This window comes from Oncorhynchus nerka, linkage group LG9a (assembly GCF_034236695.1).
Source record: "Oncorhynchus nerka isolate Pitt River linkage group LG9a, Oner_Uvic_2.0, whole genome shotgun sequence".
Lineage (NCBI taxonomy): Eukaryota > Metazoa > Chordata > Actinopteri > Salmoniformes > Salmonidae > Oncorhynchus > Oncorhynchus nerka.
In genome coordinates, this window is record NC_088404.1 from 24,741,446 (window position 1) to 24,885,624 (window position 144,179).

The following is a 144,179-nucleotide window of genomic DNA, read 5'->3' on the forward strand; positions in this document are numbered from 1 at the left end:
CTTCTGACACACTGGGAATGTGATGAAAGAACGAAAAGCTGAAATAAATCCTTCTCTCTACTATTATTCTGACATTTCACATTCTTAAAATAAAGTGGTGATCTTATCTGACCTAAGACAGGGAATTTTTACTATGATTAAATGTCAGGAATTGTGAAAAACTGAGTTTAAATGTATTTGATCTATGTGGAGCTATATACAGGGAGTACCAGTACCAGATCAATGTGGAGCTATATACAGGGAGTACCAGTACCAAGTCAATGTGGAGCTATATACAGGGAGTACCAGTACCAGATCAATGTGGAGCTCTATACAGGGAGTACCAGTACCAGATCAATGTAGAACTATATACAGGGAGTACCAGTACCAGATCAATGTAGAACTATATACAGGGAGTACCAGTACCATATCAACATAGAGCTATATACAGGGAGTACCAGTACCAGGTCAATGTGGAGCTATATACAGGGAGTACCAGTACCAGGTCAATGTGGAGCTATATACAGGGAGTACCAGTACCAGGTCAATGTGGAGCTATATACAGGGAGTACCAGTACCAAATCAATGTAGAACTATATACAGGGAGTAGCAGTACCAGATCATTCTGCAGTGGTACAAGTTATTTGAGGTAGATATGTACATGAAGGCAGGGTTAAGTGACTAGGCATCAGGATAGTAAAATGGAAAATGATGAGTGTAAAAGTGTGTGTGTAATGTGTATGTATGTGTGTTTGTGTCATGTTTCTACTGTATGTGTGTGTGTTGTGTGTGTGTGCGTATGTAGTGTATGTGAATGTGTGGGGGTTTTGTGTGGGAGTGTCAATGTATTGTGTGTGAGTAAGTGTGTATATGGTGTGTATGCACTGAGTATACCAAACATTAGGAACACCTTCCTAATATTGAGTTGGTGATGAGCTTGGAGGGGACTATGGAGTTGAATAACATCCTTCTAACATAATGTAGTTATTTCCCCATTTGTCCAGGTGGAAGAGAGCAGTGTGAATTGCAATTGAGAGCGGCATCTGTGGATCTGTTGGGGCGGTATGCGAATTGGAGTCTGTCTAGTGTGTCTGGGATTATGGTGTTGATGTGTGTCATGACCAGCCTTTCAAAGCACTTCATAATTACAGATGTAAGTGCTACAGGGCGATAGTCATTTATGCAGGCTACCTTGGAACTCTTGAGAACAGAGACAATGGTGGTCAGCTTGAAACATGTTGGAATTAAAGACTGGGACAAGGACAGATGTCTGTGAAGACACTTGCAGCTGGTTTTGCAATGCTTTGAGAACGTGCCCTGGTATTCCGTCTGGCCCGACAGCCTTCGTGATTGTTAATGTGTTTAAGCGTTTTGCTCACATTGGCCACAGAGAGCGAGATCACACAGTCATCCAGAAAAACAGGGGCTTTCATGCAATGCACAGTGTTATATTCCTCAAAGTGAGCATAAAAGCATTTAGCTCATTTGGGAGTTCTGCATCACTGGGCCACTAAGGCTGGGTTTCCCTTTGTAATCTGTTATCGTCTGCAAGCCCTGCCACATACGACGAGCGTGGGAGCCAGTGTAATAGGATTCTACCTTCCTCCTATATTTTCCTTTTGCATGTTTGATGTCTCTTCGGAGGTCGTAGTGGTCTTTCTTGTACTGTGTGTCTCTTTCCTTGTAAGCGATAGCTCTAGCCTTTAGCTTAGCGCACATATCACCTGTAAGCCATGGTTTTTCATTTGGATATGTTCTTATAGTCACTGTGGGGATGACATTGTCAATGCACTTATTGATAAAGCCTGTGACTTTATGAATGAATCCCAGAACAATCCCAGTCTGTACTAGCAAAACAGTCTTGTAGCCTCGTCTGCTTCATCCGACCACTTCCATATTGAGCGCATCACTGGTGCTTCCTGTTTGAGCTTTTTTCGTAAATAGGAAGCATGAGAATGGAGTCATGGTCAGGTGTGCCGAAGGGAGGACAAGGGAGGGCCTTGTATGCCTTTATGTGGTTAGAATAAAAGTGGTCTAGAGTTTTTGCGCCCCTAGTGGTGCAGTAGACGTGTTGGTAGAAGTGAGGTGGAACGGCAAAGTATTTAAAAAAAAAATATATATATATAAATATATATATAAGTAATAATTCATAAATGGTGAGCAAACGGTTTGTAATTGCCTTATAAATGCCGTATAAAAGGTTTATTATTATTAAAATAACGTGTTACCAAACTCTCTACATCCAATGCTTGGGTTATAGCAGACAACTATGTCAGCACTTTCCATAATGACACAGAAACCCAGAGAGGGAAGTACAGGGGAGAATTAGATTTAGTGTGTGTGTGTGTGTGTGTGTGTGTGTGTGTGCGCGTACGTTTGTGCCTTCATGCATGCGTGTGTGTATGTATGTGTGCGTGTCTGCGTCATGCACACTAATCACCTTAATTATAACCTCTAATTACCTGTAAACAACTAATGAATTCTTCAGGAATCCCATCATGTTGTGTGCAGTGTGCACTCACAGCATCATTTGTTTTGCATCCCTGACGTTAATTTGCTCATAAACAAATACAATTAGCATAAAATGTTTGATTACAGGCTCGTATATCTGGGTGATATTCTAATGATGTTACAGCACTGATGAACTTCCCACAGGGGGGAAAATAGAAAACATTTACCCAACATTTGTCTCAAATTTTTTGACAAATGTAGGTGTGTGTGAGTGTGTGTGTGTGTGTGTGTGTGTGTGTGTGTGTGTGTGTGTGTGTGTGTGTGTGTGTGTGTGTGTGTGTGTGTGTGTGTGTGTGTGTGTAGGGTTTGGGTAGGTTACTTCCTAAATGTAATCCGTTAAAGTTACTAGTTATCTGTCCAACATTTTAATTGGTAACGTAACTTTTGGATTACTTTTCTTTTAAGAGGCATTAGAAGAAGACAAAAAGGATCCATCAAACACATTTTTTTGTGTCATCATAGTGGTCTCTGAGTTGTGGTCTCTGCATTGGAGTCAGATTTGCTCCTGTGGAACAAATTTAAACTTGTGCCTTTTTTCAATTATGAATTTAATATCATTGAGACAACAGAAAGTTGTCATAATGTATTTCTTTTGCACACATTCTTTCTAAATAATCATATATATTTTTTCAAAAGTATCTGTAATCTGATTAGAATCTTTCTTGCTGGAACTGATTACAGTTCAAGTTTTTTGGCAATCAGATTACATGTAATCAGTTACTCCCAACCCTCTGTGTGTGTGTCCATGTTCATATAATTGTTAACTTTGTAAAAGCTACACCCAGGTCATGCTGTAAAGCAGGACAACAGACTTGTTCTTGAGTGGATTTATGATGAATGTGTACTATCCACAACAACAAAAGCATAATGACCTCATTCCATAATGAATATATTCATCATTAAAAATCTGTGCCCTGCAGCAAAGTCTTTTTTTGGTTTAGCATATTCTGTTGTCATGTTCCATCTCTCCGGTACCTCACAAACCTCTCTAGTTAGAGCTGAGCAGACAACAGGCCTCCACAATACCGGCATATATCACTGGGCTTTAACGCATGGGAAAATCAAAAGAAATCAGCCAAGACCTCAGAATTTTTTTTATAGCCCTCCCCAAGTCTGGTTCATCCTTGGGAGCAATTTACAAATGCCTGAAGGTACTACATTCATCTGTATAAACAATAGTACGCAAGTATAAACACCATGGGACCACGCAGCCGTCATACAGCTCAGGAAGGTGATGCGTTCTGTCTCCTATAGATGAACGTACTTTGGTGCGAAAGGTGAAAATCAATCCCAGAACAACAGCAAAGGACCTTGTGAAGATACTGGAGGAAACAGGTACAAAAGTATCTATATCCACAGTAAAACAAGTCCTATATCGACATTACCTGAAAGGCCGCTCAGCAAGGAAGAAACCACTGCTCCAAAACCGCCATAAAAAAGCCAAACTACGGTTTGCAACTGCCCTTATGGACAAAGATTGTACTTTTTAGGAGAAAAATCCTTTGGTCAAATGAACAAAAATAGAACTGTTTGACCATAATGACCTTTGTTATGTTTGGAGGAAAAAGCGGGAGGCTTTTAAGCCGAAGAACACCATCCCAACTGTGAAGCACGGGGGTGGCAGCATTATGTTGTGGGGGTGCCTTGCTGCAGGAGGGACTGGTGCACTTCACTAAATAGATGGCTTCACGAGGACGGAAAATTACGTGGATATATTGAAGCAACATCTCAAGACATCAGTCAGGAAGTTAAAGCTTGGTCGCAAATAGTTCTTCCAAATGGACAATGACCCCAAGCATACTTCCAAAGTTGTGGCAAAATGGCTTAAGGAAAGCAAAGTCCAGGTATTTGAGTGGCCATCACAAAGAAAATATGTGGGCAGAACTGAAAAAGCGTGTGCAATCAAGGAGGCCTACAAACCTTTCTGACGGGCCACCCCAGTTGGTGAAGGTAGGAAACAACATCTCCACCCCGCTGATCCTTAACACTGGGGCCCCACAAGGGTGCGTTCTCAACCCTCTCCTGTACTCCCTGTTCATCCTTGACTGCGTGGCCATGCACGCCTCCAACTCAATCATCAAGTTTGCAGACGACACTACAGTGTTAGGCTTGATTACCAACAACGACGAGACAGCCTGCAGGGAGGAGGTGAGGGCCCTTAGAGTGTGGTGTCAGGAAAATAACCTCTCACGCAACGTCAACAAAACAAAGGAGATGATTGTGGACTTTGGGAAACAGCAGAGGCAGCACCCCCCCATCCACATGGATGGGACAGTAGTGGAGAAGATGGAAAGTTTTAAGTTCCTCGGCGTACAAATCACACCCACACAGACAATGTGTTGAAGAAGGCGCAACAGCCTCAGGAGGCTGAAGAAATTTGACATGTCACCTAAAACCCCCACAACATTTTACATATGCACAATCGAGAGCATCCTGTCGGGCTGTGTCACTGCCTGGTACGGCAACTGCACCACCCTCAACCGCAAGACTCTCCAGAGGGTAGTGCGGTCTGCACAACGTATCACCAGGGTCAAACTACCTGCCCTCCAGGACACTTACAGCACCCAATGTCACAGGAAGGCCAAAAAGATCATCAAGGACAACAACCACCCGATCCACTGCCTGTTCACCCCGCTATCTTTCAAAAGGCGAGGTCAGTACCGGTGATTCAAAGCTGTGACCGAGAGACTGAAAAACAGCTTCTATCTCAAGGCCATCAGGCTTCCAACATACAGACTCAAATCACTGGCCACTTTAATAAATGGATGTAATGAAAATATAACTAGTCACTTTAAATAATGCCACTTTTATAATGTTTACATATACAATATTACCCATCTCATATGTATATGCTGTATTCTATACCATCTATTGCATCTTGCCTATGCCACACGTCAATCACGCATCCATATATTTATATGTATCTATTCTTATTCCTTCCCCATACATTGTGTATAAGGTTGTCGTTGTGAATTTGTTAGATTACTTGTTAGATATTACTGCACTGTCGGAACTAGAAGCGCAAGCATTTCGCTACACTCGCATTAACATCTGCTAAACATGTGTATGTGACCAATACAATTTGATTTGATTGTTGTTCCTGTAGGTAGACAAAACCTTTCTTGGTTTAGGGTAGAATACTTTCGCTTGCAGTTTGAGCATTTTTACCCAACAAAAAATTCACAAAGAACCTTTTGGTGTTAAGATTCTACTTGGAACCAGAAAGGTTCACCTACAGAGACAGCCAGGGACCTTTTTTATGATTCTAGGTAGCTACTTGTTTTCTAAGAGCATGTAATGTAGCTTTGATTGAACTGAGATACTTTGGTGAAGATTGGGTTTACAAATCTCCAACCTCACCCACCCTGCTTGTTTGTCCAGCGTGGAGACACACAGTGAAGGGCAGATAATGACCACATGACAAACACAATGGATTGACAGCAGCCAATGACCTATCGCTGTAGATCTGTGTCCTGTATTGATCTGATAGGATATTGTTTTCTCTCCATGTCCCTTCTTCCAACAGTTCATACTGCAGTCTGTGACCCTGCCAGCATTACAATTGAGGGTGCAGGGGGGTTGCGTTGGGATAACTAGTCAGACAAATGACCTTAAAAGGTACAGGGCTATGTTTGAAACAATACGTGTAACATGTACCATGATGACGGTGACACCCATTTTATCTCATGTTGAAAGAATTTAAATGAACTCCCAATTGGAGTTAAATTACACCTGTATTCCCAGGTGCCAATAGGGCAGTTTAAAACTGTGTTAAATGAGTTCACTGAAGTGTGCAATTGTTTCAATTGATTATTATAACTTGTTGTAATAACCTCATTTAGAACAGTTTTTTAAGTTTTTTATATTTTTTGTTGTTGTGTTGATGGAGTTTTTGTCCTCAGGGCACCATTGAAAATGAGAGAATGGTCTCATTTGGGCTCCCCTGAATAAATACAAGTAAATACAGTAAATAATGTGGACTATTTAAAACAAGTTTTTTCATTAATGTGGCCCCCTGTCGTCAGATGAGGTGGGCTGACAGACAGACATACTCGGACAGCCTGTTACTGGGAGATTCCTTCCGCATGTCTGTCTGTCTGTCTGTCTGTCTGTCTGTCTGTCTGTCTGTCTGTCTGTCTGTCTGTCTGTCTGTCTGTCTGTCTGTCTGTCTGTCTGTCTGTCTGTCTGTCTGTCTGTCTGTCTGTCTGTCTGTCTGTCTGTCTGTCTGTCTGTCTGTCTGTCTGTCTGTCTGTCTGTCTGTCTGTCTGTCTGTCTGTCTGTCTGTCTGTCTGTCTGTCTGTCTGTCTGTCTGTCTGTCTGTCTGTCTGTCTGTCTGTCTGTCTGTCTGTCTGTCTGTCTGTCTGTCTGTCTGTCTGTCTGTCTGTCTGTCTGTCTGTCTGTCTGTCTGTCTGTCTGTCTGTCTGTCTGTCTGTCTGTCTGTCTGTCTGTCTGTCTGTCTGTCTGTCTGTCTGTCTGTCTGTCTGTCTGTCTGTCTGTCTGTCTGTCTGTCTGTCTGTCTGTCTGTCTGTCTGTCTGTCTGTCTGTCTGTCTGTCTGTCTGTCTGTCTGTCTGTCTGTCTGTCTGTCTGTCTGTCTGTCTGTCTGTCTGTCTGTCTGTCTGTCTGTCTGTCTGTCTGTCTGTCTGTCTGTCTGTCTGTCTGTCTGTCTGTCTGTCTGTCTGTCTGTCTGTCTGTCTGTCTGTCTGTCTGTCTGTCTGTCTGTCTGTCTGTCTGTCTGTCTGTCTGTCTGTCTGTCTGTCTGTCTGTCTGTCTGTCTGTCTGTCTGTCTGTCTGTCTGTCTGTCTGTCTGTCTGTCTGTCTGTCTGTCTGTCTGTCTGTCTGTCTGTCTGTCTGTCTGTCTGTCTGTCTGTCTGTCTGTCTGTCTGTCTGTCTGTCTGTCTGTCTGTCTGTCTGTCTGTCTGTCTGTCTGTCTGTCTGTCTGTCTGTCTGTCTGTCTGTCTGTCTGTCTGTCTGTCTGTCTGTCTGTCTGTCTGTCTGTCTGTCTGTCTGTCTGTCTGTCTGTCTGTCTGTCTGTCTGTCTGTCTGTCTGTCTGTCTGTCTGTCTGTCTGTCTGTCTGTCTGTCTGTCTGTCTGTCTGTCTGTCTGTCTGTCTGTCTGTCTAACTAACACTTGACGCTGCTGACCCGTCCTCCACAGCCCCCTGCCCACCGGTCATGCCATCCCTGCCTGCAGCCGGCTGTTTCTGACAGGTGAGAAAACGCCTGGGACACGGAAGGGCCAGCACACAGCACACAGACGTTCAGTGAGATTCATAAAGCATCCACATAGAGACATTGCTTAAAAATGCACAATTAATAATATTTTTTCGCAATTTGTAATATCAATGAAATACAAGACTGGAGTTTGCCATAGACATATTATTGTGACTTTAGCTATGCGTGTGTGATTGTGTTATGTCACCATGTAACTCCCTCTTGATGTTGAAACAAAAGAGGCTGCAGGCAGGCTTGTAGTCAGGGCAGGGCTCCCTCAGTAGTAGTCTGGAGAGAGGATGCTGCTGAGACATATGGACCATGTCATTTATTCAAGTCATCTCTTGAAGGAATGAGACACTCACTCTGAGTGAACTGGCATTGATCCCTGTAGGGCCAGAGCCATTGTTTATCCCTGAACGTGGTGTAGCACTGGCTTGTCATGAAGAGAGGAAACAACGTGCAAAACAGTCTGAAGGATGAGGAACAAGGACAGACAAAGGTCAGGAAGCGTGAAAGAGATTAAGTAGAAGGGGCTTTCTACCTCTATTTTTAGGAACAGAATTAGGATTGTGATGTTTCATTCTATTTCATTAGATATGAATGAATAACACTCTCTCTAATGCCCACGCACACACTCCTTCCTGTTTAGTTTTTTACAAAATGAATCATTTGCACCACAAATTAGACTCTACCAACTAAGAACATGTCAGTTCAGTACTACCGTGGTCTTTAGATTTCTTTCTCGCTCCCTTCGTCTTCTTCCAAAGAAGCTGTAATATTTGGCCTGACTTTGTTAAAAGCACATTTGCTCAGTCAGCATTGTTTGTCTGCAGTAATTCATCACGGGGGCTTTGAGCTGTTGATGGGCACAGCATCCGTTAGCATGACCCTGTCAATGATTCACTCACTAAGCCCATCTGTCAGGCCCAACTGCTTGTCCTCTCCTCTCTTCCTCTCCTTTCCTCCCTCCTCTTCTTCCATGACGATTGGCTGTGCTGCGAATCCACAAAATGGTAAGTTACATGAGACAACAGAATGTCTCACATTCGACGCCAATGTGTTCTTATGAAACTTGACAACAGAGTCTCTCACATTCTCACAGACAGACAGACACATGGAACTTAGACTGCACCACTTTCATAGTAATGAAGGAATCTGGAGGAATCTGAAGAAGCGTTGGAAAAGGAGACAATGCTAAACTCTTGAGAATGGTGGGGAAATGCAGAGGTGGTTTACAACAGAGGTGAATGCTAACTCATGGATTATTCACGGCTAGGAGATATAATCAATACAACCTTTCTTCTAGAATCAATCAGGTTTGTGTCATTAGACAATCCCAATAACTCCAACAGTAGACAGCACATTTCTACAGACAACATTTCTACAACATTCCGACATCGTTGGTACAACATTGCAGAGCAGAGTGAATGTTAGAGCTGAACCACACAGGTAAGGTATTGAAGATGAAAGAAAATTGAGGACATTGAGGTGAGCACAGACCAGTGGTGTGACACTCCTCAGATGTGGATTAGACTGCCATCTGTAGACGTAGTCCAGAATTACACACAGGTACAGTATAGAAAGGAAGAATTACAATCTCTATAGATACCTCTGTCTGTCCTCTTATACACTCCATACAAAGAAAACACCCTCAATTATTATGTATCATTATATGTTACCCAGCATTCACAAATTCTATTTTGTAAGATGAAAACTTGTTGATAATGGGCTTGTCCTATGGGAACAAAGGGATGTCAGTAAGGTGCAGGGATAGTTGTATAGCACATTATCTCCAGCTGTGTTGACATCAGAGTGCTTTCACTCACCCTCCCGTCTCTTGCCTGTGACCCCCTCACATCCCACCTGACTGCTTGTGTTCTGTCTGTCCGCTGTGATGCCACTGTGTTGTTGTGTTGCTGTGTCCATCTGTCAGAAGACATGTCCAGCATTTGCATCGGGGATCGTGGGCAGGAGGACAAGTCCGTTTGTTAGTGGAGCTGACACGCATCCCACTTTTGGCACGACTGACAGAGGGGTCCTCCATAATGTCTCATCCCTGGATCCATAGCCTGGGGATATAGTATGTAAACATTTGCAGGCACAAACATGCAAGCGCACACACACAAACAGGCACAGACAGAAACACAAACACATACACACAGTGTGATGACACGGGTGAGTAGAGGGCACACCGTCTGTGGGAGTGACGATTTACTTGACTGGCTGGGGCTAGGACTCTGGCTCTGTCACTGCTCATTCCCACAATCTCCAGCTTTCACATCAAGCAGCCGCCCCCATACCCTACCTCCCCACTTCCCCTCTCGCACATCTCTCTCTTCTCCCTATCCATTCTTCACTGAGATCTCATTAGCTTGGTAGTTTCGCTGCATCGCTTGAGAGACCAAGATTTTGCCCCTTTCTGATGGATCAATTGAACTGTTTTAAGAGACATCCTGGCATGCATCTGGAGGCCTACAGTATGGAACACCACCAATTGGTGTTGACATAAACATTTTGAATGAAACCATTTGGATCTGATAAGATGGCTTTAAATTTAAAAAATATGCTTTTGTGTAGCCATTTCTTTCTGTACATGCATCATTTAAACATTTCGTGAAACATGTGTTTTGTTCCTGTTCCAGGCTCTTTCCTGACCCAGCTGTCTAGTTTATGGACTAGCACTGCCCTCTAGTGTTCAATTGGAGAACTACATTTATGGAAGAAAAAAATCATGAGGAAATGCAATTCTAGGAAGTCACCACTAGATGGGGATGTGGTACTAGGTATATTCAAGACTGAGATCAAGACAGAAGACTGCTTGGTACAGAAATACAGGTTCCAATGTGTGGAGAAGCAAAGCTTATGTTACAAACAGCTACTTAAGTCTTGGGAGGAAGGCCCAAAAAATTGGGAGGAAAACCAAAATTAGGTCCAAAAGGCTCCTTAACAGCTTCTACCCCCAAACCATAAGACTGCTGAACAATTAATCCAATGGCCACCCGGACTATTTGCATTGACCCCCTCCACACACTTTGTTTTTACTCTGCTGATACTCGGTTTATTTTCTATGCATAGTCACTTTACCCCTACCTACATGTGCAAATTACCTCGACTAACCTCCACCCCCGCACATTGACTCGGTACCATATAGCCTCTTTATTTTTTATTTTATTGTTTCATTTTAAATATTTTTTTACTTTAGTTTATTTAGTAAATATTTTCTTAAAACTGTATTGTTGGTTAAGGGCTTGTAAGTAGCATTTCACGGGAAGGCCACTGTGTTGTTGGTTAAGGGCTTGTAAGTAGCATTTCACGGGAAGGCCACTGTGTTGTTGGTTAAGGGCTTGTAAGTAGCATTTCACGGGAAGGCCACTGTGTTGTTGGTTAAGGGCTTGTAAGTAGCATTTCACGGGAAGGCCACTGTGTTGTTGGTTAAGGGCTTGTAAGTAGCATTTCACGGGAAGGCCACTGTGTTGTTGTGTTGCTGTGTCCATCTGTCAGAAGACATGTCCCGCATTTGCATCGGGGATCGTGGGCAGGAGGACAAGTCCGTTTGTTAGTGGAGCTGACACGCATCCCACTTTTGGCACGACTGACAGAGGGGTCCTCCATAATGTCTCATCCCTGGATCCATAGCCTGGGGATATACAGAGGGGCAAAAAAGTATTTAGTCAGCCACCAATTGTGCAAGTTCTCCCACTTGAAAAGATTAGAGAGGCCTGTAATTTTCATCATAGGTACACTTCAACTATGACAGACAAAATGAGAAAAAAAATCCAGAAAATCAAATTGTAGGATTTTTAATGAGGCCTCTCATCTTTTTAAGTGGAATAACTTGCACAATTGGTGGCTGACTAAATACTTTTTTGCCCCACTGTATGTAAACATTTGCTGGCACAAACATGCAAGCGCACACACAAACAGACACAGACAGAAACAGACACACACACACACACACACACACACACACACACACACACACACACACACACACACACACACACACACACACACACACACACACACACACACACACACACACACACACACACACACACACACCTGTTGTATATTCGGGGCATGTGAAAATTGATTTGATTTCATGTTTGAACTTGAAGATGCTATTTATATTTGTTTGGCTCCAAGACTTAGGGGTCTATACATGTTTCAACACAAGGCCATTATGTGTGACATCACTGACATGGATAAGCACGTGTTACATGTCTAGACGGCACATGTAAGGGCTTGGTACCTTCTAGTAATTATATTTCTATAAAAGCAGCACTGCTTCCTTTCCCTATGAAAGCTCCAATTTCACTGCCATTTAACTGAAGTCACGCAGTGCAATTAAGTATTGAAGAGGTCAGTCTGCGGGAGCTACATACTCTTTAAGTACATGTCAGAGAACTCCAAAAGGGTCAGCAAGGTTTGGGTACAGGATATGAATGATTCATTCTGGAGCAGGAATGAACTGATCATCATCATTACCATCCTCATCATCATCATATTTAAATGTACTGTAGCCTGTTGCTAACTGCTAGAGTCACACGTTGGACATTTGAGTCATTTTAAAACCTTTGGAGCAACGTTGTGTGGTGGATGTGTGTTTTCTTGTTTCTTACATTGTCCATCTTGAGTTGGATGCTATGCTACCTTTTTGTAGCATTTTTTTAACAACTTTTTCAACTGAATTTCAGAGTTCTAACCAGGTCAACAGCACCTGTGTGCACATGATTGATGAGGAGCTTGAGAGACAGCACTCAGTGGAGTGAAGTAGTCAAAGTCAGGATATTGGTACATACTGGTCCTGGTTCTCAACCCACACACTTTCCAGTCTAGACAAGTGGGTTTTAATTGCATATAATATTTAGGCGCTATTATGAATCAGTAAATAAGAGGTAGTGCAGTGATATACTTAAGTTGCTGAGGAATAGAGGCATGCATTTACCAAACATAGCTTTTGATAATGAAAATTGGTTGGTAAAAATCTGAAACAAAAAATCACAAAAATGAACCTCAAAGATAGCAATGGCTTATTATCACAGACATACATCTCTAAATGTTTTTCTGATTTCTTTATCAAAGATTTTCATTTATTTAAAAGGCGTTAAATCAAAACAAAACAAACAAAATATTTTTTTCTCACAGAAATTATATTACGATAATTATCAACAACAAAAAAGGAACCCTATTTAAAATCTAGATTCATTTAGCCTTCTTTTACATATATTTTTGTGGGGTATAGACAGGGCATTGCCAAGAAAATGGTGCTGCTTTTCCAGATAGATTTTACAACCAGTCACATCAAAGATGCCTCACATTTTTGCCACAATCCACCCATAAAATACTTTACAAATGGATTACAAATCAGAAATGTACATTTCTTAACTATTTGTTCTCATTTGTTTTTTTTCCCCCAACACCATCTTTGGATCAATCAATTAAAAAATTGCACAACTCCAATCTCATGCTCTCTTCTCACAGTTGGCCTGCCCCCTGGTCTCCCTCTCCTTCACTTTGTCCTTCTGTCCCTCTGTGCTCTTGGTGGCAGCAGTCTACAGCAGCGTCCACTCTGAGCTCACTGACTACAGCTCGCAGGGCTTTGAGCCTGTCCAGCCGTGGGCTCTGGGCTCTCTGACGCTCCAGGCTCTCCTGACTCCCCTGAACCCTAACCTCTGACCCCTGACCTCCAGCACTGAGGGAGCTAAGTGAGCGCACAACTAGACCACAATGCTGCCCCCTATTGGACAGGCGACGCTGTGAGGTCATGAAGCCAGGGTTGTCCCCCAGGGGATGGTCCGTGTCCCTTATGATATCACACAGGTAGCGGGCCAGGTCCTGACTGGAGAAGGACAGGGACTTATGGGATTGCCGCATGGAGAGGGGAGAGGGGAGGGTAGCAGACCCGGACGGAGGGTGGGCCAGACGCAGGGCGATCGCTGTGCTGCCGATTCTGGGTTCGTTTGATCCTTTTGGTTTGGTCCCATTCTTGGTGTCCGGTGGCTTGGTCGTCTGAGGGTAGGAGATTATGCATTGTGGGTAGCTGTATCTCAGTGACTGGGCTGGGCTGGGCTGCAGAGACCTCTGTAACTCCACCATGTTGAATACATTCTGGAGGGAGGGAGGGAGAGAGAGACACAGAGACGCACAGAGAGAGTGAGATACAGACACAGAGAGAGGGAGAGATACAGAGACACACAGAGAGAGAGAGAGATACAGAGACACACAGAGAGGGAGAGATACAGAGACGCACAGAGAGAGAGAGAGAGCAAACACCAAATTGAGACTCTGCACACAGAATTCTGCAAAAATATCCTCCGTGTACAACGTAGAACACCAAATAATGCATACAGAGCAGAATTAGGCCGATACCCACTAATTATCAAAACCCAGAAAAGAGCCGTTAAATACTATAACCACCTAAAAGGAAGCGATCCCCAAACCTTCCATAACAAAGCCATCACCTACAGAGAGATGAACCTGGAGAAGAGTCCCCCAAGAACGCTTGTCCTGGGGCTCTGTTCACAAACACAAACACACCCTACAGAGGCCCAGGACAGCAGCACAATTAGAGCCAACCAAATCACGAGAAAACAAAAAGATAATTACTTGACACATTGGAAAGAATTGACAAAAAAACAGAGCAAACTAGAATGCTATTTGGCCCTAAACAGAGAGTACACAGCGGCAGAATGAGCATAGCCTTGCTATTGAGAAAGGCCGCCGTAGGCAGACATGGCTCTCAAGAGAAGACAGGCTATGTGCTCACTGCCCACAAAATGAGGTGGAAACTGAGCTGCACTTCCTAACCTCCTGCCCAATGTATGACCATATTAGAGAGACATATTTCCCTCAGATTACACAGATCCACAAAGAATTCAAAAACAAATCCAATTTTGATAAACTCCCATATCTACTGGGTGAAATTCCACAGTGTGCCATCACAGCAGCAAGATTTGTGACCTGTTGCCATGAGAAAAGGGCAACCAGTGAAGAACAGCCACCATTGTAAATACAACCCATATTTATGCTAATTTATTTTCCCTTGTATACCTTAACCATTTGTACAGTGTTAAAACACTGTATATATATAATATGACATTTGTAATGTCTTTATTGTTTTGAAACTTCTGTATGTGTAATGTTTACTGTTAATTGTTATTGTTTATTTCACTTTATATATTCACTTGATATATTATCTACCTCACTTGCTTTGGCAATGTTAACACATGTTTTCCATGCCAATACAGTTTTTCTCAGTCGCTTTGGTGCATTTTTCACATCATCCCTAACATGTGCAAAATAATAAGTGCATTTCTCAGAACAATTTGTACAAATTGCAATATACAATAGATATGTTTCTAAAGCTAGTCAGTCACTAAAAATCCTTAGTACATCTCTCAAAAGTAAATATTCATGCCAATGATCATGTCAGTGTCATCAGAATGATAAGTCATTGAGTCATTGTTCACGAACAAGGACGTCAAAATGTTTAGGCATGTTGTCAATGTAACTGTGTATTACCGTAGGGAGTTTTTCCTAGCCACCGTGCTTCTACACCTGCATTGCTTCAAATGTATTTATATAGCCCTTCGTACATCAGCTGATATCTCAAAGTGCTGTACAGAAACCCAGCCTAAAACCCCAAACAGCAAGCAATGCAGGTGTAGAAGCACGGTGGCTAGGAAAAACTCCCTAGAAAGGGCAAAACCTAGGAAGAAACCTAGAGAGGAACCAGTCTATGTGGGGTGGCCAGTCCTCTTCTGGCTGTGCCGGGTGGAGATTATAAACCTAGAGAGGAACCAGGCTATGAGGGATGGCCAGTCCTCTTCTGGCTGTGCCGGGTGGAGATTATAAACCTAGAGAGGAACCAGGCTATGTGGGGTGGCCAGTCCTCTTCTGGCTGTGCCGGGTGGAGCCTATGTCCTCTTCTGCCTCTTCCTCTGTTTTGCCTTTCCACCATGCATCCTTGCTCCTCTTCTTCCTCCTCCTCTTGGCTGTTGACCCTGTTCATTTCCTGGTCCATCCATTATTGGAAAATTGCAACTCTGTGTTTTTGGTCTGTCTATATATGCTTGCCAATTGATTCTTCATGAGATGCACCTTTGAGAAATTTAGACAACTGGTTGATTGTTGGTTGAACTAACACTTTACATTCCTTCATGAGTGAGGGTCAATTTCACCTGCACGATTCATCAATTCACGTTTTTGTACAAAAGGTCTAATAGAAATGTGTAAAACTATGCTTGACAGTTTATGACAAATAGTTCAACAATTTTGCATGTAATGGCTTATGCAAGGAACTAATGCCTAGATGTTTTGAGGGGTAAGACTATTCAACAGAGAACCATCTACTACATTTTGATCAACATGACATGAGCAATTGATAATGTGGAAAAAAGCTGACACTTGTACATTATCAATTGCAATTTGCTCTAAAGGAATAAGAAATTGCTTTAATGATGTGCACAAGTGACTAGATGATTTGGAATTTGTACAAGTAGTTTCAAGAATTGCACTTTTGATCTAAGAAATGCACCAAAGCGACTGAGAAAAACTGTAAAGCCCTTGAATTGAATTGAATTGAAATTGAGAGACACAGACAAGCACAGATAGGGAGAGACAGAGACACAGAGACAGACAGAGAGAGAGACACAGAGAGAGAGACAGAGAGAGAGAGAGACACAGAGAGAGAGAGACACACACAGAGAGAGAGAGAGACACACAGAGAGAGAGAGGGAGAGACAGACAGACAGACAGACAGACAGACAGACAGACAGACAGACAGACAGACAGACAGACAGACAGACAGACAGACAGACAGACAAAGAGAGAGATACAGAGAGAGAGAGAGAGAGAGAGAGATACAGACAGAGAGAGAGACAGATACAGAGAGAGAGAGAGATACAGAGACACAGAGAGAGAGACAGATACAGAGACACAGAGAGAGAGAGAGAGATTCAGAGACACACAGAGAGAGAGAGAGAGAGAGATACAATAGACTAATAGAAAACACTCAACAGCAGGACATACATTTATAATCATATTTGTCTATGAAAAATGCCAGTCTGCGATGCTTTTTATTTCTACCTAAGTAAAAGACATGCGGCCAACATTGGCAGCAACAGCCCCATTAATTGGCCAAACTTGTAATTAATTGTCTGATTAATGTGGGTAAAAGTGCTATTACCAGCGCAATTAAACAAATACAGGCATTAAGGACTAATGGCATCTACCGTAGAGATAAATACAAGAACTCATCTTTGTATCGGTGCTATTTATAGCGTCTGTCACAGCATGGGAAGTGCCACTGAGGTTCTCTCCATTTTGAAGCAGCCCCATTTTATTCTTCACGATTGGCTGATCCGTTCTGATGAACCGGTTGGACATGACTCCAACAACGTCACCAGGAGGGATCAGGCAGTGAAGTTGGGAGTCCGACCCAGTTGACTAGATTAAAATAGTGGGAGCCCTCAAACGCGCTGCACATGCTAATACAGTCTTTTGGCCGCTATCATTCTCTAAAGTATCTACTCACATAATTTCTCCTAATTGAATCTCCTAGGATCATTAGTTTGGTGTTCATTTCCAAGCATCTTCCAACACCAGTCCTCCCCTAGCTGTGCTACCAAACCAACACTCACTATGTAAACTGTGAATATCTTCCCATTCTTCCTTGGTTTATATTGTTTGTGTTTATCTATGATTTGTATCGTTTCTCCTGTGTGAGTTGTTGTACAGGTGTGTGTCGGATGCATAGTTGTAGCTGTGATACTAATTGCCCGAAGGGAATCAATCAAATTGGATTCTACTCTACTGTATTGTAGTGGTCTTATGAGCCATACTATTGACTCATACGACCACTACATTGACTTATAAGATATTGGTAGTTGTGCTGTGTTGAAGGATAGACTTTTCCTCTACTGTCCGTGTCCTGTCTAAACCTCTACGCAGACGACACCATTCTATATACTTCCGGCCCGTCCTTGGACACTGTGCTATCTAACCTCCAAACGAGCTTCAATGCCATACAACACTCCTTCCTTGGCCTCCAACTGCTCTTAAACGCTAGTAAAACCAAATGCATGCTTTTCAACCGTTCGCTGCCTGCACCCACACGCCTGACCAGCATCACCACCCTGGATGGTTCCGACCTTGAATATGTGGACATCTATAAGTACCTAGGTGTCTGGCTAGACTGTAAACTCTCCTTCCAGACTCATGTCAAACATCTCCAATCGAAAATCGAATCTAGAGTCGGCTTTCTATTCCGCAACAAAGCCTCCTTCACTCACGCCGCCAAACTTACCCTAGTAAAACTGACTATCCTACCGATCCTCGACTTCGGCGATGTCATCTACAAAATTGCTTCCAACACTCTACTCAGCAAACTGGATGCAGTTTATCACAGTGCCATCCGTTTTGTCACTAAAGCACCTTATACCACCCACCACTGCGACCTGTATGCTCTAGTCGGCTGGCCCTCGCTACATATTCGTCGCCAGACCCACTGGCTCCAGGTCATCTACAAGTCCATGCTAGGTAAAGCTCCGCCTTATCTCAGTTCACTGGTCACGATGGCAACACCCACCCATAGCACGCGCTCCAGCAGGTGTATCTCACTGATCATCTCTAAAGCCAACACCTCATTTGGCCGCCTTTCGTTCCAGTTCTCTGCTGCCTGTGACTGGAACGAATTGCAAAAATCGCTGAAGTTGGAGACTTTTATCTCCCTCACCAACTTCAAACATCTGCTATCTGAGCAGCTAACCGATCGCTGCAGCTGTACATAGTCTATCGGTAAATAGCCCACCCATTTTTACCTACCTCATCCCCATACTGTTTTTATTTATTTACTTTTCTGCTCTTCTGCACACCAATATCTCTACCTGTACATGACCATCTGATCATTTATCACTCCAGTGTTAATCTGCAAAATTGTAATTAGTCGCCTACCTCCTCATGCCTTTTGCACACAATGTATATAGGCTCCCTTTTTTTTCTACTGTGTTATTGACTTGTTAATTGTTTACTCCATGTGTAACTCTGTGTTATCTGTTCACACTGCTATGCTTTATCTTGGCCAGGTCGCAGTTGCAAATGAGAACTTGTTCTCAACTAGCCTACCTGGTTAAATAAAGGTGAAAAACATTTTTTAAGTAAATAATAAATAAATAAATAAATAGCAGTAGCTGTATGGTACCTGGTCCTGCTTTATTTCCTCTGTCTGAATACCAGTGTCTCCTTGAATTCCCAATAATCTTCTAGCTCCTACACACTATAGGCACTCCTGTATTCTGGATAGGTGTAAGCTTCACCCAGCCTATCAGAAGGTATGGGGAAGCAATTATCAAACTGTTTAAACCGATCCCATCCTTTTTGTTTTACACAAGTGCCTATGGGGGCAACCAGGGATGCTGGCTTGATTTGGGATTCAGTGTCTCTATCTGTACCTGGTCCTGCTCCCCTCCGCCCTCCTCATCATAGTTGAGCACGTTCTCTCGGATGTCCTCCCATTCTCCGTGGTGTGCTGATACGTGGTAGACGCTCTCCTTCAGGCCCTTGTGTGTCCTCCAGCAGGAGTAGAGGGACAGGCCCAGCATCAGCACTGGGGGGGGGGGGGGGGGGTCGCCATAGAGCAAGTTAGGACAGGGACAGGTGGAGTCATCTTCACACAATGTTCTATCAATTAAAAACACTAGAAATAAATCAGTGTCCCAGACAGTCAGCAACGATTTGTAATAAAGAAGTTAGAATGGACTGTGAAGATGAATGGGGGAGAGGGGTGTGGTACCCGGTAAGCACATTTTGTGCCTCAGTTCTTAGGGTACAACATGTCAGATAGATGAGCCAACAACACAAATTGACACTTTACCCCCAGATATGAGATACACAATAACTCTCAATACCAGCCTTTCTTTGTAAAAAAGCAACATTGGGAAAGGTCAGGGTTTGTTCTCTTTCCATCACATTGCTAATCTGCATTTATCCAATCCTGTAAAGCAAAGTACTAGAGATGCATTCTTCTGTTGTGTTTTCTATCCTATCAAAGATGACGCCCCTTAAAACACTCAACCCTGTTCACAGAACCTGCACTCCCTGGAACGTTGTGAGAGCGTTGTAGGAATGCTGCTGAAGCACTGACTTCAATCACATCTATTGTGTGTTGAAATATACAGTATGCTGCACTGACCTTTAAAGTGAATTCATCTCAACCAATATTTCTTCTCCTGTCTGCCATCCCTCTTTGTCTCTCGCTTCGTTTCTAATTTCTTTATCTCTCTCATTCTCTCACTCATTCTTGTTTGACTATCTGTGTTTCTTTCCGCTCTCCTTGTCTCCCTACGGCTTTAATCTCTCACACTAAAAGGTGATGCACCAGAACTGGCATCTTTGCTTGTGCAGTAGATTTGGAAGCATCCGTTCATCAATGTAATAATTGAGGATTCTTTGATAAAGTGCATTGCCGTAATCACAGTAGACTGAAGTAATGGTTTACTGAACCCATATCACACTCATCAAGGTCACTCAACTGAATATGTTTTCAAATCCACCATTTAAAAAACAAAAACAAAATGTTGATTAGAAAAAGGCTCACTGTAAAAAGGTAAAGGTCCAGCTAACCTTCCCCAGGCCTGCTCAGTGTGTGCTGGAGGTATATGTACTGTAGAGTTCTATTGATCAGCTAACCTTCCCCAGGCCTGCTCTGTGTGTGCTGGAGGTATATGTACTGTAGAGTTCTATTGATCAGCTAACCTTCCCTGTGTGTGCTGGAGGTATATGTACTGTAGAGTTCTATTGATCAGCTAACCTTCCCCAGGCCTGCTCAGTGTGTGCTGGAGGTATATGTACTGTAGAGTTCTATTGATCAGCTAACCTTGCTCCATCCCCTCCACTGTGCTGTACAGATCCAGAGAAACACGCTGAGGAATCCAGATGAGCTACGATCGCAGCAGTACTCAGACCACAGTATTACCACAGACCTCCCCTCAGCCACAGTATTACCAGCAGTACTCAGACCTCCCCTCAACCACAGTATTACCAGCAGTACTCAGACCTCCCCTCAACCACATTATTACCAGCAGTACTCAGACCTCCCCCTCAACCACAGTATTACCAGCAGTACTCAGACCTCCACTCAACCACAGTATTACCAGCAGTACTCAGACCTCCACTCAACCACAGTATTACCAGCAGTACTCAGACCTCCCCCTCAACCACAGTATTACCAGCAGTACTCAGACCTCCACTCAACCACATTATTACCAGCAGTACTCAGACCTCCCCCTCAACCACAGTATTACCAGCAGTACTCAGACCTCCACTCAACCACAGTATTACCAGCAGTACTCAGACCTCCCCTCAGCCACAGTATTACCAGCAGTACTCAGACCTCCACTCAACCACAGTATTACCAGCAGTACTCAGACCTCCCCCTCAACCACAGTATTACCAGCAGTACTCAGACCTCCCCTCAGCCACAGTATTACCAGCAGTACTCAGACCTCCACTCAACCACAGTATTACCAGCAGTACTCAGACCTCCACTCAACCACAGTATTACCAGCAGTACTCAGACCTCCACTCAACCACAGTATTACCAGCAGTACTCAGACCTCCACTCAACCACAGTATTACCAGCAGTACTCAGACCTCCACTCAACCACAGTATTACCAGCAGTACTCAGACCTCCACTCAACCACAGTATTACCAGCAGTACTCAGACCTCCACTCAACCACAGTATTACCAGCAGTACTCAGACCTCCCCCTCAACCACAGTATTACCAGCAGTACTCAGACCTCCACTCAACCACAGTATTACCAGCAGTACTCAGACCTCCACTCAACCACAGTATTACCAGCAGTACTCAGACCTCCACTCAACCACAGTATTACCAGCAGTACTCAGACCTCCACTCAACCACAGTATTACCAGCAGTACTCAGACCTCCCCCTCAACCACAGTATTACCAGCAGTACTCAGACCTCCACTCAACCACAGTATTACCAGCAGTACTCAGACCTCCCCTCAGCCACAGTATTACCAGCAGTACTCAGACCTCCACTCAACCACAGTATTACCAGCAGTACTCAGACCTCCACTCAACCACAGTATTACCAGCAGTACTCAGACCTCCACTCAACCACAGTATTACCAGCAGTACTCAGACCTCCACTCAACCACAGTATTACCAGCAGTACTCAGACCTCCACTCAACCACAGTATTACCAGCAGTACTCAGACCTCCCTCAACCACAGTATTACCAGCAGTACTCAGACCTCCACTCAACCACAGTATTACCAGCAGTACTCAGACCTCCACTCAACCACAGTATTACCAGCAGTACTCAGACCTCCCCCTCAACCACAGTATTACCAGCAGTACTCAGACCTCCATTCAACCACAGTATTACCAGCAGTACTCAGACCTCCCCTCAGCCACAGTATTACCAGCAGTACTCAGACCTCCACTCAACCACAGTATTACCAACAGTACTCAGACCTCCACTCAACCACAGTATTACCAGCAGTACTCAGACCTCCACTCAACCACAGTATTACCAGCAGTACTCAGACCTCCACTCAACCACAGTATTACCAGCAGTACTCAGACCTCCACTCAACCACAGTATTACCAGCAGTACTCAGACCTCCCCCAATCAGTCAACACACCCATCAGTGGGGCTTTACTACACACACAGAGAAATGGACGCACACACACGTGCATACGCACACATACAGACTCCGATGAAAACACACACAGAGATGTGCAGTGGTCGTGTTGTGATATCTTCAAATATATCAATATAACTCAGGCTGGAGACCTTACACAGCTCCTATCCATCAATCCACATGCTGCTGCTTTGAGGTTATCCACCAGCCATGGTGGTCTTGGGATGTTGGGTTGAATGTTTATAGTAACATGAAGGGTATGACATGTATAAATCGGAATGATGTACACATGAAACATTTATGCATGTGTCAGAAACTCAATGATATACAACATAGAAAATGGAGAGAAAATATACATTGCAAGGAGAAAAGAAGGACATAAATTGGAGACAGATGAGAGAATAGAAATGGTGTGAGAAGGCTTTATTAGGGAAAGTATGTTCTAATACAAAAATACAGGCACTTTTACGACTATTTACATCCATTCCCATTCTATATGGAAAGGCAATTTAATATTTTCTTCTTCATTGAATATCAAATCCAACAACACATCAGTTAAAATGTAAATGTGATGGACAATAAAGCTTTTAAATTTTGAATTTCAAACCCATTTAACAGGCTTAATGAAGCATACTTATATTGCCCAAATGTGCTCGTCTCTGGTTCTGTCTGTAGCAAAAGTTGAACTCGGCAATCAGCCAGTCTGATGGGTTATGTCAATCTGAATTATGGATGATCACTTTTAATGGAGTTTGAGGCAGAGGAGCAGAGACAGAGAGTTCCAGTTTAATTTAGCAGCGTGACTTCACCCCGCCTTAGTGTGTGTTGTGTGTAATGTGTGTGCGGCTTCTCCCGGGGTCGCAGTCTGTCTGGGCCTATGAGGCGTGTTTGTCACTTGCAGGCACGCGAACACATGCGCACACAAACACACGCGCATGCATGCACACAGACACAACTCTGTCATCTCCACCAAGCCTTGTCTTCTCCCAGTTATGACGTAAAGGGAGGAGGATGAGGTGGTCGCCATGACAACAACTTTAACAGTTCATGAAAGGACCTTCAACCGTGTTATCCTGTTAAAGACGGCCCCAGTCTAAGAACTGTAGCCTGAGTCTTGTAAGAGACAGACAAGTGTTGCTAGCTACTGTACTGTATTTCCTGTTACAGAGACGGTTGGAGAAAAGTTCATATAAACTCTTGGTGACCTCTCATTTGATATATATTGAAGAAATAGGCTAATTCATCTGGAGATCAAAGGTTTGAGTGCAGCTTATAAATGCCAGGAACTAAAGTAACTGTAGCAACTAGGTACCTTACATGACAGCACCAGGCAGTTTCATTTACACATTCAACACATGAATGTTCATAAATGATGCCAAGGCCTCAGTTTGTTATCTTTGTATTCATTATATCAAACACTGAAGTATCATTTTATCGGTTTCTCTCAGGGAGCCAGCGTGTCAAAATAACTGATGTTGCAATTCACCAGCCAAATGCCCCAGGAAGGTGTTGGGTTTTGGAGTCAGTTATAGCGCTAGTAGAGACAGTGTATTGAATCGTCAGACCGTTTTATAACCCTGTTGGTGACAGAGAGCCTCATAAACTGTATAGTAGTAGCTCCATGGAGAGATAGCCCTCTGTACTGGACACAAAACACAGCTTACTGCGTGTCAGAAACAAAGGGGTTGTTCCATGAAATGAGTGTCTTTTGCATCCCTTTTATATATTAAACAGAAATTGTGCACAAATATTGAATTTTAAAGCCTGTTATATTAAATGAAATGCCCTTTAATGTAGACAATATAAATCAAATCAATCAGATTTTTATATGAGTAAAGGCTTGCTAAAATTCCCTTCATCAACCCTGTTTCACCATCATTGTAAAGCCCTAGTTATTTTGTTGCTTTGACAAAGTAATTTACGTAGATTATTATTTATTTAATGTGATTAATTTACATCTCTCCCTCATTTTTGGGTCGGCCATGTTATGTGAACTGAATTCTTTTTTTATATATATGGTAAAACTATTCCTTTTTAAATATTTATTTCAAAAGAAACATTGAACATCTAATATTCAAACCATAGTATAAAAGCAGGTGAACTGGTTCTACACTTTTTTGGTGGAAAACTGAGCTGGTCAGGCATAACACCTCAACCCTGTTACCCATGTAGACAGGCTATAAATGTTTTAATAACCATGTCTTTTTTTTGTGTAGCTTGCATTCAATTGCCACTCCCTGTTGCACACAAGTTTCCATTCCGCCTGTCACAAGGGGATTTATGGTTGATTTACAAAGAAATCGTCAACACTGTTTCTTTATTTGTTGCTCTTGAGATTGGGAAAATGTGTTTTTTATGAAGAAAGAACTGCTCTTTGTAGCAGAATGATTTCACCCAATTTCAACAGAGTTTTTGTTTGACCAATTTACCCTTCTCAAAAGGCACTGAATTGGTGGAATGAGCCAGACATGGACACATTTAGGTTAAAGGAAGAATGGAGAAGAAAGTAATTGACAAAGAAATACGGAGGGAGAGATAAAAACAGACATAACGGAACTGGAATGACAAACAGACGAGATAAAACAAGTCGGACAGATAAAAAGGAAAGACAAAGGAGGATGACAAATACAAGTCTGAATTTACATCACAAACATCAGGACAAAATAGATGTGAGGAGGGGATGACTGAAGGGCCCCCCAAACCTTTTGACCTGTGACCCAGTGAAAGCTTTCAGAGTTTTTTCTTGTGGCTCACAGTCGACAAAATCAATGTTTCTAGCCAGGACCTTTGCAGCCACACTGACTGAGCCTACTCACAGACCCTGAGGCCCAAACTAACAAAACACTTGGGGCTCAATACCATCGAACCCACATTCCAGTGCAGTATCTCATTTTCCCAAGGCGAAAATCAATCCCAGATGATTTGGGTACTGCAAGAATCTATTACCAAGTAGACATGTCTCACAGGTTGAAGCATTCAGTTCTCAGATCTAGAAATCTGTGTACTCAGTTTAGAAATAAAGACACTGCATAAACGTTAATATGGTGTGTTCCATTGAATTCCAGCCTTGGGAACAACCAAAACCAGATTAAATCAGATTGAACTAGATGAAACCAGGATGAAAGATGGTATGGTCACCACAGGTAGTAGAGGACATAGTCCATATAGCTACCTAGGAAGGCCAGGACACAGATACTGATGGCAAACGCAGAGCTGAGGCTCAGCGAGTTGCTGTCGCCGTTGTGGTACAGTGCCAGAGAGACCTCACAGTGGAGCCCGCGATAGCCCTCCGAGCAGTGACACGAGTACTTGGAGGGGGAGTGGGCCACACAGGTGCCATGGCGACAGGGCCTGCTGGCGCACAGCGTGTAGACGCAGACCTTGCCTGAGGCATTCTTCTTCATCATGTGACCAGGGGGGCACCTGTGGAGATGCAAATGATGAAGAGGTTGTGGTGACTGATTAGGCTATCATTGGATTGAATTTTTATATAAGGGAATAGCCAACCTGGCACTGTGAAAATCTATAGGTACACCCTTAGAAAAAAAGGTGCTATGTAGAACCTAAAAGGATTCTTCAGCTGTCCCCATAGGATAAACATTTGAAGAACACTTTTTGGTTCCAGTTAGAACCATTTTGGGTTCTATGTAGAATCCTTTCCACAGAGGGTTCTACATGGAACCAAAAAAGGTGGGGACAGCTAAATTACCCTTTTGTCTAAGAGTGTATTGTTTCTGATAGCTATATCTGATACAATGTTGTCGTTTCAGAAATACAGTTGAAGTCGGAAGTTTCCATACACTTAGGTCATTAAGCAAAGCACTCTCAGTAACAGTAGCCTTGTTGTTCCATGTCCTCATTTCTGTCAGTATATTTCCGCCGCTCCTGAAGATAGTCTCTCCAAGCTTAGTACCCTGTGTGGACATCCCATAGTGATGAAAGGCTTTTGGAGTAGCTTTACATGCTCTGATCCCAGTCAGTACGACAGGAAACACTGGAGTCCTGGGGTGTTTAAAGACACTGCTGCCGAAACACTCCCTGTCACTATGATTAGAACAGGGCTTTATTCAGCTCAGGTTGACACAAGGCTAGGATTCTCAAAAGAGCTAGAGAGACAGAGAGAAAGAGAAGAGAGAAAGACAAAAGAAGGTTGTTGTCCCTGTCTGACCTGGCCAAGGTTGTAACGTTCAGGACAGGTCAAAACAGGCCATGCTATAGACTACTAAGCCTTGTCCAGTTGTTAAGCTGCTACATACCTAGTCCAGGTACAACTGACGTGTCTTTGTCTGGGGGAATGTTTTCTGCTTGAAGAGAAGTTAGTGTCTATTTGTTATACTGGGACAGTGAATGGCCAGTGTGGCATAATTCAAGGAGTTGTGGTCTATAACCAATGACCAGGCCCCAGAGTTCTTCCTGAGCATGTGACCTCACCTGGAAAATTGCTGGCCCTCAGTTATAGCCCAGAGTTTTTCCTTACATGATTTCCTGCTGCCATTTATGTACCTGCACTCGTGTTTCCTCCAGAGGTCCATGCAGATGAAGGGGGGAGAGCACTGGTGTTTCCTGCAGGCATCTGAGGGGCAGCCTGGGGAGACCCCTTGAGAAGTGACCACCTGGAGCCCCTCAGACCCCACAGAGGGCTGCTTGGCAATGGGCATGGGCCGCCCATTCAGCCTTAGGTCTCGCAGACATCCTGGAGGAAAAACACAGAGAGGGAAAGAGAGATAAGACAGCAATATAAGTGACATTCATACACACCAGGCCTAAGGCAAAAAGCATTTAAAGTAAGTTTCATGAAGGGTCAGAGACACATGAACACACAGGAATAGAAGAACACCCCCCCACACACACACACACATAGCCCAGTGCTTAGCGGTCAGTGTGAGCCCTGTTTTGAAGGATATTTACTCCGTTAGTTTGGCTGGCCAGCCTCTGGGAGGGAGAGGCGAAACACATTTATACAGAGGGGGTGGGGGTTTCTCCTTACATGGAGCAGGGACAAAAATGTGCAGTATTATAGCTAATCTCATGCTGTTTTAGAGGTCAGGGATTCTTGAACGATGGAACAATCTCAACTTTTCAAATATTTAAGTTAATTTTAATAAAATGTGTAATATATACAGTACCTGTCAAAAGTTTAGACACACCTACTCATTCCAAGGTTTTTCTTTTTACTATTTTCTACATTGTAGAATAACAGTGAAGACATCAGAACTATGAAATAACACATATATGTAGTAACCAAAAAAAGTGTTGAACAAATCTAAATATATTTTACATTTCAGATTCTTCAAAGTAGCCACCCTTTGCCTTGATGACAGCTTGCACACTCTTGGCAAATCTCGGACACATCTTTTAGGAATCACAGTTTTGACAGAAATATTCTTTAAAGCAACAGAGGGCCATTGCAAGAAATTACATAAGATTTATTTTTCAGTTAATATATTTTTTTTTGAAGAGTTTGAAAATGTGATCCTTTGCTCTATGCGTGGAAAGGGCCGATATAAAAATGTATAATAAATGTATAATATTCCACTAAATGTACATGTTAAGCTCAAATAATGCTACACAATACAACTATACAAATAAAGTTTCCCTTCTGGACAAGGATTGTCCCGACTTTCAAGAATCTGAGCTAATTTCCTTTTATTCTACACATTCTGTCCATGAGGCTGAGAGAGAATTTAGCAGTTTTAAAGCTAATTTGTGTATTTTTTAAAACATTTATTATGACATGAAATAAAAGGAGGGCCCCTGAGCCCCCAAAGTTTGTGGGCCCCCAGCCTTGTGGGGGTTGGATGGGTGTGTGCTACGCTATTGGAAGTTAGGTGGATAGTACAGTATTAGAGGGCTGTACCAGGGGGCAGTACCAGGGGACAGTACCAATGGTCAGTACCAGATGGCAGTACCAGTACCATACCTAGGAAGCTGCGGTTGTGTCCTGAGGGGAAGGAGTTTCCCAGCATCACCACTGATTGGTCGATGACTATCTCCTGACTCCGCCCAGGAGCGGCCGTAACCTCCCGCCTTCCACCGCCACCGTCCAATTGAAGGGTGAACTCTTTGCCATGACGATCAAGCTCCACCTCATGCCATTCTCCATTGTCAAGGCGATGGAAGGGCAGCGTGAGGTTGTAGGGTCTGTCACCCAGGTTGTAAAAGACAGCCAGTAGCCCCTGAAACAACTGAAATATGCAGAATATATCAATCAAATTAAATAATCCAAAATGGCTATAAAAATCACAGAGTTCGCCTTTTAAACTTGCAGTTCAAAAATGGCAATGTACAATTAAGAAGGCAATTTTCTATTTTCAATTCAATTAAACCCATTGTATTTGATCATGCTTTACAAAACTGCCACAGACATCAATTAATTTAGTCCAGAGGGAGAATATCACAGACAACAATTATCCCCAGCAGCTAAGGCTGAGCAAACACACTGCGCTGGAAATAGGGCTGAGGGGGGCTGCTGGCTGCTACAACTGCAGTTTGTACATGTCCATCCCCTAATTGGAAACTGTGGAGCAGAGATAATTCAATACTGTGTTTTAATATATGCAGCAATATAGCACAGCTTGTTTTAACTATTGCTACTACTACAGTTCGCCGACTCAACGCCGACTCAAAGATAAATACATTTTTGTCAAAATGTTATTATTGATATAGCCTTCTTCTGTTCAATGATCTCTACCTATATAGTACTCTAAATACCCAAATTCATGTTCAAAAGAATACAAGACAAAAATTTGTTATGCAGGTGAGTGAGGACCCAAAAGCGCTTTAACAGAAACAGAGTCTTTTAATGTCAAAACACAGGGAAGACATAGATCCTCTTCAGATGTATCGATTGACAACATAGACAACCCGCAGAGAGGGCGACAAACAAATTATAAAGTCCTCTGATCTTAACAGGAGAGTCCCCTTCTAGCAGCAGAGGAGAATAGCAGGGTTAGCGCCGACAGACTGCTGGTCTCTCCGGGTAGGCGCGGGTTGTAGAGGACAGAGGTACCTGATAACACGTAGCATCTGATGAAGAGGCAGATTACGACAGGACAGGACAAGGGTGAAGCAAACGAGAATCTGACAAAGACAGAAGCCGAAACAGAGAGAGAAATAGGGACCAAATCAGAGGGAAAAAAGGAACAGGTGGGAGAGAGTAAACGAGGTAGTTAGAGGAGATGAGGAACAGCTGGGGGAAGGAAAGGGAGAGAAGGTAACCTAATACGACCAGCAGGGGGAAACGAAGAGAAGAGAAAGAACAGGAACAAGACATAACATGACAATACATGACAGTACCCCCCCACTCACCGAGCGCCTCCTGGCGCACTCGAGGAGGAAACCTGGCGGCAACGGAGGAAATCATCGATAAGCGAACGGTCCAGCACGTCCCGAGATGGAACCCAACTCCTTTCCTCAGGACCGTACCCCTCCCAATCCACTAGGTACTGATGACCAAAATCTTACGGACCCTGTAGATAGGTGCGCCCTCGACAAGGATGGGGGGGGGGGAGACGAACGGGGTGCGAAGAAAGGGCTTAACACAGGAGACATGGAAGACCGGGTGGACGCGACGAAGATGTCGCGGAAGAAGAAGTCGCACTGCGACAGGATTAATGACCTGAGAAATACGGAACGGACCAATGAACCGCGGGGTCAACTTGCGAGAAGCTGTCTTAAGGGGAAGGTTTTGAGTGGAAAGCCATACTCTCTGACCGCGACAATATCTAGGACTCTTAGTCCTACGTTTATTAGCGGCTCTCACAGTCTGCGCCCTATAACGGCAAAGTGCAGACCTGACACTCTTCCAGGTGCGCTCACAATGTTGGACAAAAGCCTGAGCGGAGGGGACGCTGGACTCGGCGAGCTGAGACGGGAACAGAGGAGGCTGGTACCCGAGGCTACTCTGAAAAGGAGATAGCCCGGTCGCAGACGAAGGAAGCGAGTTGTGAGCATATTCTGCCCAGGGGAGCTGTTCTGCCCAAGACGCAGGGTTTCGAAAAGAAAGACTGCGTAAGATGCGACCAATAGTCTGATTGGCCCGTTCTGCTTGACCGTTAGACTGGGGGTGAAAGCCGGAAGAGAGACTGACGGAAGCCCCAATCAAACGGCAAAACTCCCTCCAAAATTGAGACGTGAATTGCGGACCCCTGTCCGAAACGACGTCTGACGGAAGGCCATGAATTCTGAAAACATTCTCAATGATGATTTGTGCCGTCTCTTTAGCAGAAGGAAGCTTAGCGAGGGGAATAAAATGAGCCGCCTTAGAGAACCTATCGACTACCGTTAGAATAACAGTCTTCCCCGCTGACGAAGGCAGTCCGGTAATAAAATCTAAGGCGATGTGAGACCACGGTCGAGAGGGAATGGAAAGCGGTCTGAGACGGCCGGCAGGAGGGGAGTTTACCGGACTTAGTCTGCGCGCAGTCCGAAAAAGCAGCCACGAAACGACGCGTGTCACGCTCCTGAGTGGGCCACCAAAAACGCTGGCGAATGGAAGCAAGCGTACCCCGAACGCCGGGGTGGCCGGCTAACTTGGCAGAGTGAGCCCACTGAAGAACGGCCAGACGAGTAGGAACGGGAACGAAAAGAAGGTTCTTAGGACAAGCGCGCGGCGACGGAGTGTGAGTGAGTGCTTGCTTTACATGCCTCTCAATTCCCCAGACAGTCAACCCGACAACACGCCCCTCAGGGAGAATCCCCTCGGGGTCGGTAGAGGCTACTGAAGAACTGAAGAGACGGGATAACGCATCAGGCTTGGTGTTCTTAGAGCCCGGACGATAAGAAATAACGAACTCGAAACGAGCGAAAAACAGCGCCCAACGAGCCTGACGCGCATTAAGTCGTTTGGCAGAACGGATGTACTCAAGGTTCCTATGGTCAGTCCAAACGACAAAAGGAACGGTCGCCCCCTCCAACCACTGTCGCCATTCGCCTAGGGCTAAGCGGATGGCGAGCAGTTCGCGGTTTCCCACATCATAGTTACGTTCCGATGGCGACAGGCGATGAGAAAAATACGCGCAAGGGTGAACCTTGTTGTCAGAGAGGGAGCGCTGGGAAAGAATGGCTCCCACGCCCACCTCTGACGCGTCAACCTCGACAATGAACTGTCTAGAGACGTCAGGTGTAACAAGGATAGGTGCGGATGTAAAACGCTTCTTGAGGAGATCAAAAGATCCCTGGGCAGAAACGGACCACTTAAAGCACGTCTTGACAGAAGTAAGGGCTGTGAGAGGAGCTGCCAGCTGACCGAAATTACGGATGAAACGACGATAGAAATTCGCGAAGCCGAGAAAGCGCTGCAGCTCGACGCGTGACTTAGGGACGGGCCAATCGATGACAGATTGGACCTTAGCGGGATCCATCTTAATGCCTTCAGCGGAAATAACAGAACCGAGAAATGTGACGGAGGAGGCATGAAAAGAGCACTTCTCAGCCTTCACATAAAGACAATTCTCTAAAAGGCGCTGGAGGACACGTCGAACGTGCTGAACATGAATCTGGAGTGACGGTGAAAAAATCAGGATATCGTCAAGGTAAACGAAAACAAAGATGTTCAGCATGTCTCTCAGGACATCATTCACTAATGCCTGAAAGACAGCTGGAGCGTTAGCGAGGCCGAACGGCAGAACCCGGTATTCAAAGTGCTCTAACGGAGTGTTAAACGCCGTTTTCCACTCGTCCCCCTCCCTGATGCGCACGAGATGGTAAGCGTTACGAAGGTCCAACTTAGTGAAAAACATGGCTCCCTGCAGGATCTCGAAGGCTGAAGACATAAGGGGAAGCGGATAACGATTCTTAACCGTTATGTCATTCAGCCCTCGATAATCCACGCAGGGGCGCAGGGACCCGTCCTTCTTCTTAACAAAAAAAAACCCCGCTCCGGCGGGAGAGGAGGAGGGAACTGCGGTACCGGCGTCGAGAGCTACAGACAAATAATCCTCGAGAGCCTTACGTTCGGGAGCCGACAGAGAGTATAGTCTACCCCGGGGGGGAGTGGTTCCCGGAAGGAGATCAATACTACAATCATACGACCGGTGCGGAGGAAGAGAGGTGGCCCTGGACCGACTGAACACCGTGCGCAGATCGTGATATTCCTCCGGCACCCCCGTCAAATCACCAGGCTCCTCCTGTGAAGAAGAGACAGAGGAAACAGGAGGGATAGCAGACATTAAACACTTCACATGACAAGAGACGTTCCAGGAGAGGATAGAATTACTAGACCAATTAATAGAAGGATTATGACACACTAGCCAGGGATGGCCCAAAACAACAGGAGTAAAAGGTGAACGAAAAACTAAAAAAGAAATGGTCTCGCTATGATTACCAGAGACAGTGAGGGTTAAAGGTAGCGTTTCACGCTGAATCCTGGGGAGAGGGCTACCATCCAAAGCGAACAAGGCCGTGGACTCCCCTAACCGTCTGAGAGGAATGTCATGTTCCCGAGCCCAGGCTTCGTCCATAAAGCAGCCCTCCGCCCCAGAGTCTATCAAGGCACTGCAGGAAGCTGCCGAACCGGTCCAGCGTAGATGGACCGACAACGTAGTACAGGATCTTGAAGGAGAGACCTGAGTAGTGGCGCTCACCAGTAGCCCTCCGCTTACTGATGAGCTCTGGCCTTTTACTGGACATGAAGTGACAAAATGACCAGCGGAACCGCAATAGAGACAGAGGCGGTTGGAGATTCTCCGTTCCCTCTCCTTAGTCGAGATGCGAATACCCCCCAGCTGCATAGGCTCAGCACCTGAGCCAGTGGAGGAAGATGGTAGTGATGCGGAGAGGGGGGCAACGGATAACGCGAGCTCCCTTCCACGAGCTCGGTGACGAAGATCAACCCGTCGTTCTATGCGAATAGCGAGTTCAATCAAGGAATCCACGCTGGAAGGAACCTCCCGGGAGAGAATCTCATCCTTTACCTCCGCGCGGAGACCCTCCAGAAAACGAGCGAGCAAAGCCGGCTCGTTCCAGTCACTGGAGGCAGCAAGAGTGCGAAACTCTATAGAGTAATCAGTTATGGATCGATTACCTTGACATAGGGAAGACAGGGCCCTGGAAGCTTCTTCCCCAAAAACAGAATGATCAAAAACCCGTATCATCTCCTCCTTAAAGTTCTGATACTGGTTAGTACACTCAGCCCTCGCCTCCCAGATTGCCGTGCCCCACTCACGAGCCCGTCCAGTAAGGAGAGATATGACGTGGCGATACGAGCTGTGCCCCTGGAGTACGTGTTGGGCTGGAGAGAAAACACAATATCACACTGGGTGAGGAACGAGCGGCATTCAGTGGGCTCCCCAGAGTAACACGGCGGGTTATTAATTCCGGGCTCCGGAGACTCGGAAGTCCTGGAAGTAGCCGGTGGATCGAGGCGGAGATGGTGAATATGTTTCGAGAGGTCGGAGACTTGGGCGGCCAGGGTCTCAACGGCATGTCGAGCAGCAGACAATTCCTGCTCGTGTCTGCCTAGCATCGCTCCCTGGATCTCGACGGCTGAGTGGAGAGGATCCGAAGTCGCTGGGTCCATTCTTGGTCAGATTCTTCTGTTATGCAGGTGAGTGAGGACCCAAAAGCGCTTTAACAGAAACAGAGTCTTTTAATGTCAAAACACAGGGAAGACATAGATCCTCTTCAGATGTATCGATTGACAACATAGACAACCCGCAGAGAGGGCGACAAACAAATTATAAAGTCCTCTGATCTTAACAGGAGAGTCCCCTTCTAGCAGCAGAGGAGAATAGCAGGGTTAGCGCCGACAGACTGCTGGTCTCTCCGGGTAGGCGCGGGTTGTAGAGGACAGAGGTACCTGATAACACGTAGCATCTGATGAAGAGGCAGATTACGACAGGACAGGACAAGGGTGAAGCAAACGAGAATCTGACAAAGACAGAAGCCGAAACAGAGAGAGAAATAGGGACCAAATCAGAGGGAAAAAAGGAACAGGTGGGAGAGAGTAAACAAGGTAGTTAGAGGAGATGAGGAACAGCTGGGGGAAGGAAAGGGAGAGAAGGTAACCTAATACGACCAGCAGGGGGAAACGAAGAGAAGAGAAAGAACAGGAACAAGACATAACATGACAATACATGACAAAAATTGCTGACTCCATTCAAACCAATTAGGGTTCGGAACTTTAAAGCCAATTATCTCAGAATCATTATTTTGCAGACAGAACCTTATAGTCCCAAGGTTTTGATATATGGGGCTGGTAGGCAGAGAAGGGTAGAGGTGGGTTGCATCTACAGTGCTATAGCAGTGAGACTGCATGTTGGTGCTCTCTCTGACACCAACAAGCTGTTGAAGAGATATGTTTGTCACGAGGAAGCAATAGTAGGATAGAGCAGTGGAAACAGCTGACCTGTTTGGGTAGGTGTTCTTGCGTGACAGACGCTAGCCGAGCAGTCTCCTGCCAGGTGTTGTGGACACACTGTCACTCAGAGGCCAAAAGCTCCTACAACCATTGAACCCCAACATCCTATCTCCACAGAAATGGCATTCACACTCAGAAAATGTGTTCTATTTTCCTGGCAATGCCAGACAGAGAAGAGCCTTATGAAGTAGCAGACACTAATTGAAAATGCCACTTCATGTTTTCAAGTTCAAACAGTACACAATTCGAGCAATCCACTGAAAATTTGAGCAATCCACTGAAAAAGCTCTCAATAATAGCTTGAAGGAGAAAAGACAGAATTGGCTCTTTCCACTGAAAACAGCTCTTACGGCCAACTAATAACAGCTACCCACTTTCCTATACCCTAATACTGAAGGAGAGATGTGCTCATCACGAGACAGTAGACACTAGACACTGAAATAACCCTGAAAAGTGTTCTGTAATGTTCCATAGGCACATCTCAAAACAACCCTAAGGCAATATAAGTACAGTGCCTTGCGAAAGTATTCGGCCCCCTTGAACTTTGCGACCTTTTGCCACATTTCAGGCTTCAATCAAAGATGTAAAACTGTATTTTTTGTGAAGAATCAACAACAAGTGGGACACAATCATGAAGTGGAACGACATTTATTGGATATTTCAAACTTTTTTAACAAATCAAAAACTGAAAAATTGGGCGTGCAAAATTATTCAGCCCCCTTAAGTTAATACTTTGTAGCACCACCTTTTGCGTGGATGTGTGGATAGAAATCACGGCTGGACTATAACAGAACGTGCGTTTCATCGAAAAGTGCAGGGAAATCTGATCACTGAAAATGGAAAAATATATCCATCCGCGACTTCAAGGAATTGTTCAAAGTGAACCGAATTAAATAGGGCCGAGGTTACAGTGCCTACAGCTTCCACACGATGTCTAGAGTCTTGTCATTTGATTCAGCTTTGATTCTTGGTCGAACCGATTCAAGGGAACTCATTCCCTCCAGTCTCCGACCGGATGTTTTGGTCGACCTCTCTTCAGACATGTTTTTCTACACGGACAGCTAAAGAAATTACATCGCCTCCTGATGAATTTTATCGCTTATTAACGTGTACTAATACCTAAAGTTGCATTAGAACAGTATTTCGAAGTGTTTTGTGAAAGTTTATCGTCGACTTTTTGAATTTTAAAAAATGACGTTACGTTATGAAACGCTATTTTTTTCCGTTTATCACACAGTATTCTTAGATCGATATCTAGGCTATATATGGACCGATTTAATCGAAAAAAAGACCCTAAATGATGTTTATGGGACATCTAGGAGTGCCAAGAAAGAAGCTCGTCAAAGGTAATGAATGTTTTATATTTTATTTCAGCGTTTTGGTTTGCGACGGCTAACGCAAAATCTGTCGTGTTAGATGACGTTGCAGTATTTTGAGGGTGCATGGTATCAGATAATAGCTTCTCATGCTTTCACCGAAAAGCATTTTACAAATCTGACTTGGTGGATAGATTCACAACGAGTGTAGATTTAATTCAGTATATTGTATGTCAATTTTAATGAAAGTTTGAGGTTTATCAACCTCTATAGGTGGCGCTCTTGAACATTTCCGCTGATTGTGGTCCCCACCTCGGGACCACGTCCTTAAGAAGTTTTAAGTCATAGCACAGATTCTCAATTGGATTGAGGTCTGGGCTTTGACTAGGGCATTCCAAGACATTTAAATGTTTCCCCTTAAACCACTCGAGTGTTGCTTTAGCAATATGCTTAGGGTCATTGTGCTGCTGGAAGGTGAACCTCCATCCCAGTTTCAAATCTCTGGAAGACTGAAACAGGTTTCCCTCAAGAATTTCCCTGTATTTAGCGCCATCCAACATTTCTTCAATTCTGACCAGTTTCCCAGTCCTTGCTGATGAAAAACATCCCCACAGCATGATGTTGCCACCATCATAATTTACTGTGGGGATGGTGTTGGGTTTGCACCATACATAGCGTTTTTCTTGACGGCCAAAAAACGTATGTGTTATAGCTTTACACCCCCTGTTATAACCTTTTTTATTTAACTAGGCAAGTCAGTTAAGAACAAATTCTTATTTTCAATGACGGCCTAGGAACAGTGGGTTAACTGCCTGTTCAGGGGTAGAACGACAGATTTGTACCTTGTCAGCTCGGGGATTTGATCTTGCAACCTTCCGGTTACTAGTCCAATGCTCTAACCACTAGGCTACCCTGCTGCCCCTTGTTCACCCGGACGCTATATTGTGGATAAAGAGTTGCCTGTCTAACAGATCACAGAGGGTGTTCTTTAATGGAAGCCTCTCAAACATAATCCAGGTAGAATTAGGAATTCCCCAGGGCAGCTGTCTAGGCCCCTTTTTAAAATCTTTACTAATGACATGCCACTGGCCTTGAGTAAAGCCTTCTATATATGTATATATTAACATTTTATTTTCAATCTCTTTTCCATTTCAATTAAATTATACCTTCCGGTAACCTGCCTCACCCAGTGAGAAATAGAACCACTATTATTTTACATTTTTAGACCTTTATAGCAAGAACCACCTAGCCATCAGAAGCTAACCAGCTAATTAGCTACAAGCTATTTATTCATTGTTAGCCACTGCTAGCGGCCTTTACCTTCACAGATACCAGCACTTTTCTTTTGCCTGGATAATACTCGCCAGCCCACCAGTATCGGACTCCACCCAAACACGGGTAGAACCCACTACTCCACCAGATCCTTGCCGTAAGCTCTGGACCTTGGCACCGGATCACCGCTGCTTCCGAGTGGCTTTAGTGGCTAACGCCCCTGCCCCGAAGCTAGCACCAGTTTAGCCGTGAGCCAGGCTTATCTCCCGGCTAGCAAACTAAATTACTACAACTACAATACCTCTTTCGCCATCTGGCTTGGAACCTTTGTCGACACGGCGCCCCGCCGCACCACCACGACTGGTCTGCCGACGAATACTCCATCCGCTGTGCCTTCAACCGGCTTCCTGTCGGACATCGGAGCAGACGCTTCTACTAGCCCCGGGCTACTAACTTTAAACTCGGTGTTGCCCGCGTGCTAGCGTAGTAGCGAGTACTTCCGCGGCTTCCCTGTTCCATCTATTGCTGCCCCCTATGATCACTTAGCTGATGCCTGCTGGACTGTCCATTAATCACGGTACTCCATTCTGTTTATTTTTTGTTTATCTGTCGGCCCCAGCCACGAACTCAGGCTCAGTGTGTAGTTAACCGACCCTCTCTGCCCAGTCATCGCCATTTTACCTGTTGTTGTTGTTTTAGCTGATCAGCTGTTGTCTCACCCGTTGTCTATCTAGCTCTCCCAATCAACACCTGCGACTACTTTAGGCCTAGCTGTATGTCTCTCTCAAATGTCAATATGCCTTGTATATTGTTGTTTAGGTTAGTTATCATTGCTTTAGTTTACAATGGAGCCCCTAGTTCCACTCATCATACCTCTGATACCTCCTTTGTCCCTCCTCCCACACATGCGGTGACCTCGCCCATTATAACCAGCATGTCCAGAGATACAACCTCTCATCATCACTCAGTGCCTGGGCTTACCTCCGCTGTACCCGCACCCCACCATACCCCTGTCTGCACATTATGCCCTGAATCTATTCTACCACACCCAGAAATCTGCTCCTTTTATTCTTTGTCCCCAACGCTGTAGGCGACCAGTTTTGATAGCCTTCAGCCGTACCCTCATCCTACTCCTCCTCTGTTCCTCGGGTGATGTGAAAGTAAACCCAGGCCCTGCGTGTCCCCAGGCACCCTCATTTGTTGACTTCTGTGATCAAAAAAGCCTTGTTTTCATTCATATCAACATCAGAAGCCTCCTCCCTAAGTTTGTTTACTCACTGTTTTAACACATTCCGCCAACCCTGATGTCCTTGCAGTGTCTGAATCCTGGCTTAGGAAGGCCACAAAAAAAATTGAGATTTCCATACCCAACTACAATATTTTCCGTCAAGATAGAACTGCCAAAGGGGGAGGAGTTGCAATCTATTGCAGAGATAGCCTGCAAAGTGCTGTCATACTTTCCAGGTCTATACCCAAACAGTTCGACCTTCTAATCTTAAAAATGAATCTCTCCAGAAATAAGTCTCTCACTGTTGCCGCCTGCTATTGACCCCCCTCTGCTCCCAGCTGTGCCCTAGACACCATTTGTGAATTGATTGCCCCCCCATCTAGCCTCAGAGTTCGTTCTGTTAGGTGACCTAAACTGGGATATGCTTAACACCCCGGCAGTCCTACAATCTAAGCTAGATGCCCTCAATCTCACACAAATCATCAAGGAACCCACCAGGTACAACCCTAAATCCGTAAACATGGGCACCCTCATAGACATTATCCTGATCAACTTGCCCTCCAAATACACCTCCGCTGTTTTCAATCAGGATTTCAGCGATAACTGACTCATTGCCTGTATCCGCTATGGGTCCACGGTCAAACGACCACCCCTCATCACTGTCAAACGCTCCCTAAAACACTTCTGCGAGCAGGCCTTTCTAATCGACCTGGCCCGGGTATCCTGGAAAGATATTGACCTCATCCCGTCAGTCGAGGATGCCTGGTCATTCTTTAAAAGTAATTTCCTCACCATCTTGCATAAGCATGCCCCGTTCAAAAAAATGCAAAAAAATGCAGAACTAAGAACACTAAAATACAAACTACAACACAGAAACTGGGGAACGTAACAGAGAACAAGAGCACCTCCTCCCAGCTGCCCACTGCACTGAGGCTAGGTAACACTGTCACCACCGATAAATCCACTCCAGACCTGACTGCCTTGACCAGCACAAAAACATCCTGTGGTGGACTGCAATAGCATCGAATATTCCCCGCAATATGCAACTGTTCAGGGACGTCAGGAACCAATACACGCAGTCAGTCAGGAAAGCATAGGCTAGCTTTTTCAAGCAGAAATTTTCATCCTGTAGCTCTAACTCCAAAAAGTTTTGGGACACTGTAAAGTCCATGGAGAATGTTACGCACGCCTCTATGAAGAGAGACTGTAACACCCTGCTACAACTCAACTCTCCGTGAAGTGAAAGAGGTATGGACTGTAGGTGCGAGTAAGGATGACAAAAGGCAGAGAATTTACTGTTTACTAGGAAATTATTCCGTCACATATGGGGAAACGGGGCTGGACGGAACCAAAGCAAAGAAAGTAAATCTCAAAGCCCCCTCTACTACCTTACCTGCCTACCCACTACTTACCTAATTTAGCACCACCTGGTGGCCTAACCAAAATACAGTGGGTGGTCCGCCCAGGTCTTACCTAGTGTGCCTAGACAGTGAATATCCAAGGGTATATGTATGCCCGCGGGCCTCTTGCCTAAGCACAGCTTCCCCTTCCCCCTGGGAACAAATGAAACACAATACAAACTTCACAACAAAAACTGAGAAAAAACTAACTCAGGACATTAAAGAAGCTCTGACAAAGCAGGAAACACAGCACATACCAAAGCTGCTCCCAACAACAACTAACATAGTACATAATAACTCTGTTAGCAACAACCAACATGATATAACCCTCAGCCATAAACCTCCTCTCTCAGCAATCATCTTTCAGCAATGACCTCCCAGCAATGATCTTTTTCCTGGACAGATCACTGGCTTTTATATAGCTTCAGAAGGAGTCTAATCGGATACAGCTGTATCTTGACGAGGGGGCGGGGTCAGCTCCAATCATCAATGGGGCTGACCAATCAGCTGCTTGGGGAGAATTCAGGAAGCCATCTCCTGAAACACACACTAAAATACAAACTACAACACAGAAACTGGGGAACGTAACAGAGAACAAGAGCACCTCCTCCCAGCTGCCCACTGCATTGAGGCTAGGTAACACGGTCACCACCGATAAATCCATGATAATCGAAAATTTCAATAAGCATTTCTTAACCTCTCTGCGCACGGAACCCGCTAGCGGGCTGAAATTCCACAACATACGGTGATCGCTACATAAATAGTCATATTAAACATTCATGTAAATACAAGTTTCTCACATGTATCGAAAGCCTAGAATCTTGCTAATCCAACTGCGTTGTCAGATTCAAAAAAGGATTTACTTTGAAAGAATACGATGCGGTTATCTGAGCATAGAGCCCCATAAAAAACAACTATTTCAACCAGCACAGGCGCAACAAAATCACAAACTGCAATAAAATAAATTGTTTACCTTTGATGATCTTCGCCTGTTTGCAATTCCAATGCTCATTGTTACATAATGAATGATCTTTTGTTTGATAAAATCCGTTTTTATAGCCTAACACGAAACATTTTGTGAACCGCTTGTGTAGTGAATTCCGTCTCATTCCATTTGACGACGACACATTCCAGGTAAATCACCCACACAGAATGTGACTTTTCCAGTCATGTTTGGTTTCACTGCAATCAACTGGTTTGTTTGTAACACAATCCAACCTGATGGGCCATTTCGTGGGACGTATTGACTGAAAGAAACCGATTTGAAGACAACAAGTAATGACATCATTGTGCACCAAAGATTTACATTAATATTTGCCCGCTGTTTCGTTGATTGACTGTCTTTTAATCCAATGACCACTGATCGTCTTGAAATCTAGCTGGGTAGATAGCCAATGAGCTGAGCTAAACGGTAATACGCCATGTTTATGTGTTGCAAGACCAACCCATGTAGTAAGCTCCAGTGTAAAGAGAGTCATGCGCTATTGAATTTTCATACCGGATGGAGAACACACAAATTACGCATTGCATTGTTGGTGAACGCACAGATTCAGCTGTTTATATAACAATCATTATGGCGACTAAGTCAAGTCTAGATATACAGATGTACACACAACTTTAGAATAAATTGATTGGGAAGGTGAGACAGAGATTGTTGTAGGACACTTCATTTAGCGATTGTGGAGGAATATTTTTTGAACGGGAGAGGACATCGTTTTGGACTGGTAAGTTCTTATCATGCTAATGCCCTTGTTTGAAATTAATAATATAAAATATTATTTGTGATTTTTTATTTATTTTAGAAGCAATATATAAACATTTAATGCCATGAAATGTGAGATGTGTGTGTCTGCCGCCCCACCCCAACCCACATGAAATAGCCTATTAGAGGCTGTTGAGGAGAGGGCAGGACCACATCAATGGCCAAAGTGAAATGGAGACAGTAGATACAGCTGGTCTGTTGTAATATAATAAAGACAGTAGATCTAGCTGGTCTGTCATAATATAATAGAGACAGTAGATCTAGCTGAAATGTCATAATATAATAAAGACAGTAGATCTAGCTGAAATGTCATAATATAAAAGAGACAGTAGATCTAGCAGGTAATAATAATATATATATTTTCTTCTCCCATTTATTTATTTTTTCATTTATTTTTCTCAAAAAATTTTTTGGGGGGGGGTGTGTTAGAATACCATTTTGGTATTTTGTATATAGTTATTTGTTTCAAAATGTATACCTTCACCAATTTGGCCACTTGGGTACATTTGGGCGACTTGTGTGGGACACCTGGGTGACTTCATGATAAATGTCATGTATAGCACACTCATTTTGGAAGTTATCATTCTGAAACATTGCACAAGTACTGTTGCCCTCTTATATTTTTCACTGAAATTATCCCCATCATCCTATCTGAATGCTTGTTTTATCTTGTTCATTTTAAAGATACAAAAATAAAAATAAAGAACGTATGTTTTTTTTCATTGTTTTATCTAAACCAGATCTATTGTGTGTTATTCTCCTACATTCAATTCACATTTACACAAACTTCAGCATGTTTTTCTTTCAAATGGTACCAAGAATATGCATATCCTTGGTTCTGTGTCTGAGCTACAAGCTGTTAGATTTGGGTATGTCTTCAGGCGGAAATTGCACAAAGTAGGGGGGGAGCTGCAAGAGGGTAACGGCTGCCATGCCTTCCTCCTGGCTACTCCAACCCCGGCCAACAGCCCCCCAGCATCTATTCACCCAAGCCTCCCCAGCTTCTCCTTCACCCAAATCCAGATAGCAGATGTTCTGAAAGAGCTGCAAAACCTGGACCCGTACAAATCAGCTGGGCTAGACAATCTGGACCCTCTCTAAAATTATCAGCCGTCATTGTTGCAACCCCTATTACCAGCCTGTTCAAACTCTCTTTTGTATCGTCCGAGATCCCCAAAGATTGGAAAGCTGCCGCGGTCATCCCACTCTTCGAAGGGGGTGACACCCTAGAGCCAAACTGTTACAGACCTATTTCCATCATGCCCTGCCTATCTAAAGTCTTCGAAAGCCTCTCTGGGATAGGCGGGACGCAAATGTCCCACCTGGCCAATTGCCAGGGAAAATGCAGAGCGCCAAATTAAAATAAAATACTATAAAATTCAAACTTTCATTAAATCGCACATGTAAGATACCAAATTAAAGCTACACTCGTTGTGAATCCAGCCAACATGTCAGATTTCAAAAAGGCTTTTCGGCGAAAGCATAAGAAGCTATTATCTGATGATAGCACAACAGTAAACCACACAAAACGTAGAAATAAAATATAAATCATGCCTTACCTTTGACAGGCTTCTTTTGATGGCACTCCAATATGTCCCATAAACATCACAAATAGTCCTTTTGTTTCGATTAATTCCGTTGATATATATCCAAAATGTCAATTTATTTGGCGCGTTTGATCCAGAAAAATACAGCTTCCAATTTGCGTAACGTCACTACGAAATATCTCAAAAGTTACCTTTAAACTTTGCCAAAACATTTCAAACTACTTTTGTAATACAACTTTAGGTATTTTTAAACGTTAATAATCAATCAAATTGAAGACGGGTCTATCTGTTTTCAATACAGGAGGCTCACAAACTAACGCTACTTTTTTAGTCTTGCGCAACTCTCAAACAGTACACATAACGTTACCCTGATCCAAGATGGCCGTACTTCTTCATTACACAAAGGAATAACCTCAACCAATTTCCAAAGACTTATGACATCCAGTGGAAGCGGTAGGAACTGCAAACAAGTGCCTTAGAAATCTCATTTCCCAATGAAACTCATTGAATAAGACAGTGACCTCAAAATAAAAATCATTCTGAATGGCTAGTCCTCAGGGTTTTGCCTGCTACATATGTTCTGTTATACTCACAGACATGATTCAAACAGTTTTAGAAACTTCAGAGTGTATTTTTTGGACTTCTGTCCAAATCTACTAATAATATGCATATCTTATATTCTTGGCATGAGTAGCAGTAAGTTGAAATTGGGCACACTATTTATCCAAAAGTGAAAATGCTGCCCCCTATCACAAAGAGGTTAATAAACAGATCACTGACCATTTCGAATCCCACCGTACCTTCTCCGCTGTGCAATCTGGTTTCCGAGCCGGTCACGGGTTCACCTCAGCCACGCTAAAGGTACTAAACGATATAACCGCCATCGATAAAAGACAGTACTGTGCAGCCGTCTTCATCGACCATTGACCTGGCCAAGGCTTTAGACTCTGTCAACCATATTCTTATCGGCAGACTCAATAGCCTTGGTTTTTCTAATGACTGCTTCACCAACTACTTTGTAGACAGAGTTCAGTGTGTCAAATCGGAGGGCATGTTGTCCGGACCTCTGGCAGTCTCTATGGGGGTACCACAGAGTTCAATTCTCGGGCGGACTCTTTTCTCTGTATATATCAATGATGTCACTCTTGCTGCGGGCGATTCCCTGATCCACCTCTACGCAGATGACACCATTCTGTATACTTCTGGCCCTTCCTTGGACACTGTGCTAACTAACCTCCAAACGAGCTTCAATGCCATACAACACTCCTTCCGTGGCCTCCAACTGCTCTTAAAACACTAATAAAACCAAATGCATGCTTTTCAACTGTTCGCTGCCCGACACCGGCCCACCCAACTAGCATCACCACCCTGGACGGTTCCGACCTAGAATATGTGGACAACTATAAATACCTAGGTGTCTGGTTAGACTGTAAACTCTCCTTCCAGACTCATATTAAACATCTCCAATCCAAAATCAATTCTAGAATCGGCTTTCTATTTCGCAACAAAGCCTTCTTCACTCACGCCGCCAAACTTATCCTGGTAAAACTGACTATCCTACCAATCCTCGACTTCGGTGATGTCATCTACAAAATAGCTTCCAATACTCTACTCAGCAAACTGGATGCAGTCTATCACAGTGCCATCCAATTTGTTGCCAAATCACCTTATACCACCCACCACTGCGACCTGTATGCTCTAGTCGGCTGGCCCTCGCTACATATTCATCGCCATATTCAGGTTATCTATAAGTCTATGCTAGGTAAAGCTCTGCCTTATCTCAGTTCACTGGTCACGATAACACCCACCCGTAGCACACATTCCAGCAGGTATATCTCACTGATCATCACCAAAGCCAACACCTCATTTGGCCGCCTTTCCTTCCAGTTCTCTGCTGCCAGTGACTGGAACGAATTGCAAAAATCGCTGAAGAGACTTATTTCCCTCACCAACTTTAAACATCAGCTATCTGAGCAGCTTACCGATTGCTGAAGCTATACATAGTCCATCTGTAAATTGCCCACCCAATCTACCTACCTCATCCCCATACTGTTTTTATTTGATTTACTTTTCTGCACACCAGTATCTCTAATTGCACATCATCATATGCTCATTTATCACTCGCTCCTATGGCCTATTTATTGCCTACCTCCTCATACCTTTTGCAAACACTGTATATAGACTTTCTTTTTTCTACTGTGTTATTGGCTTGTTTATTGTTTACTCCATGTGTAACTCTGTGTTGTTGTCTGTGTCACACTGCTTTGCTTTATCTTGGCCAGATTGCAGTTGTAAATGAGAACTTGTTCTCAACTAGCTTACCTGGTTAAATAAAAGTTAAATGAAAAAAAAATTAAAACACCATGCATACCCCACAAAACATGCCACCAAAGGTCTCTTCACATTCCCCAAGTCAAGAACAGACTATGGAAGTGTCACAGTACTACATAGAGCCATGACTACATGGATCTCTATTCCACATCAAGTAATTCAGGCAAGCAGTAGAATCAGATTTTTAAAAACCAAATAAAGTTACACCTGATGGAACAGCAGGGACTGTGAAGAGACACAGACAGGCACATGATAAGACACGCACTCTACACACACGTGCATATGGGTGTTGTATTGTAAATATGTTGTGGTGGATTGGTGGCCTGAGGGAACACACTGAATGTGTTGGGTAAGGTGTTATGAAATGTAACGTCATGTAGTATTTTAAACTGTCTTATTTTGCTGGACCCTTGGCAGCAGCTAATGTAGATCCATAACAAATACAAATACAAGACTCACCTCCAGACGTAAGTATTCATTCTGCTCCTGCGAGAGGAGGCTGAGGAGGACACCGCTGGGGGTGTGGGTTCGCACCTGGAGCTGAAAGCTGGAGTGACGAGCGGGGAGTGACCAGCCCACCTGGTACTGGACATGGCTCCTCCCATTGAAGGAAAACTCTGGAACTTCTGTCAGTTGAAGAGAGATACCATGAGGGATTCAAATACAACATACAATTAATTAATTATACTGTACCCACTATTGTATGCACTCAGTAGACAATACGAGACAATTCACATGTGAAAGGAGCCAGACACAGTCATCTTACGTGTGAGTCATGCATGTAAAGCCTTCAGACAATTTTACATTCCAAAAGATAGGATAATTTAAAAATAGTTACATCTTGAAGCTAACAAGAGCTCTAAACCTTCAGAGCTACAGTTGAAGTCGGAAGTTTCACATACACCTTAGGCAAATACCATTAACCTCAGTGATTCACAATTCCTGACATTTAATCCTAGTCAAAATTCCCTGTCTTAGGTCAGTTAGGATCGCCACTTTATTTTAAGAATGTGAAATGTTAGGACTTTGCTGTCCTTAAGCCATTTTGCCTCAACATTGGAAGTATGCTTGGGATCATTGTCCATTTGGAAGATCCATTTGCGACCAAGCTTTAACTTCCTGACTGATGTCTTGAGATGTTGCTTCAATATATCCACATCATTTTCTTTCCTCATGATGCCATCTATTTTGTGAAGTGCACCAGTCCCTCCTGCAGCAAAGCACCCCCACAACATGATGCTGCCACCCCTGTGCTTTACGGTCGGGATGGTGTTCTTCGGCTTGCAACCCTCCCCCTTTTTCCTCCAAACATAACAATGGTCATTATGGCCAAACAGTTCTATTTTTGTTTCATCAGACCAGAGGACATTTCTCCCTAAAGTACAATCTTTGTCCCCATGTGCAGTTGTAAACCGTAGTCTGGCTTTTTTATGGCGGTTTTGGAGCAGTGGCTTCTTCCTTGCCGAGTGGCCTTTCAGGTTATGTCGACATAGGACTCGTTTTACTGCGGATATAGATACTTTTGTACACGTTTCCCTCCAGCATCTTCACAATGTCCTTTGCTGTCGTTCTGGGATTTATTTGCACCAAAGTACGTTCATCTCTAGGAGAAAGAACGCATCTCCTTCCTGATAGCAGTGTGGTCCCATGGTGTTTATACTCGTTCATCTGTACGTGGTACCTTCAGGCAAGTTTGAACCAGACTTGTGGAGGTCTACAATTTGTTTTCTGAGGGCTTGGCTGATTTTTTATATTTTTTCCCATGATGTCAAGCAAAGAGGCACTGAGTTTGAAGGTAGGCATTCCACAGGTACACCTCCAATTGACTCAAATGATGTCAATTAAGGGCCTCCCAGGTGGCGCAGTGGTCTAGGGCACTGCATCGCAGCACTAGCTGTGCCACCAGAGACTCTTGGTTCGGCTCTGTCGCAGCCGGCCGCGACCGGGAGGTCCGTGGGGCGATGCACAATTGGCCTAGCGTTGTCCGGGTTAGGGAGGGTTTGGCCGGTAGGGATATCCTTGTCTCATCACGCACCAGCGACTCCTGTGGCGGGCCGGGCGCAGTGCGCGCTAACCAGGGTCGCCAGGTGCACTGTGTTTCCTCCGACACATTGGAGAGGCTGGCTTCCGGGTTGGATGCGCGCTGTGTTAAGAAGCATTGCGGCTTGGTTGGGTTGTGTTACGGAGGACGCATGACTTTCGACCTTCGTCTCTCCCGAGCCCGTACAGGAGTTGTAGCGATGAGACAAAATAGTAACTACTAATAATTGGATACTACGAAATTGGGGAGTAAAAGGGGTACATTTAAAAATATATATATATCTTTTTTTTATCTGGAATTTTCAAAGCTGTTTAAAGGCAAAGTCAATTTAGTGTATGTAAACCTCTGACCCACTGGAATTGTGATAGATTATTTCACTTATAATTCACTATCTGTAAACAATTGTTAGAAAAATGACTTGTGTCATGCACACAGTAGATGTCCTAACCGACTTAAGTGTATGTGGACTCTGCTATGCAATGCAGTCCACTCCACCTCATGATACCCAGAAACAACACCTGTTATAATCTGACTGTTAATTCTCTAAAGACATACCATCTTCACAGTGGATCCCTGTGTACCCGGGCCCACACTGGCAGCTGAAGGAGTCCCACTGCCCATTACAGTGCCCCCTGGCGCCACAGACTGGTACACCCATGTTCATACAGTTCCCATCAGTCAGAGAGCAGCCTGGGGCAGTGCTGGAGGATGCCGAGGGAGAGCCAAGGTCATAGAGCTGGAGCAGAGGGAAGAGAGAGGGGGGCGAGAGAGATATGTGGAGGGAGAGAGAGGAAGAGAAAGAAAATACAAATTGAGGGCGAGAGAGAGAAAAGAATAAGGGAGAGAGAGATGGCATGATATTTTAGGTGTATCTTCAATAATGCACAATACATCCTTTTCTGAAGCCTAAAGTAGAGAGGTGCAAAGATCATGGGCATAAATGAGAGAAAGAATTTGAAGGAAAATACAGTGCACCAGTACATGTAACCTGTCTGACAGCACTGATATAGTCTGACTAAAGTGGAATGTGATGACAGAGACATCAGCATTCAGAAGATACTCCCAGTTTAGCCTTGAGCTCACATTTACATTCCTCTTGAACTCCCGTTTTTAAAAACATCTTCCAGCGAGTCAACCAAACAGACCAAGGTGTGAGAAAATAAATAAAACTGCAATGTTTAGAGCCAAGATGGAGTTAGAGAGGTAGACTATTTTCTTGTTAGGGTGTTTAGGCAGAGCTGTAGACTTTTGTGTCTTACCTTACTGTCCACAACCAGGTTGCGCAGACAACCATTGAAGTGCTTTTGCTGTAGCTGGGGATACTCATAGGACATGTTCTCATTGACCCCACCTAGCTGCAACACCTGACTCACATTCAGGTACCTGTGGAGGACACATTTCACTGTCAATGTCTGACCATTCCATCCGTCCATCCAGCTATCTATCCTTCAAGTTTAAGTTTGTTTATTCGCAATATACATATGGTATACACTCACCTGCGTATTTATTTGGACAGTGAAGCTAAAATGTTTTTTTGGGCTCTATAATCAGCATTTTGGATTTTGAGATCAAATGTTTCATATGAGGCGAAAGTACAGAATGTCACTTTTTGTTTGAGGGTATTTTCATACATATCTGTTTTACCGTTTAGAAATGAATGCACTTTATGTTCTTGTCCCCATATTTGAAGGTGACATAACTATTCGGACAAATGAACTTACAGTACCAGTCAAAAGTTTGGACACACCTACTCATCAAGACATCAAAACTATGAAATAACACACATGGAATCATGTAATAACCCAAAAAGTGTTAATCAAATCAAAATATATTTTATATTTGAGATTCTTCAAAGTAGCCACCCTTTGCCTTGACAGCTTTGCACACTTGGCATTCTCTCAACCAGCTTCATGAGGTAGTCACCTGGAATGCATTTTATTTAACAGGTGTGCCTTGTTAAAAGTTCATTTGTGGAATTTCTTTCCTTCTTAATGCGCTTGAGCCAATCAGTTGTGTTGTGACAATGTAGGGGCGGTATACAGAAGATAGCCCTATTTGGTAAAACACCAAGTCCATATTATGGCAAGAACAGCTCACATAAGCAAAGAGAAATGACAGTCCATCATTGCTTTCAGACATGAAGGTCAGTCAATCCAGAAAATGTCAATAACTTTGAAACTTTCTTCAAGTGCAGTCGCAAAAACCATCAAGCCCCGTGATGAAACTGGCTCTCATGAGGACCGCCACAGGAAAGGAAGACACAGAGTCACCTCTGCTGCAGAGGATAAGTGCATTAGAGTTAACTGCATCTCAGATTGCAGCCCAAATAAATGCTTCACAGAATTCAAGTAACAGAAACATCTCAACATCAACTGTTCAGAGGAGACTGTGTGAATCAGGCCTTTATGGTAGAATTGCTGCAAAAAAAACACTACTAAAGGACACCAATAATAAGAAGAGACTTGCTTGGGATAAGAAACATGAGCAATGAACATTAGACTGGTGGAAAACTGTCATTTGGTCTGATGAGTCCAAATTTGAGATTTTTGGTTCCAACTGCTGTGTCTTTGTGAGACGCAGAGCAGGTGAATGGATGATCTCTGAATGTGTGGTTCCCACTGTGAAGCATGGAGGAGGAGGTGTGATGGTGTGGGGTGCTTTGCCGGTGACACCGTCTGTGATTTATTTTGAGTTCAAGGCACATTTAACCAGCATGGTTAGTGATACACCATCCCATCTGGTTTGCGCTTAGTAGGACTATAATTTGTTGGTCAACAGGACAATGACCCAACACACCTCCAGGCTGTGTAAGGGCTAATTGACCAAGAAGGAGAGTGATGGAGAGCTGCATCAGATGACCTGGCCTCCACAATCACCCATCCTCAACCAAATTGAGATTGTTTGGGTGAGTTGGACAGCAGAGTGAAAGAAAAGCAGCCAACAAGTGCTCAGCATGTGGAAACTCATTCAAGGCTGTCGGAAAAGCATTTAAGGTGAAGCTGGTTGAGAGAATGATTCCATCAAACTGGTGACTACACACTTGTTGGATGCATTTGCAGTTTATTTTGGTTTCTTTTAGATTATGTTGCGCCCAATATAAATTAATTGTAAATATTGTAATGTGTCATTTTGAAATCACTTTTACTGTATATAAGAATATAATATGTTTCTGAACACTTCTACATGAATGTGGATGCTACCGTGATCACAGATAATCATGGATGGATAGAGGTTATTCGTTTTTGTTATGCTTTTCAGAGGAATCATTGTGTCCATCCACAATGCCTTGGCTGGCTAGCAGGTGCGATTGGTGCGACGTCCCAAGGGGCGGGGTTCTGTGGAGGACATTACCTGTCCCTATTAGGCGTGACTCCTCTGACCTCACAGGAGGAGCGGTCTTCAGTCATGGCCCAGCTGTCCACACCCTCAGTTTCCATAACAATAGCACTGGAGCAGCGGTCCAAGGTGAAATGCACATCCTGAAAACAGGAGCAAGGTTAAGAACATGTGTCTGTGTGTGTGTTTCTGTGTCTGCGCGTACTCACACACACACAACACACACACACACAAACATGAAAGAATGTGTTGAATACAGTCATCTAATAGTCCATTTACTTTACTGTTGCTTCTAACATCCAGTCGGTGCCAGCGTCTGTCAGACACAACCATGTTGCCCTGCAACTGCAGGACCAGGGTCCCAGACCCGTGGTTGATCTTCAGACTGGGTGTTCCACCAATCAGCTCTGAAGGGAAAAGAGAGGTCATCAATATCAGCATCATCAACATGCCATTCCACCTACAGACTTAAAGGGTCAAAGTTCAACAGTGGTGTAGGATGCTCTTCTGATACTCTTAGAAGGATGTTGTTCATCATGTTCGCTGCTCTGGCCCCCCAATGGTGGAACAAACTCCCTCACGACGCCAGGACAGCGGAGTCAATCACCACCTTCCGGAGACACCTGAAACCCCACCTCTTTAAGGAATACCTAGGATAGGATAAAGTAATCCTTCTCACCCCCCCCCTTAAAAGATTTAGATGCACTATTGTAAAGTGGCTGCTCCACTGGATGTCATAAGGTGAATGCACCAATTTGTAAGTCGCTCTGGATAAGAGCGTCTGCTAAATGACTTAAATGTAAATGTAAATGTTCAGTGTCAAATAGTACATTCATACAAATGTACATACATTACATGAAACTGTATATATACAGTTCATTCCAAAGGTATGGACCATTATTTTGGTCTACAATGATGAAAAAGTAAATCAATAAACAAGGCTACATTGTTTTAGTTTGAGTGGCTTGACTCTGTATGGGCTGTATGACTAAGCAACCCAATAAATGCAAATCATGCTGAATATCTCCCACACATCCAGTTTGTTATTCAATTCATGCACCTTGGTTGGACTGGGAGGCAGCGACAGTATACATTTGCCATTGTGCAACAGATGTGGTTTGTTAAACCATACTAGCCTGATGAATAACCTTGCTTATATCCCCCCGAAAAAACAAGTAAGCTAATGCCCATCGCTTAGCTCAGCGGGCTAACGTGTCATATTGAGGCACGCAGATGACCCAAGTTCAAATCCCAAGATGATAACCTTGCCTGAGACCTAAAATCCAGAGTTACAGTAGCTTCCAGTTAATGCCTAGGCTTTTGTTCAAAGGGCTTTTGTGATCTCCATGACCCGTGTTCAAATCCTGGGTGGGTAACACATTACCCTACCTATAGCCATGTAGTCTTCGGGGTCTCCAGGCTGCAGGGTGGCCAGGGGCCCGCTGTAGAGTAGCAGGCCGTCCTCAGCCTCTGTGATGAACTCCAGGGAAAGATGGCTATCAAAGCACGGCCTTATGGGAGGAAACCAGGCATAGCCGTTGCCAAGGAAACTTTGCCTCGTCTGCTGGCATTCAGGACCCTCATGCTGCGGTGGGCACTGGCACCTGTGGTGGCATGAAACAAAAGCAGCCCAGAGAACATTAACAGTGATTTTTTCCCTATTGAAACATTATGATGGGGCTGTCTCTACTGTCATATATCTCTGTGTAAAGTGCTGTGGGATGTGACTATGTTTATAAATGACAACAGACAGGAGAATAGGACTAATAAAACACACCACATACAGTAGCTGCTAGTGCATTAGGCATGAAACACATCAAGTACATATGAAAATACTGCATTTAATACATTAGATATCCTTATCACATTGTTCAGCCTGTGAGCCTCAACACAGGCTTTGTTGCTGAAAAATCCCTTACAACCGCTCAGCAGCACATCCGATCGTTTTGTTCGAACATGATTAATACTTTTCTAGGTACCCTACAGTATCACTGATTCTCAATATCTCCTTGTTTCCGACCCATTACTCTGCTGTGCAGATTCCCTGGCATGGTGAAGTGTATGTGTGTGTTAAACTAGCAGTGGTCCACAGAAGAGCTAAAGTCTGTAATCAAGGCAAAGGAAGGGAAAGGAGAAGTAATCGCCGATAAATCAGCTAGAGTGCTTCTTCATGTTATTCCTCCACTTCTTCATGGTATTCCTCCCAACTAGCTCTAGAATTAGACGTTCATACATTTTTTCTCAAACATCAAATTTCGAAGTTGTTTGCAAACTTTAAATTTCGAAGTGTTTAATGTTTAGCTCCAAATGTTTAAGTGAACGAACTATATTAATTTGAAAACAATAAACATTTATGGTAATTTAGCTAGCTAGCTAGCTGTCGCTAGCTAATTTGTTTTGGGATATAAACATTGGGTTCTTATTTTACCTGAAATTAAGGTAAAGTCCTCTACTCCGACAATTAATCCACGGATAAAAGGGTGCACCAAATTCGTTTCTAGTAATCTCCCCTCCTTCAGGCTTCTTCTTCTACTTTGGACTTTATATGGTGGTTGGCAACCTACTTTAAGGTGCATTACCACTACCAACTGGCCTGGAGTGTGGACCTAAGTTCCTCTTACATTTACAAATTGGTGCATTCACCTTATGACATCCAGTGGAACAGCCACTTTACAATAGTGCATCTAAATCTTTTAAGGGGGGTGAGAAGGATTACTTTATCCTATCCTAGGTATTCCTTAAAGAGGTGGGGTTTCAGGTGTCTCCGGAAGGTGGTGATTGACTCCGCTGTCCTGGCGTCGTGAGGGAGTTTGTTCCACCATTGGGGGGCCAGAGCAGCGAACAGTTTTGACTGGGCTGAGCGGGAACTGTACTTCCTCAGTGGTAGGGAGGCGAGCAGGCCAGAGGTGGATGAACGCAGTGCCCTTGTTTGGGTGTAGGGCCTGATCAGAGCCTCTTTAAATCACCAATGTGGGTATGTGCTCCTAAAAACCAATGGGGAGATGGCAAGTGGGTATATGCTCCTAAAAACCAATGAGGAGATGGGAGAGGCGGGACTTGCCGTGTTCAAGCGTCACAAATAGAACCTACTAGCTGTAAACAGTAATCAATCTATTTTAGCGCCTGGCTACACAAACACTCATTGACGCACTCGAACAGTGTTGGTGCAATGATTGAATAACATGTACCAGTCAAAGGTTTGGACACACCTACTCATTCAAGTGTTTTTCTTTATTTTTACTATTTACCACATTGTAGAATAATAGTGAAGACATCAAAACTATGAAACCAGCATGGCTACCACAGCATTCTGCAGCTATATGCCATCCCATCTGGTTTGTGCTTCCTATCATTTGTTTTTCAACAGGACAATGACCCAACACCTCCAGGCTGTGTAAAGGCTATTTAACCAAGAAGGAGAGTGATGGAGAGTGCTGCATCAGATGACCTGGCCTCCACAATCACCCGACCTCAACCCAATTGAGATGATTTGGGATGAGTTGGAGCGCCTGTCACACCCAGATCTGTTTCACCTGTCTTGGTACTTGTCTCCACAGCCCTCCAGGTGTCGCCAATCTTCCTCATTATCCCCAGTGTATTTATACCTGTGTTTGTCTGTTGCCAGTTCTTGTCTTGTCAGGTCTTACCAGAGTGTTTTCCCGTCTCCCTACTTTCTCAAGTTCTGTTTCCGCGTTTCACCGGTTCTGACCATTCTGCCTGCCCTGACCCCGAGCCTGCCTGCCGTTCTGTACCTGCCTGACTTTGACCCGTTTCCGGAACTCTGCCTGACCTGACCTTGAGCCTGCCTGCTGATCTGTACCTTATTGACTCTGCCCTGGATTACAGACCTCTGCCTTTAACCTGTTTTTTTGCCAATAAACATCCGTGACTAGCTGTCTGCATCTGGGTCTTATCCTGAGTTCTGATACCGCCGAGTGAAGGAAAAGCAGCCAACAATAGCTCAGTATATGTGAGAACTCCTTCAAGACCGTTGGAAAAGCATTCCAGGTGAAGCTGGTTGAGAGAATGCCAAGAGTGTGCAAAGCTGTCATCAAGGCAAAGGGGGGCTACTTTGAAAAATCTCAAATATATTTTGATTTGTTTAACAATTATTTGGTTACTACATGATTCCATATGTGTTATTTCATAGTTTTGATGTCTTCAGTATTATTCTACGTGTATAAAATAGTAAAAATAAAGAAAAATCCTTGAATGAGTAGGTATGTCCAAACTTTTGACTGGTATATATGTTATGGGATGTATAGACATTATGGACAGTGTGTGATGGGATGTATAGACATTATGGACAGTATGTGATGGGATGTATAGACATTATGGACAGTATGTGATGGGATGTATAGACATTATGGACAGTGTGTAATGGAATGTATAGACATTATGGACAGTATGTGATGGGATGTATAGACATTATGGACAGTGTGTAATGGGATGTATAGACATTATGGACAGTATGTGATGGGATGTATAGACATTATGGACAGTGTGTAATGGGATGTATAGACATTATGGACAGTATGTGATGGGATGTATAGACATTATGGACAGTATGTGATGGGATGTATAGACATTATGGACAGTATGTGATGGGATGTATAGACATCATGGACAGTATGTGATGGGATGTATAGACATTATGGACAGTATGTGATGGGATGTATAGATATTATGTACAGTATGTGATGGGATGTATAGACATGGACAGTATGTGATGGGATGTATAGACATTATGGACAGTATATGATGGGATGTATAGACATTATGTACTGTATGTGATGGGATGTATATACATTATGTACAGTATGTGATGGGATGTATAGACATTATGGACAATGTGTGATGGGATGTATAGACATTATGGACAGTATGTGATGGGATGTATAGACATTATGGACAATGTGTGATGGGATGTATAGACATTATGGACAGTATGTGGATAGAATATTTAGTGTATCTGTAGAATACATGAGATAGAATAGTGTATATATACAGCAATAGTTGAATAGGATGGCATTGACTAGAATACAGTATACAGTATGATATGAAATGAGTAAAACAATATGTAAACATTATTAACATTATTAAAGACCAGTGTTCCATTATTAAAGTTACCAGTGATTCCAAGTCTATGTACACAGGGCAGCGGGGTGGTAGTGGGCTGGTAGCGGGCTAGTGACAGTGACTAGGTTCAGGACAGGGTACTGGGTGGAGGCCGGCTAGTGATGGCTATTTAACAGTCTAATGGCCTTGAGATAGAAGCTGTTTTTCAGTCTCTGGATGGACGTCGAATACTGACTTGTATCACGGGTGAAATGGCTGATTCCTCCACTTCTTCATGTTATTCCTCCACTTCTTCATGCTATTCCTCCACTTCTTCATGTTATTCCTCCACTTCCTCATGCTATTCCTCCACTTCTTCATGCTATTCCTCCACTTCTTCACGCTATTCCTCCACTTCTTCATGCTATTCCTCCACTTCTTCATGCTATTCATCCACTTCTTCATGCTATTCCTCCACTTCTTCATGCTATTCCTCCACTTCTTCATGCTATTCATCCACTTCTTCATGCTATTCATCCACTTCTTCATGCTATTCCTCCACTTCTTCATGCTATTCCTCCACTTCTTCATGCTATTCCTCCACTTCATGCTATTCCTCCACTTCTTCATGTTATTCCTCCACTTCTTCATGTTATTCCTCCACTTCTTCATGCTATTCCTTCACTTCTTCATGCTATTCCTCCACTTCTTCACGCTATTCCTCCACTTCTTCATGCTATTCCTCCACTTCTTCATGCTATTCCTCCACTTCTTCACGCTATTCCTCCACTTCTTCACACTATTCCTCCACTTCTTCATGTTATTCCTCCACTTCTTCACGCTATTCCTCCACTTCTTCATGCTATTCATCCACTTCTTCATGCTATTCATCCACTTCTTCATGCTATTCCTCCACTTCTTCATGCTATTCCTCCACTTCTTCACGCTATTCCTCCACTTCTTCACGCTATTCCTCCACTTCTTCATGCTATTCATCCACTTCTTCATGCTATTCATCCACTTCTTCATGCTATTCCTCCACTTCTTCATGCTATTCCTCCACTTCTTCACGCTATTCCTCCACTTCTTCACGCTATTCCTCCACTTCTTCACGCTATTCCTCCACTTCTTCACGCTATTCCTCCACTTCTTCACGCTATTCCTCCACTTCTTCACGCTATTCCTCCACTTCTTCACGCTATTCCTCCACTTCTTCACGCTATTCCTCCACTTCGTCACGCTATTCCTCCACTTCTTCACGCTATTTCTCCACTTCTTCACGCTATTTCTCCACTTCTTCACGCTATTCCTCCACTTCTTCACGCTATTCCTCCACTTCTTCATGCTATTCCTCTACTTCTTCATGCTATTCCTCCACTTCTTCATGCTATTCCTCCACTTCTTCACGCTATTCCTCCACTTCTTCACGCTATTCCTCCACTTCTTCACGCTATTCCTCCACTTCTTCACGCTATTTCTCCACTTCTTCACGCTATTCTCCACTTCTTCACGCTATTCCTCCACTTCTTCACGCCTCCATTCCTCCTCCACTTCTTCACGCTATTCCTCCACTTCTTCACGCTATTTCTCCACTTCTTCACGCTATTCCTCCACTTCTTCACGCTATTCCTCCACTTCTTCACGCTATTTCTCCACTTCTTCACGCTATTTCTCCACTTCTTCATGCTCATCCTCCACTTCTTCATGCTATTCCTCCACTTCTTCACGTTATTCCGCCACTTCTTTATTGTATGCCTCCTCTAGTGAATCTGCATACCTACTAGCTGTAAACAGTAATCAAATAAATGCCTTGATATAAAGAGAAATACACGCAGAGAGAAAAATATCACTTTGGATCCAAAACAGGACAGAATATTCTCAGACCCCTGGCGAAACGTGATGTGTGACTAACTGGGCTTGGTAGATAATGTCAGAGCCATCTATTTTCATGTGGCGTTGTATCTGAGTGGATGGCTCTGCTATGTACAGTTAGGGGCTGTTTTCTCTTTCTGTCAACATCTCCAACTCTGTTTATTCTGCAGAGGGCCAAGACATGTCAGGAATACTGATCCATACAGAGAGAGACAGGGGATGATTCTGTGATGTATGTACACACACATACATACATGGAGAAAGCATGCACACATGTTTGTGCCTGCACATACATACACGTACACACATACACACACACACACACACACACACACATACATATACACACACACACATAACAGACCTTCCCAGGCATTCTCCATGTGACTCCAGAGAGCAATGCCAATCCAGACTCCAGAGCACAGAGCATGTTTCTTCCTCTGACTGACACGATCTGATAAGGCCAATGTCTCAGACTGGCTATTAAGCTCTCTCGACATGGGATTGGCCTAAAATTTGATTTTTCACACACATTCTGAATACACATTGGGTTATATAGCAGCATCTATATTCTGACAAGGGCTCTCTCACAAGACTGCAGACTGCAGCATGCTTTTGACTAGTGCCATACGGCTCTGGGACACACCCCATGAGTGTGATGGTCATGTTCTAAGGTCTTAAGGCAGACGTCTGTTTGCCTTATTTAACTTTACATGCTCATGTAAATGGTATTAAGTGGGATTCTGAAAAGTTGTCAGCACTTGGGAGAGGGGTGTGTAGTGCTTGTTGTAATCTCACTGGCCCACATTTCTTAAATCCTACCAATTCTCATCATCAAATTAGCTCCATGCTATTTCCTCTGTGATACACCCACATGGGGCCTTGTACTTTTTTTTTATGGATTTCTGACTGCTTTATATGCTTAGCATTCAAGGCTCTAGTATATAATTATGAGGCAATTTATCATCAAACTATAGATTTTTTTACCCTGAATTTATTGTCATTCTTCTTCTCTAATTTATTCAGATTGGTGTTATTTCTGATTATGGTATAATTTTCTTCACATCACCATCGGTGTCTAGATTTCCTCCTGACTATTTCTATCACCTTCTCTTAATTATCTCTCAATTGTCTCTGATGGAAGGATCTTTATCTTGTGTAATAAATTAATTACAATAAAGACAGGATACGATCGTGTTCGGTAGAGTTAAAGTGGAAGAAAAAGGTCCGAAATAGAGTGAAAAAATTAGGAACTATCTGCACGTGTCCAATAAGACACTCTTATTTGTGTTTTCTGCTGCGATGTGCCCTAATGAACAAAACCCAGTTCACATAGTCCTCAGGTGATGGTATTGCTTTGGTCCCTGCTCTCTGCTCACCTGTACCCACTGAGGGTATCCATGCAGGTGCCTCCATTGAAGCAGGGGTTTCTGAGGTAGGAGGAACAAGCTTGATGGACCCGGTCCCTGGCAGAGCAGCCACACTGGGCAGAGGACATCATCGTCACAGACACCAGTGCTATGTTCCCGGCATCGACCAGGGTGGGTATGTCACTGACGCTGAGCTGTGTGGAGCAGCCGCCACCCGGCCTGCAGTCTGTGTACACACACTCATCCACCTCTACTTGGGACACGTTCACCCGCAGCAGAGACTGCAGCTGAGGAGAGGGACAGAGAGAGGGGTTGGTGGGAAGAAAAAGAGGGGGATAGAGAGAGATGGAGAGAAAGAGAGAGAGGGAATGAGAGAGAGGGGGAGAGAAAGAGAAAGGGAGAGAGAGTTGGAGAGAGCGAGAGAGAGGGGGGAGAGGGAGAGAGAGATGGAAAGAGAGAGAGCGGGAGAGTGAAATAGGGAGAGAGAGGGGGATAGATAGATAGATAGATAGATAGATAGATAGATAGATAGATAGATAGATAGATAGATAGATAGATAGATAGATAGATAGATAGATAGATAGAAGAGGGTAAGGGAAGTAAGGGAGGACAGAGAGGGATGAGCCTGGCTGATACTCCTCACGCATACAAATATTTACTTATAAAGAAACGAGTACATCTCCAAAATGGCAGATTTATTTTCAATAAATGAATGAGAAATGAGATAGACAGAGAAAGGAGGGTCGGCGAGAGAGTGAAAGAGGGATGGAGAGATATAGGGAATGAGGTGAGGGAGAGAGAATGAGTAAGGAAGCAGTTATGAACACAGAACAGGGAGAGTTGGTGCGAACAACATTATTGAAAAAAATATGAATGCACATTGCACCTCTTAGCTGATAAAGAAACAATATCGACAACACCAAGCTCTGCACCCAGAGATGTATGAGCTAAGATCCCTATCTTCAAGATGGGAAAACATTGAGGCGTGTACCTTCTTTCTATGCGCCGCCAGGTATCCGTGCAGTTTCTCTGGACGCAGGTAGCCATCGCTGTGCACAGAGAAGCGCACGTCCAGCGTCTTCGGTCTAACGTCTGTCAGGCTGAAGACGTTGATTGTGCCTGATCTGATGGACAGGTGTTCAGACAGGAAGCTCCTGAACATATCCTGTCGACTCCTCTCGTCCACCCGGGACTCAATAAACTCTCTGGCAGTGATGCCTGCAGAAGGCGGAAATACACACACATATGCACACACACACACAGGCACACACACACAAAGACAGAAACACACCTCAGGCATTAGAACCTCAAGAACATTCACTATTTACTGACAGGAGAAGTTGATCAAAGTGAACTCAGTTTTGGTTCAATTAGCAAATAGAATTGATCTATACTGGCCTCACATTGATTCACTCACCTATGTAGTGAAACTATTTAACTTACCGTTCTTTAATTATTTCCACTGAGACCGATTCTTGGCTCCAGTATAAAACATTGACGGCCTCACTGTCAAATAGATTTAGAGGTTGAAGCATTAGCAATGCAATGCGTCTCTTCTAATAATATCGGAGAGGATGGAAAAAGTCCTCTTTAATCTCTACAAAGTGAAATTGATGCCCTGGCATGCCTAATAGCCTTGCAGTCTATTCATAAAATGGATTTTCAAATGTCAAGGACTAACCTGGCAGTTTTGAAATTGACCTTTACATTTGGGATTTGCCCAGAGAGCCAAAAGACCAAGACATTAAACTTCATTTGTTTGTGAAAACGGCACCTGAGGTGTGATACACACTGCTGCTTGAAGTGATAGCGACTATAGGTTATCCTAATAAATTTGCTTTAAAGTACATACCTCACAGCTTGTAAAGGTGAAAAGGTGAGCTCCCCCAATTCGACATAAATCGCTTGGATCTTTTGTTAAAGATTAACATAAATCCAATCCATTGAATTTACTGACTCACAGTTTAACCTCAGATTTAAAAGTACCAGTTCTAGATCCAGAGATACTCTCTATTTTAAGGTGTATACTGTAAGTCTACAGGGTTCTGTATGTTTTTTAATTCATTAATTTAAAAAAATAATTTACTCATTCTTCTTTCTTCTATTTTAATCCAGAGAGCAGCAGCTGATTACCATGAATTAATATGACAACCTGTAATATGTCTCGAAAGCTACATTGTCTATCTCTCCAACAACACAACAAAGTAAAATAAAAAGCCTGACGTTTGGTGTGGGCGGAAAGATGAGCGATAGAGTGCAAGAGAAAGGAAAACAAATGGAAAAAGTTATTCATGTTGACAGGTTCAGACTCATCATCTCATATAGAGCATCCCTGCTGTGGAGTAACAGCAGCTGAAGAAGCATGACTCTAGTTGCTGAACGATGTGTTGAAAGGGTTCTACATAGAACCCAAAAGGGTTCCACCTGGAACCAAAAAGGGTTTTACTAGGAACCTTATTGGGACAATGAAGAACCCTTATAGGTTCTAGACAGCACCTTTTTTTCTAAGAGTGTAATCACGAATCTTGACATAAACTGTAGAATAGATAAGTACGATGTTGTCATGCTGCAGTAGCTTACCGGTCAGACGCAAGGAGGCTGACGAGTGGATGGCCATGTCCTCTAGCTCCCGGACGTGAACTGTGACCCCAGACACCACGTCTGGCCACACCCCGTCCGACACTCCCACTCTGAGATAGTAGCTCCCTGCTAGGGTGTTCTGTCTGATGGCCAGGTGGCCTGAACTCCTGTTTAGAGTGAAATACCTGTAGGGGAGGACATAAATGTGGTGGAAAAGACTGGGTAGTATTCATTAAGGGCATGCAATGGAAAATATTTTAAAATACAACGGGAAATGGAAATAAATGTTTCTTATTGGACATGGACAAGCAATTTAAGTGTTTATTCCATGTTTTATTCCATTTTGTGCCTACAACCCTGGACTACCAAAGGAAATTAACGGAAATAACAACTGTTTTGTTTCTGCTGGGAGGTAAATGCTATTTTGTTTACATCTCCACCAAAGGAGCTCGGTAGTCATAGAAACAGGTCACGATTGGCATATGAATAAAACAGGAATGTGTAAAATATGCAATTGGGATTTTCTTCTGTTCCCTGACTGTGTTAGATGCAAAATTGCAAACAATCTTGGTGTAAATATTCTTGATCCTTGTTCCCCAGCGAGTCCACCAGTTGACATGATACAAATGCATCCACTGATTGCTCTGATTACATTAACATTTGACATTTTTGTCATTTAGCAAATGCTCTTATCCAGAGCGACTTACAGTAGCAATTAGGGTTAAGTGCATGTTGAACAAGAGGCACTTGTTGGTCAAGTAGGAAATGTGGTAATATCCTCCATCCTTTCCATTTCTTTGACTTTCTTTGACTGTTACTGTTTATTGTCTCTCTTGCAGCCTAGTCACTTTATCCCTATGTATATGTATATATCTATCTAAATGACCTCGTACCCCTGCACATCAACTCGGTACTGGTACCCTGTGTATATAGCCAAGATATTGTTACACATTGTGTATTTATTCCTCATGCTATTATCTTTCTATATTTCTATTATTTCTTTATTTTTCTCTCTGCATCGTTGGGAAGGGCTCATAAGTAAGCATTTCACTCTTAGTCTACACCTGTTCTTTACCAAGCATCTGACAAATCACATTTCATTTTATTTGACTCTGAGACTTTGAGTGAAAGTAGCTGAAGATCATATTTATAGGGATACATATTTGCATCTGTCATATGTTAACTGTTTAACTGATTAACTGTCCTGTTATGACTCACGCTGGTTACAGACAAACATAACACCTACCTCATTCCTCCTGCGTCTAAGGTGTAGGTCTTGTTGTCCCAATCATCTTGATCAGGGGCATAGACCTTGCCCAGCGAAGTAGTCTGCATCCTTCCTGTCCAGCGCACACAAAGACTTTGATTTTGTCTGAAAACAACGGTTTCCAAACCGAAAGTGATAGAGGCCCCAGGCCGCTTATCTTCAGCCGTTTTCTTATCTGCTGTTCAGTGATTCTGCTGTTTCTGTTCTTCCTATTCTGTTCATGAGTGTGAAGTCCCACTGTCTGGGTTGAATAGGCTTCCAGCACTTGAGATGCGAGGAGCGCTGAGAGCTTAAGGAAGTCAGGGCTATCTCTCTATGGATTATGTTATTATCGAGCCCCAGTGCCAGCGTACTGCAGCTGGGTAAACAACCAGGGCCTGTATGAGTCAAGCTGCTGCAGTGTCTCATACAATTACTGAAAACTAAAAAATCCAGGTCTATGATCAGAACTTTAATGGGCCTAACAATCACCCCTGAGGAACACCACAGATCTTATAATGGTCAAGTTAACATCAGGGCCAGATACAATTAGCAGAGTGGAGAGAGTGTGTGGGGGTCGAATGTTCTTAAGCCCGATAGGAATGATTTGCAATCAAGAATCATGAAATGCTGCAACAAAATGCTAATATTTGCCCTGGGTGTATCAATTACTAATTCAGACAATACAGAATAGGTACACAGAAAGACAGAAAGAGCACTGCCATGCTGTGCTAACTTGGGGAAAGGCCTGGGTCCATATTCACAAAGAATCTTAGTGTTGCCTTTTAAATCATGAAGAATAAAAGGGGGGACTTTATCCTAGATCAGCACACCTACTCTTAGAGGCTTCGTGAATACGAATGTCTAAAAGTTGATGGAAAGTTGGGACTCACCCCTCCGGCTGTGAAAGTAAATCTCCTTCTCTCCCTCCTGGTGGGCATTGTCATTCTGGTCGCCCACGGTGATGGTGAGTGTGTTGGTGACCGTCATTGGCGGACGGCCGCTGTCCGTCATGACCACGGGCAGGAGGAACTCCCTCTGGTGCTCCCGGTCGAAGCGGCGCAGCGCGGTGAGCGTTGCCGTGCCATTACCATGGTCCTGTAGGTGGAAGTCGGGGGCGTAAAGACGGGGAAGGGTGAGGGAGAAGGGAGGCCCATTCTCTGGGGAGTCCCTGTCGATAACGTGGAGCAGCGTGGAGGTCTGGTTGAGCCACACCAGCTGTGGAGCAGGGCTGTTCTCCCAGAGGACAGGGGTGTAGGCCACCTCCAGCTCTGGCCCATTGTCATTAACATCAAGCAGGCTCAGCTGGACCGTGGCGCTCCCTGTCAACGCCAGACTCCCGCGGTCGGTCGCCATGACAACCAGCTGGTACTCGGGCATTGTCTCTCTGTCCAGCGGACGGGTCACGGTCACAATGCCGTCTCGGTCCACTATAAAATTATCGTACGGGTCTGACTCCGGGGAGATGCTGTAGACTATTTCTCCATTCAGGTCAGAGTCTGAGTCATTGGCCCTCACCTGGGTGATGCTGGTTCCCACGGCAACGTCCTCCACTAGAGGAGCGAGGGGGTAGAAGGTGGTGGTGAACTCAGGGATGTGGTCGTTCTCATCCAGCACCTGGATGATGCAGTGGATGAGGCTGGAGAAGTCAGAGTCCTCCACCTGGATGGTGAGGTTGAAGCGCTGCTCTCCGGGCCTCTCATAGTCCAGCCCCTTCCTCAGCTTCAGACTCCCAGACTGCTCTGCTCTGTGGCTCACCATGTAGAACCTCTCCCACTGGTCCCCCGCCACCACACTGAAGCCCAGCAGGCCGTGAGGGCCAGAGTCTGGGTCCACAGCTTCCAGCTCCAGCACGGTTGAGTCTGGAGGACTGCTCTCAGACACACGAGCCCCACACCACTCATCTTTGAACCGGGGGGTATGGTCGTTCAGGTCCATGATGATGATAGTGGCGGTAGCTGTACCCACCATGCCCCCTCCATCCCTGGCTTCGACCACCAGCTGGTGCCGCTCTGCCACCTCCCTGTCCAGCCCGCCGGTCACCACGGAGATGGTGCCCGTACTAGTGTCGATTGTAAATAGTTCCTCAGAATCCGTGTCACGGGCGTTCTTGATGATACGATAGGTGAGGATGGCGTTCTGACCCACTGCCGTGTCGTCAAGGTCTGCCGCCGTCATCTCCATGACAAAAGTTCCTGGGGGTGAGTTCTCGGCTACGTTGCCGTGGCAGCCATCGGGTGTGCAGGTGAAAGTGGGCTCGTTGTCATTGATGTCCCATACATTGATGATGACGTCAGTGAAGCCGGTGAGCCCCTCCCCTTTCTCGTCCGTGGCCAGGACCACGAAGCGCCACACAGCCCGCTCCTCGCGGTCCAGCGTCTTCTGGGCATACATCTCCCCCGTGTTCTCATTAATCATAAACTGAGAGTCCGCCCCCTGACCATGGAGAGAGTAGCGGACGGCGTCCTGGTCTGCATCTTTGTCTGGGTCCATGGCCGTCACCTGGTGAGACACCCAACTCATCAGCAATCCACATCTAAGAGTGTGTGTGTGTGTGTGTGTGTGTGTGTGTGTGTGTGTGTGTGTGTGTGTGTGTGTGTGCGCATGCATCCGTGTGCCTGTCTTTCTAAGCAAGCATCCCATCAATCTATCTTTACATCCATTGTTTATGTAATGGATAGCAGACTTGTCATGTACATGCATGACATACAGAAGCAAGTATTTGATATTTATGCTTGATAAAGATTATCCTGGCTAGCTGACTGTTTGTGCATTCAAAATGAATCCCTGCCTTGTCCATGAACAAAACCATGTTTTGATTCAAGCAGAAACAGAAAGACACCCAGGCTAGAGACAGAAATAACTTGTAGAGTGACATGTAGTTATTAGCTATAGCTAGCATATATACAGTTAGTATACAGAAGCATGCATTTGACATGGTTGATTGAGCCTCGGTACCTGACCGCTCAAACAGAAACAGACTGGCACCCAGGTTAGAGAAAGAACACACACCTGGAGCACAAAGACCGGTGAGCCATCTAGCTCCTCTGTCACTGAGCCATAGTACTCATTCGTGGAGAAGACGGGCGCCTCGTCATTCTTGTTGACCACGTTGACCACCACGGCGGCATAGTCCTCCCACTTCCCGTCCGATGCCAGCACCAGCAGCTTGTACCTCTTCTGCTGCTCGTAGTCCAGAGGCTGGGCGACAAAGATGGTTCCCACCTCAGGCTCCATGTCAAACACCCCCCCTGTGTTGCCCGAAGTTATCTGGTAGCGCAACTTGGCATTGGCACCTGGGGAGGGACCAGGGAATTTAAGAGGGGATTCTGGGGGATGGAGTTTTAGATGCTGTACTGAGACTTTGGGCAAGTCTGAAATGGCACCCTATTCCTTACTTAGTACAATACTTGTTTGCCCCATAGTGCTCTGTCTGAAGCAGTGCTTCAGACAAGGAACATTGTGCTCTTTCATATGCAGCCTCAGTACATACAGTTGAAGTCAGAAGTTCACATACCCTTGGAGTCATTAAAACTCGTTGCATCATGTTGTGGGGGTGCTTTGCTGCAAGAGGGACTGGTGCACTTCACAAAATAGATGGAATCATGAGGACGGAAAAATATGTGGATATATTGAAGCAACATCTCAAGACATCAGTCGGGAAGTTAAAGCTTGGTCGCAAATGGGTCTTCCAAATGGACAATGACCCCAAGCATACTTCCAAAGTTGTGGCATAAAGGCTTAAGGACAACAAAGTCAAGGTATTGGAGTGGCCATCACAAAGCCCTGACCTCAATCCTATAGAACATTTGTGGGCAGTACTGAAAAAGCGTGTGCGAGCAAGGAGGCCTACAATCCTGACTCAGTTCCACCAGCTCTGTCAGGAGGAATGGGCCAAAATTCACCCAACTTATAGTGGGAAGCTTATGGAAGGCTACCCGAAACATTTGACCCAAGTTAAACAATTTAAAGGCAATGCTACCAAATGCTAATTGAGTGTATGTAAACTTCTGACCCACTGGGAATGTGATGAAAGAAATAAAAGCTGAAATAAATGAACATCTATGAACATTTGAACATCTTGGCCATGTTCTGTTATAATCTCCACCCGGCAGAGACAGAAGAGGACTGGCCACCCCTCATAGCCTGGTTCCTCTCTAGGTTTCTTCATAGGTTCTGGCCTTTCTAGGGAGTTTTTCCTAGCCACTGTGCTTCTACACCTGCATTGCTTGCTGTTTGAGGTTTTAGGCTGTGTTTCTGTACAGCACTTTGAGATATCAGCTAAGAAGGGCTTTACAAATAAATTTTATTTAAAGTTCCTTGGCGTCCACATCACCACCATTCTACCTTTCTACCTACCTAAATCATTCTCTCTACTATTATTCTGGCATTTCACATTCTTAAAATAAAGTGGTGATCCTAACTGACTTAAGACAGGGAATTTTTACTAGGATTAAATGTCAGGAATTGTGAAAAACTGAGTATAAATGTATTTGGCTAAGGTGTTTGTAAACTTCCGAATTCAACTGTATATACAGTACCAGTCAAAAGTTTGGACACCCTACTCAAGGGTTTTTCTTAATTTTTTACTATTTTCTACATTGTAGAATAATAGGGAAGACATCAACACTGACATAGCACATATGGAATCATTTAGTAAGCAAAGAAATATATATTTTAGATTCTTCAAAGTAGCCACCCTTTGCCTTGATGACAGCCTTGCGCACTCTCGGCATTCTCTTAACCAGCTTCACCTGGAATGCTTTTCCAGCAGTCTTGAAGGAGTTCCCACATATGCTGAGCACATGTTGGGTGCTTTTCCTTCACTCTGCTGTCCAACTCATCCCAAACCATCTGAATTGAGTTGAGGATAGGTGATTTTGGGGGCCAGGTCATCTGATGCAGCTCTCCATCACTCTTCTTCTTGGTCAAATAGCCATTACACAGTTTAGAGGTGTGTTGGGTCATTGTCCTGTTGAAAAACAAATGATAGTCCTACTAAGAGCAAACCAGATGGAATGGTGTTTCACTGCAGAATGCTGTGGTAGCCATGCTGGTTAAGTGTGCCTTGAATTCTAAATAAATCACTGACAGAGTCACCAGCAAAGCACCCCCACACCATCTCACCGCCTCCTCCATGCTTCACGGTGGAAACCACACATGCGGAGATCATCCATTCACCTACTCTGCGTCTCACAAAAACACAGCGGTTGGAACCAAAAATCTCAAAATTGGACTCATCAGACCAAAGGACAGATTTCCACCAGTCTAATGTCCATTGCTCATGTTTCTTATACCAAGCAAGTCTCTTCTTATTATTGGTGTCCTTTAATAGTGGTTTCTTTGCAGCAATTTGAGCATGATCCTGATTCACGCAGCCTCTGAACAGTTGGTGTTGAGATGCTGCTGTTACTTGAACTCAGTGAAGCATTTATTTGGGCTGCAATTTCTGAGGCTGGTAATTCATTTATCCTCTGCAGCAGAGATAACTCTGGGTCTTCCTTTCCTGTGGTGGTCCTAATGAGAGCCAATGTTATTTCATAGTGTTGATGTCTTCACTGTTATTCTACAATGTAGAAAATAGTTTTAAAAAATAAAGAAAAACCCTGGTTGTGTCTAAACGTTTGACTGGTACTTTATATCCATTGATTCTTGAAGAATATAACTTATAAATGCCTCATGAGCTTAGTTCAACTGTCACAATCCATGCGAACCCAAAATATATAGCTTGTTTTACTCCAATGTTTGTAATCATTGTAAATGTAAACAAACACTTTATAGCTTCATAACATGGTTAAAACAATAATTTTCATATCATGGATGGTCAGTCCTTGCATCCATACTGTAGCTCTGTCTACTAAACTGAGAATGGTTATATTTCTCTAGTCCCACCCCTCAGATTTGAACCATAACAGTGGCGGGGTGCCCATTTTGTTATTGTTACATTTGTAGATTTGCCCTTTAAACAGCTGCATATTATCAAGATATCAAAGTGTCACGAACAAAAGGTAAACAATTGCCCTATAGCAAATGCAGCATATGACACAATTTCCCAAACAGCATGCCCAACGAAAGAAAGGCACCTTTTGTGAAAAGTTTTTTTAAAATTAGTTTTCTTAAATATTTGCACTCTCAAAATCACACTTTCTAAAGAATTATTATTTTTTTAAATGTAATTTGATGTTCGAAGTCCACAACAATGCTTAAACCACGTCATGGAACCATTTGGAGGTCTGGGAAAATTGAGTATTTTTGTAATAATAATGTATTCTTTTTTGTTTTTTTCTCAATCAGATTTGTTGGACCTGGCTCCCCAGTGGGTGGGTCTGTGTCCACCCAGGCCCACCTATGCCTACGCCCCTGATGCAAACAGGGCATGATGACTGAATTGCGCATCACAAAAAGCCTACAGCACCAACCAAGACTTAAGATCAAATGTTTTCAATACCTGGTTTACATACCCATTGTTACCTTAGTTAGCATTTACTGGTAGATATCATGAGTTGAAACATCTTTCCTACCTACCCTGCAGGCTACCGATGTCATTCTTCTGTGAGCTGCTCCATGTCAAAACCAGTTGAGAGCTGTGTGCTCTTGCTGCCTGCAGATGATAGTCATTTGAAACTAGGCTGTGTGCGGTGTGCATGTGAATATATTTTACATGGTTTGCAATTGTGTAGGCTGCTTTGTGCATGATTTCAATGTTGTACTACATAATTCATAAGTCATAAACCTCCACTACACTACTTTGATAACCAATTAGTGGGGATTAAGTGACTACAAGCAATGCCCATAAAAAAATAGGGTATAGGGTTTATACCTGCGTATAGCCTCCACTATGCCACTAGCACTGTGTTTTATAAAAAGTGCACTTTCTGAAATGAGTGCGCTGGTATTACCGTTGCTGTCCTTTCAGCATCACAAACCTGTCACACACTGAAGGCCTAGGTCCAATAGGTTTGCCACTGAAGGCCTAGGTCCAATAGGTTCGCCACTGAAGGCCTAGGTCCAATTGGTTTGCCACTGAAGTCCTAGGTCCAATAGGTTCACCACTGAAGGCCTAGGTCCAATAGGTTCGCCACTGAGCAAAGATGTCTATACTAGATATAAAGACTGCAGGTATTAATGTTTCAAGAAAGAATTGTATATATTTGGCCTGGCAAAGCGGTTTTATGCGCTTACTGAATGGAAGTTGATAATTACACGTTTTTTACTCTGCTGGTCTCGGGTGGTCTCTGGAAGAAATGATGAGTCCTCACTGTCCGAGACCGAGTCAAGACCAAGTACAAATGTATCTGACACTGAGACAAGACCAAGACACTCAAAATGTGGTCTTGAGACCAGACTCGAGACAGGTTGAGTACTACAGTATAGCACTTTTCATGTAGCCTAGTTTTGGCCAGCTAACCACCGATCAAGCAACATTATGGACTAAACGTTCAAATCCTGTTGCAGTCTGTTGTGTTAAAGGAGCTACAAGCCCAATGAAAATACTAGTCTAATCTCTGCTATTAACATAAATCAGCAGACAAAGCGCTCCCTCAGGGCTTTCCTATAAGCTTCTACTGCAGTTGAGCCCATGTGTGGATAAAAAAAAGACAGATTGGGTTTAGGCTCCTTTAAATGCTGGGGGCTGGTGTTGTCTGGTTGTTCATCTTGGCTTGGTTGCAGCTAGTGCTAAATAGGCTACCCTATAAACTAAGCAGCACCAACCCCTACTTGCGATAAATACTTGATTAACAACCCAAAACATAGCTGATATTACACAGTGTTGCCGCTGTACAGGGGCACCTACTGTACTGTGCAGGAGAAGTGTGTCTGTCTTTTTAGAACATATGTAGTGTTGCATTACTTGACTATTAAATGGCTGTGTCTTAATGTAGCATGGTGCTCAGCTTATCTCGTCTCAGCATGATTCCAGCAGAGCTACATCCAGATGGGGAGATGGCACTTGTGGTGTGTCATTTTGGAACATTTGAACCCTTCACTGCCCACATTGTCTCTAAAACTAGACGAGTCTAGGTTTGGGAAAAATGTAATTCTGTGATTGACAGTTACCTCTGCCCAAAGTCTAATGTCTTACCAATGACAGTTTTGGACCTGCACAGAATGTGAAAATGTTACTTTTCCCTCAGGTTTCTCATGAAATGTTATATCTGTGCCAGGTTACCTGCCTCACTGGCTTAACATGCACTCCTGAGAAAAAATTAATGTTACACATTCACTAATTTCACTGCCATTAGTGCAAATGTGCCATCACGGGTGGAAATTATTGGGCTTCGCAGCTCTCTCTTTCTTCCTCATCCTTCCTTCCATACCTTCGTCTTCGTCATTAGCACTGACAGAGACAACAGCCAGGCCGACATCTGCATCCTCGTCAACCCCAACTTCATAGAGGCGCTGAGCAAAGACGGGTTTGTTATCGTTCACGTCGCTGATGAAAACCCGCACATATGCTGTGTCTGCAAGAAGAATGACAAGCAAGAGAGAGATTAAACACCATACAGCTCCAACTCGCTCTGTCATCCTCCTCTCTCTCATCTCATCCTTACACTTCTCTTTCCATCTCTTCCAATCCCTCTTTTCATCAGAGGATGTTGTCAGTCAGTGTGAGCCAATGACACTCTTGTGGGGAGCGAAGCACTTAACCTAATGGAATGTGCCTCACTTGACATGCAAATCAGAAATAATGTTATTGTCAACAAGGTGTTCGGGATTACAGAAATTATTCAACCAGGGTAGATGGTTCACTGTTTTAGCCAGGTAACATTTTGGCAGCAAAAAACTTCCCAGAGGAACAGACTTTTCTGAAATAAAAAAAAGTTGAAGAACCTATCCACTTCTCCTCTGGGATGGCAAGTGTTTACATCTTTGTCTGTCTGGTTCCCTTTTCACACCATTCCTTCTTTTTAACTCGTACATAGATATATTTAGCTAAATACATTTTGTGACGTGTTTGGCAGATGTGGTAGGCTCAGTAGGTAGGAACATGGCCATGTACTGCTATTTTTCTGTCTGCATTCCCCTGCACTCTCTCTCCCTCCCTCCTACCGGGGGTAAACCCGACAGACAGGTAGTATTTACTAAGGAGATGAGCCCTTCTGCTGGTGCAGATATGTGGTGGAAGACAGCGCTAACACAGCGCTAAGGTTCATTTGGAAATGCTAAGCAGCCCCCTCACATCCCCTAAAGAGAAGGCTTTGCTGTTCACCCTTACTCCTAATACCTTCTCCGCAAACATTTGTTAAAAACCCCTCACCCGTAACGCAAACCTTCTTATAACATTACCTGCGATACCAAAACAGAATGCATTCTGTCATCATGTAGGACCAAGCCAAACAGAAATTCTGATTTCTGAATAGTCAATTGAGAAATTCTAAAATATTTTGTAAAACGATGTACCACAACGCTCACAGCGTTTTTTTCTATAGGGAAGAGACAAGAGGCTGTCTGATTACGCTTGTTCTCGCAGGAGGCAAATGAATAGAATGCGCTAGGCAATTCTTGTCTATGTAAAACAATGTGCATAGTGCATGAATTCATTTTTAGTTTTGATTGATTTAAGTTTTTTCCAGATGAGGGATGAGAAGAGAATCCTCCAGCCCATTGGGTATCTCACTATACCCCCATGTGCCATGTCTTGAAATATGCAGAGACAGATTAAAAGTATGTTACATTGTAATACTTCTGACAGCCAATTTTCTGGCTCTGCCCAAAACTTCTGGACCTTATAGCATTCCCAAGAAAGCATAGATTATTAAGTCATATATTCATTTTACACATAAGACATGGCTCTGCCGTTGTGCTGCAGAATTTGTGGATTTTGTCTCTTGTATAATAAATTCGATATATATTATTTTACTCTGGATTAAGTGTACATTTTAGTTAACTGTAATTTCATTAGGTATGCTTCAACTTTCCCTCCATCTTGTTCAAATTGGTCTGCCATGTAGTACACTTCTGTCTATAGCTAACATGAGCTGCTCAGTATGTGTGGGTAATCCTTTCTACCGTTGCATTTCTGAAAGGTATCACTAACAACAGCAAATGTGTTGCTAAGGCGCTCCGCCTTCTGGAGGATCAAGTTTTGAAATCAGTGGATTACCCAGTGGAAGCACAGTATGATCGCTAAGGAGATGTAGAAAATGAATGCGTATGGAGTCGAAAAGAGAACACAGAAGGCTGTGTTGAATGACACACCTGTCTACGGATTACAACATTAAACTAAGGGCAACCATGGCATCTGTGACAGGGAGGGAAAAGCGTTCAAAACGCGTATACGGTAAGAGAGTCTATCTAGATTCTAATTTTGTCAGAAAGTCAATTTCATTGCAAGTTAAAGCGTACTGTTAAGTAGCTAGCTAACCTTAGCTGGCTGGCTCGCTAGCTAACGTTATGTGTATGATCTGTGTAGTAATATAATTCATATCTCAGAGCCATTTGCATTGCTAGTTATAGCCTAATGTTAGCTAGCTAGCTAACATTGAACCTAGTAGTTGGTTAGCTTTAGCTACTGTATGTGTACATTCATGCAGGGTAGTAACATTATGAGTTGGGATTATGGTTAATTGTTTAGCTAGCTATGTCTAAACAGAAGACTCCACTATGCAAGTAACCATATCATGGTACCGTTTACACCTTCTGTATCCTTCTGTATCCTGTGCATGTAACAAATAAACTTAGATTTGATTTGATATAGTTTGTGTTTATCAGAGATGTGAAGAACAACATGACCTGCACCAATGTCAAATTAGGATATAACGTTAGGCCAATGACACAGTGTCCAAGTTCTAAAATTCTCAGGTAGAACACCCTGCTTTTGTATCACAGCCGGCCATGACTGGGAGACCCATGAGGCGACGCACAATTGGGCCAGCGTCATCCACGATAGGCAAGGGTTTGGCCGGACGGGATGTCCTTGTCCCAACGCGCTCTAGCGACTCCTTGTGGTGGTCCGGGCGCCTGCAAGCTGACTTCCGTCACCAGTTATACGGTGTTTCCTCCAACACATTGGTGCGGCTGGGTTCCGGGTTAAGCGAGCAGAGTGTCAAGAAGCAGTGTGGCTTGACAGGGTCGTGTTTCGGAGGACGTGTGGCTCTCAACCTTCACCTCAAATAAAACTGTGAAGGACCTCGGCGTTAGTCTGGACCCTGATCTCTCTTTTGACAAACATATAAAGACTATTTCAAGAACAGCTTTTTTCCATCTACATAACATTGCAAAAATCAGAAAATTCTGTCCAAATATTATGCAGAAAAATTTATCCATGCTTCTATCACTCCTAGGTTAGACAACTGCAATGCTCTACTTCCCGGCTAACCGGATAAAGCACTAAATTAACTTCAGTTAGTGCTAAACACGGCTGCTAGAATCTTGACGAGAACCTAAGAACTTGATCATATTATTCCAGTTCTAGCCTCTCTACACTGGCTTCCTGTTAAGGCAAGGGCTGATTTCAAGGTTTCACTGCTAACCTACAAAGCATTACTTGGGCTTGCTCCTACCTATCTTTCCGATTTGGTCCTGCCGTACATACCTACACATACGCTACGGTCACAAGACGCAGGCCTCCTAACTGTCCCTAGAATTTCTAAGCAAACAACCAGAGGCAGGGCTTTCTCCTATAGAGCTCAATTTTTATGGAATGGTCTGCCTACCCATGTGAGAGACGCAGACTCCGTCTCAACCTTTAAGTCTTTATTGAAGACTCATCTCTTCAGTAGGTCCTTTGATTGAGTGTAGTCTGTCCCAGTGTGAAGGTGAACGGAAAGGCACTGGAGCAACGAACCGCCCTTGCTGTCTCTGCCTGGCCGGTTCCCCTCTCTCCACTGGGATTCTCTGCCTCTAACCCTATTACAGGGGCTGAGTCACTGGCTTACTGGTGCTCTTCCATGCCATCCCTAGGAGGGGTGCGTCACTTGAGTGGGTTGAGTCACTGACGTGATCTTCCTGTCTGGGTTGGCACCCCCCCCCCCCCCCCCCTTTGGTTGTGCAATGGCAGAGATCTTTGTGGGCTATACTCGGCCTTGTCTCAGGATGGTAAGTTGGTGGTTGAAGATATCTTCTAGTGGTGTGGGGGCTGTGCTTTGGCAAAGTGGGTGGGGTTATATCCTGCCTGTTTGGCTCTGTCCTGGGGTATCGTCGGATGGGGCCACAGTGTTTCCCGACCCCTCCTGTCTCAGCCTCCAGTATTTATGCTGCAGTAGTTTATGTGTCAGGGGCTAGGGTCAGTCTGTTATATCTGGAGTATTTCACCTGTGAATTTAAGTATGCTCTCTCTAATTCTCTCTCTCTTTCTTTCTTTCTTTCTTTCTTTCTTTCTTTCTTTCTTTCTTTCTTTCTTTCTCTCTCTCTCTCAGAGGACCTGTACACTAGGACCATGCCTCAGGACTACCTGGCCTGATGACTCCTTGCTGTCCCCAGTCCACCTGGCCGTGCTGCTGCTCCAGTTTCAACTGTTCTGCCAGCGGCTATGGAACCCTGACATGTTCACCGGACGTGCTACCTGTCCCAGACCTCTGTTTTCAACTCTCTAGAGACAGCAGGAGCAGTAGAGATACTCTGAATGATTGGCTATGAAAAGCCAACTGACATTTACTCCTGGGGTGCTGGCCTGTTGCACCCCCGACAACCACTGTGATTATTATTATTTGACCCTGCTGGTCATCTATGAACATTTGAACATCTTGGCCATGTTCTGTTATAATCTCCATCCGGCACAGCCAGAAAAGGACTGGCCACCCCTCATAGCCTGGTTCCTCTCTAGGTTTCTTCCTAGGTTTTGGCCTTCCTAGGGAGTTTTTCCTTGCCACCGTGCTTCTACACCTGCATTGCTTGCTGTTTGGGGTTTTAGGCTGTGTTTCTGTACCACACTTTGAGATATCAGCTGATGTAAGAAGGGCTTTGTAAATAAATTTGATTTGATTTGATACTCCTCCCTTCACAGTACAGAGCAAACTGGCTCTAACCGGAATAGAAAGAGGAGTGGGAGGCCCCGGTGCACAACTGAGCAAGAGGACAAGTACATATTATATATATATAATATAATATATAATTCCCTGCTTTCATTTCATCACACTCACAACCATAAGCTATTTTCTGTAATTATCTCCCTATTAACTTGTAAATATTGAACTTGTTGTGAGTTTATTTCCCTGTAATAATGAATAAAAATTAGCTGAAGTTAAGATTTTGTCAGCTATAAGATATGGCCATTATTTGAACTTCACATTAACTAGCTAGCTAACAAGCTAGAAACGAACCAAAACATTGTTTAGAAAGTTTATTTTAGTTGCCTGGTTTGCTAGATTGACATAGAGTATACTAAATTCATTTTTAAATGGATGGGTATATTGGTGTTAAAATACACCAGTTATGCTATTTTGGACCACCAGGCTACTGATGTCATTCAGCCTGTCATTTTTGTGTTTATACTTTTTCATAACGACAATGACATGTTTGATGTTGGACGACAATACAATGTTCATAATGTCACTGCGACAACTATACAGACATGTTGATAGACGCAGTATAAACCAGCCTTTAGTCTAGAAATCTTTGGTTGTTTTGTACACTACAGTACTCACTCTGTTTAGCACATGGCCTCACATGTGAATCCTTAAAAAGATGGGTGGGGCTAAGGCTTAAGATGGTGGGAATGATGCTGAATGGGTGTAGACAAAAAAAAAGCTCTCTAGTAAGTATACCTAGTAACTTACTCTAGTAAGTATACCAAATAAATTGGCCTAATAAATACAACCCAGCCCTCACCAGAAAAGAGTGCCTTGGTCCTCCTTTATTTTTGATGACCAATTTACCCCTTTTACCAAAGAGCACCTTCTATCGACCAAAATGTACTATTGTGTACCTTAGTAGCGCTTCCCTTCCTCCTCTTACTACCAGCCCTCACCAGAGTTGGGCTGTTTGTTCCTCCCAGGCCGTGCTGACTCCATGCCGTCTTCAGACTGAACCTCCAGTAGGTAGGATCCCTGCGCCTCGCGGTCAAACACAGCCTCTGTATAAATGGAGCCCAGCTCTGGATCTACACGAAATAGAAGGTGGTCTCCACTACTGTCACTCAAGAGAGAGTAAGTGATCTATAGGGGCACAACAGAGTACAATTAATGATTGTTCCCATATTAAGAAGTGAACACATTACAGAAATCTGATGAGTACCTGATATGGATGCCTTATAGCATTCTATCACATCCTTGTGGTCACTGCAACCGATGGAAACGCCAACGATAAACCGTACTGTAGTAATCATGAGTGCGGGAGAGTAATTGTTCTACGCATGAGTCACACGACTGTTCATAGAAACTAGAGTCACTGCAACATAATCCTTATATAAGTTCTCCTTCACAGTCGTATGGTCAAAGCCACACAGGCAGAATAACACACAGTCCCAACAACTTGACCACCACAGCTATGTGATATTAAGTTATGGATGGGTCAATGGATGTTGTGTTGTGCTGTGTTAGATGTTGCAGATGTGCAACTCACCTGTCCATTGAAAGCCAGGTCCTTGTCTTGAGCAGACACCTGGAGGACCATGGTCCCCACCTTGGCTCCCTCCGTCACTGAAGCCTCATAGATGGAGGAGGTGAAGAATGGAACATTGTCGTTCACATCTAAGAGACAAGATTGAAAACATAATTATTTGAAGATTGAATTCAGAAACTATATCCAGGACTCAAAATGAAAAAATTTAATTGGTAGCACTGGTGCTCCCAACTTAAATAAGTTAGGAACACCACGGAATTTAGGAGCCCCAGAAAATAAGATTGTTTTAATTGATAGAGATACAGTCTATATTGGCCCTATATGAATTCTAGCTAATCACATGTTGTGCCCTAGAACCTAATATGTAACACTGTAAATACATTCCATTATTATAATAGCTAAAATGTTGATACTGTACTGTACCTGTCATTGAACTTACAAAGTCATTTGTGGAATATCAGGTTTCTACATTGTGTAAAATCACTATTTTCCTACTGAGACACATTACATTGATAATTGTACATTGTCTCTTTAAAAATGTCAGGTTGGTTTTGACTATGTGCAAGATATCTGTCATTCATTCATTGCTATGATCATTCATCTCCTGAAGAAGAAGCCATCCCTTTTTCTTTCTTTCTGTGCCCCCAAATGTTTGGATATACTGGTGAAGTTACCAGGTTGTCAGCTAGCTAGCCAATGAGGTAACAACAAAGTGTAAACAAATGTTTGGATATACTGGTGAAGTGACCAGGGCCCGGTTTCCCGATAGCAATGGAATTTAGGCTTTTGAGTGTTTTAACAATGCAAATTACCTATAAAGGCTGAAGGTGTAACATGCGTTTCCCAAAACATGTGCCAATACTGATAGGATCGAAAGAAAGGCAGCGCTGATCTCTGATCAGCTTTCTCCATTCAAATCTTACCTGAACATTATAATTATTTCACAACACTGATGACGGATCAGCTCATAGAGGGGCTGCAAATATTGAGGTGGCTTATTCTAATGCTTACCCAATTAATAATGCACTTAATCACAGACTCATTTGGCACATCATTGCGCACATGTTGTTACACATCATGAAATATATTGAGGCAACAATAGAGACAGTGTAGCCTACAAATATAACTCAATTGACTGAACATTACATTCCAATATGACTTACAGTGTCTTCAGAAATAATGTACACCCCTTGACATATTGCACATTTTGTTGTGTTACAGCCTGAATTCAAAATGGATTAAAAAATAATCATTCTCACCCATCTACACAAAATACCCCATAATGACAAAATGAAAACATGTTTTTAGAAATGTTTGCACATTTATTGAAATTTAATACAGAAATATCTCATTAATATAAGTAACCACAGAGTCAATACATGTTAGAATCATATTTGGCAGTGATTATAGCTGAGTCTTTCTTGGTAAGTCTCTAAGAGCTTTGCACACCTAGATTGTACAATTTTTGGCCAATATTATTTTCAAACTGTCAAATTGCTTGTTGATCATTGCTAGACAACCATTTTCAAGTCTTGCCATAGATTTTCAAGCAGATTTAAGCCAAAACTATAACTCGGAACATTCACTGTCTTCTTGGTAAGCAACCCCAGTGTTGATTTGGCCTTGTGTTTTATGTTACCGTCCTGATGAAATGTGAATTAATCTCCCAGTGTCTGGTGAAAAGCAGACTGAACCAGGTTTTCTTATAGAATTTGCCTGTGCTTAGCTCCATTCCATTTATTTGTATCCCCAAAACTCCACCGTCCATAACAATTCCAAGCGTGCCCATAACATGATGCAGCCACCACTACACTTGAAAATATGGAGAGTGGGTACTCAGTAACGTGTTGTATTGTATTTGCACAAACATAACACGTTGTATTCAGGACAAACAGTACATTGCTTTGCCATGTTTTGCAATATTACTTCAGTGCCTTGTTGCAAACAGGATGCATCTTTTAGAATATTAGTATTATGTACAAGCTTCTTTCTTTTTATACTGTCAATTAGGTTAGTATTGTGGAGTAACTACAATGTTGTTGATCCATCCTCAGTTTTCTACTATCACAGCCATTAAACTCTGTTCGGTATTTAAGCTTTTCACTGACTTTGTGCTAATGGATGTATACAATTACAGATTTCAAAGAATAATGTTATATAATTATAGCTGAGAAAAAATAACATGTGAGTCATGGATCAATGTCAACAGAAGACAATAATGAATGCTTACAATTCACCCAGGGGCTGCTTTAACTTCCTCTGAAGTGACATTTTCACATAGTCTCCCAGTGACATCAATTCATGACTCAGTAAAAAAAAATTGACGTTAAGTGGAAGTTAGGATTTGCCCCCTCGTGATGGGGCATTTGCAGGGTGTCTGAGTTGAGACCTACCTGTGACGCTGACATAGATGGTGGTGAATGCAGCCAGTGGTACCGCTGCTAAGTTCTGAGCCCGCACCCTCAGGGAGAAACTGGGCGTGGTCTCGTAGTCCAGTGGCTCCGAAACCAGGATGGAGGCTGAGCCATCCTCGCGATTAGGCGACAGGTAGAAGCGCACGGGCATGTTAGTCTCCGGGACCACACCCTCCTCCAGGTTATAGGTCACCCTGGGGTCGCCTAGCAACGAGGTTGCTTTGATCGTCTGACAAAAACAGAACGCAAACAATCTTTTTGGGGGGCTAAATATGACAAACACATTCAATGTTATACAATCTTATACACTCCGGTATAATAGTGAGGTAATTTGTTTGTGGAGCAACAATTAGTGCTCATTGTCAAGTCAATTAGTGCTTACTGATTAAATCAGAGCGTGCAACCGAAAATGTAATCAACTAAAAAAAGTAATGAACATTTCTGCAAAAAATGTACTAACGTGTATGCAGCCAGCAAACCAAATAGCTAAAAAAAGGTACCCCCATATGCCATAATGAGATTGGCTTCCCATGCCACCCAGGCTGGTACCCGGACTGTTCCACGCACCACAATGGGAGTATCCCTGGCAGTGTTCTCTGGGATGACCACGCTGTAGCTGTCCTTTTCCCACTGCGGGGGCTGGTTCTTCACATTGGTAATGGTCACAGCCATCTCTACAGATGTGCTGCGGTTCCCCCCGTCCGTGGCCATAATCTCCCGGGTAATGTAGGACCTCTGAAGTCAAAACAATACCAAGGAAATATGATTCTGTCTGAAATACGGTTAATTTAGTTCATTAGGCCTGACATGGTCCAGTAAGTTTATGGGACTGTATTTTATACTGCTATATAGCTGTATCACCTGCACTGATCAATTTTACTGTGCTTGAGCAAGATGCTGGTTGACCGGCTGAATGACTGACCTGTGATATGGGCTGGTTGACTGATATGTGATAAAGGCTTGTTGACTGATGGTAGACTGACCTGTGATATGGGCTGGTTGACTGAATGGTTGACGTCTGGTTGACTGACCTGTGATATGGGCTGGTTGACGTACACCCAGCCGGTAACAGGGTTGACTCTCAGGTACTCAGGCTGCTCCTGGGATATGGAGTAGGTGACGGCAGCGTTGGTACCAAAGTCGTCGTCATGTGCCGCCACACGCAGGAAACTGGTGCCGATCATTGTGTCCTCTCTCAGAAAATCTATGAGAGACAGTAACAGACAAAATAATATGCTCAACACTCTGGAGCAAGGTCACGGTCGGTCACAGGCTGAATCAGTAGACCACAAATCAATTGTTTACATACTTAAGTGTGTTTATGTATGTTTACATCTTTATGTATGGCAATACAGTTAAAGACATAATGGCAACATTATGATGAAAAGTAAAAAGGAACTACGCTTAACGTACATAAACCCGTTTCGAATAGCTTTGGTTAATAGTCTATATCATTAAAATGAATGATTAGTCTGCCATCAACCATACGTATTATTAAAATCATAATCATTTGATGTATTATCATATATTTACTACGACACTCACACTCGTAGCGTAGGTTCTCAAACTTGGGGCTGTTGTCATTCTGGTCCAGGATGATGACGTTGAGCTGACAGATCCCTATAAGGGGCTCCTCAGCCCAGTCTGTAGCCGTCACCGTGATGGAGTACTCTCTCTGACGCTCCCGGTCGAACCGCCGCGCTGTCACGATCACACCTGAGGTCAGAGGCCAAAGGTCATGACTAGACCCCTTGAGTTTTCCTGTGGTAACTATGTGGCCATGAAATTGAGGAAAAACTCTGGGCACTAGTTTTAGACAACAATTTCAGTCCTTAAGTTTGATTTTTCATGGTCAGCTCATGTGGTCAGGAAAAACTCAAGGTCGTAGAGTGGCTTGTTAATATAATAGCTCTATTTGTCATGACATTATTGAAACGATTTATAATTAATACAGTATATTGTTATACTACAAAACATGGTTATAGGACATAAATAAAGGTTAAGTATGAGGTGTTACACTTCATTTCAATGGGGCTCTTTGGATGACTGTAGAGGTAATTTATCAGATGCTAGCATTATTCTTTAATGAAGAGTGTGAAGACTGCATGGGAATTGTAGATTCTGATACATTTTTACCAGTTCTTTTTCAGGTCAGTTTCAGCTGTCATGTTGTAATCCCAATACGTATGCTCACATCCTGCTTGACTATGGCTACGGCTATGTCTATGGGGCTGTGACTATGGGTCTATAGGGCTGTGACTATGGGTCTATGGGGCTGTGGCTATGGGTCTATGGCTATCTCAACAAATACCACCACGGCGGCCTCCTGGGTGGCGCAGTGGTTAAGGGCTGTGCCACCAGAAACTCTGGGTTCGCGCCCAGGCTCTGTCGCAACCGGCCACGACCGGGAGGTCCGTGGGGCGACGCACAATTTTTTAAATTTTTTATTTTACCTTTATTTAACCAGGCAAGTCAGTTAAGAACAAATTCTTATTTTCAATGACGGCCTAGGAACAGTGGGTTAACTGCCTGTTCAGTAGTTATAAACTACTCAATGTAGTCTATGTCTACATTTGTACAGTACACTTGATAGGATGGAGAATAGAGCAATGATATTCCTTTGTTTGAAGGTCCACCAACGCATCAAACCTCAGCTAAACATTGCAACGCCCACCCTGTCTTTCCCTGGTATCCTGTTTACTTTATCCCTTGATCAGTCCTTGTCAGCTCGGGGATTCGAACTTGCAACCTTTCGGTTACTAGTCCAACGCTCTAACCACTAGGCTACCCTGCCGTCCCCCCAATTGGCCTAGCGTCGTCTGGGTTAGGGAGGGTTTGGCCGGTAGGGATATCCTTGTCTCATCGTGCACCAGCGACTCCTGTGGCGGGCCGGGCGCCTCCGACACATTGGTGCGGCTGGCTTCCGGGTTGGATGCGCGCTGTGTTAAGAAGCAGTGCGGCTTGGTTGGGTTGTGTATCGGAGGAAGCATGACTTTCGACCTTCGTCTCTCCCGAGCCCGTACGGGAGTTGTAGTGATGAGATAAGATAGTAGCTACTAACAATTGGATACCACGAAATTGGGGAGAAAAGGGGGTAAAACATTTTTATTTTTTTAAGTACCACCACGGCTAACTGGACTGTGGGATCCTTGCCGACTGTACCTACCTGTGTCAGGGTGGACTCTGAAGGCAGGTATGGCGCTGTCTCTGTGCATCAGGCCGTACTTGACCTTCCCATTGGCCCCCTCGTCTGCATCCACCGCGTGCACTTGTAATACGAAGGTTCCTGTGGGCTGGTTCTCCAACACGGACGCCTGCTCCCTGTACTGCTGACACTGAGAGAGGGAGGAAGGATGTGTGTGTGTGTGTGTGTGTGTGTGTGTGTGTGTTTGTGTGTGTGTGTGTGTGTGTGTGTGTGTGTGTGTGTGTGTGTGTGTGTGTGTGTGTGTGTGTGTGTGTGTGTGTGTGTGTGTGTGTGTGTGTGTGTGTGTGTGAGAGAGAGAGAGAGAGAGAGAAAAAGGGGGAATAATAAGTTAAAACTGATAGTTATAAACTACTCAATGTAGTCTATGTCTACATTTGTACAGTACACTTGATAGGATGGAGAATAGAGCAATGATATTCCTTTGTTTGAAGGTCCACCACCGCATCAAACCTCAGCTAAACATTGCAACGCCCACCCTGTCTTTCCCTGGTATCCTGTTTACTTTATCCCTTGATCAGTCTGCCCCAGAGAGACCTCTGTTTAATTAACACACATACAAGCCAAATACTCTCTCAGAGTACCGTTATTGGACCAATAGTTACATTGCCTAAAGAAAAGCACAGACACCCCACAGAGAATGAGAGAGAGAGAGATCTCTCAACTCGACACCTTCCAGCCATCCGCTGGACTGCATAACTTCATGGACTTTATGAACACGTCGCAGACCTAATTAAGGAGGAAGTTAATTTGACAGGTATAGTATATCATGATGATACAGTACTTTTTTCATCAATGAATTCAAATCCCTGTGGAATACCTAAAGATAGCATGGGTGGATGGCTGGACACACTAATCAGAGCTCTGGGAGAAACATAAGGGGATACTGTAGGGAGACGGGGGAAGTGAGAGAGAGACGGTAAGACAGACAGACAGACTAAGACATCGAAGGCTACCTAGAAGACAATTATTTTACTACTGCTGTTGCGCCATATAAAGGATTCATCCACAAGGCCTTTCTCTCACCTTCTCAAAGACGGGTTTGTTGTTGTTGACATCATCAACGCCCACTATGACCCAGGCAGTGGCAGAGAGTGGGTGTGGCCCCCCGGAGGCATTGTCGTCTGTAGCTGTTACATTGAGGACGTACTCCAGGCCCTGGAGCTTGGGAGCGGGGGTGAAGCGCAGACGGATCAACCCTAAAAAGATGAGAGACCAGAGTACCATTACAACCTTAGCAAAGGACCCCCACCTACTGTTGAGGGTATTAAAAAGTTACTTTTTAGTTTTGCTGCAGCCAGGTACATTGTAAATGTGACTTACTATCTCACAGGGTGATGCCAAACAACACCCTCTAACCATAACTCATGTATTGAAATACATCTCTTACTTCTTGGTGACAGGGGGCAGTATTTTCACATCCGGATGAAATGCATGCACAAATTAAACTGCCTGCTACTCATCCCCAGAAGATAATATATGCATATTATTAGTATATTTGGATGGAAAACACTCTGAAGTTTCTAAGACTGTTTGAATCATGTCTGTGAGTATAACAGAACTTATTTAGCAGGCGAAACCCCGAGGACAAACCATTCAGATGTTTGTTTTTTTAGGTCACTCTCCTTTCAATGGTTTTTCATTGGGAATCCAGATTTCTAAGGGACCTTCTTGCAGTTCCTACCGCTTCCACTGGATGTCACCAGTCTTTAGAAATTGGTTGAGGTTTTTCCTTGGTGTAATGAAAGTAGCCCTGTTCAGAACGAGGGTCACTTGTAGTGTACTGTTAGATAGAGGCGCGTGACCAGAAAGCTAGCTACAGTTTGTTTTCCTCCTGTATTGAACATAGATCATCCGGTCTTAAATTTGATCAATTATTTACGTTAAAAAATACCTAAAGTTGTATTAAAAAAGTAGTTCTGGCAAAGTTTACAGGTAACTTTTGAGATATTTTGTAGTCACGTTGCGCAAGTTGGAACCGGTGTTTTTCTGGATCAAACGCGCCAAATAAATAGACATTTTGGATATATATCGATGGATTTAATCACACAACCGGACCATTTGTGATGTTTATGGGACATATTGGAGTGCCAACAAAAGAAGCTCGTCAAAGGTAAGGAATGAATTATATATTTTATTCTGAGTTTTGTGTCGCGCCTGCAAGGTTGAAATATGCTTTTCTCTCTTTGTTTACTGAGGTGCTATCCTTAGATAATAGCATCGTTTGCTTTCGCCAAAAAGCCTTTTTGAAATCTGACATGATGGCTGGATTCACAACAAGTGTAGCTTTAATTTGTATCTTACATGTGTGATTTCATGACAGTTTGATTTTTATAGTAATTTATTTGAATTTGGCACTCTGCATTTTCCCTGGCTTTTGGCCAGGTGGGATGCTAGCATCCCACATATCCCAGAGAGGTTAAATATACCCCTGATGGTGCAGTTACATCCATTTTTAACCACATGTTTTTCTATTGCATTTCAGAACAGATCAACTTTTGAATGCCCCCAACTGTACTGTCACCCTGCTCAGCTAGAAACCAGGCAGCACGAATGCACGTTTGATTATTCTCCCCTTGTCTTGCTTTTGCATAACAGGAAGGATGAAATAACAGATTAGAGGAGAACAGCATCTGAGTCAACTGTTCTCTCTGTCAACACCAACATCAATGGGTGCAAGATGAGCTACTTGTGATCTGGGGAAATCTCACTGAGGTAAAAGAGAGAGCAAGAGAGAGAGAGAGAGAGAGAGAGAGAGAGAGAGAGAGGTGAGAGAGAGAGAGGGTGAGAGCAAGGGTGAGAGAGAGAGAGAGAGAGAGAGAGAGCACAGGACTTGTTGCTCTTGTTGTGGTATCATTCATCTCTCACTGTTCCTCCTGATTAAAGACAACAAGCATGCACCCAAATGGGACAGGTGTTCTTTCACTCCACTCGTTCTGACTGTAGTCTACTTATTTCTCTCTCATTGTCTGTGGAGAAAGAGGTCTCTGCTTATACAGACAATGAATGTTAATCGAAAATGTCTAGACACAAAACTATTAATGATATAATATATTTCTCCGGTCTCATGTTGTTTTTTTCCCATACTGTATGTTTCCACCAAAAAGCTGTTATAAATTCAACAACAAAGAAAATAAGAAAAATAAGACAAAAAAAGACACATTGATGTTCTGGTCTACCCTATTTAAAGTGCTCACTTGAAATAACAGAATGTATCATTTCAATAAGACACAACTGTGGTGGCTCCCTGGCTATCTGTTCTCCTATTAACCTACAGCTGCCTGCCTTTGGCATAATCTTTAAGATCAATGAGAAAGGGAGGACAGAGGAGAGGAGAAAAGAGGAGTAAACTCCAAGATGGGGGCTGGCAGTGTAGAAGCTGTAGATTGTGAGCTATGATTGAGCAACTCATGTGAAATTGAATTGAAAGGGTTGGTTGACAAATGTCACCCAGTCTGACAAATGTCCTGCTGGTTACGGATCAGAGGGTGAATAAAGAATGACAGATTGCACAGCCACAAAATACAGAGTACTCAGCAGAGAACTATTTTCTATATGAGAGAATAAACTACCCTGAACAAAAATATTAACGCAACATCAAATCAAATAAATTGTATTGTCACCGGTTGGGCGTACTGCCAAATTCTCTAAAATGACATTGGAGTAGGCTTATGGTAGAGAAATGAACATTAAATTATCTGGCAACAGCTCATTGTGTTGTGTGACAAAATGGCACATTTTAGTGGCCTTTTATTTTCCACAGTACAAGGTGCACCTGTGTAATGATGATGCTGTTTAATCAGCTTCTTGATATACCACACCTGTCAGCTTGATGGATTATCTTGGCAATGGAGAAATGCTCACTAACAGGGATGTTAACAAATTTGTGCACAACATTTGAAAGCAATTAGCTTTTTGTGCATATGGAAAATGTGTGTGATCTTTTATTTAGCTCATGAAACATGGGACCAGCACTTTACATATTGTGTTTATATTTATGTTCAGTATATGTTGGTTAGTACAGTAATGTAGTTCTTTATATTTATGACTTCAATAACAAACAGACTGCGCTTCTATTGAAATTGCTGCATTTTCATCAACCTTGAGTGTCAAAAGTATTGACACAGCATAAAGTAAGTACAAATCTTTCCACATACAACATAGGGCTCATTCTGTTAATAAGCAAGGATACGTATGGGCAAGAGTTATACCTGTATATTAGGAATGCTATGAAAGGCCAAGGAGAACATTTTAAATGTAAATTATAAAATAACAAAGTAAGTGTCACCTTTCTGGCTGTCGATGACAAAGTTACCCTCCTCGTTGCCAGCTGTAATTGAGTACACTATTCCATCACCATCTGGGTCCTTAGCCAGTACCGTGGCAACGAGAGTGTTGGGGCCTGCATCCTCAGAGACAAAGGTCCGATAGCTGGTGAGGGATAGGAGAAAATCATTATGTGTACAACAACAATACAGACAATAGAAAACAGGCCTGATTGCACACACACATCAGATCAAATCAAATAGGTTTGTCACATGCACCAAATACAACAGGTGTAGACCATACCATGAAATGCTTACTTACATACCCTTAACCAACAATGCAGTTCAAGAAATAGAGTAATAGAAAATATTTACTAAATAAACTAAAGTAAAAATTTGTACATGTAGGTAGGGGTAAAGTGACTATACGTAGATAGTAAACCGCGAGTAGCAGCAGTATAAAAACAAAGGGCGGGGGGGTCAATGGATATAGTCCAGTTGGCCATGTGATTAATTGTTCAGCAATTTTATGGCTTGGGGGTAGAAGCTGTTAAGGAGCCTTTTGGACCTAGACTTGGCGCTCCGGTACCGCTTCCCTTGCGGTAGCAGAGAGAACAGTCTATGACAATTATTTCAAATCAAATCAAATTAAATTGTATTTGTCACATACACATGGTTAGCAGATGTTAATGCGAGTGTAGCGAAATGCTTGTGCTTCTAGTTCCGCCTAGTATGTACTGTAGGTCCTGGATGTCAGGAAGCTTGGCCCCAGTGATGTACTGGGCTGTACACACTACCATCTGTAGCGCCTTACTGTCAGATGCCGAGCAGTTGCCATACCAGGCGGTGATGCAACCGGTAAGGATTTTCTCCATGGTGCAGCTGTAGAACTTTTTGAGGATCTGAGGACCCATGCCAAATCTTTTCAGTCTCCTGGGGGGGAAAAGGTGTTGTCGTGCCCTCATCACAACTGTCTTGGTGTGTTTGGACCATGATAGTTTGTTGGTGATGTGGACACCAAGGAACTTGAAACTCTCGACCTGCCTCAATCCAGCCCTGTAGATGTTAATGGCAACCTGTTCGGCCCTCCTTTTCTTGTAGTCCATGATCAGCTCCTTTGTCTTATTCACATTGAGGGAGAGGTTGTTGTCCTGGCCCCACACTGCCAGGTCTCTGACCTCCTCGCTATAGGCTGTCTCATAGTTGCCTACGACTGTTGTGTCATCAGCAAACTTAATGATGGTGTTGGAGTCGTGCTTGGCCACGCAGTCGTGTGTGAACAAGGAGTACAGTAGGGGACAAAGAATGCACCCTTGAGGGGCCCCTGTGTTGAGGATCTGCGTGGCAGATGTGTTGTTGCCTACCCTTACCACCTGGGGGCGGCCCGTCAGGAAGTCCAGGATCCAGTTACAGACTGAGGTGTTCAGTCCCAGGGTCCTTAGCTTAGTGATGAGCTTGGTGGGCACTATGATGTTGAACGCTGAGCTGTAGTCAATGAACGGCATTCTCACATAGGTGTTCCTTTTGTCTAGGTGGGAAAGGGCAGTGTGGACTGCGATTGAGATTGAGTCAACTGTCAATCTGTTGGGCGGTATGCAAATTGGAGTGGGTCTAGGGTTTCCGTGATGATATGGTTGATATGAGTCCTGACCAGTCTTTCAAAGCACTTCATGGCTACCGACGTGAGTGCTATGCAACGGTAGTCAGTTAGGCAGGTTACCTTCGCTTTCTTGGGCACAGGGATAATGGTTGTCTGCTTGAAACATGTACGTATTACAGACTCGGTCTGGGAGAGGTTGAAAATGTCAGTGGAGACACTTGCCAGTTGGTCAGCGCATGTTCTGAGTACATGTCCTGATAATCCGTCTGGCGCCACGGTCTTGTGAATGTTGACCTGTTTAAAGGTCTTACTCACATCAGCTACGGAGAGCGTGATCACACAGTTGTCCAGAACAGCTGGTGCTCTCATGCATGTTTCAGTGTTGCTTGCCTCGAAGCGCACATAACAGGCATTTAGCTCGTCTGGTACACTAGGCTCACGTCACTGAGCAGCTCACGGCTGGGTTTCCCTTTGTAGTCCGTAATAGTTTGTGAGCCCTGCCACATCCGACGAGTGTCAGAGCCCTTGAGGGCATGGTGGGATTTCTTATAAGCGTCTGAATTAGTGTCCCACTCCTCTCCCCTTTAGCTCAGTGTGGATGTTGCCAGTAATCCATGGCTTCTGGTTGGGATATGCACGCACGGTCACTATGGGGATGAAGTCGTCGATGAACTTACTGATGAAGCCAGTGACTGAGGTGGTATACTCCTCACTGCCATTGTATGAATCCCGGAACATATTCCAGTCTGTGCTAGCAAAACAGTCCTGTAGCTTAGCATCCACGTCATCGGACCACTTCCCTATTGAGCGTGTCACTGGTACTTCCTGCTTTAGTTTTTGCTTGTAAGTAGGAATCAGGAGGATAGAATTATGGTCAGATTTGCCAAATGGAGGGCGAGGGAGAGCATTGTATGCATCTCTGTGTGTGGAGTAAAGATGATCGAGAGTTTTTTTCCCCTTTGGTTGCACATGTGACATGCTCGTAGAAATTAGGTAAAACGGATTGAAGTTTCCCTGCATTAAAGTCCCCGGCCACTAGGCGCACCTCTTCTGGGTGAGCATGTTCTTGTTTGCTTATGACCTTATACATCTCTTTGAGTGAGGTCTTAGTGCCAGCATCGGTCTGTGGTGGTAAATAGACGGCTACAAATAATATAGATGAAAACACTCTTGGTAGATAGCATGGTCTACAGCTTATCATGAGATAGTCTACCTCAGGCGAGCAATACCTCGAGACTGTTTTAATATTAGACATCGTGCATCAGCTGTTAGGCACACCAGACATAGCTGTTCTATCCTGCTGATGCACGGGAAACCCTGGCAGTTCTATATTATCCGTGTCGTCATTCAGCCACAACTCAGTGAAACATAAGATATTACAGTTTTAAATGTCCCGTTGGAGGATAATCTTAAAGATGTCTGTCTGTGGAGATGCACGCACACACACACACACACACACACACACACACACACACACACACACACACACACACACACACACACACACACACACACACACCGTGTACTGTACAGACTGTATCAAGCACATAGTCAAATAATCAGCAGAGTTATGAGCCTGGCTTCACCTGCCACTTTGATTTAACCCCTACTATGAGCCGGCCAAAGACAAATTATCATGTTTGCTGGGATGTTGAACTCATCCCTTTCACAGTGCCAGCCCACTCTGTGACATTTGATCAGTGCCTTTTAAAATGTCAACAGTGATTTGCTTGCTGTGTGGTGTTGGAAACTGGGATAGCCAAGCCAGGAACAAGAGACTAATAGACTGGTGAAGTGGGGATGTTTGGGTAGAGAGGCTTGTTCACTTGTTTGGTAGAGGATTGGAGAGAGGGTGGAGAGGGGGTTGGTGGGAAAGCCATGTATAAGGGGGAGGAGAAAAAACGTAAAAGTTAAATGACATGGGCAGTGAGATGTGGAAGAGAGAGAGGTACAGAGGTATAGAAAGAGAGAGAGAGAGGGAGAGAGATGGAGGGAGAGAGAGAGATAGAAAGAGAGAGAGAGAGAGAGAGAGAGAGAGAGAAATAATAGACAGGAGTATAATGTAAGAAGAGTGGCAGAGTTTGAGTGAGTTTAAGTTGACTCGTCAGCAGAATGCAAACCTGTGTGTGTGTTTGTTTGTGTGTCTCCGATGTGATTGATGGTTTTCAGAAGAACGCTGATGGGTGATTAATCTCCGCCAGCTGTGACAGTCGCCGTGGCAACATGAGTGACCTGTAATCTGTCATCCGGCTCAAAGGGCACTTCACGCGCCTCTAGACGGGACTGCTCAAGCATTTCTCCGCTGAGTATCACTCCTCCTATCCTCAATGTATCTCTTCCTCTTTCTCGCTGATCTAAGGAGACGATACCACACAAAACTTACCCTGTCTGTCAGTTCAGTCTGATACCTAACACTTAGACATGAGAGGGCATCTTAGATGTGCTGGCGCTCTAGCGAAGTTCTCTGGCACATGACTGACAGTACAAGACCTGAGTCACTCAGAAGAGTTAATGCAGCCAGCAGATATGAAAATCGTCAAAAACTGTCACCCTCCTCCCTGTCAGCTTTCCAAAAACACCTTCACCCACTTTACACATGGTTCGCTCATTTTGATTCTAAGATACCTGTATGGTATTACCTCTCAATTGGGTAGGGAGTAATCTGTGTATCACACCCTGACCATAGTTTGCTTTGTATGTTTCTATGTTTTGTTTGGTCAGGGTGTGATCTGAGTGGGCATTCTATGTTGGATGTCTTGTTTGTCTGTTTCTGTGTTTGGGCCTGATATGGTTCTCAATCAGAGGCAGGTGTTAGTCATTGTCTCTGATTGGGAGCCATATTTAGGTAGCCTGTTTTGTGTTGGGTTTTGTGGGTGGTTGTCTCCTGTGTCAGTGTTTGTACCACACGGGACTGTTTCGGGTTTTCACGGTTCTTGTTTTGTAGTTTATTCATGTATAGTTTCATTATTAAAGAACCATGAATTATAACCACGCTGCATTTTGGTCTGCCTCTCCTTCACAGGAAGAATCCCGTTACACTGTGTGATGTTTGTTAGGTATAATTATGTGCAGTATATTGGTGTGGCAGGTAACCTAGTGGTTAGAGCATTTTGGCCAGTAACCGAAAGGTTGCTGGATCGAATCCCCTAGCTGACACGGTAAAAATCTGTAATTCAGCCCCTGAACAAGGCAGTTAACCCACTGTTCCCCGGTAGGCTGTCATTGTAAATTAGAATCTGTTCTTAACTGACTTGCCTAGTCACATAAAGGTTAAACATAAAATATTAGTAACAAGTGTATCAATTGATCTTTTAAATCTGTCACTACTACTATATTATAGAAGAACTCCTCACCATATAGCTAAAATGGGAGGATGGGAGAGGGATTATCCTGCTAAACTGGACTACTGATGGAGCGGGGGGGGGTAGTTCAATACTGATGGAGGAGGAGGGGGTTGTAGTTCAATTGTTATTGTTCTGTATTTTGTTATGCTTTAGGGAGGGTAGCTAATGCTTTTGCAACAGATGATGGGGAATCTAATGAAATCTTAAAGTACAGTATGGTCTACTGATGTAGGGGGAAGAGGTTATGGGGTTTATAGTGTACAGTAGACCTGCATATTCACTCACACAGTCTGGGAGAACTCTGGGGCCTGGTCGTTGATATTGGCCATGCGGATGCGGATGGTGGCAGTGCCCGAGTGAGGCTCCTCCCCGTTATCCACAGCCATCACCACAAACTCATACAGGTGGTTGGGCCTCTCGTAGTCCAGACGGCCCGCAGGGAAGATGGTTCCGTGGGGAGAAATGCTGAAGTCTGGGCTTAGAGTGTAGTAGGTGAGCTCCGCATTCAACCCAGAGTCACAGTCACTGGCTAACACTGCGGCAGAGGTACAGAAGTGTTGTATTTATTTGGCACCAAATCGGAGAAAAGGTACTGAAAACAAGAGGGCACTAGCTGAACATTTCCAATAAGAAACACACATTTCGGTTTCCGTTGCAATATGTTTTTCTATGGTGTGCCCAAATGAACATGACCCTGGTCTCTAAGGTCACAGTCTGGAACAGAAATCTGATGAATCTGTTGGAATATGTCGGCAGAACTGCACACTAGCATCTATTTATTACTGTAACAACAGAATAATTTCAGAATAATTAATTGTAAGGTCTACAACAGGTGTTTAGGTCACCAGGCTGCTCGTTATGGCGTACACCTGTCACCATTGTTACGCACATCTGCGCATAATGACACTCACCTGGACTCCATCACCTCCCTGATTACCTTCCCTATATATGTCACTACCTTTGGTTCCTTCCCCAGGCATTATTGTTTCTGTTCCTGTGTCATGTCTGTGCGTTGTTAGCGTTTCTTGTTTTGTTTCATGTTGCATTTATTTATTAAAACACTCACTCCCTGAACTTGCTTCTCGAGTCCCAGCGCACATGTTATAGAAATGCTTACCAACAATGCAGGTTTAAGAAAAAAAGAAGCCCTTAACCAACAATGCAGGTTTAAGAAAAAAATAAGTGATAAGTATTTACTAGTTAAATTGAAGTAAACAATAAATAAAGAAAAAAAGAAAAAACAATTAAAAAAGGAGGGGGAAAAAAAATCTGAAAAATTACTAATAATTAAAGAGCGACAATAAAATAACAGTAGCTAGGCTATATACAGAGGGTACTGGTACAGAGTCAATGTGCGGCGGCACAGGTTAGTCGAGGTAATTAGGGTAATATGTACATGTAGGTAGAGTAAAAGTGACTATGCATAGATAATAAACAGAGAGTAGCAGCAGTGTAAAAATAGTCTGGGTAGCCTTTTGGTTAGCTGTTCAGAAGTCTTATGGCTTGGGGGTTGAAGCTGTTTAGAAGCCTCTTGGACCTAGACTTGGCGCTTCGGTACCGCTTGCCGTGCAGTAGCAGAGTGAACAGGGTATGACTAGGGTGGCTGGAGTCTTTGGATATTTTTAAGGCCTTCCTCTAACACCGCCTGGTATAGAGGTCCTGGATGGCAGGAAGCTTGGCCCCAGTGACGTACTGGGCCGTACGTACTACCCTCTGTAGTGCCTTGCGGTCGGAAGCCGAGCAGTTGCCATAGCAGGCGGTGATGCAACCAGGATGCTCTCAATTGTGCAGCTGTATAACTTTTTGAGGATCTGAGGACCCATGCCAAATCGTTTCAGTCTCCTGAGGGGGAAAAGGCATTGTGGTGCCCTCATCACAACTGTCTTGGTGTGTTTGGACCATGACAGTTTGTCGGTGTTGTGGACACCAACGAACTTGAAGCTCTCAACCTGCTCCACTACAGTCCCGTCGATGAGAGTGGGGGCGTGCTCGGCCCTCCTTTTCCTGTAGTTCACGATCAGCTCCTTTGTCTTGATCACGTTGAGGGAGAGGTTGTTATCCTGGCACCACACTGCCAGGTCTCCAACCTCTCTCTATAGGCTGTCTCATCGTTGTCGGTGATCAGGCCTACCACTGTTGTGTCATCTGCAAACTTGATGGTGGTGTTGGAGTCGTGCTTGGCTGAGCATGCACCCCTGAGGGGCCCCCGTGTTGAGTATCAGCATGGCAGATGTGATGTTACCTACCCTTACCACCTGGGAGAGGCTCATCAGGAGGTCCAGGATCCAGTTGCAGAGGGAGGTGTTTCTCCCAGGGTCCTTAGCTTAGTGATTTGCTTTGTGGGCACTATGGTGTTGAGCTGTAGTCAATGGATAGCATTCTCACATATGTGTTCCTTTTGTCCAGGTGGGAAAGGGCAACAGAGATTGCATCAGCTGTGGATCTGTTGGGGCGGTATGCACATTGGAGATAATGGTGTTGATGTGAGCCATGACCAGACTTTCAAAGCACTTACCTTGATGTTCTTGGGCACAGGGGCTATGGTGGTCTGCTTGAAACATGTTGGTATTACAGTCTCGGTCAGGGACACGTTGAAAATGTTAGTGAAAACACTTGCCAGTTGGTCAGCGCATGTTTGGAGTACACATCCTGGTAATCCATCTGGACCCGCGGCCTTGTGAATGTTGACCTGTTTAAAGGTCTTACTCACATCGGCTACGAAAAGCGTGATCACACAGTTGTCCAGACCAGCTGGTGCTCTCATACACGCTTCAGTGTTGCTTGCCTCGAAGCGAGCATAGAAGTAATTTAGCTCTACTGGTAGGCTTGTGTCACTGGGCAGCTCACAGCTGTGCTTCCCTTTGTAGTCCGTAATAGTTTGCAAATCCTGCCACATCCGACGAGTAGTACAATTCAATCTTAGTCCTGTATTGATGCTTTGCCTATTTGATGGTTCGTCTGAGGGCATAGCGGGATTTCTTATATGTGTCCGGGTTAGAGTCCCGTTAGAGTCCCGCTCCTTGAAAGAAGCAGCTCTAGCCTTTAGTGCGGATGTTGCCTGTAATCCATGGCTTCTGGTTTGGGTATGTATGTACAGTCACTGTGGGGATGACGTCATAGATGCACTTACTGATGAAGCAAGTGACTGATGTGGTGTAGTCCTCAATGCCATCGGAAGAATCCCGGAACATATTCCAGTCTGTGCTAGCAAAACAGTCCTGTACCTTAGCATCTGCGTTATCTGACCACTTCCGTATTGAGCAAGTTACTGGTACTTCCTGCTTTCATTTTTGCTTGTAAGCAGGAATCAGGAGGATAGAATTATGGTCAGATTTGCAAAATGGAGGGTGAGCTTTGTACTCGTCTCTGTGTGTGAAGTAAATCTGGTCTAGAGTTTTTTTTCCTCTGGTTGCACATGTAACATGCTGGTAGAAATTAGGTAAACAGATTTAAGTTTCCTTTCATTAAAGTCCCCGGCCACTAGGAGCGCCGCCTCTGGATAGGCATTTTCTTGTTTGCTTAAGGTCTTATACAGCTCTTTGAGTACGGTCTTAGTGCCAGCATCAGTTTGTGGTGGTAAATAGACAGCTACGAAAAATATAGATGAAAACTCTCTCTGTAAATAGTGTGGTCAACAGCTTATCATGAGATACTCTACGTCAGGCGAGCAAAAATTGGAGACTTCATTAATTGTAGATTTCGTGCACCAGCTGTTACTGACAAATAGACACAGACCTCCACTGTAAATTAAACTCGTTAAAGAAAAATCTTTGTCCAGTACGAGGTGAGTAATCGCTGTTCTGATATCCAGAAGGTATTTTCAGTCATAAGAGGCAGTGGCAGAAACATTATGTACAAAATAAGTTACAAATAATGCAAAAAACAAACACAATAACATAATTGGTTAGGAGTCCTTAAAACGGCAGCCATCCCTTCCGGCGCCATTGTATACTTTTGAGGACCTTTTGGGGAGCAAACATTGATTCCTATTCAAAATCCTATTTTCTCTAACCTTAAACCTAACTCTAACCCTTACCCTAACTCCAAACTACTAACCCTAACCCTAATTGTAACCCTAACCCTAAACTAACCACTAAGCCCAAAATGTCCTTTTTAGGACTGGCCAAATGTCCTCACTTGTCTGAATTCTCCTTTACTATTCTTTACTATTCTTGTGAGGACTTCTGGTATAGTAAAACACACACACACAGCACACAACACACACTAGGAAGACAGAGCTGCATTCTCATCTTACCTTGGAGGAGAGAGGTTGCTGTGGTGACTGTCTCAGAGACTCCATCAACACTGTAAATGGACTGGAGAAATTCTGGGACACAGTCGTTCTCATCCGTTATCACCACCTGGACCTGCTCAGGGGAAACGAGAGAGAGAAGAGGGGGATGAGGAGGAAAATAATATGGGGAAAGTTGGAAGGGAGGGAGCCAAGAGGGAGAGGAGATGGGGAAATGAGAGAGAGAAGAGGGGGATGAGGAGGAAAATAATATGGGGAAAGTTGGAAGGGAGGGAGCCAAGAGGGAGAGGAGATGGGGAAATGAGAGAGAGACAAGAGGGGGACAGGTGACAGAGAAGAGAGGGAAATAAATGGAAAATTAGCAAGTCTCTCGTAACCCATAGTTCTACATCTAGGACACAGAAGTGGGACATTTTGTTAAGACTATATAAAATCCTGCGGGTATAATGCTTTACAACTATTTATAAGCGCGTATAAGCCTTTATAATGTCTTATAACAAAGCTTATAATAGTCATAGTCTGTACATAGTCTATTAGTAAATAGCCCACCCATTTTCACCTACCTCATTCCCATACTGTTTTTATACTGTTTTTTAAATTTATTTATTTACTTTTCTGCTCTTTTGCACACCAATATCTCTACCTGTACATGACCATCTGATCATTTATCACCCCAGTGTTAATCTGCAAAATTGTATTATTCGCCTACCTCCTCATGCCTTTTGCACACATTGTATATAGACTGCCCATTTTTTTTTCTACTGTGTTATTGACTTGTTAATTGTTTACTCCATGTGTAACTCTGTGTTGTCTGTTCACACTGCTATGCTTTATCTTGGCCAGGTCGCAGTTGCAAATGAGAACTTGTTCTCAACTAGCCTACCTGGTTAAATAAAGGTGAAATAAATAAAAAATAAAAAATAATAGGTTATGTTTTTATGTATCAACATCTCAACTGACTCAAAATAACTGCTATTTCGTCAATATCATTATGAGATGAAAATGTGTCATTATAACGGGGTTATTGATGCTCATGACGTCTTACAATGCATTATGACCGCATCGGTAAATTTTTCTCCTCCCAGTATGACATTTCAGTAAACAATAAGTCAATTGTTACTGAAATATCAAACTGGGAGGAGAAAAACTAAATTGCACTTTAGTTTCTAAAAGTTGCCACCTCAACATTTCCTTTATCTTCCAGCTCATGAACTCTGCTTCTAAAATGGAAATGTTCCCGACCTGTCTTTTTGGCAGAACTAGGCCCTTAGCGCTGCACCCGTACTCACTCACTCGCTCTGTCCCTCACTCCATTCTCTCTCTCTCTCTCTCTCTCTCTCTCTCTCTCTCTCTCTCTCTCTCTCTCTCTCTCTGTCACTGTCAGAGTGTAAAGCGTGAAGTGACAGCTGAGTAATAGCACTGAAAATAGCTGGAAAGGTTTCCTATAAGCCAACACTCTACGTCCAACAGACCAAGTCAGATATAAAGTTCTGTTTTCTATTTGAAATGGGGAGTGTGGAATAAATGTCTGACATGATAATTGGATGACAAAATCATTTACTAAATAATTGAGAAGGTTTAAATAAATTCTGGTAAGCAAACTGACTTCCAGGCTGAATTCTATAGGGAGATGGCTGTCTGGTTGAGTCAACTTCATGGTTGCTATAGATTTGCTCGACACCTCGTGACAGTCTTTACTGTACATACAACACTTACACTGAGACATAGATAAGAAAGTAGTGTGACAAGTTTGAGATTTAGGTGTCCAGACCATCCCTAGTTTCACAATGCCTTCCTTCCAAGTCCCGTTCTTCACTGGATCGAATGTGAGGAAGTCTGGAAATCGAGGCTAAATGCACACACATACACACATACACATACATCCCTCCTTTAACACCACACACACCAATTGCACACACACTCCATCACTAACTTCGATGGCACTGTTGAGGCCCCCTGGACCCTCACTGGCCCTGACCATGAGGAGGTATCGTCTCTGGTCATTCTCATAGTCCAGCGTGCGGGTCAGGCTGATCTCCCCCGTCTCCTGCTGCATGCTGAACAGGCTGCTGGGGTTGATCAGCAGGCTGTAGCTGATTGGCTGCTTCTGGAAGGAGATGGCCAACACCACCAGGAAGCTTAGAGGAAACAGAAATATGTCATTAACAGTATACTAATAGTATAGGGCTACAGTTCTGGACCAGAATAAGTGAAGTTGTGCCTGTTGTGGGACCAAGGATGTTCCCAATGTTGCTGTTTTCACTGATGTCGCAATGTGTGATATTCTAATTAAATCCCTAATCCCCATACAGAGTTGAATTGCAATGTCTGTGGACACGTGTGCGTGTGCGTGTGCGTGTGTGTGTGTGTGTGTGTGTGTGTGTGTGTGTGTGTGTGTGTGTGTGTGTGTGTGTGTGCGTGTGTGCACCTGCGTTAACATGTTGAGTGTGTATGCATCTAGCCTGGCCTCAGATCTGTTTGTGCTCTTGCCAACTCCATTGCTGTCATTGTCAAGCTATGTTTGTGTGATAGCACAAACAGACTGGCACTCAGGCTAGTGTATATCTATGTCATATGTGTATAAACCTATACACTCCCAGTACTCACGACTGTCCCTCTGGGGTGTTCTCTGGTATGGAGATAACGTAGGACGCGTTGGTGAACTGTGGTGCTCTGGGTCCTGCTATGACCGACACCATGGCCGGAGCACTGCGGCTTCCCAGCCTGTCAAAGGCCACCACACTCAGCAGATACTCCCTGTCTCTCTGAAGGGGGAGACCCGTGGTCAGGACGTGACCACTCTTCTTGTCCACTGCAAAGCAGCCATCACCACCTGTTAGGTACATCAATCAGGCAATACATATATTAATGAATCAATCAGTCAGATTTATTTGTAAAGCTCTTGTGTGTTGTGGCATTGATGTGAAAGGCATATTTCACCTGACTTGACCTGGGGCGGCAGGGTAGCCTAGTGGTTAGAGCGTTGGACTAGTAACCGGAAGGTTGCAAGTTCAAACCCCCGAGCTGACAAGGTACAAATCTGTCGTTCTGCCCCTGAACAGGCAGTTAACCCGCTGTTCCTAGGCCGTCATTGAAAATAAGAATTTGTTCTTAACTGACTTGCCTGGTTAAATAAAGGTAAAATAAAAAATAAATAAATTTGACTTGACAAACAGACTGAGGGTAATATTTCCATATTAATGTATTCCTATACAGTAGCAACATCCTAATCCTAGTCTTGCTGTAAATCCATGCACAGACAGCACATTAGAGTAACATACAGTAAGGCTACCAACAATCACACTGTATAGAACGAGGTCAAATGTAAGCCAGTAGACTTTGCTGCTGCGCAAGATCAGTGCTGTCATCCTCTTTAGATGAAGAGTTAAACCTACGGAATGTTTGGAGGATTAAGTCATATAAATCATTGTTAAATCTGATTTAAAAATTCTAAGCGGGTGGTTGCTGGTTTCCATTTAGACTGTACCACTTGGGGCTCATCTGATGTCAGTGCTTAGTTACAATTCATCTTCAACATCTGTTTGAGTAGAATGAGGAAAGAGAAGTGGGTCAATCCCCTCAAAAAGTGGCACTGGTGGGTTTGACTGGTCATTTGGTGAGGGTTTTATCTGCATCAGTGGTAGTGCACTGAGTTCATGCAGGTCAGAGAAGAGTGGCAGACGGATAAACCCACCCCCCACTCCAGAACCCCCTCCTCAGCCCGCAGGGGCTCCACAGATGCAGATCTCTTGACTGGACCCAGTGGTGTAGTGCTATTTTATTAGCCACAAGAGCACATTTTCCTTATTATTAGTCTACTGTATGATATAATTTTAGAATATACATATACTATAATGCATTATGCAAATGTTATGACAGCCTATACACATAGTGGCTCAAATAACATGTCATAAAAGGCCTACCTTATTATAAATTAGGCTTTCATCACTGTCAATCATGAAAGAAAAATTTTAAAACGTGAAACGTCCATGAGCCATCTACATGCCAACCATTTGATCCCAATCACTTTCATGGGATTATGCATTTTGATTTGATTCTTCTTGAATGATGTAAGTTGCATATTTTGTTTCAATCAAAGCATATTTAGTCTAGTTGCGTGGCTGTTGAGTTCTGGTCTCATGAGGAGAAAAATTTAACAAATAGCCTATTTACGTGGTGTTTTTGGTCTTACAGTAGAGCCTATCGTTATACTATGCTATTATATTCGGTTTGTTATGTACAATACTAATGAATCATTAAGTGATGGGCTTGGCCCACCGTGCGTGTGTCTATGTGTGCTTTCCGTACCATCGGCCAGAAAGTACTCCACCTCGCCATTGCTGCCCTCATCCCCGTCACGGGCATGGAGCAGGTAAACCAGCACCCCAAGGGGGGCCTCGGAGGACACCACGGCCAGGTAGGGGTATGGCTCCATAGCCCACTCGGGGACATTGTCGTTGACATCTGTCACCATCAGCTTCACCTTGGTCAGGTACCAGTCAGGCCCTTGAGGACAGGAAAGGAGAGAGATATTGAGTGAACTGAAGAGACTAGACCATATAAATAGAATCCTGTACTTCCTGTTTTACTGCTTTTTTTGTGTGATTTTTTTGTTGAATTTTTACCCCTTTTTCTCCCCAATTTCGTGGTATCCAATAATTGTAGTAGCTACTATCTTGTCTCACCGCTACAACTCCCGTATGGGCTCGGGAGAGACGAAGGTTGAAAGTCATGCGTCCTCCGATACACAACCCAACCAGCCGTACTGCTTCTTAACACATCGCACATCCAACCCGGAAGCCAGCCACACCAATGTGCCGGAGGAAACACTGTGTACCTTGCAACCTTGGTTAGCGCTCACTGCGCCCGGCCCGCCACAGGAGTCACTGGTGCGCGATGAGACAAGGACATCCCTACCGACCAAGCCTTCCCTAACCAGGACGACTCTAGGCCAATTGTTCGTCGCCCCACGGACCTCCCGGTCGCGGCCAGTTATGACAGAGCCTGGGCGCGAACCCAGTGCCGCCCGGGAGGCGCTTTACTGCTTTTTTATGGGTACACTCAATACCCAAGCCAGTCCACCCATCAAAGAAAATTGATGGGGATTTCCATTCTAATCATTCTGTTTCTATGAGCTACACATAGTAAACTGCTCATCAAAATGAGTGCAGTCTAGGGCTACATAACAACAGTATCACCGATATAGTTCTCTGATTGATTCTTGCGCTACATGATTAAAGGCCTTTCTGGGATTGCAGGATGGATGTCACAATGTCACAAGGGTGAGGAGATGGTTCTTCACTTCAGGACAGCTGCCAGCCCAGCAGACTTCTTGAAACCCTGACTCCCCTGGGAGATTGGCCCAGCCACGAGCTGATCTGCCCTGACCCAGGAAAGCCTATATGATCCCCCAGGAGCTTGGCGATAATGCCTTACGTCCACAGACTCTTTGTCACCTGAACACTGCTACTGCCATGCTCCTTCCACGCTGGAATGAATAAGAAAATTCCTACAATCCAATTATCAATCTGCAGGGAGGAACCGGGAGTGTGAAAAAAGAGAGAGCGAGAGAGAGAGAGAGAGAGAGAGAGAGAGAGAGACAGAGAGAGAGAGAGAGAGAGAGAGAGAGAGAGAGAGAGAGAGAAAGAGAGAGAGAGACAGAGAGAGAGAGAGAGAGAGAGAGAGAGAGAGAGAGAGAGAGAGAGAGAGAGAGAGAGAGAGAGAGAGAGAGAGAGAGAGAGAGAGAGAGAGAGAGAGAGAATGGAGTGAGGGACAGAGCGAGTGAGTGAGTACGGGTGCAGCGCTAAGGGCCTAGTTCTGCCAAAAAGACAGGTCGGGAACATTTCCATTTTAGAAGCAGAGTTCATGAGCTGGAAGATAAAGGAAATGTTGAGGTGGCAACTTTTAGAAACTAAAGTGCAATTTAGTTTTTCTCCTCCCAGTTTGATATTTCAGTAACAATTGACTTATTGTTTACTGAAATGTCATACACTATTTACAGAGAGAGAATGCAAGGTCTGAGATGTGGATATGGTCCACAGAGCTCAGTTGACTTCTGAAGTGAGCTGGAAAGGGCTGAAGAGGATACTGTATTGTTCAGAGCTGAAACTGAAGGACTAGACAGAAAAGCACATTCAAACAATGGGTATGCTAAATATATAATCAAGAATGTTATGGCATTGTCAGGAAATTAAACAGTTTGAATGCTAAGCACGTTTTACAGATATTGAGAGATTAAGACTAGGACATAGACATATTGACTCATCAAATGCCATCAATTAAATCCACCTCTATGAGACGATCACACTCTCCTCAGTTGTTCTTTGTTTCACCTTAGGAAGGTTAGGTAGCTAGATTCCCACGCACGTTATCCCGGGGTCAAAGGTAAAAGAGGATTTGTCTTAAACCTCCTCTGTCTGACTACAGGCTATAAACGTGTCTCCTGTTGCAGGAAGTAGCTACTGACTTTCACCTTTACTGGTTTCCATGACAGCTGTTGTTTACCAAGGAGAAAGAGCTGTATGTCTGCTCTAACCCGACTCTGACCCTCCGTCACTCACAGTCTATTACCTGGTCTATGATGTGCTATACTGTATTATACTGTATACTGTATGAGTTTGTATGATCTGTCATTTAATTGTTAGAGCACTACAAAAATCTGGATAAAAAAGGGGCTTAGCTAGTGGGCGTGGTGGGGGGTGGGGGGGGGGGGGGGGTGGAAGGGGGCGTGGCAAGTCAAATCTAATTTTATTTGTCACGTGCCAATATGACTGGTGTAGACTTTACTGTGAAATGCTTGCTCACGAGCCCTTCCCAACGATGCAGAGTTTAAACAATGCAGGCTCCCAAGTGGCGCAGAGGCGTCACTACAGTTCCTGGTTCGAAATCCAGGATGTATCACGACCAGGCCGTGAGTACCATAGGGCGGCGCACAATGGGCCCAGCATCGTCCAGGTTTGGCCTGGGGTAGGCCGTTAGTGTAAATAAGAATTTGTTCTTAACTGACTTGCCTAGTTAAATGAAGGTAAAATAAAAATATGGCGCGGACGGCTCACGTCTTGCCAGTGTAAAGAAATGTTAGCATTTTTAATCAAATTTCCTGCAGTTGTACACATTTCTACATGAATCTGAGAGACATTTTAGGAGTTTTAAAGCTAATTTACTGCAATTCTACAAATTATGTCATGTTTCCACGTTTTAAAGAACATGTCCTGCGATTCTACAGTACATCCTCTGCCATGGAGCTGAGAGGACATTTTGCAATTTTAAAGCTAAGTTCTTGCAATTTTATGCATTTTGCAATAGCTAATGCTATGTTCTATCTACACTGTCAAATTCATTGTTTTGGGAATTTTCAATTCTCCCTGACTCTCTAGCTTTTATTTTGGTGATGGCTAGTATTATATTATTTTTTATAATATTATAAAGATATATATATAGAGGTCCATTATCTTTTCTACGTTCTTTTATTTTCACTGTTTGTACCAGAAAAACACTCAGACGGCCCACCCAAGGATTTCAGTGGCAGAAAAATCCCTGTTAGAGGGATAATAACTAAAAGGCAGAGGCTAGAGGAGATAATTAATCTAGTTTTGCTACCGGCGCTTTGAAGTCTGTTTGTGGAGAAAAGTTCTTGCGGATCAGGCGATAGCTCATTTGGATAAATAGAACAGTATCATGGGGGCAGAGAAACTCATCATTGTTCAGATAGTATCTGTGGAAATGTCGACAGAGGCAGTTTACGTCAGCTAAAGAGCTGTAAAAAAAGAAATCCATTTATGCTGAGCAATGATCACAGATATGTATTTTTTCAGATCTGGAAGGTCTAAGAGGCACTCTATCAAGGACAAATCACTTTACATTTGGTTAAATATCGTTATGTTGTGACAAGCGGGGGGAGAAAGTGCAGTGCTTTTGCAAGTTTCTGCCTTTCCCAACCATGTCTCTTATAGCTAATGGTGGTGATGATTTGACAAGGCTGGCTTGTTATGGAGCGTCTAATCAGTGCCAAGCCACATAATTACAGACCATCCGGACTAGAATGATAATGAAGAGTGTGTCAAAGCCGACGTGTGTGTGTGTGTGTGTGTGTGTGTGTGTGTGTGTGTGTGTGTGTGTGTGTGTGTGTGTGTGTGTGTGTGTGTGTGTGTGTGCGCGCGTGCATGAGGCTCCTATGATCTATGGAGCCACAAAAAGAGCAGTGATAAAAACACTCAGGCTGGAACTCACCTCACGGCATCTCACCTGACTGAGACCAAGTGCTATAATCAAATGAATGTAAGACGAATCAGATTTAAGTCTCCTCTGAATTTACAAAGCCCATACAAAGTATTAACTGTAGGTCAATCGGATGAATAAGGTCTACTGTTCAGTATCTAACGAAAAATAGCATCTGCTAAATGGCTGTAATGAAATGTAACGTGATAAATTGGATAGCAGGTATAACACATTGGGAGTGTCACAGTGTGCTGTTCCCTCCACTGTCTCCCTGCAGGGATGTTGTGTTGTTGCTGCCTGCTGGTAATCCTCTCCTTGGGCAGTAGCTATATAAAGCTGCTAAGTGGCTTGCTGGTATAAAAAAGTTTTCTCAAGTGCTCCTCTCATAGACTGCCCACGGTACAAGGAGGGATATGTGTGTGTGTGTGTGTGTGTGTGTGTGTGTGTGTGTGTGTGTGTGTGTGTGTGTGTGTGTGTGTGTGTGTGTGTGTGTGTGTGTGTGTGTTCATATGTGGAGTGCAATGCACGGCAGAGAAGCCTAAGAGAACAGAGTAGTATAAGAGGACAGTACAAAGGAAACTGAGCAGCCTAAGTAGTCTATGGCACTACACGAACAGCTAAACAAAACACTACATGTGAACACACACAAGTGAACATGATCTGTGTATAGTACACAGTACAGGACAGCACTCGAACACAGCACAGGAGAGAATTGTATTGCGATATACCATCTAATTTCTGTCATTTAAAAGGCTCCACATAATATAGACACCACACTGATTTGCCTACTGCTTCTTCTTCGAGCCCGTTGCAGGAAAATAAAACATGAAACAAATATATCAATTGGGTACCAAATTAATAGAAATTGCATCTGCAAACATAAATACCCGATGGTGCTTCAGAGACCTTTTAGGCATGCTTTTTAGCAGTCTGTGGGTATAAAGTGAATTTCAGCGCAGCAGGGAAGAATTAAGACATATTAACCAAACGTTTGCCGTGTTAAAGGGGCCCTATTGTAAATCCCCCCACTGTGAGCCTAAAGCACTGTGAGTCTGGACCAGTCAGCATAGGATCAACACACTGAAAGCTCAGAGGACTGAAATCTATTAAGATCCGTCCTCTGCGCTCTGTACTGTAGTGGCTCAAGGCTTCCAAGGTTTGGACACAGACAGAGCTCCACAGGCACAGGCACACTCACTAACTGTAATCGTGTGCACACATGCACACACACAATCTAACACACCATTTAAATGCTGACGAGGTGACACAGAAGTGAATCTAAATGGCTTCACACATATGGAATATATATATACAATATCCTCTATAACAGAATCTAATGTAAAGTCAAATATTCTTTAGCCTTATCCTGCTTTCCTTGTGGGGCTCTCCTTATTGTCTTCTGTTGTGTGTTGCGAGGAGAAAGGACACTAGCAGTAAGGAGATAGTTGTACACTTCATGCTCTTTCGTCCCTCCAGCTGTTATCACCACACTGGGCCTGAAGTGGATTGGGAACAGTGGGGATTTCATAGAAACACTATACAACTCTAAGAAAAGACTCTGTAAAAGCCACTTCACAACAGAGAGCCAGAAGAGGGTTGTGGCTAAAAGGAGAGTCATCTCTCTTCCAGGAAAAGTGTGGACATTCCCAGGTCGGGAGCATCTCCCTCCGTCTCTTGCTCTGTCCCTCACTCCATCCTCTCTCTCTCTCTCTCTCTCTCTCTCTCTCTCTCTCTCTCTCTCTCTCTCTCTCTTCATATTTCCAGATATCTATCCCCCTCTGTAACCAGAACCGGGGGTGTTGTTCATAAAGCAGAATTATTTTGTCCATTCACCTCTATCTGTGGCTATCTGTTTATGTTTGAGGCTTCAGAAAGCTCACGCTCTATGCTGTGCTGCTGTGGTGGAGGGAGGGGTCATGTTTGTGTTATGATGGTGATGGTAGCTATAGGAGCGTAATGATAAGTGTGGGGCCAATTTGGAGGATCCACTCTCAGTGGTGTTCTCAGGTCTAGAATGGGATCGTAATGGAGAATAATGGGGCTGCTCTAAAAGCGGACGTGGCCTCTCTGGAACTCTCTCACCCTCCGACCGACTCCAACACTAAGTCACTGAGAGGCCTCTATAACAAATCGACACAACACAACGGGTGTTGGCTTGCCTGCTGCCTCTACCAAACCAAGACTACAGGTGTTAGCTAGCATTCTGCTTCTACCTAACGAACATAATGGGTCGTTAGCTAGCATACTGCCTCTACCAAACCAAGACAACAGGTGTTAGCTAGCATGCTGCCTCTACCTAACCAAGACAACAGGTGTTAGCTAGCATGCTGCCTCTACCAAACCAAGACAACAGGTGTTAGCTAGCGTACTGCCTCTACCAAACCAAGACAACAGGTGTTAGCTAGCGTACTGCCTCTACCAAACCAAGACAACAGGTGTTAGCTAGCGTACTGCCTCTAAAACAAGACAACAGGTGTTAGCTAGCGTACTGCCTCTACCAAACCAAGACAACAGGTGTTAGCTAGCAAATGCCTCTAAAACCAAGACAACAGGTGTTAGCTAGCGTACTGCCTCTACAAACCAAGACAACAGGTGTTAGCTAGCGTAGGCCTCTAAAACCAAGACAACAGGTGTTAGCTGCGTTCTGCCTCTACCAAACCAAGACAACAGGTGTTAGCTAAATGCCTCTAAAACCAAGACAACAGGTGTTAGCTTGCATGCAGCCTCTACCAAACCAAGACAACAGGTGTTAGCTAGCGTACTGCCTCTACCAAACCAAGACAGGGTGTTAGCTAGCATGCTGCCTCTGGTAAACCAAGACAACAGGTGTTAGCTAGCGTACTGCCTCTACCAAACCAAGACAACAGGTGTTAGCTAGCATGCTGCCTCTAAAACCAAGACAACAGGTGTTCCTCTCATGCTGCCTCTACCAAACCAAGACAACAGGTGTTAGCTAGCATGTGCCTCTGTGTGTGTGTGACAACAGGTGTTAGCTAGCGTGCTGCCTCTACCAAACCAAGACAACAGGTGTTAGCTAGCGTGCTGCCTCTACCAAACCAAGACAACAGGTGTTAGCTAGCGTACTGCCTCTAGAAACCAAGACAACAGGTGTTAGCTAGCGTACTGCCTCTAAAACCAAGACAACAGGTGTTAGCTAGCTACTGCCTCTACCAAACCAAGACAACAGGTGTTAGCTAGCGTACTGCCTCTACCAAACCAAGACAACAGGTGTTAGCTAGCGTACTGCCTCTACCAAACCAAGACAACAGGTGTTAGCTAGCGTACTGCCTCTACCAAACCAAGACAACAGGTGTTAGCTAGCGTACTGCCTCTACCAAACCAAGACAACAGGTGTTAGCTAGCGTACTGCCTCTACCAAACCAAGACAACAGGTGTTAGCTAGCATGCTGCCTCTACCAAACCAAGACAACAGGTGTTAGCTAGCTACTGCCTCTTCTTCCAAGACAACAGGTGTTAGCTAGCATGCTGCCTCTAAAACCAAGACAACAGGTGTTAGCTAGCGTTGCCTCTACCAAACCAAGACAACAGGTGTTAGCTAGCATGCAAACATAAAACCAAGACAACAGGTGTTAGCTAGCATGCTGCCTCTACCAAACCAAGACAACAGGTGTTAGCTAGCATGCTGCCTCTATAAACCAAGACAACAGGTGTTAGCTAGCATGCTGCCTCTAAACCAAGACAACAGGTGTTAGCCAAACCAAGACAACAGTAACCAAGCGTTGTGTTAGCTAGCATGCTGCCTCTACCAAACCAAGACAACAGGTGTTAGCTAGCATGCTGCCTCTAAAACCAAGACAACAGGTGTTAGCTAGCATGCTGCCTCTACCAAACCAAGACAACAGGTGTTAGCACATGCTGCCTCTAAAACCAAGACAACAGGTGTTAGCTAGCATGCTGCCTCTACCAAACCAAGACAACAGGTGTTAGCTAGCATGCTGCCTCTAAAACCAAGACAACAGGTGTTAGACAGCATGCTGAGCTACCAAACCAAGACAACAGGTGTTAGCTACTCTGCCTCTACCAAACCAAGACAACAGGTGTTAGCTAGCGTACTGCCTCTACCAAACCAAGACAACAGGTGTTAAATGCAACTGCCTCTGACCAAACCAAGACAACAGGTGTTAGCTAAATGGCCTCTACAAACCAAGACAACAGGTGTTATACACTGCCTCTATAAACCAAGACAACAGGTGTTAGCTAAATATTGCCTCTACCAAACCAAGACAACAGGTGTTAGCTAGCGCTCTGCCTCTACCAAACCAAGACAACAGGTGTTAGCTAGCGAAAGCCTCTACCAAACCAAGACAACAGGTGTTAGCTAGCATGCTGCCTCTACCAAACCAAGACAACAGGTGTTAGCTAGCGTGCTGCCTCTACCAAACCAAGACAACAGGTGTTAGCTAGCATGCTTCTAGAAAACCAAGACAACAGGTGTTAGCTAAAGTACTGCCTCTAAAAACCAAGACAACAGGTGTTAGCTAGCATGCTGCCTCTGGCCAAACCAAGACAACAGGTGTTAGCTAGCATGCTGCCTCTCCAAACCAAGACAACAGGTGTTAGCTAGCATGCTGCCTCTACCAAACCAAGACAACAGGTGTTAGCCCTCCGTGCTGCCTCTGTCCCAAGACAACAGGTGTTAGCTAAACCAAGACAACAGGTGCTGCCTCTCTCCAAACCAAGACAACAGGTGTTAGCTAGCGTACTGCCTCTACCAAACCAAGACAACTCTCTTCCAAGACAACAGGTGTTAGCTATCTATCCTCTACCAAACCAAGACAACAGGTGTTAGCTAGCGTACTGCCTCTAAAACCAAGACAACAGGTGTTAGCTCCATTCTGCCTCTATCAAACCAAGACAACAGGTGTTAGCTTGAGCGCTGCCTCTACCAAACCAAGACAACAGGTGTTAGCTAGCTGTGGTCTACCAAACCAAGACAACAGGTGTTAGCTGGTGACTGCCTCTACCAAACCAAGACAACAGGTGTTAGCTAATGCTGCCTCTAGGAAACCAAGACAACAGGTGTTAGTTCTCTGCCTCTACCAAACCAAGACAACAGGTGTTAGCTAGCATGCTGCCTCTACCAAACCAAGACAACAGGTGTTAGCTAGCGTGGCCTCTACCAAACCAAGACAACAGGTGTTAGCTAGCATGCTGCCTCTACCAAACCAAGACAACAGGTGTTAGCTAGCATGCTGCCTCTACCAAACCAAGACAACAGGTGTTAGCTAGCATGCTGCCTCTACCAAACCAAGACAACAGGTGTTAGCTAGCATGCTGCCTCTACCAAACCAAGACAACAGGTGTTAGCTAGCATGCTGCCTCTACCAAACCAAGACAACAGGTGTTAGCTAGCATGCTGCCTCTACCAAACCAAGACAACAGGTGTTAGCTAGCATGCTGCCTCTACCAAACCAAGACAACAGGTGTTAGCTAGCATGCTGCCTCTACCAAACCAAGACAACAGGTGTTAGCTAGCATGCTGCCTCTACCAAACCAAGACAACAGGTGTTAGCTAGCATGCTGCCTCTACCAAACCAAGACAACAGGTGTTAGCTAGCATGCTGCCTCTACCAAACCAAGACAACAGGTGTTAGCTAGCATGCTGCCTCTACCAAACCAAGACAACAGGTGTTAGCTAGCATGCTGCCTCTACCAAACCAAGACAACAGGTGTTAGCTAGCATGCTGCCTCTACCAAACCAAGACAACAGGTGTTAGCTAGCATGCTGCCTCTACCAAACCAAGACAACAGGTGTTAGCTAGCGTACTGCCTCTATTTTGACTCATCACATATGCTGCTGCTACTATTTATAATCTATTCTGTTTCCTAGGCTCTTTATCACTACCTATATGTACATATCTACCTCAATAACCACATCCCCCTGCACATCAACTCGGTACTGGTACCCCGTGTATATAGCCAAGTTATCGTTACACATTGTGTATTTATTTCTGTGTTATTATCTTTCTATGATATTAATATTTTTCTCTCTGCATTGTTGGGAAGGGCCCGTAAGTAAGCATTTCACTGTCTCACAGTCTCACCGGTTGTTTACAAAGCATGTGGCAAATCAAATTTGATTTGATTTGACACAAACACTCTCTACACCTCTCCCCTACACACACACACACACACACACACACACACACACACACACACACACACACACACACTAACACACACACATTAAGACAGCAGCGTGTTTAGAAGCGTTGTTAATGGGGACAGGAGTGAGGATAAACCCCTCATTTTCTGAATGTAATCCAGTGAACAGCCTGTGCTGTATACCATCATCTCCCCACACACATCCTAATCTGCATTAGTAGGAAGCAAGCGTGATTAAACCAGATCAATGCTCATCACACAGCGGGAGAGTAGAGGAGGAGGTATCAACACCCAACGTTTAACACCCCTGATCACTAACTTGGATGATTATATTAGTGTGACAGAAGTGACATATTAAAAACAGAAATCTATGATGATCTCTTATTTACATGGTAAATAGGACTATTAAGGGGACTTAATTCCCCAAATCTTTGATTATCCTATATCTCATAGTACAATATTAATGCATTATCAGGGGTGTTTAATTTTTTACAATTTAAATGCATGACTTTCTGGTATTAAATGTTTAATATCAACGTGATAAAAGTATGACTTAATTATGACAAATGTATGATTATTTTATTAAGTACCATACAATTCTTAGGGACTAAATTAAGGATTTGACAGATGCAGTGAATGTTATGCACCCAAGAGATCCACCATAAGCAACTTAACACACATTCATGCAATTAATGATTAAAATTGAATGATTAAAATGCTATCGCTCTGGCCTCCTGGGGCACAAAGAGCACAAGTAATTAGACGCCACACATCTTGTGCAATAGTCACGATGTGAAACAATTTGAACCTCTCGAAAGCGTTGACACAGAAAAAACTTGATTTAAATTATTTCTCATGGTTTCTATCCTGAGCGTCTCTGTAGTGTATTATGTGTTGAGCTGAAGACCAGGAACTCTAAGTACAGTACTGTATTGCAGAAGCCTAAGATGGAAGTTACACCCAGATCTGGATCATTATGCTTGGTGTGTGTGTGTGTGTGTGTCTGTGTGTGCGTGTCCACTGGAAGCACTACTAATGACTCCACCACCATCACTACTGTCCCATCCTCCTTCTCAGACTCATAAGACTGTGGAGACCATATGTTCTTATTAGTCCACAGCATGAAGCTGGACCCCCACACTGACGATATGGAGAGGAGGACCACATTCATTTGTTCCATAGAGAACAATATGTAATGGGAATACAACAAATGGAATGCTAAGCAGTCAGCAGTAGACACAGAGTTGTTCACACATTAGCCTGGGTTGTGGGTAGGCTACATCACCATGGGCTCTCCCCTTCTCTCTCTCTCTTTCTCTCTGTGCACACACACACACACTCACAAACACACACACACCAACAAGCTGGCCAATACTGTGCATACTGATGACTCATGTCAGCCTTGCTTTGTTTTGATCACGAGCCAGCTTCAAATTTCTTCCTTCAATCTTTAATCAAACTGCCAGTTCATCTTTTGACAGAAGTCCCTTACAACATGTTACGCCATTACGGCAATTACATGTATTTTCTCTTACGGAAATTCCTATCGAAATACTGTACCAAGCAACTCTGCCAGACATGTAATTTTTCTTTGTCCACAAAACAAACATTTTCAGAGCTGTCTATACACCCTGTATTTTGGTTTTAATTAACAGCTCTTCTCGTGGGCTGAAAGTTGAGCCGCAACCATTGTTTTACTCAGTTAATTGGACCTCAGGGGAAAAAGGTAAAGAAACTCAACACAATATAGATAAATAAACACAGACCAGACGATTCCTTTGGTAGGTCTGAGTGCCAACACCAATTTTCTATGCTCAGTCTGGTCTTGGCTCGTCTGGTCTGAAACGCCTGGCTCTGATTCATTAAATGGTCCCAGAAAGTTATATCTGTGGTCCGCTCAATCACAGTCCTAACTCTTTACCAGTTTGCAAACTATTAGTAGCAGTCTATGGCAGGCCTTCTCTGACACATAAATTGTGTTTAAAGCAATGTTTTGTGACTGGAACATAACAGAAGCCTGCTTGCTTAATCAATAGCGGCAAATCGATTCTGGCCCAGAGGGGAAATGCCAACAGCGAGGATGTGGAGCTGAGGCAAAACAAAACTCAGTAAACAAAGATGTTTCTGGATTGACAGACAGGGGTTGTGGCCCTTCAAAATCTTTATCTGGAATATCGCCGGCCGGCCGGCGAAATTTACGCAACAACTAAGCGCATTGAAGCGCGAGGCTAAACTTTTCTGCTTTATGGTCCCGTAGCTACCACGTTATAGCAGGGTGAAGCAAACCCGTGCACATGCCCAGACACTCTGTGTGACTGTGTTCAAGCACATTGCAATATCTACAGAGCTGCTCGTGGCAACATTATAACGTTGAGTCTACCTTAACTTAACAACTATGTTTAGGTGTCAACTGCATTCCAAAAGAACAGAAGGCCAGCTAGAATGTTAGACAAATAAAACAACAGACAGGATCTCCTCGCACAGACACCCCCACCCGCCCTTCTGGATCTGTACTGCTGCACCATCGGTAAAACCTGTCATTTGTGTAACACCACCTCAGCTGGTGGTGACTGGGGCTACTGTAAGGACCACTGTAGTCATTTATCACTCAGCATGGTGCATGGGCACATAGCAGGGAATCTGTACCTTAGGAATACTCCTCCAAGGAGGAGGAGGAGGAGAGAGCCATTTGCCCTGACTGTCACTATTCTCTTCCTCCCTGGCTGCCATTTCTTGGGCCTGACAATTTCTGTAATAATGGACATAAATAATGCAACCTCTCGGTCTAATAAACCCTCTGCCCTGGACCCATCCTCATGGAACTAGGCTACACCTCTCCTTTCTCCTGGCCATCAGATGAGCAGTGGAGCAGCTGTGGTGCTGTACATTGGAGGAGACAGCATTGCAGGGAAGCATGTTCCTCTGACACGGCCAGACAGACAAATGTGCGCCCCAAATGGCACCCTATTCCCTATACTGTGCACTACTTTGGACCAAGGCCAATAGAGCTCTATGTAAGGAATAGAGTGCCACTTGGGGCAAAGACAATATCCAAGCAGAACATAGAGCAGAAATAGATTGGGTGGAAACTAACATGCAACTGCTTGTAAATGTATTGACAATGTACTTCAAGCAGAAAGGAGCTATGTCCCACCACAGGGAGGTAAACATACACACACACACACAAACACACACACATGGGCGTGCGCATACACACAAATCCGCAAGCACGCATGCATGGACGCACACACACACATCTTGAGTTTCTTTACAAATGTAATAAATGCAGATGGCATGGCATTGTGAAATAGTTTTCTGTATTAAATATACAGCCCCAGAGTCACACATTACACAGGAATTAAGATCAGGTCTCATCCCAATTAATTTCATATCACATTATTACACTATACAAGAGGCTGACTAGAATTAGAGAGCTGAAGTTCTCTGACAAAGCAGGCTGTGCTTAGGTGCTATATGGATAATGGAGAGCTGATATAGAATCAGATCCCAGTAAAGAACAAGAAGGCCCGCACACGGTTAAAGCTCCCAATTCACTGCTTTATTGACAACGTTTCCATCCAAAATGGATCTTCGTCAGGTAATCTTATTCATTTTGATCTTGAAGGAAAAACTGATCTTAATTCAGCACTCCTACAGTTAGAAGATATAATACATACGACCCTTGGTGATTACCACAAGCTGAGACACGGCTCCACTCCAAACCACCACCCTGCCAACAGGGGAATCACTCCTGTCCAATCTCATCCCCTCTCTTCCACCTCACCAAGGACTATCCCGTTTGCTCAATACTTCTCCAGTCTCCTGCCCCTTCCAATACCATTAACTGATTCAAGCACAGGGGCAGGAAAAAGTCACAGTCGAAGAGAAACAGCTTATACTTTACATTCTGTTCCAATAAAACTAAGCTATTAAGCTGATGGCCTTTGTGGAAACTAAATCTTTACACAGGACTAATGTAGAGTTCTCTCTACCTCTCTCCAACATGACACCTTACTAGTGTCTATCATGATGACCTAATTCACTGGCTTCTCCTTCTGTCTCCCCATGCAGATTCCCCAGCTACTGGTATAGAGGTGACAGAGAGAGACTACACATGCACTCTTAGAAAAAAGGGTTCAAAAAGTGTTCCTCGGATGTCCCAATAGGAGAACCCTTTTTGGTTCCATGTAGAACCTTCTGTGGAAATGGTTCTACATGTAACCAAAAAGGGTTCTACCTGGAACCAAAGGAGTTCTACCTGGAATCAAAAAGGGTTCTTCAAAGTGTTCCCCAATGAGGACAGCCTGGGGGTGTAGACATGTGGCCACTGGGCCACATGCACACAGCTTTAGTGACAAAAGTCACACTAATATCCTTGTGGACCCACATGCTATAGCGACCTGCTTCACCACACAGCCAAAGGGATAAAATGGAACACAAGCAAACCACATGCAGTATAGCATACTAATAAGTGAAAGATTGTTGGTGCAAAACAGACTCAAAATAAAAACCCAGCAGAATATGTGTTTAAACAAAAAAAGGATGATGTGTGATGGGTAGTCTGCTTTTTCAAGGATGAAAATAAAACTAAAAAGACCAGCCCTCAAGGAAGCAGACAGCATTGGGGTCACACTGGATCTCCACTCCGAAATGGTTCATGTTGGAAACAACTTCACAGCCGAGTCTACAGTAGAGTCTATGGTAGCCATAAATTGACTGGAGTCTATTTAAGAAGAAGAATATTTGACCCTAATTAAAATAACCATAATTATTTGGCCCTAATTTAAAAAAGTAATAGCTGTTAGAGTTATACATAAACATGAGATACATCATATTATTGTATGAGCATGTCATGTTGTTGTTTTTCTTCCACGGAAGCAGGTAAAGGGATACCTTGTGTACCTGTTGGATGTATTGTAGCTAGCCTGCGCTAATAGCTTTTTCTGACCTGGCTATTTATCCCAATGTACATTATGCTCTTTTGGGGCATTACTGAGGGATAGTGACTGCAGGGGGACTTTTATTTCAGCCACCCAGATGGTCGTAAAATACTGCGCTATTAAAGTGACATCATGCATGCGTAATAGACGTTTGCCAATTAAAAAAGGGCATTACCACTCCGCACATATCGCACTGAAGACAAGCACCCAGTAAAGTGCAGATTTAGTACACACCTTGTTGATCTTGTATTTTGACAGTAAATTCCACGAACGGTTCAGTCTCCCTGTCCAGGCGCCTGGCTACCGCGATATGTCCACTCTCCTTGTCCACGTTGATTGGGGTGATATCTGTCTCCGGGTAAACCAGCTCAAATGAGGCTGCCTGAAACCTGGCTGGGCTCAGGTTCATAACGACTGAACCGATACTTACATCTTCGGATACATTGAGGAAGACCGTGCTACCAGAGTCCAACAATGCCCTTTGCATCCGCCCTGCCCTGCCCAGGCGGCCTAACTCCCCTGTCTGGCCTGGGCGCAGTGGGCACCACTGTCGTGGGGTAACCGTGACCTCAACCCCCTTACTGATTCTGCTGGGCCAACCGTGGTCTTTTGCAAAAACATAGAACTTGACTATAGATGGAAGCCCCAGTATGGAGTCCACCAGTAAAACTTCACCCGTTCGTGGTACCACGTAGAATCTGCCGTTTTTGGGAACGGAGAAGTATGTCAACTCTGCGTTCTTTCCACTGTCTGCATCAAGTGCATTTACCGTGTGAACCACAGACCGGAGTGGAGTCGCGTCATTCAAAGTTAATTTCAAGTCTGCACTGCGAAAAGTGGGTTCGTGGTCGTTGGTGTCCAAAACGTCCACTTTCACCGACGCAACCTCAAAGACAACATGGTCCGCTGACACGCATGTTTGGCAACATAAACATATTCTCAGTAGGTATTCGGAACGCTCTTCCCTGTCCAAAACCTTGGAAGTTTTAAGTAATATATTTCCCCGTTTGTGGTGGGCAAAGACGTGGAAATCCTCGCTGCCATTTCCATACAGTTTAAAGTGCATTCCCGATTCTGGACACCATTTTTGTGGGTTGATGCGTTTAACAGGAATGCTTAGTCCGTTCACTTTTGATGCCGTCGGCGAGTTCTCAAATGCATGCCCATAAAAGAAAGGCAGTCGATCATCCGATTTATATCCAAAAACAAACGTCAGGCAATAAGACAGTAAAATAACCCACATCATGGTGGTAACAAGTTTTAGCCTACCACCAAGTGGTTCAGGAGTTTCAATTGTGACAGCAAATCATTGAAAGGCAAAATAAAAATGTCCCGGTCTGGTAAAATCTAAAAGCTGTCACATATTTGTACGATGTCTCCTCCATGAATTGATCTTTGTCTACTGAACTTTCACCTTAGTATCCAGTGAGATCTGTCGACTGTCTGTCGCTGGTTCAATTCAGCACTACGTGCAGTCCACCGCTGCAGGCAGTTACTGGCTGCTCGCTACCAGCAGCTTTCAGCCCTGGCGTGCTGGACAGCGCCAAGCGCGGGGGCGTGGCGCACGGGGACAGAATCCTCGCACCCCATGTGACCGCCTGGAGGATGCTTAGATCAAGTCCGTTGGGATCAAGTCCGTTCCAATGCGGTCAAGACGTCTGCGACAATAAACAAACCACAAGTACAACCATGAACCATTGAGCACTCTCAGTTATTGATCTCCACCCTTCAGTCCGAAGCCTTTAGTGGGAGTTGAGCAGTGAAGCAGCTCTCTCCTAGCACAAACCTAGCACAAAGTCCATTTCAACTCAGAGATTAAATTTGATGTGGAAAGCTAGGAATATGACAAATGGTAGAGACAATATGAATACACAGCATAATAGCAAATGGGGAATCAAGGTTAGGCCGCTGTAAATGGGCCCTCAAGCAACAACAAAAACATGCATTGTGAGATATAACCGAAAGGTCGCTGGTTTGAATCCCAAGCCGGCTAGGTGGAAGAAATCTGCCATTATGCACTTGAGCAAGGCAGTTAACCCTGAAACAACAACTCCCCAGGCGCCGATGACATGGATGTAGATTAAGGCAGCCCCCTGCACCTCTCTAATTCAGAGGGGTTGGGTTAAATGCAGAAGACATAGTTCGGTTGAATGCAATCAGTTGTGCAGCTGACTAGATATCCCTGTTCCCTATTATCAGAGTGAGAAAAGGGATTTGCAAACTGTGCAGTATCTCTGTGCTGCCTGTGTGCTGTGTTCAGCAGAGTGTTAACAATCAACACTGTCACTGCTCCTTACCCCCTGCTAGTGTACCCACCTACAATCCAGAACACCCCTACATTATTATCTGCACACATACAAATCCTCACAGAAATGTTATGGCTCTTGATTCTTACAGTACATGGCGATAGCTAAATATGTGGATATGGACTGTGCATAGGCCTGTTCCATGTTGCAAAATGTGTTTTCAGTGACACAAAATATAGAAGAGGATAAAGGTATAGTGGAACTGAATGCCTTGTTGTCATTCAGCACGTTGTGGACGCTGTCTATTGAGGTGAGTCTCGATTCTCCACACTTCCTTTGTAAATAACATATCCTGTCACAGAAAAACATTGGATTAGTGTAGGAATTGTCTGGAGGGAGTTTCCAACATTGTTAAATCCATGATGGGGAGTGTGCAAGTGCACATTTAGGAACAAGGACTCTTCCCTGACCAATAGGCTACACTTTCTTTCAAAGTTGCAATTCCTGCCACAGATTGAAAAACAATGGATTCGTGTAAGCATTGGATGGAGGGAGTTTTCAACATTGTTAAATGACCGGGAGTGTGCAAGGGCACATTTATGATCAGGGGTCAAGGGCTCCTCCCTGACCAGTACATTTTAAAAGAGGATCTAGTACTTAGGTTTTATTAGGATTCACATTAGCTGCTGCCAAGTCAGAAGCTACTCTTCCTGGGGTCCAAACAAGGTTAAAACAATTACATCACAACAAAACACAACAACAGCATACATCATAAAACAATACATCACACAATATTATGTTATTACATTATTAGTCACTTATTACAAATGTACAATATAAAATCCACAATACCAAAATACCACAACCTTACAATCTGTGTTTGTGTAAAGCGTGTGTGTTAGAGTGTGTGTGCGTATGCGTGTGTGTTAGAGTGTGTGTGCGTATGCATGTGTGTTAGAGTGTGTGTGTGTAAAGCGTGTGTGTTAGAGTGTGTGTGCGTATGCGTGTGTGTTAGAGTGTGTGTGTGTAAAGCGTGTGTATTAGAGTGTGTGTGCGTATGCGTGTGTATTAGAGTGTGTGTGCGTATGCGTGTGTATTAGAGTGTGTTTGTGTAAAGCGTGTGTATTAGAGTGTGTGTGCGTATGCGTGTGTATTAGAGTGTGTGTGCGTATGCGTGTGTATTAGAGTGTGTTTGTGTAAAGCGTGTGTATTAGAGTGTGTGTGCGTATGTGTGTGTATTAGAGTGTGTTTGTGTAAAGCGTGTGTATTAGAGTGTGTGTGCGTATGCGTGTGTATTAGAGTGTGTTTGTGTAAAGCCTGTGTGTTAGAGTGTGTGTGCGTATGCGTGTGTATTAGAGTGTGTTTGTGTAAAGCGTGTGTGTTAGAGTGTGTGTGCGTATGCGTGTGTATTAGAGTGTGTTTGTGTAAAGCGTGTGTGTTAGAGTGTGTGTGCGTATGCGTGTGTATTAGAGTGTGTGTGCGTATGTGTGTGTATTAGAGTGTGTGTACGTATGCGTGTGTGTTAGAGTGTGTTTGTGTAAAGCGTGTGTGTTAGAGTGTGTGTGCGTATGCGTGTGTATTAGAGTGTGTTTGTGTAAAGCATGTGTGTTAGAGTGTGTGTGCGTATGCGTGTGTATTAGAGTGTGTTTGTGTAAAGCGTGTGTGTTAGAGTGTGTGTGCGTATGCGTGTGTATTAGAGTGTGTTTGTGTAAAGCGTGTGTGTTAGAGTGTGTGTGCGTATGCGTGTGTATTAGAGTGTGTTTGTGTAAAGCGTGTGTGTTAGAGTGTGTGTGCGTATGCATGTGTGTTAGAGTGTGTGTGTGTAAAGCGTGTGTGTTAGAGTGTGTGTGCGTGTGTATTAGAGTGTGTGTGCGTATGCGTGTGTGTATTAGAGTGTGTGTGCGTATATGCGTGTGTATTAGAGTGTGTTTGTGTAAAGCGTGTGTATTAGAGTGTGTGTGCGTATGCGTGTGTATTAGAGTGTGTGTGCGTATGCGTGTGTATTAGAGTGTGTTTGTGTAAAGCCTGTGTGTTAGAGTGTGTGTGCGTATGCGTGTGTATTAGAGTGTGTTTGTGTAAAGCGTGTGTGTTAGAGTGTGTGTGCGTATGCGTGTGCGTGTGTATTAGAGTGTGTTTGTGTAAAGCGTGTGTGTTAGAGTGTGTGTGCGTATGCGTGTGTATTAGAGTGTGTGTGCGTATGCGTGTGTATTAGAGTGTGTGTGCGTATGCGTGTGTATTAGAGTGTGTTTGTGTAAAGCGTGTGTGTTAGAGTGTGTGTGCGTATGCGTGTGTATTTTTGTGTCTCTTCTAGCCCGCATTGTGCCATGAGGTGTTATTTTATGTTTTTTAAATATGATTTTGCTGCTAGCTTCAGTTACCTGATGTGGAAGATAGTTCCATGTAGTCATGGCTCTATGCAGTACTGTGTGTTTCCCAGTCTGTTCTGGTCTTAGGGACTGTGAAGAGACATGGGGGCTCATTAGGATTCTTCTCCATCCTAATGAGATCTATGAGGTTACCACTGTGTTAGTTACATCAATTAATGATGAATACTTTATGAGTGCATATTGTTCCTATATTAACCCACTGGTTGCAAGAGAGAACATAACAAACATTCATTCCATATTCATAATGATAATCTTTTTATTTTGAATGATTTTAAAAAATACATTATTTTTCCTTTATTCAACTGGTTAAATAAAGGTGAAATAAAAAAATAAAAAAATACAAATCTGAATGTCCTTAAAATAAAAATGTATATTACATAATGAATTTACTACTGCGACTGTCAGTGTGAGAGATGACTGAACAAGATCAAACTGGCACACCCAGGGGGGTGAGGCTGAGATTCTGCCTGCAGGGATGGAAAACCAACAGGTTGAACACACACACATGAAAAACAACAAACCTGCAATGAATATGAAATCTGTGAGAAAACGTTTCATCATCCCTCTCACAACAGAAATAACAGAGAGCCCTAGTGTACCAGGGGGGAATACCCAGCCAACAGCCAGCATTAGCTTTATGCTTACTTAATGAATAATTGACCAAATCCATTCCCTTCACTCAAATAGAAGCGGTTTTAGCTTCAAAAAGGCAAATGTTGAAGTATGTTACAGGAGCACCACTTGTTAAAACTGGTGTTGCATATTTACCTGTGTCTGTGCTCTGTCTGTGTCTGAGAGTGTGAGAGATAGAGAGAGAGAGAGAGAGAGAGAGAGGGCAAAAGAGAGAGAGAGAGAGTCGGCGTGAGAGAGAGAGTGAGAGTGAGAGAGAGCGAGAAGGCGAGAGAGACCGAGAGAGAGAAAGGTCGAGAGAGAGGGAGTGAGGGGTGGAGGAGGAATCCACCAACCTGGGAATGACCACATTTTTCTTGGAAGTCTGGAACAATAACGGAGGAGAGAGAGGGTAACCATGGGTTACTGACATTGTGTGCTTAATGTTAACTGTATTCAGAAAAAAATGGTTGGATGGATGGATGGATGAATGGAAGGACGGACAGACAAACCCAGGAATGATTGAAACCCGAAGTAAATGACTAAACCTCAGAACTATTCATGTAGTTCATGCACATTTATAGATGCCCTGTCCCACACCCTCCTCAAGGGAACAGCATGCAGCGCCCATGAAGTGCCACACTCAGGGAGGTACTATTACACCTCTATAGCAAGGCATGTGGTGCCACACTGAGTAGTATTCCTGTGCATGTGGTGGTTCAAGCTATTATTCCTCAACAAAAGCCTTTGGCAACTACCATAGCTACTGTAGCAGCATATAAGCTGTATTATTTCAACTATCTCTAAATGGCCCAGAGCGGTAAGCCTCCCTCAAGCGACTACCTTTTGAACTACTTCTGCTATACTGTTATGGTATAGAAATGATCACTGTGCATTAATGAACTGTAAAGAAAAATGAATACAAATAAAATATACTAATTAGTCATGAAACAAGCACCATATTCAAAATCAAGTTAAGTATTTTATGTTTGACGACTATCATTTGGGGGTCATATACAGTATCATCTTCTGTAACAAAGTATCAAAGTGAAAACAGATTGAGAGGAGTGAATGTGTAATTGTTGGCGGGGTGCTTTGTGTGTGTGTGTGTGTGTGTGTGTGTGTGTGTGTGTGTGTGTGTGTGTGTGTGTGTGTGCGTTTGTGTGTGTGTATGTGAATAATATTCCTCACAGTCCTCCCCCTCAAACACAATTACTCACAAAGGAAGCCCAGAAAATAGCATCGGGCTATGTCATTGAAATTATAAATAAGACCTGCATTGTCTGCCTAAATAGGGTGGTTCTAACCAACAAATACATGCAAGGCCTAGTGCCATCAGGGCCTTTTGTGAAGCTCAGAGGAGAGCTATTATGATTCCCCTGATTAGAGGAGCTTGAGCGCTAGCTAAGTGATTACACTCACAAAGAATCATTGATTTAAAGGATAACTTACAGAATCATACCCACTTATAAGATCACTAAATTAATTCCCTACTATCAGAGAAGCTGGGAGATGATTCAGTCAATAAAAATGAAAGAAATGTCATAATGTTTTTATACAAACAACATACCTATCTTAGCTACCATTACTAGGGTCAGGCATTATGGTTGTTTTTTGTGTGGGGTTTGCTTTGACCATTATTTCCAGCATTATACACTGGGTTTACTGCAGGCAGAAAGTCATAGGAAATGACACAAGCTGTCTCCAACAGAGAGGAAGAGAGAGGCTCAACCTGGAGGAAAATCTGTCTCCCCTCCAGCAGGTGGCGTTTTTTTGTTGTTTCGCCTACCAAGCAAAGAGTGTATGGATATGAGTAGGGCACATGACATACCGGCAATTTTGAGAAAAAACACTTTGTAGCGGAGTTGTCTAGAGATGAGTATGCAAATTCATAAAATGAGGCTAGTAGCATAGCATCTCTCTCTGCTGAATACAAGCGGTTAATGTCAACAGCCCTCATTGAATATTCAAAAAAGGCTTACAATAATGAGATGTATCCACCAATCCAAATAAAGGATAGGCGGGAGCTAGACCACCCGCAGGGCAGCTTTTTACTGACAATGACTTCCATTGTTAGAGGGGAGAGACGTGTAGGGTAACATGGGGGTAAGACGCTTCTGTGAAATCCATCATCAAATCTAAGATCAATGTCTAATTGCTGACACAAAAAAACGCAGTTTGGATAAAGAAAATTGTTGGATGATGGCCATGCTTATGGTAACAAACTATAAAGGAAAATAAATTGCTACAGAGTTTTTGTTAATGAATCAAATACATTTTTTAGGAAAGGGGCATTTTGCCCAGCTACCATTGAAGATTTTGCTAAATGGTTTCACAGAAGTGTGTAATGACTTCCGGCGAAGTTCTACCAGCGCCTCCACCAGCACAACCAGGGTCTCCACTATGCGCCCCTCCTTCTCTTGGTCCCAGTGGGATTCATCTCTCCCTTCCACAGGAATACGATGGGACGGCTGCGAACTGCCAGGGATTCCTGTTGCAGCTAGACTTATACCTGGCAACCGTCCACCCGGCTCCTTCGGGCCGTGAGAGGGTGTCCGCCCTAATCTCGTGCCTCACCGGGACAGCCCTGGAGTGGGCCAACGCCGTGTGGAGAGAGGGAGATGAGGTGTTGGACCAGTTTGAGGAGTTCACCCGCCATTTCCGGGCAGTCTTCAACCACCCCGCTGTTTCTTGGCAACAGAGGGCTCTCACGGGGTGGTCGTGAGTGCTCGGGGAGGTGTTTAGGGGTTTCTGTCGGTACTACTATGGTGGAAAGTCCAGACCAGGTCTCCACCGTGCGCATTCCCCTGAATATGCCAATTTTGCTCTCGCCTTCTCCAAAAAGAAGGCAACTCAATTACCACCACATCGACAGGGCGATTGTGCGATAGGTCTCCTGATAGACGCTGTACTTCCCAGGAGTCACGTGTATCCCCTCTGACAGGCGTAGACGGCGGCTATGGAAACATATGTCTCCGTATCCCTGCGTCAGGGGTACATTCGGTCCTCCACTTCACCCGCCTCCTCGAGTTTCTTTTTTGTGAAGAAGAAGGAGGGAGGTCCGAGGTTTGAACCAGATCTCTGTGAGGTATAGTTACCCACTACCGCTCATAGCCACAGCGATTGAGTCAATGCACGGGGCGTGCTTCTTCACCAAACTAGATCTCAGGAGCGCTTACAACCTGGTGCGTATCCGGGAGGGAGACGAGTGGAAGACGGCTTTCAGTACCACCTCAGGGCACTATGAGTATCTCGTCATGCCGTACAGGTTGATGAATGCACCATCAGTCTTCCAAGCCTTTGTAGATGAGATTTTCAGGGACCTGCACAGGCAGGGTGTAGTGGTGTATATTGATGACATTCTGATATACTCCGCTAGACACGCCGAGCATGTGTCCCTGATGCGCAGGGTGCTTGATTGCCTGTTGGAGCATGACCTGTACTTCAAGGCTGAGAAATGCCTGTTCTTCCAGCAGTCCGTCTCCTTCCTAGGGTACCGCATTTCCACCTCAGGGGTGGAGATGGAGAGTGACCGCATTTCAACCTTGCGTAATTGGCCGACGGTAAAGGAGGTGCAGCGGTTCTTAGGGTTTGCCAACTACTACCGGAGATTTATCCAGGGTTTTGGTCAGGTAGCGGCTCCCATTACCTCACTGCTGAAGGGGGTCCCGGTACGTTTGCAGTGGTCGGCTGAGGCAGACAGGGTTTTTGGTCACCTGAGTGCTCTGTTTACCTCGGCTCCCGTGCTGGCCCATCCGGATCCCTCTTTGGCCTTCATAGTGGAGGTGAATGCGACCGAGGCTGGGATAGGAGCTGTGCTCTCTCAGCGCTCGGGTACGCCACCGACGCTCCGCCCCTGTTCCTTCTTCTCGAAGAAGCTGGTCGTTGTGGATTGGTTCTCTAAGTCCTTTCGTCTCCTCCCTCTGCCCGGTCTGCCTACGGCCCTACAGACTGCGGAGGCCTTGTTTATGTACATCTTCCGGCACTATGGGGTGCCTGAAGATATAGTGTCTGATCGAGGTCCCCAGTTCACGTCTAGGGTCTGGAAAGCGTTCATGGAACGTCTGGGGGTCTCGATCAGCCTTACTTCAGAGTTTCACTCCGAGAGTAATGGGCAAGTGGAGAGAGGAAACCAGGATGTGGGCAGGACCGGCCGGGAGAGTGGGCGGTGTTCGTGCCCTGGGCCTAGATGGCACAGAACTCGCTTCGCCACTCCTCCACTAACCTCTCTCCCATCCAGTGTTTACTGTGGTACCAGCCGGTACTGGCGCCTTGGCATCAGAGTCAGACCGAGGCTCCTGCAGTGGACGACTGGTTCAGGTGCGTGGAGGAGACATGGGAAGCTTCACACCGGAGGACCGGGTCTGGCTCTCGACCCGAAACCTGTCCCTCCGCCTGCCCTGTCGGAAGCTGGGTCCGCAGTTTGTGGGGCCATTTAAAGTCCTGAGGAGAGTGAACAAGGTTTGTTATAGGTTACAGCTTCCCCCCGATTACCGTATTAACCCCTCGTTCCATGTGTCTCTCCTCAGGCCGGTGGTGGCTGGCCCGCTTCAGGAGTCCAGGAGGTTCCTACACCCCCTCTGGACATCGAGGGGGCCTCGGCGTACACCGTTCGCACCATACTAGATTTGAGGCGTCGGCAGAGAGGCCTTCAGTATCTCGTGGAGTGGGAGGGGTACGGTCCGGAGGAAAGGTGCTGGGTTCCAGTCGAGGACGTGTTGGACCCTTCAATGCTGCAGGAGTTCCACCGTCGTCGTCCGGATTGCCCTGGCACTTGTCCTCCGGGTCGTCCCCGAGGCCGGTGTCGGCGCGCTGCTGGAGCCGCGTGTCAAGACTACTGTCACAACTTCCGCCGAAGTTGGTTTCTCTCCTTGTTCGGGCGGCGTTTGGTGGTCAGCGTCGCCGGTCTTCGAGCCATCGTCGATCCACTTTTCATTTCCCATTTGTTTTGTCTTGTCTTACCACACACCTGGTTTCAATTCCATCATTACATGTTGTGTATTTAACCCTCTGTTCCCCACATGTCCTTATCCGGCATTGTTTATTGTAAGTGCTTGAGCACGTTATTTCTGGTGTGCGACAGGTTTTGTACCCATTGTATTGATTGTTCTGTTTACGATGATTTTTATTAATCTGCGCTGTTGTAACACAGTTTTTGCTCTCCTGCGCCTGACTTCTCTGCCGCCAGTACGCACCCCATACGAAGTGTCCCTATTATTTTTACCTCACTTGCACATACATTCTCATTCTTTTACCTTTTCCTTACACTACATTATGTACAGTTAAACTAAACTAATTATCATTTCAATAAGGCAATATTTTGAAACCCAGCTTTCTTTAAAATAAAATTCAACAGCAAACGGTTTTCAATAGTTTGTAATATTTATATCTTTTTTGAACAAATTCATTGGAATAAAACTGATTAAATATTGATTAAACACATACACACTAAACATTTCATAACAATAACTTATCACATTGGCATTTCCCCTGATTCTTTTTAATGGCAAAGAAGTCACAAATGAATCCCACGCCAGTTAAATTTGAGCCAACATCTAACAGTCCCCTCCGGTAAGAGAGAAGAGCTCGTTACAGAACAAGCATTCTGCATCCCCTTCTTTTAGGGTGTTTGTTGTGGTTTTGGAACCTGGAACAACCTTTTTCAGTGGCGTCACAGCTTTCTTCAGTGTTACAGGTTTCTTTCTCCCTTTGCTTTCTTCCTTCCCTCTTAGTTTTTTTGACTTGTCCTCAAGGAACCTCTTGTGGGGTGGAGACTGTAGCCGACTCAGCCTTTCTTTTCCTGGAACTTGCCTCCTGTATCCTTGGCCTGTGGGACAACTCCAATATGACCTCTGCTGCTGTTTGTTGGTTTAGAACTGGTACTTTAAACAAAAACTTTCAAAAATGACAACAAGAACTCATGAGTATTGGTTCAAAAAACACTTATTTGTAATAGCCTTATGCTGCTATTGTCACGGCTGATGAAAGGAGCGGACCAAGGTGCAGCGTTGTGAGCGTACATTTTCTTTAATAAATCAAAAAGACGCAGAACAAAACAATACAGACTACAAAACAAAACCCAATCAGAGACAACGATAGACAGCTGTCCCTGGTTGAGAACCATACCCGGCCAAAACATAGAGATAGGTACCCCCCCCCCAAAGGCAAAACCTATAGGGGAGGGTCTGGGTGGGCATCTATCCGCGGTGGCGGCTCTGGTGTGGGACGTAGACCCCACTCCACCTCTGGCTTGGCCCACTTAGGTGGCGCCTCTAGAGTGGGGACCCTCGCCGCCGACCCCGAACTGGAGACCCTCGTAGCGGGCCCCGGACAGGGGACCCTCGTAGCGGGCCCCGGACTGAACTGAAGGGCGCCTCTGGAAGCTCCGGACTGAAGGGCGCCTCTGGAAGCTCCTGACTGGAGGGCGACACTGGACTCACCAGGCTGGGGAGACACACAGGAGACCTGGTTCTGGGAACAGGCATAGGACTCACCAGGCTGGGGAGACATACAGGAGGCCTCTTCCTTGGCCGAGGCACCGGATACACTGGGCTGTGGGGGAACACTGGAGATCTGGTGCATAGCCTTGGCACCACTCTTCCAGGCTGAATGCCCACTCTAGCCCGGCACCTCCAGAGCGCTGGCACAGGTGGAACAGGGCTGTGGGGGAGCACTGGAGCTCTGGTGCTTAGCACTTGCACCGCTCCTCTTGGCTGCATGCCCACCTTAGCCTAGCACGTGCAGGGAGTTGGAACAGGCCGCACTGGGTTTTCCTGGCAAACTGGGGAAACCGTGCCTAGAGCCGGCGCAGGACTCACCGGGCTGTGGAAGCGCACTGGAAGTCTGGAGCGCCAAACTGGCACAAGACGTGCAGGGCTGGGGAGGCAAACAGGAGGCCTGGTGCGTGGGGCTGGCAGCCTTCACCAGACGGCTAGCACGCACCTCAGGACGAGTATGGAGAGCTGCTCAGGTGACATCAACTCGAGGACACGCTCTGTAGGGCGAATGTCGTGCCTCATGCACCAACACAGCAGTTCTCTCATAGCTCTCTCCTCCAATCTCCCCATCAACTCCTTCACTGTCTCTGCTTCGCTCCCCTCGCTCACCTCCAATTTCACCCCGACTGGCTCTGGTTCCATCCTCGGCTCAACCGACAGTCCCGTGTCCCCCCTCCAAAAAAATGATTGGGGCTGCCTCTCCTGGCAACGCTGCTTGGTCCTTTGGTTGTGGGTGGTTATGTCACGGCTGATGAAAGGAGCGGACCAAGGTGCAGCGTGGTGAACATACATGTTCTTTAATAAAGAAAAAAGACACCGAACAAAACAATACAGACTACAAAACAAAACCGTGAGGCTTAAGGCTAAGTGTCATAAAGAAAGTCAACTTCCCACCAAGACAGGTGGGAAAAAAGTCACCTAAGTATGGTTGCCAATCAGAGACAACGATAGACAGCTGTCCCTGATTGAGAACCATACCCGGCCAAAACATAGAGATAGAAAATCATAGAAACACAACACACAGAAATGCCCACCCCAACTCACGCCCTGACCAAACCAAAATAGAGACATAAAAAGGATCTCCAAGGTCAGGGCGTGACAGCTATATATTTCCTATAATTAGTGCTGACTATGGCTGTTATGGTGACCATATTATCACCACACCAGCGTTCAGAAGTCATGAAGGCAGTCAAATTCCATGTGACCAATTAGGCATGGTAATTAAGCTTCTACAAGCTCTGATGCTGCTGATGGTCATTAGTAGCCTACCAATCTTGCTAACTGCCTGGTACTCAGCACTCTATTGTCCCACTAATCACTCTGACATCAATGCAAATGTAATAAAAAAATCTAATCAAACACCTCATGAGGGCCCATGAGTGCCCAGGAGCTCATGTTGCGCAATATTTCTATGGGCTATGCAATTGCGTGATGAAACAGAGTTTTGATGGCCTCTATTAAAAATAAGAGGATCTCATCAGCTTTCTATGGGCTGGGCCTACTACATTTTATTTATAAACATTCCTAATATTAAGCACATTGCTTCGCTTTAACAAAGGAACATAGCCTACCTGGCTGTCATGAAAATGAACCATGGGAAAAGTGTCCTCCATTCACAATTTAAGTGCGTAGACAACATTTTTCCCCCATGCCCCTGTTCCTAGACGGGTGTAGGTTAATAGTCCATTCGAAATCAAAACTCATTTCGCACATACAGTACCAGTCAAAACTTTGGGCACACCTACTCATTCAACCATTTTTCTTTATTTTGACTATTTTCTACATTGTAGAATAATAGTGAAGACATCAAAACTATTAAATAACACACATGGAATCATGTAGTACCAAAAAAGTGTTAAACAAATCTAAATGTATTTTATATTTGAGATTCTTCAAAATAGCCTTGATGACAGCTTTGCACACTATTGGTATTCTCTCAACCAGTCTTGAACCTGTCTTAACCAGTCTTTTCCAACAGTCTTGAATGAGTTCCTATATATGCTGAGCACTTGTTGGCTGCTTTTCCTTCACTTTGTGGTCCAACTCATCCCAAACCATCTCAGTTGGGTTGAGGTCGGGTGATTGTGGAGTCCAGGTCATCTGATGCAACACTCCATCCCTCTCCTTCTTGGTCAAACAGCCTGGAGGTGTGTTTTGGGTCATTGTCCTGTTGAAAAACAAATGATAGTCCCACTAAGCTCAAACCAGATGGGATGGAGTATCACTGCAGAATGCTGTGGTAGCCATGCTGGTTAAGTGTGCCTTGAATTCTAAATAAATCACAGACAGTGTCTGCAGCAAAGCACCCCACACCTCCTCCAAGCATCACGGTGGGAACCACACATGCAGAGATCATCAGTTTACCTACTCTGCATCTCACAAAGACATGGCGGTTGGAACTGTCGCGATACGAAACCTTCAGCCCCGCCCCTTGGCCGGCAGCGGGGTACTAGAGGTGGTTAGCGTCCCGTTCCCTGGATTGGACAGGGCACTATAGATACTTCAGGTTATCTCGGTATAACCAGGACCGCTCGCGTAGCCCTGCCTCTCTTTCTATATCGAAGCGTTGTCCGCGTAGAGAGGTCTTTTGCCTTGTCACTCTCAACGGTCTAGCTCTAGCTGGGATGTGTGAACCCCACCTTTATCCTCTAGACTCTTTGCTTCACCACTAATTGATCCCTGAGTTGTTATTAAGCACTAGTCCTACCAGTCTCTATATGATTTCCCTGTGGTTGAGTGTTTCCCCTCTGTGATGTATCTAGTTTAAAGTGTGAAGACCTTTAGTCAACTTAGTCTCACTACTCTGCCCGTCGGCTATGTATCGCTTGGAAAATAAAACTTAGATAGATCGATAAGACAATTAAATGAATCACTACTGGACACACCTTCCTCCTTGTCTTTTAATGGTAACTAATTCTGTCATAGAGCATTGATACCCGTTTCCAGTGTCCCGGTAGCGGGGAGTGTCAGAGTTGTTATCTCCCGTGCCGTTAACTGTCTTTGAGAGAACCTTTTACTCGAGACAAAACAAGACTACCGTTTATTTTTGAAAACACAGTGTTTTTTGTCTTTTACAATCAAACACACTTCAAAATACACAATTTGTTACTCGGTCACACACAGCGTTAATAAAAAACATGCAAATGCCTTAATGCTCTATAAAATGCCTGGTACAATGATAACACTTATCTCTATATTAAATGCTTATAATAGTTATTTAATTACCTTTGAGAGATGACGAGGAGACCCACGAGATCAGGAGCAGAGTTTCAATCGGTCAGAGTTCTTTTTGAATTTAGTTAGTAGCGAATCCCCTCTACTGGCTGAGAGGTTGACTTGAAGTCGGTGGTTTACTAATTTTAGAGATTCAATTTAGACTGGAGAGATCAGAGGTTCTCTGCTGAGCTACCGCAGTGTCTGTGGCGAGAAATACCTAGCCGGGATGAGGAGCTCAATCAATTAAGATATTTTGCATCCTGATTCTGCCAGGCCAAAGGCACTCTGACGACAAAACTACTGTCCAGTAGCTAAACGGCAAGAGCCCAAGTTCCAGCAAATTAGAATCTATGGATAATTTTAGTAGTTTAACTAAATTTAGAGATTCAAGTTAGACTGGAGAGATCAGAGGTTCTCCGCTGAGCTACCGCAGTGTCTGTGGCGAGAAATACCTAGCCGGGATGAGGAGCTCAATCAATTAAGATATTTTGCATCCTGATTCTGCCAGGCCAAAGGCACTCTGACGACAAAACTACTGTCCAATAGCTAAACGGCAAGAGCCCAAGTTCCAGCAAGTTAGAATCTGTAAGTGATTTGAGTCAGGTGGCAAATTACCCGAAGTCAAATGGTTGTCTAAATGAATTCAGAATTCAAGAAGTCAGCGCCAAAGTAATGGCAAATGTCTCTTTATATACCTTTTGATTCTCTGCACCCGATCCGCTGCTCCTCCCATTCCCTCAGAGCAGAGAGGGTGATGACATATCTTACAACAGGAAATACTTTTCTTACAGTGCATATATGGGCCTCTGGGTATGACAGAGCCTATTACTCTAGCAACAATGAGGAAACACTTTTCTTACAGTGCGCATATGGGCCTCTGTTTATGACAGTGCCCTTACTCTATCAGCAATGAGTCTATCAGCTGTTCCCATTCAGAGGTGTCACTTGAGGCAGAGGGTGATTCTTCCTGACACCAGTCAGGTTCAATAGTTGGTTGGCTTGAATCATCTTCTGGTGGCTTTGCCCAATCCGGTATTTCAGTAGGCGAGGTCATCTCTGTCTCTACCCTTGGTGGGTAAGACAGGAGAAGAGGACCAGGAGGTAGATCCATTTGGCGTTTTACTACAGAACCAAAACTCTCAAATTTGGACTTGAAGGACAGATTTCCACAGTCAAATGTCCATTGCTTGTGTTTCTTGGCCCAAGAAAGCCTCTTCTTCTTATTGGTGTCCTTTAGGAGTGGTTTCTTTGCAGCAATTCGACCATGAAGGCCTGATTCACACAGTCTCTGAACAGTTGATGAGATGTGTCTGTTAATTGAACTCTGTGATGCATTTATTTGGGCTACAATTTGAGGTGCAGTTACCTCTAATGAATGTATCATCTGCAGCAGAGGTAACTCTGGGTCTTCCTTTCCTGTGGCGGTCCTCATGAGAGCCAGTTTCATCATATCGCTTGATGGTTTTTGCAACTGCACTTTAAGAAACTTTCAAAGTTCTTGGAATGTTTCCGCATTGACTGGCCTTCATGTCTTAAAGTAATGATGGACTGTCGTTTCTCTTTGCTTATTTGAGTTATTCTTGCCATAATATGGATTTGGTATTTTACCAAATATACCACCCTACCTTGTAACAACACAACTGATTGGCTCAAACGCATTAAGAAGGAAAGAAATTCCACAAATGAACTTTTAACAAGGCACACCTGCTAAATGAAATGCATTCCAGGTGAGCGCCTCATGAGCATTGGCTACATCTGAGAGAACCATATGAGTGAGAGGTGTTTTGGAGCATGGCAGCTGGGAGAAGGGAATTATAATTAGCCTATTATATTCAACCCAAGGGCACAACAGCCACTTTGGCCACAAAAGGCATGGATTTTTTAGTGTGCATTACGGCCACACAAGGGGGATGCCACTAGGAAATGTGAGGCCTGGTGAGAATATTACCAAGTGCTTGTCAAATTGTGAATGAGAGACTGATGAAGTTTGTGCAGCTTGCAACTTTTTTCAAATCATCATTAGAGTACCATCATGCAGCCTTAGAATGTAGTAAAAATCTTAACATATAGACCAATGTTTGTATTACAACTGAAGTTACATAAATAACTAAAAATTAAGTAAATAGGAGGACCTGTTTCTTTGTTAATGCTCAACACAGAATAGCCGCATGTGCACACTTCCTTTGAAATCGTTTGGAGAAACTTTTATTAAAAGCTATGTTCAATTGTATTCTTCACACTATAAAATACTTTTTAAATCATGCCAAGGAGTTCTAAGCAAATCTTGTCTGCTTAATTAACTAGTGTAGCCCACAGTCATATCAAAGCAAATGTTATTGGTCACATACTGTACACATATTTAGCAGATGTTATTGTGGGCGTAGCAAAATGCTTGTGGTGTAGCGAAATGCTTGGCATAGCCATATCAGGGCCTGACATAAGGACAACACAGAGTAAGCTATTCTGTTCTTTTGAAATTGTTGCAGGAATTTAATTCCTCTGTTTTAAATCCCAATTAAAATTAAACACTCTGTCAATTCATAAGAATTTGTATGACCCTTATTTTATAGAGATCAACAGAGCCCGGTCTTAAAGTCAAATAGCAGCCTTTATTCACGAGAGTACTGAACACGATACAGGTTACCACAGGTTATAAACTGAAAATGACGTCATTAGTTCCAGTACCAACCCGTCTCTTCTCCCACCCTGGTACAAAGGCAGTATCTCAAGCCTTCCCACATCCGTCTCCCTACCAATTTAATATCATTTATGGGCCAAGGTCTTCTCGTGTAGATAAGCATTCTAGCCAGTCTGAAGATATCGTTCATTCATTTATACCAAGGAACAGACAGTCATTGTTCTAACTCTTGACCACATTTACACACATTATATTCAACACTGGGATCAAGAAAGAAAACTCATACATATACAGTAACATAATAGTATTCTGATTAGTACATATACAGTAACATAATAGTATGCGGATTAGTACATATACAGTAACATAATAGTATTCGGATTAGTACATATACAGTAACATAATAGTATTCTGATTAGTCAGTCCTGATTGAAATGTATACATAATTAGTCATCATTGATAAAAATTCCCTTAACAGAAATAGACTACATTTTCTTCATATCATGTTTCTTTAGACCTATCTAAAATAAATAATGGATGTATTGTGATGGGGCAGGCTATATTAAATGGATTTAGACTTTTTAAAATGTAGATGTTCCGTGGCTTGTAGGCTTTGCGTGGAAGCCAGGAGATGTTAAATGTGTTTATGCTAATTAATGGTCAATTACGTCAGTTATTTGCTTGACATTATACAAACCCCTTGACTTTTTTCCACATTTTGTTAGGTTACAGCCTTATTCTAAAATTGATTAAATTGTATTTTCCCCCTCATCAATCTACACACAACATCCCATAATGACAAAGCAAAAATTGATTTTTAGAAATTGTTGCTAATTTATTAAAAATATAAAAATATCACATTCACATGTTCAAGTATTCAGACCCTTTACTCAGTTCTTTGTTAAAGCACCTTTGGCAGCAATTAGAGCCTCCAGTCTTCTTGGGTATGATCCAACACTACAAGCATGGCACACCTGTATTTGGGGAGTTTCTCCCATTCTTCTCTACAGATCCTTTCAAGCTCTGTCAGGTTGGATGGGGAACATTGCTGCACAGATATTTTTAGGTTTCTCCAGAGATGTTCGATTGGGTTCAAGTCCGGGCTCTGGCTGGGACACTTAAGGACATTCAGAGACTTGTTCCGAAGCCACTCCTGCGTTGTCTTGGCTGCGTGCTTAGGGTCGTTGTCCTGTTGGAAGGTGAACCTTCGCCCCCAGTCTGCATCTTGTTTCTAATAGTCTGAGAGTCTTTAGGTGCCTTTTGGCAAACTCCAAGCGGGCTGTCTGTCACGGCTTTCTTCCTGCGGAGGAGAGGCGGACCAAAACACAGCGTGGTTGAAGTTCATGGTTCTTTAATAAGAGACACTTCACATGAACAAACTACAAAACAATAAACGTGAAAACCGAAACAGTCCTAACTGGTGCATAAAACACAAAGACAGGAAACAATCACCCCAAAATACCCAAAGAATATGGCTGCCTAAATATGGTTCCCAATGGCGGCTCATGACAGACGGAAGACTCTGGCGGCTCTGGACAGACGGGAGACTCTGGCGGCTCTGGACAGACGGGAGAATCTGGCGGCTCTGGACAGACTGGAGACTCTGGTGGCTCTGGACAGACGGGAGACTCTGGTGGCTCTGGACAGACGGGAGACTCTGGCGGCTCTGGACAGACGGGAGACTCTGGCGGCTCTGGACAGACGGGAGACTCTAGCAGCTCTGGACAGACGAGGCACACTGTAGGCCTGGTGCGTGGTGCCGGCGCTGGTGGTACTGGGCCGAGGACACGCACCTCAGGGCGAGTGCGGGGAGGAGGAACAGGGAGTACTGGGCTCTGGACACGCACAGAAAGCCTGGTGCGGGGGGCTGCCACCGGAAGGCTGGTGCGTGGAGGTGGCACTGGATAGACCGGACCGTGCAGGCGCACTGGAGCTCTTGAGCACCGAGCCTGCCGAACCTTACCTGGTTGAATGCTCCTGGTCGCCCTGCCAGTGCGGCGAGGTGGAATAGCCCACACTGGGCTGTGCAGGCGAACCGGGGACACCATGCGTAAGGCTGGTGCCATGTACGCCGGCCCAAGTAGACGCACTGGAGACCAGATGCGTAGAGCCGGCTTCATGGCACTTGGCTCGATGCCCACTCTAGCCCGGCCGATACAAGGAGCTGGTATGTACCGCACCGGGCTATGCACCCGCACTGGGGACACCGTGCGCTCCACAGCATAACACGGTGCCTGCCGGTCTCTCTCGCTCTCCGGTAAGCACAGGAAGTTGGCACAGGTCTCCTACCTGGCTTCGCCATAATTCCTGTGTTCCTCCCCCCCAATAAATTTTAGGGGCTGACTCTCGGGCTTCCTACCGCGCCGCCGTGCTCGTTTCTCCAACTCCATTCTCCTATAACCCTCCTCGCACTGCTCCAGCGAATCCCAGGCGGGCTCCAGGCACTCTCCCTGGGTCAACCGCCCACCTGTCTATCTCTTCCCATGTCGTATAGTCCAGATTCTGCTTCTCTTGCTGTTGTTGCTGCTGCTGCTTTTCACCACGCCGCTTGGTCCTGTTGTGGTGGGTGATTCTGTCATGGCTTTCTTCCTGCGAAGGAGAGGCGGACCAAAATGCAGCGTGTTTGAAGTTCATGGTTCTTTAATAAGAGACACTTAACATTAACAAACTACAAAACAATAAACGTGAAAACCGAAACAGTCCTAACTGGTGCATAAAACACAAAGACAGGAAACAATCACCCACAAAATACCCAATGAATATGGCTGCCTAAATATGGTTCCCAATCAGAGACAACAATAAACACCTGCGTCTGATTGAGAACCAATCTAGGCAACAAATTTACAACTTTTTTCACATACATTTTATTTTTATTTTCCATCAACTAATCTTCAATACACTCTCCTGCAACCTGCCTCACCAATTGATATGTATAAATACGTATTATTTACCTCAAATCTGCAATCAAATCTGCAATCCTCCAAGAAGCTAGCCAGAAGCTAGCCAGAAACTCCAAGAAGCTAGCCAGAAGCTAGCCAGGAGCTAGCCAGAAGCTAATCAGAAGCTAGTTAGCTTCTTTACTGGCAACTCGTTAGTATTCAGCTAACCACGGTTTGTGGTCATCAGCTATCCTTTAACTCGAAAATCTATCGCCAGTTTTGTACGGCGCAGCGCGGCTCGGAACGGAACATACCGGACCGATTTTTCTCTCCATGTCCCTGGATTTCAACTGCTCTCTGGACATTCACTCCCGGATCTCACAGCTAGCTGGCTGCTATCCGTGTGTCTATCTGCTTTCGTCGATTCCGGAGCAAACATCAATTACTCCGGAGCTAGCCAGCTCCGTCAATCACTCCTGAGCTCCGTCAATCACTCCTGGGCTGCAGTCACCTATCCGGACCCGTTTACTGCCTACGCGGAGCCCCACCGGGCCTTCACAACTGGACTGCCGACGTTATCTACCCGAAGGAGATCCGGCTGGCTCCTCCGTCGCGACGTTACCTGAATGCCCATCTGCGGCCTGCTAACCGTTAGCTGTCTTACCGGCTGCTCTCAGAATAGACAATCGGACAATTTATTTATTTTTATTATTATTACGTTTCTTCTTGGGCCTCTATAACTATATCTATTGTTTTTATTTTTTTTGTTGTTGTGTGATTTGGACTAATCCCCTCTACAACCCGGAACTCCACTAATCTACTGACGGAACGCAAGAGGTGGCTAACAACAGACCTCCATCCTATGCTAGCTTGCTACCGATGTCCTGGCTAGCTGTCGCCGTGACCCCCAAACCAACCTCTCCACTCCCTGGACCCTTTTGATCACTCGACTAAAGATGCCTCTCCTTAATGTCAATATGTCTTGTCCATTGCTGTTCTGGTTAGTGTTTATTGGCTTATTTCACTGTAGAGCCTCTAGTCCTGCTCACTATACCTTATCCAACTTATTAGTTCCACCACCCACACATGCAATGACATCTCCTGGTTTCAATGATGTTTCTAGAGACAATATCTCTCTCTTCATCACTCAATACCTAGGTTTACCTCCACTGTATTCACATCCTACCATACCTTTGTCTGTACATTATACCTTGATGCTATTTTATCGCCCCCAGAAACCTCCTTTTACTCTCTGTTGCAGACGTTCTAGACGACCAATTCTTATTGCTTTTAGCCGTACCCTTATTCTTCTCCTCCTATGTTCCTCTGGCGATGTAGAGGTGAATCCAGGCCCTGCAGTGCCTAGCTCCACTCCTATTCCCCAGGAGCTCTCTTTTGATGACTTCTGTAACCGTAATAGCCTTGGTTTCATGCATGTTAACATTAGAAGCCTCCTCCCTAAGTTTGTTCTTTTCACTGCTTTAGCACACTCTGCCAACCCGGATGTTCTAGCTGTGTCTGAATCCTGGCTTAGGAAGACCACCAAAATTCAGAAATTTTAATTCCAAACTACAACATTTTCAGACAAGATAGAACTGCCAAAGGGGGCGGTGTTGCAATCTACTGCAAAGATAGCCTGCAGAGTTCTGTCCTACTATCCAGGTCTGTACCCAAACAATTTGAACTTCTACTTTTAAAAATCCACCTCTCTAAAAACAAGTCTCTCACCGTTGCCGCCTGCTATAGACCACCCTCTGCCCCCAGCTGTGCTCTGGACACCATATGTGAACTGATTGCCCCCATCTATCTTCAGAGCTCGTGCTGCTAGGCGACCTAAACTGGAACATGCTTAACACCCCAGCCATCCTACAATCTAAACTTGATGCCCTCAATCTCACACAAATTATCAATGAACCTACCAGGTACCCCCAAAGCCTTAAACACGGGCACCCTCATAGATATCATCCTAACCAACTTCCCCTCTAAATACACCTCTGCTGTCTTCAACCAAGATCTCAGCGATCACTGCCTCATTGCCTGCATCCGTAATGGGTCAGCGGTCAAACGACCTCCACTCATCACTGTAAAACGCTCCCTGAAACACTTCAGCGAGCAGGCCTTTCTAATCGACCTGGCCGGGGTGTCCTGGAAGGATATTGATCTCATCCCGTCAGTAGAGGATGCCTGGATATTTTTTTAAATGCCTTCCTAACAATCTTAAATAAACATGCCCCATTCAAGAAAATTAGAACCAGGAACAGATATAGCCCTTGGTTCTCCACAGACCTGACTGCCCTTAACCAACACAAAAACATCCTATGGCGTTCTGCATTAGCATCGAACAGCCCCGTGATATGCAGCTGTTCAGGGAAGCTAGAAACCGTTATACACAGGCAGTTAGAAAAGCCAAGGCTAGCTTTTTCAAGCAGAAATTTGCTTCCTGCAACACTAACTCTAAAAAGTTCTGGGACACTGTAAAGTCCATGGAGAATAAGAACACCTCCTCCCAGCTGCCCACTGCACTGAAGATAGGAAACACTGTCACCACTGATAAATCCACCATAATTGAGAATTTCAATAAGCATTTTTCTACGGCTGGCCATGCTTTCCACCTGGCAACTCCTACCCCGGTCAACTGCACTGCACCCCCAACAGCAACTCGCTCAAGCCTTCCCCATTTCTCCTTCTCCCAAATCCATTCAGCTGAAGTTCTGAAAGAGCTGAAAAATCTGGACCCCTACAAATCAGCCGGGCTAGACAATCTGGACCCTTTCTTTCTAAAATTATCTGCCGAAATTGTTGCCACCCCTATTACTAGCCTGTTCAACCTCTCTTTCGTGTCATCTGAGATTCCCAAAGATTGGAAAGCAGCTGCGGTCATCCCCCTTTCAAAGGGGGGACACTCTTGACCCAAACTGCTACAGACCTATATCTATCCTACCATGCCTTTCTAAGGTCTTGAAAGCCAAGTCAACAAACAGATTACCGACCATTTCGAATCTCACCATACCTTCTCTGCTATGCAATCTGGTTTCAGAGCTGGTCATGGGTGCACCTCAGCCACGCTCAAGGTCCTAAACGATATCTTAACCGCCATCGATAAGAAACATTACTGTGCAGCCGTATTCATTGATCTGGCCAAGGCTTTCGACTCTGTCAACCACCACATCCTCATCGGCAGACTCGACAGCCTTGGTTTCTCAAATGATTGCCTCGCCTGGTTCACCAACTACTTCTCTGATAGAGTTCAGTGTGTCAAATCGGAGGGTCTGCTGTCCGGACCTCTGGCAGTCTCTATGGGGGTGCCACAGGGTTCAATTCTTGGACCGACTCTCTTCTCTGTATACATCAATGAGGTCGCTCTTGCTGCTGGTGAGTCTCTGATCCACCTCTACGCAGACGACACCATTCTGTATACTTCCGGCCCTTCTTTGGACACTGTGTTAACAACCCTCCAGGCAAGCTTCAATGCCATACAACTCTCCTTCCGTGGCCTCCAATTGCTCTTAAATACAAGTAAAACTAAATGCATGCTCTTCAACCGATCGCTGCCTGCACCTGCCCGCCTGTCCAACATCACTACTCTGGACGGCTCTGACTTAGAATACGTGGACAACTACAAATACCTAGGTGTCTGGTTAGACTGTAAACTCTCCTTCCAGACCCACATCAAACATCCAATCCAAAGTTAAATCTAGAATTGGCTTCCTATTTCGCAACAAAGCATCCTTCCCTCATGCTGCCAAACATACCCTTGTAAAACTGACCATCCTACCAATCCTCGACTTTGGCGATGTCATTTACAAAATAGCCTCCAATACCCTACTCAACAAATTGGATGCAGTCTATCACAGTGCAATCCGTTTTGTCACCAAAGCCCCATATAATACCCACCATTGCGACCTGTACGCTCTCGTTGGCTGGCCCTCGCTTCATACTCGTCGCCAAACCCACTGGCTCCATGTCATCTACAAGACCCTGCTAGGTAAAGTCCCCCCTTATCTCAGCTCGCTGGTCACCATAGCATCTCCCACCTGTAGCACACGCTCCAGCAGGTATATCTCTAGTCACCCCCAAAACCAATTCTTTCTTTGGCCGCCTCTCCTTCCAGTTCTCTGCTGCCAATGACTGGAACGAACTACAAAAATCTCTTAAATTGGAAACACTTATCTCCCTCACTAGCTTTAAGCACCAACTGTCAGAGCATCTTACAGATTACTGCACCTGTACATAGCCCACCTATAATTTAGCCCAAACAACTACCTCTTTCCCAACTGTATTTAATTAATTTATTTATTTTGCTCCTTTGCACCCCATTATTTTTATTTCTACTTTGCACATTCTTCCATTGCAAAACTACCATTCCAGTGTTTTACTTGCTATATTGTATTTACTTTGCCACCATGGCCTTTTTTGCCTTTACCTCCCTTCTCACCTCATTTGCTCACATTGTATATAGACTTGTTTATTCTGTATTATTGACTGTATGTTTGTTTTACTCCATGTGTAACTCTGTGTCGTTGTATGTGTCAAACTGCTTTGCTTTATCTTGGCCAGGTCGCAATTGTAAATGAGAACTTGTTCTCAACTTGCTTACCTGGTTAAATAAAGGTGAAATAAATAAATTTAAAAAACCATAGACTTACCTAGACACCTAAACTGAACACAACCCCATAAATCTACAAAACCCCTAGACAAGACAAAACACATAAATCACCCATATCACACCCTGGCCTAACCAAAATAATAAAGAAAACAAAGATAACTAAGGCCAGGGCGTGACACTGTCATCTGCCTTTTACTAAGGAGTGGCCTCCGTCTGGCCACTCCACCATAAAGGCCTGATTGGTGGAGTGCTGGAGAGATGGTTGTCCTTCTGGAAGGTCCTCCCATCTTCACAGATGAACTCTAGAGCTCTGTCAGAGTGACCATCTGGTTCTTGGTCACCTCCCTGACCAAGGCCCTTCTCCCCTCATTGCTCAGTTTGGCCGGGCAGTCAGCTCTAGAAAGAGTCTTGGTGGTTCCAAACTTCTCCATTTAAGAATGATGGAGGCAACTGTGTTCTTGGGGACCTTCAATGCTGCAGAAATGTTTTGGTACCCTTCCCCAGATCTGTGCCTCAACACAATTCTGTCTTGGAGCTCTATGGACAATTCCTTCGACATCATGGCTTGGTTCTTTCTCTGCCATGCACTGTCAACTGTGGAACCTTATATAGACAGGAGTGTACCTTTCCAAATCATGTCCAATCAATTACATTTACTAAAGGTGGACTCCTATCAAGTTGTAGAAACATCTCAAGGATGATCAATGGAAACAGGATGCACCTGAGCTCAATTTCGAGTCTCATAACAAAGGGTCTGAATACTTATGTAAATAATGTATTTCTGTTTTTATTTTTAATACATTTGCAAACATTTCTAAAAAACACTGTTTTCACTATGTGCTTATGGGGTATTGTATGTAGATTGCTGAGGATTATCTAAGTCCTAGAATTATTCTGATAATTATTCTGGGAGCGCCTGAATTTACTAATATATTGTTCTAAAAGAGTATTGCCGAATAATCCGGTTAAAATAGCGGTCTAATTCATTGTACATTCGGCAATAAAATTCTTTGTGTACGAGGGTGGGACACAAGAGATAAGTCTGTGTCTGGCGCCGTGAATACATCGCTGGTCTTGACCAGCGACGAGCTAAGTGCACCAAGATAGTTAAGGTCCCAGACGCAGTTAAACGATAAAATGGCCACAACCACTGTCCCAAAATTTAAATTTAATGAATATTTAGACCAAAGGATGCAGGATAGAGCAGGTGGAAAGGAACAGTACAAGTCAATAAAGAAAGTTTGGGAGGGAGTTAAATTGAGGTGGACACAAGCAGGTTACCTAAGTGGAAGTGCTCCGTCAAAAGGGCACCTCTCCACCATGGAGAAGGAACTAGGGGAGGCAGTGAAGGAAGGGATTGCAGGTGAAGAGGAAAGGAATAGGGCTCATCTATTCAAGAAAGAAGGAACCAAACACAGGGAGAGGGCAGAGGCTGAACTGAAGATAGGAACATGGGCAATTGAAGAGATTCAGAGAACACATCCATACAAGAAGCCTGATGTGATGGGGGTAGTGTCAGATACCATAACGACTTCACCACCCCCACAGTCTGGAACCAGCATCACACCGGTCCCCTCAGCACCCGTAGCATCACTCTACCCGACCTTGTCGGATGACCTGAAAAGCACGCCTCCCCCGTATACAGCTGGAGGCGCCCTCAGCCCATGTAACCCATTTTTCCCCCCTCCTGTGGTACAGGCGCCCCTCCTGTTTATACATGGTGGCATGTTAAAGGGGAACATGGAGCTGAACGTAGGGGAAGGGTTACTGGACTGTGAGGAGGTCCAGCGAAAACAGGAACCACCCGTGACACACCATTTTCCTCAGACAGCCTCACTGAGAGGGGGGGGTTCGAATCCCGAGTCACTGGTGAAGAGAACACTCAGCGACTACTCGGGAGAGAGGGGGAGAAAAACAGCCCCAGTTCTGCATTCAGAGCATTACTCCAGAAGGGAATCAGGTGCCCAATCAACGTCAGGATGGCCTAGCGACCTTCAGGATCAGGGGTCGATCGTCTCTGGCTCATGCAGATCTGGAAGCTCCACGAAGAGTCAACCGAGTGAGGATGATGAAGACGTACAAAGGAGGGACTACGAGGAGGAATGGCAAGCGTGCGGAGAAGAGGCTTCACGAAATACCACATTCCTCGAGAGAGCCGAAGAGGGGGGCACCTGGCACATTGAGGGAGTGATGATGGGTGGAGTCACGGATCTGACCAAACCTCTGAGGCAGTCTGCAAGGCTGCAGGACAGGAGGGAAAAAGAAATCAAAGAAAGGGGGCAAGTTTCCCAAATGCCATTGCGACCAACCCCGGCAGGAACCCATGAAGAGTACCAACCTTGGAAAATGACTGACCTCACCACTTTAATGGAACAGATGCCTAGCCTCCATGGGGGAGCATCGGCCTGGTTACTACAGCTCCAAACCCTTACTTCCGGACACAGACTCGCCCTAGGAGACCTGAGGGCCCTTCTGGCTAGGGCAACAGACCACATCACCATGACAGTGTTGATAAGAGACGCCGGCCTGGACAAGAGACCTGGGGCCACACCACCCGAACAGTACAGAGCCACACTATGGGCAGTCTTGAGAAAGGCATATCCAACTGAGAAGAACCATGCGACTCTGTCCTCTTTCACCATCACCCCAGGGGAACAGCCAGCTGCATATTTGGATAGGGCTAAAACCACCTGGAGGACGGTTAATGAAGAGCCATACGACCACTCTGAAACCACCACTGCAATGTGGAAGGAAATGGTGGTAAACGGAGCTCCGCACGAAGTCAGGACGAAGCTGAGAGCTACGGTGGGTTTAATGGCACTTCCTAGAACGCAGTTCAACTCCCATGTGCACCATCACATCACTCAATACAACAAAGACCAGGGAGGCGCAGAAGCCCAAACCCACTCCCTACAGGTGCAGCTCCTCAAGATACAGCTCAAAGAGGCCCAGAAGGGGGAAAAACCAAAGAAGCAAATGGTGGCGGAGGACCAACCAGACCTAACCAAGATAATTGAGAAAACGGTCTCACAGATGATACAGACACAGCAGCCTACGGTCCCAATGCCAACTGGACCTCTGCAGGCCCAACCAGCTGCCCAGCCATACTACCAAACTCCAGTGCCTCCATACTATCAACCTC

The 144,179-nt window shown here is 44.3% G+C and overlaps 1 protein-coding gene across 1 annotated transcript; it reads right to left on the reverse strand.

Moving 5' to 3' along the window:
• Positions 1 to 12,816: 12,816 nt before the first annotated feature.
• On the reverse strand, positions 12,817 to 117,220 carry LOC115134853 (neural-cadherin-like). The gene is given in 34 exon segments (XM_065022439.1): positions 12,817 to 13,257; positions 13,259 to 13,815; positions 19,158 to 19,312; positions 25,553 to 25,803; positions 26,884 to 27,073; positions 28,301 to 28,565; positions 46,054 to 46,220; positions 48,191 to 48,371; positions 48,895 to 49,018; positions 50,987 to 51,114; positions 51,251 to 51,378; positions 52,361 to 52,575; positions 59,281 to 59,558; positions 60,263 to 60,489; positions 61,852 to 62,036; positions 63,098 to 63,191; positions 63,991 to 65,599; positions 66,110 to 66,393; positions 71,416 to 71,559; positions 77,007 to 77,193; positions 77,600 to 77,727; positions 79,993 to 80,242; positions 80,581 to 80,748; positions 81,045 to 81,217; positions 81,559 to 81,729; positions 83,180 to 83,348; positions 84,242 to 84,414; positions 87,504 to 87,646; positions 92,710 to 92,959; positions 96,680 to 96,791; positions 98,610 to 98,814; positions 99,284 to 99,509; positions 100,985 to 101,182; positions 116,194 to 117,220. Coding segments are annotated over 34 exon segments (8,835 nt in total). The 5' UTR covers positions 117,206 to 117,220; the 3' UTR covers positions 12,817 to 13,169.
• Between the last annotated feature and the right edge of the window lie 26,959 nt (positions 117,221 to 144,179).